At 37.4% G+C, this 144,179-nt stretch overlaps 1 protein-coding gene and 1 pseudogene across 2 annotated transcripts; both read right to left on the reverse strand.

Annotated features, from left to right (window-relative positions):
- Window positions 1–24,773: 24,773 nt before the first annotated feature.
- HNMT (histamine N-methyltransferase) lies at window positions 24,774–58,010 on the reverse strand. Of its 2 annotated transcripts, none has more exons than XM_037133211.2 (7): window positions 57,828–58,010; window positions 57,566–57,712; window positions 51,541–51,593; window positions 37,668–37,745; window positions 36,492–36,622; window positions 34,102–34,195; window positions 24,774–26,077 (listed from the first exon to the last, which is right to left on the reverse strand). In XM_037133211.2, exons 2-7 carry the CDS (start codon window positions 57,700–57,702, stop codon window positions 25,722–25,724), a joined length of 849 nt encoding a protein of 282 aa, XP_036989106.2. In that variant the 5' UTR covers window positions 57,703–57,712; window positions 57,828–58,010; the 3' UTR covers window positions 24,774–25,721. The 2 variants fall into 2 exon arrangements, with proteins under 2 accessions (XP_036989106.2, XP_036989105.2); XM_037133210.2 differs by having other exon boundaries at window positions 24,775–26,077; window positions 37,668–37,775; window positions 57,828–58,008.
- Window positions 58,011–67,138: 9,128 nt separating this feature from the next.
- LOC119051235 (hsc70-interacting protein-like) lies at window positions 67,139–91,250 on the reverse strand (annotated as a pseudogene).
- Between the last annotated feature and the right edge of the window lie 52,929 nt (window positions 91,251–144,179).

Here is a 144,179-nt window from a genome sequence, read left to right on the forward strand (position 1 = left end):
ACCATGTGACCCCCCCGGGACTTCAGTGACAATACTCTCTCTAATCCTTTCAAACTTGGGATCACAGTGGCCTCCTGCTGTTGATCATCTCTGGGTTGGTTTTCTTTGTAATGGGTGGCTTCACAACATCCTCCCTCTACACTATATAACTTTCAAACAAATTCTCTGTGTTAAATACTCAGAATGTTTCTGTTTTCCTGGCAGAACGCTGACTGACAGAGCACCTTTTTAAAAAGGTGTTCGTGGTGGGGTGGAGATGAGCATAAACTCATAAACATGGTATGTAGAAGAAAGAGTATACTGTGAAAATGATTCCAATTAAAAATAAGATGTTGTTGTCTCCTACATGCTGCATGGCAGGAAGGAAGGAGGTTAGTACTCACCAGCCTAAAACTGGGCAACCATCACACCCAGAGCATTACATCAAAACTGAGGTGTTCTTTCATAAAAGGATGCAGTAATGGACTCCCCTTCTGAGAACTGCTTTGTGCTGAGCAGGGAAAGAATGGGCTCCTGCCACTGAGGTAGCAGATGAGATTCTGTGATACCCACAATGGTAATGAGGGGTGAAAACTTCCAAATGGTTACTTCAAAGGCATATTTCTAACACATATTTTACAGGGCCACAGTGTTTGCCCAGTAAAATATTAAGAATAACTGTTTTCTTCAGTCATTCTATAAATATTAGTGAATTCCTACCATGTTCCATAATATTTAAGGAATGGAATAGTGAACAAGTAAAAAGTACTATGTTTTCGTAAGTTTATAATATAGCATTGGGGGATGGAGGAGACAGACCATAAACAGAATGAATATATAAGTAGAAAAATAATGCAGGGAATCGAATAGTAAATATTGGGATTAGAGGGTTGCAATTCTAAAAATGAAAGTCAAGGAAGACCTCACTTATAGTGGGATTTTGCCTGAGGTTGGGTTTGGGGAAATTAGGAGATTAATATTTAGCCATATTAAATTTGAAAATTCTGTTAGACATTTAAGAACTGATGCCACATAGGTAGTTGCTTCTGTAGATCTAAAACCTTGAGAGAGAGAGAGAGAGAGAGAGAGAGATATCTTGGAGTTGTCAGCATATTAAAAGTATCTTAATAAGTTCAATTTAAAGCACCAAGAGAATGAGAGTGAGCAAAGATAGGAAAATAAAAGGCCAAAGATTTAGTTAGTCCTTAGCACTCCAAAATTAAGAGGTTGGGAAGATGAGGAGAAACTCGGAAAAAAAAGCTTTATTAGTCAGGGTTCTTCAGAGAAATATAACTAATAGGATTTATATAGAGATAGAGAGCTACATAAACAAAGTTTCAGTGTGAAGAACTGTTTCATGCAGTTATGAGAGCTGAGAAGTGTTGTAAACTGCCATCTGCAAGCTGGAGACCCAGGAAAGCCAATGGTGTAGTGCCAGTCCACACCCAGAGGCCTGAGAACCAGGTCATACTGCTTCATTTTTATGCGGAACCTGAAAAACAAAAAGATGAACAAGCAGACCAGCAACAGACTTATAGATACTGAGAAAATTTTGATGGTTGCCAGATGGGAGGGGCATGGGGGTGGATACAAGAGGAAAAAGGATGAAGAAGTACAAATTGGTAGTCACAGGATAGTCATGGGCATGTAAAATACAATATAAGAAATATAGTCAATAATATTCTAATAACTATGTTTGGTGTCTTGTGGGTACTGAGTTTTTCAGGGTGATCACTTTGCAAGTTATAAAAATGTTTAATTACTATGTTGTAAAAACAGTTCCTACCATACGATTTCATTTTTATAAAGCTCTAGACAAAGAAAATTGATCTCTAGTGAAAGAGAGCTTATCAATGTGCTTGGGATGGTGGGAAAAGTTTAGGAAGGAGGGAGAAATGGGGATGATTGAAAAGGAACCCTAGGAACCTTTTTGGGGGATGGATGTGTTCATTATTTTTACGGTGGAGATAGTTACATATAGGTATACATATATCAAAACTTACCAAACTGTACATTTCAAATATGTGTAGTTTGTTATATCATGTGTAGTCAATTATATCATGGTCAATACAGGGTCCAGGAGAAGTAAGGCCTGCTTGAGTGTGGTTGGTAGGATAATAATATGGGTGTAATAATTTGTAGTTTTAATTTGAACATTTTACCTAAATTATCATATGGTATGGTTGAGTGTGATATTGTTATGTTACAGAGTTACATGCTTATTATTTTATAATAAAATATTTTGTAATAAAAAGGAGTGGTATATGTGCTGGACCCTATATATTTAAAATGAAAAAGAGAATGAAATGACATGAAAATGAATGACAATGAGTATAGAAACACTTTCAATGAGAGTTTTTGTAAAGGGAAAAGCAAATAAATGATAGCTCAAAAAAGAAGTAGAATTAGTTAAACAGAAATATTTTTAGGTAGAAAATAGTAAGTTATTATGTTGATAAGTTATCATGTAAAGAAAAGAATGTCATGATTCAGGGAAAGGGGGATAATTGCCATTGCAATGTTTGAGCACACTGGAGGAGTTGGCACTTACTTTATAAGCAGAGGTGAATGTGTTAGTTCACAGAGTGGACAGTGACTGCATCCACAGTATCAAGAGAGAAGGCAGAGTATGTGGGGAACAGATGCTGGTATGTGAGCAGTTGTGCGGGAGTTTGCAGAAGTTCTCTTCTGGCTGCTTTTATTTTCTCAGTAAAATGTGCAGCTGAAGAGGAGAAGGAACCAAGTCATCAACTAAGAAAGGAGGATGATGAAGAGATATTGGGGACTGAAATAGTCTACTTTTCAGGGTGGGAGAGAAATGGATATGGAAATATAATTTCCAGATAGCATTAAGAACCCACTTGAGATTAGTGGTCATGAATTTAAAATGAGGTCATTTATCATAGTATTATGCTTTCCTTTAGTCATGTTCAGTTGCACAGTTGCAGGCATGGCATAGACAGAGAGTTTGATTTAATTTGGGCTGTGCTTTTTACTATTAAGAAATGAGAGAGGGACAAAGAAGTCATGGGTACATGCAAGTAAGGGACTATAGATTTTGGTCACAGAATTAAGGCTGGATAAGAAGGGGAGTAAATCCAAATGAGTCAGAAAAAGTTAATATTGATATCATTGATAGACTGCAGGTTCTGATGGGGCCAAATGGAGGTTGGAGAGAGGATATGGAAGGAATGTGCTGGAAAGATACCAGGTGGTGGTCAGAGAGTGTGATGCTGGAGATAGATTAGAGGGAATATAGTTCACATAATGATAACGGCTAGGGTATAATTATGGAAGCAAATAACTCAGGAGTATAAACAAGAAGATCATGGGGACAGATGAGCTCAGGCACTGAGAACCCAGGGTATTGTAAAGATCATATTAGATTAGGACATTGATATCACTGAGAAGCAAAAGTGATATAAAAGAAAGTGACAATAAGCCAAGATCAAAATCTTCAAAAATTAAAAAATGGCCCAAATGTGAGTTGATAACTATAACAAGAAGTGGTATGTGGACTAGCCTGATCATTTGATACTCAAAACAGAGTATTTCCATGGATACAGAGGAGAAAATAGGAAGAAAGGAGCAATGAGGAGGTAAGGGACAAGCAACCCTCCTGTCAGGCCAGTATATGAGAGTGCAGAAGAGCTAAAATCTATCATCTGAAAGGGCTTTGGGAGAAGTGGTATCCTCAAGAGAGAGTAAGGGTCCAGAACATAAGGTATTCAATATAATGAACCAGGAATTTTATTAGCCACAGTAGAAGAGTTTCAGGAATTGGATACAGTTAAATGTGATCAGAAAAGGAGTTCATGGGTTTATTGAATAGAGAAAGAAGGATACCCTGGAGACCAGGGCTTCTTGTGCGGTTTTCTTTAGTTGAAACTTTCACTTTTTAAAACTACCTACTTAGAGCTTTGACGAGTTGTGGGGGGACTATTAAGGGACAAGGTGCATGACCATGAATACGTATGTACTGTTTTGTGTTTGAGAGATAATCTCCCCTGAGTTGTGATGCAGTATTTCTAAGAGATAATAATGTATGGAAATTATGTGGAAAGTAGAGTTTGGCTTCAGGTGGTGAGATTTGTACAGATTGAGAGAAATTTGCATGGAGTGGAAAGAAGGGTTATTAGAGTGTAGAATATCAAATGTGAAATCAAGCCCATTTTATTGTTATGGCCATGATCCTTTCACCATCACACCAAAAACAGTCTGCCATGTCCTGATATTGGAAATACAGACATTGAAAGTAGGAAGAGAAGAGTATACATTTGACTATACATTTGTACAGCACCAGTGACATGAACAAACATGGTGCCATGGTCTCTGCCAGCAGTGAAACGAGGTCACTGGCATCCACTGTGCTCTCATGGGATTCTAGTCCCCCTGCCTAGGCAGCCATTTGTGGTTGCACATCCTCATCATAATATGAGATGGGTTGAGGACCGGTGGCCTAGTCACAGCCCTTGCACAGGCATTTGGGGCATAGCAGGTAGAGGAATTAGGGATCTGGGAACACCTGCTCATGATACTCATAAGCCTATGGCAACACATCCTGGAGTGTAGTGTCCTCTGTCCCCCTCTTGACCCAAGCTTAGCCATGCTGTGCTAGAAGTGACTGCTTTACTCCACAGTAGCTTCCTGTGATGCCACAAAGGTTTCTCCATGAGATTTGTGGTCTCACTGGGCATGACCCAGGATGGAAGACCCAGATAACATTGTACCATCAGATCCCATATTTAACATAGATTTTTGTGTGTGTTACCTCATATATTTGACATAAAGTTGGGCATAGTTTCTCTCCCAACCCCCAAATTAAGACGAATTCTCTCTGATGTTTATCATTTTAATTTTTCTGCAATAGCCATATCCCTTATTCTGTCATGTTTAGCACATGAAGACATGGGAATGTGGTCAGCGCAACAGGAAAAAATCATTACTTACTGAAGTCACATACATTATCTGTGGAGTAAGGCACTTGATGCCCTTGTTCTTTGGTTTTCATAAAGAAAAATCTTTGGAGATATCATTGTGGTAGTTTTTACTTTCTCCTGAATTATCTATTCAGTGAAAAGTTTGGGTTGATAAATGAACTAATATATATGACCATTGTCAAACACTTTGAAAAGAAGGTGCCATTGGAATTAAAGTAATTGTTTATAATTCTTTTTTTATTTAATTATTTTTCAACTACAGTATTCTGTCTTTTACTCCCATCCCAACCCACCCCCTCCTGCGCCCCCCACCCCCTCCCATTTTCACCCCCCTTAATTGATGTCCATGTGTCCTTTATACTAGTTCCTGTAAATCCTTCCCCCTTTCCCCCTGAAATTCCCTCCCCTCTCCCCACTGGTTGCTGTCCCCCTGTTCTCAATTTCAGTGTCATTGTTTTTATTTTGCTTGCTTGTTTGTTTTGTTGTTTAGCTTCCTGTTAAAAGTGAGATCATATGGTATTTGTCTTTCAACACCTGGCTTATTTCACTCAGCATAATGCTTTCCAGTTCCATTCAAGCTGTTGCAAAGGGTAGGAGCTCCTTCTTTCTTTCTGCTGCATAGAATTCCATTGTGTATATGTACCATAATTTTTTGATCCATTCATTTACTGATGGGCACCTAGGTTGCTTCCAGCTCTTGGCTATTGTAAATTGTGCTGGTATGAACATTGGGGTGCATAGATTCTTTTGGATTGGTGTTTTAAGGTTCTTAGGATATAGTCCCAGCAATAGAATGGCTGGGTCATAAGGGAGGTTCAATTTTAGTTTTCTTAGAAAATTCCATACTGTTTTCCATAATGGTTGTACCAGTCTGCAATCCCACCAACAGTGAACTAGGGTCTCCTTTTCCCCACAACCTCTCCAAAGTTTGTTGTTTTGTTTATGATAGCCATCCTGACCGGTGTAAAGTGGTATCTCATTGTGGTTTTAATTTGCATCTCTCGGATAGCTAGTGATATTGAGCATCTTTGAATGTGTCTCTGGATGCTCTGTATGTCCTCCTTGGAGAAGTGTCTGTTCAAGTCCTTTTCCCATTTTTTAATTGGGTTAAACCCAATTGGGTTTAATTGGGTCTTAGAGTGGATCATGTAAGTTCTTTGTATATTCTGGAAATTAAAGCCTTGTCTGAGGTATCTTTGGCAATTATGTTTTCCCATACAGTTGGTTGTCTTTTTATTTTAACATTATTTTCTTTAGCCATGCAGAAGCTTTTTATTTTGATGAGATCCCATTTCTTTATTCTTTCCTTTATATTCCTTGCTCTAGGGCACATATCAGTAAATATGTTGCTGTGTGAAATATCTGAGATTTTCTTGCCAATGTTCTCCTCTAGGACTTTAATGGTGTCACGACTTACATTTAAGTCTTTTATCCACCTTGAATTTATTTTGGTGTATGGTGTAAGTTGGTGCTCAAGTTTCATTATTTTGCACGTAGCTGTCCAGTTCTCCCAACACCATTTGTTGAAGAGGCTATCTTTACTCCATTTGATGTTACTGCCCCCTTTGTCGAATATTAATTGACTGTAGAGCGTTGGGTTGATTTCTGGGCTCTCTGTTCTGTTCCATTGGTCTATGTGCCTGTTTTTATGCCAGTACCAGGCTGTTTTGATTACAGTGGCCTTGTAATACAGTTTGATACCAGGTATTGTGATCCCTCCTACTTTGTTCTTCTTTCTCAAAAGTGCAGCTGCTATTCGGGGTAGTTTATGGCTCCATATAAATTTTTGAAGTGTTTGTTCTATGTCTGTGAAATATGCCATTGATATTTTAATAGGTATTGCATTGAATTTGTATATTGCTTTGGATAGTATGGACATTTTGATGATATTAATTCTTCCAGTCCATGAAGACGGTTTATGTTCCCATTTGTTTGTGTCTTCCCTGATTTCTTTCTTCAGTGCTGTGTAGTTTTCTGCATATAGGTCTTTTACCTCCCTGGTTAGGTTTATTCCCAGATAATTAATTATTCTTTTTGCTATATCGAATGGGATTTTTTCCTTGATTTCTGCTCCTGCTGATTCATTGTTAGTATACAAAAATGCCTTTGATTTCTGGATATTGACTTTGTATCATGCTGTTTTGCCAAATTCATTAATTAGTTCGAGCAGTTTTTTGGTAGAGTCTATAGGATTTTCCATGTACACTATCATGTCATCTGCAAACAGTGACAGTTTTGTTTCCTCCTTTCCTATTTGGATGCCTTTTATTTCCTTTTCCTGCCTGATCGCTGTGGCCAAAACTTCCAAAACTATATTGAATAGAAGTGGTGAAAGTGGACATCCTTGTCTTGTTCCTGATCTTAGTGGAAAAGCTTTTAGTTTTTGCCCATTGAGTATGATATTGGCTGTAGGTCTCTCATAGATGGCCTTCATTATATTGAGGAATGTTCCCTCTATTCCCACTTTGCTGAGTGTTTTTATCATAAATGGGTGTTGTACCATATCAAAAGCTTTTTATGTGTCTATTGATATGATCATGTGGTTTTGTCTTTGCTTTTGTTTATGTGATGAATTACATTTACTGATTCGTGAATGTTGAACCATCCTTGCATCCCTGGGATGAATCCCACTTGGTCATGGTGTATAATCTTTTGGATATATTGTTGGATGCGATTTGCCAATATTTTGTTGAGGATTTTAGTGTCTATGTTCATCAGTGATATTGGCCTGAAGTTTTCTTTCTTTGTTTTGTCTTGATCTGGTTTTGGAATTAGGATGATGCTGGCTTCATGAAAGGAGTTTGGGAGTTTTTCATCCTTTTGGATTTTTTGGAATAGTCTGTGAAGAAAAGGGGTTAGCTCTTCCTTAAATGCTTTGTAGAATTCTCCTGTGAACCCATCTGGTCCGGGACTTTTGTGTGATGGGAGTTTTTTGATTACTGCTTCAATTTCTTTTGGTGTTATTGGTCTATTCAGGTTTTCTACTTCTTTAACATTGAATTTTGGGAGATTATATTTTTCTAGAAATGTGTCCATTTCCCCTAGGTTCTCAAATTTCTTGGCATACAGTTGTTCATAGTAATTTCTTACAATCCTTTCTATTTCTGTGGTATCGGTTGTAATCTCTCCTGTTTCATATGTGTTCATTCGATTGTATTTATTTGTGTCCATTCCCTTCTTTTCTTGATGAGCCTACTTAAAGGCTTGTCTATTTTGTTTATCTTTTCAAAGAACCAACTCCTGGATTCACTGATCCTTAGAATTGTGCTTTTAGTCTCTATGTCATTTAGTTCTGCTCTGATCTTGGTTATTTCCTTCCTTCTACTTGCTTTGGGCTGTGTTGCTGTTGTTCCTTGAGTTCTTGCAGGCGTAGAGTAAGGTTGTTTGTTTGAAATGTTTCTATCTTCTTAAGGTAGGCCTGTATTGCTATAAACTTCCCTCTCAGGACTGCCTTTGCTGTGTCCCATAAGTTTTGGGTTGTTGTGAGATCATTTTCATTTGTTTCCAGAAACATTTTGATTTCTTCCCTAATTTCATTCTTGACCCATTCGTTGTTTCATAGCATACCATTCAGTCTCCATGATTTTGGGTGTTTTGGATTTTTTCCTTTGGGGTTGGTTTCCAGTTTCAGTCCCTTGTGGTCAGATAAAATACTTGGTATGATTTCAATATTCTTGAATTTGTTGAGGCTCATTTTGTGTCCTATCATGTAGTCTATCTTTGAGAATGTTCCATGTGCATTTGAAAAGAATGTGTATTTAGCTTCTTTGGGGTGAAGAGCTCTGTATATATCAGTTAGGTCCATTTCATCTAGGGTGTTGTTTAATGCCACAATATCTTTGTTGATAATTTGTTTGGAAGATCTGTCCATTTTTGATATGGGGTGTTAAAATCCCCTACTATAATTGTGTTGCTGTCAATATCTATCTTGTATTCCTCTAAGATTTTCTTTATATATTTTGGTGCTCCTATGTTGAGTGCATATATATTTATGATGTTAATGTCTTCTTGGTGGATTCTTCCCTTGAGTATTATGAAGTGACCTTCTGGGTCTCTCTTTATGGCTCTTTTTTTGAAGTCTATTTTGTCTGATATGAGAATTGCTACCCCAGCTTTTTTTTCTTGTCCATTTGCTTGGAAAATATGTTTCCAGCCTTTCACTTTTAGTCTGTGATGGTCTTTGGTCCTGAGGTGGGTCTCTTGTAGGCAGCATGTGTGTGGGTCATGCTTTCTTATCCATGCAGCTTTTCTGTGTCTTTTGATTGGAGCATTTAATCCATTTACATTTAAGGTTATTATTGATAGGTACTTATTCATTGCCATTTTTGTACCTGTGTTCCTCTCTGTCTGTCTCTTTTCCTTCCTTTCCTTAAAGCAGTCCTTTTAGTATTTCTTGTAGAGCTGGTTTGGTGGAGGCATATTCTTTTAGGCTTCTTTTGTCTTGGAAGCTCTTTATTTGGCTTTCTGTCTTGATTGAGAGCCTTGCTGGTTAAAGTAGCCTTGGTTGTAGGCCTCTGTTTCTCATTACTTGGAATATTTCTTGCCATTCTCTTCTTGCTTGGAGTGTTTCCATTGAGAAGTCAGTAGCTAACCTAATTGGGGCTCCCTTGTATGTCACTTCTTTTTTCTCCCTTGCTGCCTTTAAGATTCTCTCTTTGTCTTGGAATTTTGCCATCTTGATGATGATGTGTCTTGAAGTGGGCCTCCTTGGGTTCCTCTTGAATGGGACTCTGTGTGATTCCTGGATTGTGTGAATTTTTCTTTTATCAAATTAGGGAAATTTTCTCTCATTACTCTTTCAAATATGTTTTCTCTCCCTTGTTCTTCTTCTTCTCCTTCTGGTATCTCTATTATACAGATATTATTACGTTTCATATTGTCTTGCATTTCTCTTAATCCCTCTTCATTTTTTTCTGAGCCTCTTTTCCTTTTCCTGCTCTTTCTGTGAGATGCTTTCTACTTTGTCCTTTAATTCACTAATCCGATCTTCTGTTTCATCTACCCTATTTTTAATGCTTTCTACTGTGTTTTTCAATTCAGAAATCGTATTCTTCATTTCCTCTTGGCCCTTGCTAATAATTTCCATTTCCTTTTTCATGTTGATATAGTTCACAGTGAGATCATTGTAGCTCCCCTGTAGTTTCTGGTAGCTCGTTGCGAGCTCTTTGAACTTCCTGATCACCAGTGCTTTGAATTCAATATCTGATAGTTGACTTGCCTGTATTTCATCTAACATTCTTTCTGAGGGTTCCTCCTTTCCTTTCATTTGGGGATTGTTTCTTTGTCTTCCCATTGTTTGTGAGACTCTTCTTGTTAGCCTCAGCTTCTTAGATTGATCTGTTCTGACTCCCTGGATTTATGGTGTGAACTTCTGTGGTGGAATGCCTGTGAAGTTCAGTGGTGCAGTCTCTTTCAGTTATCCTGTCATTCTCTGCTTCCACCTACTCAAATATGCAGCCACTTATGGCTTCTCTCCTACAGCAAAGTGAAATTTGTCTCTCTGAGTCTACTGTTGGGAAGCGTCTTCTATGGGTCCAGTTCTGGTCTCTTTGTGTTTTCAAGTTGTTTGTGTCTCTTGTGAGTAAAAGAAAGAAAAGACAAGGAAAGAAATAAAAGAAAGAAAAAAAGGCAGGGGAATGGAGGTAAGAGCGATAAGTTTGGAAAGAAAGGAAGAAGGAATAAAACAGAAAAAGAGGACAAAAGTATTGAAAAATAAAACAATAATAAAATTTAAAAAATAACAGATTACTTAAAAAAAAGAAAAAGAAAAGGGAAGGAAAAAGAAAGAAAAGAAAAAAATAAATGTCACTTGTTGCTTTCAAACTAGCCAAACTGGTTTTTCTGGCTGAGGGTCAATTATTGTGATTTTTCTGCAAACCCTCTCTCAGGAGCCAGACTATTGGCACCTCTCCCCAGCTCCCTACAATGGGGATCTAGGACTTCCTCACAGTGCTCTTTTGCTAGGGGTTACCACTGTGGGTTGGGTTGGAGGGCTAGTGGGTGCCTGCACCAGCCAGGCTGCCTGGCTCCCAACAGATCAAACACAGACCTGCCCCCATTCTGTGGGGGAACTCCAGGCCCTCTGTCCAAGCTTGGGTTCCCTGCCAAGCTGGCTGTGGAGCAGACCAGGCAGTTGTGTCTATTGGAATCAGAGCCCCACACTGTGCTTATCAGTTCTCCTGGGCTGGCCACCGCAGAGTCCACGGTTGGGGCCCTTTGTCCTCAGCACCCTCTCTGTAACTTCTAGCAAACAAGTCTCTCCTGGCACCCAGCCTTGCTTGGCCAGAAAGGGAGGGAGTTGAGGATCTAAGCTCTTTCCCAAGGACCCCTTGGCAGGCCCAGGACTCCCAAAGAGTCCGAGGGAGATGAATCGGAAGTCGGGAGCCAATCTGAGGGCTGCGCACCGCCCTAGAAACACTGGGTGCACGTCAAGACACCTTGTGCGGTGTGCATTGGTCCTCGGACTGTGCACCAGCCAAAAACCCTTCTGCTCCTGTCTTTGTTTTGGTCCCTTCGGCAGACTCCGGCTTCCCGAAAAATCCTAGGGAGGGAGAAGCACGGGGAACTGGACTGGCATGCTGAGCGTTGACCCACCTGTGCTAGGTGCTCGCCCAGACACATTGCCCGCAGGGCACTGGTCCCCTGAACTGCGTGCTGGCCAAAATCCCTTCAGCTCCTGTCTTTGTTTTGGTCCCTTCAGGCAGGCCCCCATCCTCCTGACGAATCCGAGGTAGGGAGTTGCATGGGGAACTGGTCCAGAACGCTGTTCGCCTGCCGAGCCGCGCTGGGCGTCCATCAAGGTGTGCCGCAGGCAGAGCACTGGTCCCTGGACTGTGCACCCCCCGAATTCCCTGCTGTTCCTGTCTTTGTTCTGTCCCCGAGACTCTACTGTACCGCTGCTGTCTCCCTACCCTTTGGTTCCTCCGTGACCGTCAAGATTTCTGGTCCCTTATTTTCATATATGCTGAGCAACTGCTGGCTGCCTGGCCTCTCCTCCACCAATCAGACAGGATTCTCTCTCTTGTGTGCAAGGAACTGGAATCTGCTCATCCTACTCCATCACCATCTTGCCTCCTCTCTGTTTATAATTCTTGAGAAAGAGAAAGAAAGATTGGGTAGATGGGTTGTCATGCTTTCATTGGCTTTCAGTCTGGTTGCAAATGGCAAATTATCACCGGGCAAATACTTGCCATCAAAATGACCCTATTCCATTTGTTTCAGAATATTTCATTACTCTGTTGACTGTGAAAGTCATGTTCTCCATTATAAAATGACATAAAACTTGCTACAAAACCCCTGCAATTTAGTGGAGCTCTAGGATGCCGTTTGAAAAGAAAGCAAGTGAAGGAAACATATCCATCACCAAGCAAAGATACCAACAGAAAGAAAAGACTCTGAGCAGACTGTGGAATCTGAGTTAAGGTGGCAGACTTTTATCTAGGTGTGGACACACTCTACATGCGTCATTATTGTAGAGACCAGAACTATTTTTAAAACAAAAAGATGGGTCTTGAATTACAGATTTTGTTCTAACCAAGCTAAAGAGAATATTACGTAATTTTGATAGAACCAATCACCTTTATGGGGAAATAACATTCACTTTTTTTTCTTGTAGTTAAACATGAAATCACTCTATTTTGGAATAGCTCTTGAAAGAAAAAAAAGTGAAGCAGAATGATACACAACTGAAGAGCAAAGTACTTGGACGTAAAAAGAAAGAAAAAGTGAAGCATATGGATTCAGTAATAGAACTCAGATTTGGTGGGAACTGGCTATCTTGGTGCTCTCATTTATTACTAGGGATTAATTTCACAACAATAATAGGGGTGCATAGAGGCTAGGTTGTAGCACAGCCTATGTAATTAGGTTGGCCCAAGTCTGAATTTCCACTGTGCCCTATAATAACTGTTTGATATTGGGCAAATCTTAACCTGTCTTAGTTTCCACATCTTGCTTGCAAAGTATCAGCTTTTCTCTCCCTAAAGTGAAAATATTAAAACCCACTTTATAATTTTCAGGAACAAATATATATTATATTGCTTAGCATTGTATCTGAAACATAGATTTAGGATTTTTCATGTCGTTTTTCCCAGTAAATTTTCTATAAAAAAGAATTAACTGATAGTGCCTGAACTATCTAACTTTTCTTTCAAAGATGTTAGGGAATAAATTCAATGAAAGAACCCATTTGTTCTGCTGTTTGTTTGTTTGTTTTTCACTTAATGATTGCAGGCCCAGTGTTCTCTTTGAAGAAGGCTAGAGGGACCTAGACATTAGAGTTTCCCTTAGACAGAAAGCAGATTTATTCCTTCTCATTATGCTTTGGTTGCTCCCCACGCATGTATGCAATTGGTACCTTCTGGCTATGATTTTGTATTTATCACTGTTAGAAGTTATGCTAGTAGAAATTAATCCACTGCACTGTAAGCTAGAGGTCATTCCTGAAATAGGAATCTATTTTTCTCCTCATGTTGGGACTTGTCCTCAGAAAAGGGCTTTGCATTGGGTAATGGGCAGTAGGGGGTCTCTAAAGAAAGAAAAATACAAAACAAACAAAAACTGGAATTATTCAAGATCCAGCTCAAATATGTCCTGTTCATGAAATCTGTTCCTTTAATTATCTAGTAAGAACTAATTGCTTTATATGCCTTCGGGTAGTTTTTATATGCAGCATAACTTTACACTTCTGTCTTATTTCCTCTTTGTATATTTTTATATATTCTTATTTTATTCCTACTTGTCAGTCTCTCAGCAGTCAGCACCTCTGAGAGCGAAGCCAAGTCTTCCCCCTCACCGTTGGCTTTCCCATTCTGACAGTATCAGGTCTTGTGCAGAAGTGTCCAGACAATGTCAGCCCCTATCAATCATTCCCTCTCTGCAGAACAGCAAGACTTGAGACTCTTGGTCACTGGGACTGTGTCCATGAAAATGCATGTCCTTAATGTGGGAATTGGGGCAATTTTAAGTACAATCATCTAAAACCCCCTTTTGAGGTAAATAAGAAAGATCAAAGTTTGTGGAACCAGGCTCGCTATGTAATGCAGAAAGCACCGGTCCAGCTGATATCCAGCTCCTTGGCTGAGAAATGTTGCAGACTGGTGAAGCTCACCTAAGCAAAGACACATCTATTTACACAGCTGTGGCTGTTTCTGTTTCAAATTAACATTTGCTTCTCCAATGCTACTCTCCCTTCTCAGGGATGTTTTCTCACTGTTCCACGGAAATTCTTTTTTTCAATTTTTTTATCTAGATGGGATGAAAGTGGGGTTTTGTGCAGGAAAGGGAAAATCACTTGGCATATGTGATTGCCTTGCATGACTGACTTTTGAGTTTAGTTGTTACCCTCCTAAAAATTAAATAATATCTTTTTAAGGCACAAAACTGTGGCTGTTACAAACTCCGTAGGTATCTATCTGGACCAGATCTAAATATACCGTTCTTGGTGAGAAATTATCGTGTCTTACAGATCCCTTTAATACTATTGTGCACAAGCCAGAAGACCTTTTGCTCTTTTGATTGGAAATTTAAATCATACCTAAGAATTGTTCCAAAAGGGTCTTGAGCTAAATCTTTGGACACAAAGTTGCAACTCACTGCAGATTCTGATAGCTGAGTTACAACTTACTGAAAACCACGCATTTAAAATAGAAGCACTGACAAACCTTCAAGTCAGGGCAGCACAAATGGCGCCTTGATAATTTATAGTCTACAGACAGCTCTTGGGTTTATTATCACAATGACAAATGCACTGTCATTGTTAATAGGATATTTCCCAGCAAGGACTTCTTGTTATGCAAGCCAGGTTCAGTATGTCATGCAGCATGATAGCAATAAAGTCTACAAGAATTTGTAATGAACTTCAATTACTAATAGATTATGGTTAATGGGAAATATGTGCAGTAAAGATATGGGTTTTTATATGCACATTCTGGTATTCTACAAGGCAGTGATTTATGCTACAATTTATGTTAACATTTTCTACTATGAAAAGGCTCAATTTGGTAGAAAGTCACTTCACCCATAACAAATATTTAAGATAATTTTGCACACAAAATAAATGAAGGTATAAAATTAGATATTAATCTATTTAATTTTAGCCTTTTTGTTTTTATTGGAAAGGGAGACATTTTTCTCTAGAGTAGTGCTATTAGAAATTCTTGCTGTAAAACAAAAGCATGAGATGTAGTGATGTCTTTGAGTTAAATGTGACGTTTGTGTGTGAATGCCTTTGTTTAACTTCCTGCCTATAATTGAGGACACAGTTAAGGTTTGATACATACTGGTTTCTTGCTTATGGAAGTATTATTTTACATTAAGAAAACATAATTATTCATGTTAAATTAACATGAATTTATAATCCACATTGTGGTTTCTTTTACTATAGAGGTGAACAGCTGTGGTAGCACATGTGATATACATGTGATATACACATGATATCCATATTTAAATGATTTATGTTTGTGTGTCTTTGTCTCTTTGTGTATCATGCACAAATATGGTCCAAATACATATATACACATTGACAAAATGAACAAAATTAAAAAATGCTAACCACAGCCTAGCCAAGTACACACCAACAAATAAAAATCGATGACCCTTTTTTGCAGTGCATCCATGTGGCATATGCTTCTGCCTGTCAGTCACTTCCTTGCCCTCCAGGATATTAGATCACCTGAGGCTGTATCACAGTGCTGTGTTAGGTGACCCTTATTTTATTATTATAATTGTTATGTTTTATTGCCAGTTATCATTCATCTCTTACTGTGCCTACTCTATGAATTAAATTTTACCATATGCATCTGTGTTGAGGGAAAACAACAGAGCACATGTGGGATTTGGTGCCATCCACGGATTTAGGTGCCCACCGTGGGTTTTGGCACATTAGCCCCACTGATCAGGGGGAGCTATGGTAGTTGACTTCGTGCAGATTAAACATCTGAGATACATGTGCTTGATTCAAGAGATACACTTCTCATCTTGATATTTTGGCTTTATTTGGGAAAACAAATATTTTCCTTGAAAACACTCACTCACTCTCCTAGGCCCATTATAATCTGTGTTGTTTGTTTCAAAGTTTTTCTTTTATTTTTTCAATGTTGCTTTTGTCCTGCTTTATAAACTACAAAGAAGATTTCGAAGAAGATGAGAAAGACTCTGGTCAGATTAATTTACTTATGGCAGTTAGGGCATGGGTTCAGCCTCTGGTCCTGTAAGTTAGCATTGTACGTAGAAGGCAGACTGTCATTTTTCTCTCGTGTGGCAGTCCAAGGGCAGGCAGAGCATCCCTGATGTGGCAACTGCTCCATCAGGTCCGGGGACCCTGCTCCTTCCACCTATGGCCTTGCATTTCCTAGGACATTGCCACTGTTGTCTGTGTGGTCTGAGATAGCTCACTATCACATCTGCATCCCAGTCATCCAGAAAGAAGAACAGAAAGAACACACCTTCCTTTGTCTGCTTAGCCCACAAATTGCTACTTCTTACATTCCATTGGCTAGAATTTAGTCATACAATGACATATAACTAAAAGGGAGTCTGAGAAATATAGTCATTGGGGTAGCCATGGGCCTAATTTAAAAGAAAAAAACACAGTGTGTTGCCATAGGAGGGGAGAGTTGCTATTAGGAAATCATTTCTGTCACATTACCCTCAACTCTCTGGCCAGCTAAAACTACACAGGCCTTATTATTTGCCACTACAAAGTCTCTAATGTTACAGATTCAAAAACAGATTATGTTTACATGAGGGCAAAATAATGGATCAATTCACTTGGGTTGTCCTCCCCTACCCGTGAGGTCAAGCCATGGTCACACAGAAGCTGCCTTTTGAAAGTAATACATTATTGGACCAAGGTGGTTAAGTCAAACAGGTGCTCTCTCTGTGCCAGAGTTGCCAGGTAAGATCAGTCCCCAGGAAGTAGAATGAAAGTTCAGAAGTTGGGAGAGAATTCCTAAAATTAAACTTGGAAAGCTAGGAAACAAAGAAACGTAAAATTCACGTGTATCTACATCAGAAGCAGCTAGGATATGGTGGTTACGAAGATGGTTTCCAGGGTTCATCTGTGTGGGCTGGAGAGCTCTGAGGGTATCGGGGAAGGTACAGAAGCAACTTAGACCTCAGTTTCCTTGTCAATGACACTGGAATAAAAATAGCAACTAACTCATAAGCTTATTACAAAATTAGATTAAATAGCGGAACAGTGCCTAATATTATCATAAGGCCTCAATATATATTAACTATTATTAATGTGGAGGCCTTAAAAGTCTTAAAGGTTTATTTAATCTAGAAAAGAATCCTCTTCCATGATCAACTCATTTTCAGACTGGAAATCTATAAATTAAAGAGGCCAAAAATATATAGTGAAGCAAACAAGTACTGACAAGGTTGTGGAAAAAAGGAAGCCCTAGGGCACTGTTGGTGGGACTGCAAACTGGTGCAGCCACTGTGGAAAACAGTGTGGAATTTCCTCAGAAACTAAAGGTGGAACTGCCTTTTGACCCAGTGATTTTGCTGCTGGAAATATACCCTAAAAATCCCGAATCACCAATTCGAAAGAACCTATGCACCCCAATGTTCATAGCAGCACAATTTACAATAGCCAAGTGTTGGAAGCAACCTAAGTACCCATCGGTAAATGAATGGGTCAAAAAACTATGGTACATTTACACAATGGAATACTATGCAGCAGAGAGAAAGAAAGAACTCCTACCTTTTGTGACAACATGGATGACTAGAGAATATTGTGTACGTGAAATAAGCCAGTCAGTGAAAAACAAATACTGTATGACCTCATCTATAAGAGGAATCTAATGAACAGAATAGACTAATGAAAAAATAGAACCAGAGGTTTGGAAACTTAAAACATACTGACAGTGACCAGAGGGGGCAGAGAAGGAGAATAACAGTTGAAAGAAGGGGAAAGAACTAGTTGAAGAACATGTATGAATGATGTATGGACATGGACAATCGTGTGGGAATCGACTGTGGGAGTAAGGTGTGGCCTGGGTAGAGGAGGGCAAAATGAGAAAAATTGGGAGAATTGTAATGTAATAACAATAAAAAATTTAAAAATAGAATACATGGAAGCAGGTAAGCCTGAGAGCCAATGTTTACTTCGCCATTCCTAAGACTTACAGATGGGGAAAGTCATGGATTGCCAACCTTATCCAAGCAAATCCATTTTATGAGGTTTCTTCTGAAGCAGTAAGACCTGGCTAATTTCCTTGTCCTGTTTTCTAGTTATTTTTTATACAATGAGAAAGAAGTCCAAACTCTTGTTTCAGTCAGTCCTAGAGAAATAAAAATCCTAATAAAATAATAACCAAAGCATACTGCCATTTGCAACATGGATGAACCTTGAAAATATTAGGCTAAGAAAAATGAGTCAATGAGAAAAAACTAAAACCCCCTTGTGATTTCATTCATATGTGGAGTATAAAACTAAAAGTCATAGGCACAGAAACAAACAATATGGTGATTAACAGAGGAAAGAAGTAGGGAGGATAAATGAGGCTGAATATTTTGTGATGGGAAATAATTTGACTTGGGGTGGAGGACACACAACATGACATACAGATCATGTGTCACAAAAATGTGTATTTGAAACCTATATGATCCTATTAACCAATGTTGATCCTAATACATTTAATAAAAAACTAAAGTAAAAAAAATGCAAAGACTGTAAAGCACCTCTCATTAAAAGCTTTGTGAGGTAAATTAAACCTCTTGGAAAACATGCAGAACAGTCACAATATCTTGATAAATAAGCCAAGGCTGCAATGTGCTTGTGTTGATAATAAGTAACACAGAACAACTTCCTCCTCTGAAGAACCCTGGGATTTATGTCCAGTCTGCGTTGGAAACTCCAGAATTAACTCATGAAACTCATTCATCAACACATAGAAAAAAAAGGGATCATAGTGTAGAAGTGAAATTAGCATGGGATTAGTTAGCTGTAGGACATAAAAAGAGATACTGACATTTTCCTGCATCTTCTGTATCAAATGTCTTTGGAGAACTCATCCAGCTTGGACTGTAGTTGATGGCCCCTGTGATTTATTTCAGCATTTTCTACTCAAGGCAGGTTGTTCACAAAGTCCTTCAAGTATCATTATGATGAGTCAGGAAACATAGATAATTCCTCAAGCGAATGTGATCATGGGAAGACACTGCTTATACAGAATATTCACAATGTATCATTGCAGCCTCCAGAACAGTGCATTGCTGTATTTATTAATCCATTGCTACAGAGATTGTGGCAATCTGACATGGACCCTTAATGAATTTTTGGCACGTTTGAAAATTGTGACTGTCATTGCCCAGGGAAACTCTTAAATCAACCCCTGTTTTACTGCAGTCGCCTTTTCACAGTGTATATCACATTGAGAAATGAACTACATAACCTGTAGCTTTAACTACCCTGTATTAGTTGATCTCATACTATGAATGTATGTTGTACAGCATATGAATCGTGGCACAGCTAGGATATGGTGACAGATAATTTAAACATGAAATTGGCGATGCCTGGGACTGGGTAGAAATAAAAGGGAAATAAAAGCAAAAAAATAAGGCAAATGGATGGGAGAATCCATGTATCTTTGGTTAGATTAAAACAAACATTCATGAAGCACAGTGTTTAGAAAGAGTTCTATCTCACTACTGAATGAAATGATTTTTTTTACATCACACTGTGTGTGACTTTCCAATTCCTTCTTCCCTTTGTCATCAGATTCCCTTCAGTTTGCAAATGGACATTTGGGAGCAAAGGTAAGTTAGTAAGAAGTCTTACTCTTTAAGAAAAGCTGCATCTGAGATAAAAAGAGGATTGTAAACTTAATTCGCCCAAAGTGTAGACACCCAGTATGAAGTCAGATGGTACAGGGTACAGCTTGTCTCCTGTTACAAACTTGATTTGAGAGCTGGGCTAGGCCATTTAACTCACCAGTATTTCAGTTTCCTCACCATCAAAAATGGGATTATAATAACCAACCTTTTAAACTCCTTAACAATGATATGAGACATTATATACTGTTCTAACCAGGAGACTTGGGAAGCAAGAGGCAGACTGGAGAGCAAAGGGTGATTTCAGAATAGACAAGAATCAGAAATGACGAGCTTAACTTGAGATGAGCTTTCCAAGTTCATCACCTGTGTAAAGGCCATGTGGTCTTATTCACTCAAGTTGGCTCCATTCCTCTTTCTAACTGTGGCATTCTAGTGAGTTCCTCCCACATATGGGCCAGAGTGGCAACCCTGAACTTGAATTTATTTCATGACCTGTCAGTTTAGCTAGTATATAAAGCCTCTCAGCTTTCTGACTGTTTTTCATATATGTCAAGCTCATTCCCAAATCAGGGCCTTTGTACTACACTTCATTCTCCCTGAAATGCTCTTCCTCTAACTTATTGCCTGGCTTGCTTCTTCATTTCATTTAAACTCTGTTCAAATCTCACCATTTTAAAAAGGCCTTCCCTGACCACTCTGACTAATATACCGTCTGGTATTCTTTTCTCTTTGTCTGCTTTTATTTTTCTTAATAGCGACTATCACTATCTGACTTTTTTTTAACTTCAGTACTGCCCTTGCCTAGAACGTCTCACATAGTCAATAGTGGTTAGATGATGTATTTCATGAACAAATGAAACAATCGATGCCTGAATTCTCCAGAATTATAATTCCAGATTTCTAAGAGAAGAATTAGAAGGCTCCATTTCATATTTTTCAAAAGGAACCATTCCAATCAAATGATAATCAGCCAGTTAGTTGACATTGGTCTACTCAAGGACAGAGTTGGAATGGGATCACTTCACAAAGTACAGAGCTCAGGTACTTACAGTGTCAAGTAGGCAGATTCCCTCAGTGAGGCTTAAGTTTCCCAACCCTGATGACATGTTGAGTTTTGTGAAGTACCAGCTCAGCCTCTAATAGACACAGAGAGGCCATATACCTTTGACTAGAAATGTCAAGGTCAGGAACTAGTTTGGCTCCTCTAGTAACTAGCTCTCTGGCCTCAGTCATAATAGATCTTAATTTTATTTATTGTCTGCTCTGAATTTTATATTGAATTTTTATGAGCAATTAATAATAATCATAGCTAATATTTTTGAAATATCCTATGAGCCTGCTACTACTTTATGAGAATACTTATGTAGTTAACTCCTGAAATCCCACAATTATCCTCTGAGGTAGGTTACTATGATTATCTTCATTTTGAAGACAAAGAAAAGTGGGAATAGGGAGAAAATAAGTTTCCTGGGATCTCTTAGTGAGTTAACAGAACCAAGATTCAAACCTGGGAAGTCTGAGTCAACCTGTTCATCTAACAGGACTATGTCGTACATTTGTTCCCCTGTGAGGCTTAGCAAGCAGTCCTTTTATTCTTAGAAATAATTTTCTGAGGGGGAAAACACACGCAAATATGCTACTAAAATGTTAAAATATGTTTGGTAAGCTATTATTAATAAACATTGAAAATACATCAAATACACCCTCAGGTCTGTACAGTTTTATAGACTTAAGATCTAGTATTCTCTATGACCCTTGCATCTGTTTTTATGTAGGTACAACCAGAAATTTAAAATATTGTACCCAAATTGACATAGTTCTCAATAAAGACATTGCTAATTTTTATAAGCAAATACCAAGGCCCTAAAACATAGTCCTCCACTTTAAATAAGTTAGGGTTTATACTACTAAGGGTTTTGTTGGGTTTCTTGAGCTATGTTACAATAAGAATATAAACACATAGGTATACAAGAGATTCTTGAGAAGTACAGAATTCACTGTACCTATTATTTGGTATCTTCCATATATGTGGCAACATGTTAAACACTGGTAGATGTATAATGATGTATATATACAACAATGTTTCAAACTCATGTTGCAGGCTTTTTTTTCTGAATCTCTAGAACAAACCTGAAAAGTCAGTATATGGCTACCCCAATCCTTGGTACGATCTACTGCACTGCAGGCAGAAATCAATAATTTCATTCCTTCTAACTTTCCACCACCAACTGGTAGGTATTCATGGAGATTTTATTTGCAAAAAGGCTTGAGTGTTCCCATTTCATTAAATTGAAGTGAGAATTTATTTTTGTATTTTATAGTAAGAGCTGTATAGGGATGAGAAAAGGTTATATGTATACACAAATATCCATCTATGGACTGCTGTTCTTTTCTTTTAGTAGCATGTTAGTTCTATTGTTCTTTTGTTTATACAAATATCCATCTATGGACTGCTGTTCTTTTCTATTTTTAGTAGCATGTTAGTTCTATTGTTTTTTTTTTTTTTGTTTTGCACATTTGCTTTTTTAAAAAGGTCATAATTTGCTCTGTAGAGTTTTGATTTCCATCCTTTTGGGCAAAGTTGTTCAAGGTCGTCATGGTCCGTATTAATCAATCATGTGTGCCTCATGGATTTCCTCTGTCAGTAGTACATATCAGTATGATTAATGGTTCAGGGTTCACATTTAGGAATCTGATTGGATAACTGTCGTCTCATTTGTTAGAACTTATAATTGAAAAAACATTAATGAAGCTGTCCAAGAAAAGAGGGCAATGCAAGCCAGTTTCAGTTACCATGAAAAGCAAAGCTTACTCATTTGTTAAAGCAAATAGGTTCTGTGCCACAGTGTACTTCTGGGTTTCTCTTTAAAGTGGCTATAGTGTAGCATTAAGTAGTAGCTCTGTAATGTAAAAGAGTGACTATGATACTGTGTTGAAGGCTTCATTACTTTGAGAGTAAGAGTTCAGGAGTGCTTCAGTAAAGCCTTACATTTGTGTTGTGTCTAACACAAAGTAAAAGTTTTTAACTTACCTTAAAAATACATATTTAGAGGCTTCTGGCCAAGATGGAGGCATAGATAGGTATGCTTTGCTTCCTCACACAACCAAAAGAGGGAAAACAACCAATTTAAAAACAAAAACCAACCAGGACTGCCAGGAAATCAAACTGTATGGAAGTCCAACAACCAAGGAGTTAAAGTAACATTCATCCAGACTGGTGGGTGGGGTGGAGATGGGAAGCTGGGGTGGTAAGGATGCACAACAACGTGGCTGGAGGACTAAGATATCCCATATTTGTGTGTGGATAAGCCAGGAGGAATAACTGGGGAGCAAGACAGACCACATGCAATCCATGGTTCCAGTGCAGGAAACTAAATCCTCGAAACCTCTGGCTATAAAAACCTGCACAAGTTATGGCAGCAGGAAAAACACCTAGTCTCATGAGAGAGTCCACTGGAGGGGCCCACAGGATCCTAGAATGTACACAAGAGCACCCACCTGGGAATCAGCACCCGAAAGGGCACAATCCTCTTGCAGAAAGTGAAGGAAGTGACTAAAAGCAGGGCTAGAGCAACACTGGGCTAGTGCAAGCAACACTGTTCCCTCTCTGAACCCTCCCCCACATACAGCACGACAATGCAGGGAAATGAGTTGCCCCGCCCTGGCAAATACCTAAGGCTCCATCCCTCACAATGTAACAGGTGCTCTGGGACAAAGAAATATGGCCCAAATGAAAGAACAGATCAAAGATCCAGAAAAAGAACTAAGTGATGAGGAGATAGTCAACCTATTAGATGCACAGTTCAAAACACTGATAATCAGAATGCTCACAGAAGTTATTGAGTTTGGTCTCAAAATGAAGGCTATACAAAGTGAAATAGAGAAAAATACGCAGGGAACCAACAGTGAAGGGAAGGTAACTGGGACTCAAATAAAAGATATGGAACAAAAGAAAAATAAACATTCAACCAGAACAAAATAAAGAAACAAGAAAATTCAAAAAAATGATGAGAGGCTTAGAAACTTCTGGGACAACTTTAAACACTCCAACATCTGAATCATAGGGGTGCCAGAAGGAGAAGAGAAAGAGCAAGAAATTGAAAAGTTATTTGAAAAAAGAATGAAGGAAAGGTTCCCTATTCTGGCGAAGGAACTAGACATGCAAGTCCAGGAAGCTCAGAGTCCCAAAGAAGTTGGATCCAAGGAGAAACACACCAAGGCACATCATCATTACATTACCCAAGATTAAAGAGGAGAGAATCTTGAAAGCAGCAAAAGGAGAGAGTTACCTATAAAGGAGTTCCCATAAGACTATCAGCTGATTTCTCAAAAGAAACCTTACAGGTAAGAAGGGGCTGGAAAGAAGTATTCAAAGTCATGAAAGGCAAGGACCTACATCCAAGATTGCTCTATCCAGCAAAGCTTTCATTTAGAATGGAAGGGCAGATCAAGTTCTTCCCAGGTAAGGTCACGTTAAAGGAGTTCATCATCACCAAGCCCTTATTACATGAAATGATAAAGGGACTTACCTAAGAAAAAGAAGATCAAAACTATGAACAGTAAAATAAAAGCAGTCACAACTATCAACAATTTAACCTAAACCAAAACCAAAACAAACTAAGCAAACAACTAGAACAGGAACAGAATCACAGAAATGGAGATCACGTGGAAGGTTATCAGTGATGAGGGGAGGGTAAAGAATGGGGGGAAAAGGCACAGGGAATAAGCAGCATGATTTGTAGGCACAAAATAGGCAGGGGGAGGTTAAGAATAGTATAAGAAATGAAGAAGCCAAAGAACTTATGAGGTTGGTTGTCCATGTATGACCCATGGACATGAATGAACTAAGGCAGGGGGAATGCTGGAGGGAGGTGGGGTGCAGGGCAGAGGGGAAGAAATGGGAGAAAGAAATGGCACAATTATAATAGCATAATCAATAATATATACTTTAAATATATATTTATTAATTATAAAATTATTTATTTACTTATATAGAGGTATACTATTTTTATAAGAATCATAGATGTTTATTATTAAAAATAAAATAAAGCACATAAATAAGTTTTTACGAATTCTCTGAAATCGTACTTTACAAAAATGACTCTTGTCCTTTGAGATCTTAGAAAGACATAAAGGGGTAGAGTATGAAAAAAGACTTAATGTTTTCTAAAAACATAATAAATGATAAGAGGTGTATTTTAAGTCAGTGGATTTTAAGTTAATTGAGTTGATGTACCTGGCTTATCTTTTTAGGAAAAGCAGCTTGTTCTCAATCTCACTCTTTTATACTTGTATTAGTTTCAAACATATCAAAGATATGTTTTTAAGGATAAAATGATAAAATTATTATTATAAAATACGTTAATATCTCAAAATGGTTTTAGAAGGCCTTTTAAAATGTGTCAAGAACCCAGAAATTAAAAAAGAAAAAAAACTTCAGTATATTAAAAAAAGAAACAAAACATTATAAAAATATGAGATGAAACTAAAAAAGAAAACAAGCTGAGAGGAAATGGCAACACATGACAGAGGTAATTTTACAGTACCCTAAAAGTGCTTACCTTTAGTAATCAATACAAATGAGATAGCAACTACAATAGAGGAATGTACAAAGACAAATACTTCTTCACAAAAGGGGAAGATCAATAAATACACACTTTCTTAGTGTTCACAATAGCAGTAAGTGTATACTTTACTAGTATTTAAAGAATCCATAGTACATACTTTATTAGTGTTGTAGGAAATTCCAGTACAATCAACAATAGAAAGAATTTTATTATCAATAAGCCAGTGAAACTTAGCTGTCTCATTTTTCCAGCCTGGAGAAGGGGTGGGATAATACCAGCAATATCATTTATGCCTGTACGTGGAAGTCCAAGAATGTTATAATTTTCTAGATTTTATACATAAGAAATAATGTTCTATTTATATTTATGAGATTTACTTGTAATTTGAATACAGAAATAAATGATCAACATTGTTTAAAATATAATTTTTATATACTCTCATGATTGCTATTTATGCCTCAACCACTATGAAACTCAGATTATTATTAAAAAGAACCTTTCCATCTTTCTTGACACTGAATTCAGGCTCTTGTAGAGCTTTCGTAATTTCTGCTTTGAGATCAGGTGGTGCTGTTGTACTAAAGTTGTAGGTTTCTGTCAAAAAATCCCAAAGCAGGACTCCATTTTCATTACCATCAATAAAACAGTCAGATATGTCCATGGTGGATGGAAGGTCATGACATTCATATTTAATTCCCAACTCGTCCATCATCTGGGTGAGATCAGCTGCTGTGATGTACTGGCAGAGGTCATCCCGGGGTAAGCGGGATCCGTACTTTTTCCATAGCTTGTCCCAGCCACTGGTTCCTGTGAGACAGAATGAAGTTCATGCTTTCAATTATTCTTTCTTTTATTCACCTATCCTGTGAGACTATACATTAAATAATCGGGGTAGAGTAGTCAATTAAAAAAAAAAAGAAAATATATCCTTGTCCTTGTGTAGCTAAATTAAAGGAGTGAAGAGTTTGGGGGTAAGGAGAGAGGAATTTAAATAAACAAATAAATAAATAATCATATATCAGATGGTGTTTAATGCTAATGAAAAAACAAATCAGAGCAAAGAATAGTAGGGTCAAAGAGTTGGGTGGACTGCTGTTGTATATACGGTGGTCATAGAAAGTCTATCTTATATGACATTTGAGTACCGACATGCCAAGCCATGTAGATAAAACAGAGAGAGGATTATTCCAGGAAGAGAGAAGAGCAACTACAAAGGACTTAAGGTGGGAATATGCTTGGCATGTTTAAGAACTAGCTGGGAAGCCAGTGAAATTGGAGTTGAGTGAGCAAGGGGGAGAGTGGCAGGACATGAGAAGCCACCGAGGTGCTACCTGGTAGAACTTTCTGGATTGATGGACTCAAAATGATTTACTTAAACTAAAGACTGGGTAGCTTCTCATGTCTACCCACTTACTATGTTCTGCCTTGGACAGCCAATAACTAGGTGGATTTCTATAAACATTGTCCCCAACTTTAGAATGTTTTAGCAATGTTTATTGTATTTAATTGAAGACCTAGACCAGCATAGAAGCTAGGCTATGCAGCAGCTGAGGGAAAAGAGAGACATAGGTTAGACTATTCTTCTAACACTTCAAGACTGAGATGAGGTTTGTTATTTACTCTTTCAGAATCTCAGTTTTACCATCTATAAGATGGGGATAACTGTACTGAACTCGAGTTCAACTGAGAGTTTTTAATTAGATACTTTAAGTGAATCATTGCACAATGCTGAGCACATAGCAGATGAGTAATAAGTACTGACAAGATATATGAACAGTATATGAAATAAGTTTGATAATGTATTTCTAATGGTTGTAATCTTGAGACTGTGAAAAAGCAAACTGCGGACTTGCAGCCAAGATGGAGGCATAGGTATAACATAGGCATAAAATAACAACAACAATTTAAAAACAAAAAACAACCAGTACTGACAGAAAATTGAACTGTATGGAAGACCGACAACCAAGGAGTTAAAAGAGACACATTCATCCAGACCAGTAGGAGGGGCGAGTTGGGCTGCCAGGCAGAGAGGACTCACGGCAAAGGGGTGGCTGGTGGACTCAGGTGCACAAGGTGGTGGCTGTCAGACCCAGTGAGGCGGGGATGGTGGAGGGGCGTGTATACAAGGCAGCTGGCAGAACTGATGGTCCCACATTGCGATGCAGATAAACCAGGAGAAACTAGGGAGCAAGACAGACGGCACAACCCAGGGTCCCAGCATGGGGAAATAAAGCCTCAAAACACCAGTGGGGGTTGAGGTGTCAAGAGTAACTCCTAGCCTCACAGGAGAGACCCACAGGGTCCTAGAACATAAACAGGCCCACCCACACGGGAATCAGCAAAGAAGAACCCAATTTGTTTGTGGGAAGCAGGGGAAGTGACTTCCCCTGCAGAGAGTGGAGCAAATGCCACTGTTCCCTCTCGGACCCCTGTCCCACCTACAGCTTCACAACCCAGCAAGGTGGGTTGCCCCACCCTGGTGAATACCTAAGGCTCCACCCCTCACTGTGTAACAGGTACGTCAATAAAAAAAAAAAAAGGCCCAAACAAAAGAACAGATCAAAGCTCCAGAAAAAATACAATGAAGTGACAAAGAGATAGCCAGCCTGTCAGATGCACAGTTCAAAACACTGGTAATCAGGATGCTCACAGAATTGGTTGAATTTGGTCACAAATTAGATAAAAATATGAAGGCTATGCTAGGGGAAATAAAGGAAAATGTACCAGGAACCAACAGTGATGGGAAGGAAAGTGGGACTCAAATCAAGAGAGTGGACCAGAAGGAAGAAATAAACATCCAATTAGAAAATAATGAAGAAACAAGAATTCAAAAAAATGATGAGAGGCTTAGGAACCTCCAGGACACCTGTAAATGTTCCAACATCCTAATTATAGGGGTACCAGAAGGAGAAGAGGAAGAGCAACAAGTGGAAAACTTATCTGAACAAATAATAAAGGAGAACTTCCCCAGTCTGGCTAAGGAAATAGATTTCCAGGAAGTCCAGGAAGCTCAGAGTCCCAAACAAATTGGACCTAAGGAGGAACACACCAAGACACATCATAATTACATTACCCAAGATTAAAGAGAAGGAGAGAATCTTAAAAGCAGTAAGAGAAAAAGAGACAGTTACCTACAAAGGAGTTTCCATAAGACTGTCAGCTGATTTCTCAAAAGAGACCTTACAGCAAAGAAGGGGCTGGGAAGAAGTACTCCAAGTCATGAAAGGCAAGGATCTACATCCAAGATTGCTCTATACAGCAAAGCTTTCATTTGGAATAAAAAAGCAGATAAAATGCTTCTCAGATAAGGTCAAGTTAAAGTTGTTTATCATCACCCAGCCCTTATTATATGAAGTGTTGAAGGGACTTATCTAAGAAAAATAAGATAAAAATCATGTACAGTAAAATGACAGCAAAGTCACAATTATTAACAACTACACCTAAAACAAAAACAAAAACAAAGTAAGCAAACAACTAGAACAGGAACAGAACCACAGAAATGGAGATCACATAGAAGGTTAGCAACAGGGGAGTGGAAGAAGAGAGGAGAGAAAGGTACAAAGAATAAGTAGCATACATAATAGACAGAAAAAGACAGGGGAAGGGTAATAGTATGGGAAATGTTGAATCCAAATAACTTATAAGCATGACACATGGACATGAACTAAAGGGGGGAAATGTGGGTGGGAGGGGGCGTGCAGGGTGGAGGGGAGTGAAAGGGGGGAAATGGGACAACTGTAATAGCATAATCAATGAAATATATGAAAAAAAAAAGAAAAAGCAAATTGCTCTTCAAAATAGCTAAGTGCAGGAAATAGCCTAAGTGATCATCAGTAAATGCATGGATCAAAACTGTTGTACATTTACACAATGGAATACTACGCAGCAGAAAGAAAGAAGAAGCTCCTACCTTTTGTGACAACATGGATGACTGGAGAATATTATGCTAACTGAAATAAGCCAGTCAGTAAAAGACAAATACCGTATGATCTCACCTACAAGAGGAAACTAATGAATAAAATAAATGAATGTGAAAAATAGAATCAGAGGTATGGAAACAAGGAACAGTTTGACAGTGATCAGAAGGGAGATGGGAGGGGGATAATAGTGGAAAGAAGGGGAAGGCACTAGTCAAATAACATGTATGAATGATACATGGACACGGACAATGGTGTGGGGATTGACTGCGGGACCAGGGTGTGAGCTAGGCAGAGGAGGGCAAAAGGAGAAAAATTGGGACAACTCTAATGACAATAAAAAAATTAAAAAATAAATCCATAATTATAATAAATAAAAATGAATGCATATTGATTTGTAGACTTTCTAACACATGCATGTAATATTGAGCTGTTACCTACACAGTCAGTGCAGTGAATTAAGAGTAGTCAGTAAAGCCTGAATGCTTGAGTGAGAAGCCTGCTTTTTCCTCTTACTAGCTTCTTGAACCTGTGTCTCAGTTTTATCACGTGTAAAACAGGAATAATAATAGAATGTATTCATATAATTACTGTAAGAATTAACTAAGTTAAAAAGGTAATAAGCACTTAGTGCCACGGCTAGCACATAGTAAACATTGCTGAAGTATTAGATAATTAAGTTGGACTTGGCCAACACAACATGAAAAAGAACCTATATTTTCTATGAACTTCCAGGATTAAAGGTGAAGATTTCATTTACACAATGGAATATTGTCTTGCTGTAAAAAAGAAGGAACTCTTGCCCTTTGTAACAGCATGGATGAATCTGGAGAATATTTTACTAAGTGAAATAAGGCAGCCAGAGAGAGACAAACACCATATGACCTCTTTTACCTGTGGAATCTAGTGAGCAAAATAAACTGACAAACAAAATAAAACCATAGGCATGGATACATGGAATAGACTGACAGATCTCTGAGGGCAGGAGGGTTGGGGAGACTGGAAGAGATTAGCCAAAGAACATATAAAGTCTGTCTAGGAGGTATCCAGCCATGTAGAAAGAAAAATAGAGACATTTATTGAAGAAGATACAAGAAACATGTACAGGGGACAATGATGCCTCAGCCCCTTCAAAATAGGCACCTTGGGACCTCACATAATTTTCCCAACCGCCATCGACTTGCCTATTGTATTTTCCTGAATCTCACTGACAGTCTGAATTTATTCAATCACCTTTCAAAGGTGATTTTAGTTTTGGAAAAACAGAAGTCATAGGGAGCCAAATATGGGGTGTAACAGGGCTGAGTAACCCGAGTGATTTGATGTTTCACAAAAAAACTCTGCATGAGACTTGATGCATGAGCAGGCACATTGTGATAAAGTTGCCAATCGCCAGTTGCCCATAGCTGTGGCTTTCTGAGTCATCCAAATAGATTCCGTGGAGAAATTCTGAAGCTTAATGCAACATTTCATGCAGATTCCTTGCTTTACTCTCTCATTTTGAATGCAACGGCCACACAGTACACACACTCACTCAACAGTGTCTACTGCCCCCACTGATAAGCACAGTGAAGTCATTATTATTTATACATTCCAGTCCACTCTCCTTAGCTGCCAGGTTACACTGATGTCATGTAAACCATTCTCATTTTATTAACAATGGTTCTAATTTTTTTGGACGGACCTTGTATATATACATATATTGCTAGTCCATGGACACAGACAACACCATGGTGAAGGCCAGGGTGGAGCAAAGAACAGAAAATTGGGGAGCATCTGTAATAGTGTCAACGATAAAACAAGTGAAGATTTCTTGAAATGTTTTGGTTCCCAAACCTCTTTTACGATCTAATGAAAGGAACTAACTCTCCAGAAAAGTATACAAATAAGACAAACCCATGTCATTATGCATATAATTATAGGATGCTCAAGACCCCTGACCCTCATCCATGGACTAGGCTAAAGTTGCCTGATTTAACTCAACCAAAGAGGCTATACAAGGCAAAAATAGTAAATAATACATAGCCTAAATAATTGATGCTCCATTTATATTTCAGATGACAGAATGATAACTATAGAATATGCTCTAGGAATTGGAATGGAGCAGAAAAAAATACAACCTTAGTTCAATAAAAAAAATGAGGGTCATAAGTATATATTAAAAAATCATTCCAAATACAGTGATTATCTTCCCAAATAAGAATTTACCTACAAACAAGACTTTATAAGAAGATAAGTATTTCAGTGGTTGAGGAGAGCCTCTGCCATCATTATTTTTTTAACCTGGCAGAGAAAAATTAACACTAATAGCAGAAAATGTGCTGGTGTCAGATTTCTGCAATTGGGTGCCAATTCTGAGCTGAGCAATTATACAGTTTCTGACTGATGCATTTTCATAATGGCTCTTGGTGGGCACAACATACAATGGTATTTTTGTTTTCAGCATGATCTAAACCAAATTCTTTTTTTCCCACTGTATTAAAAAGAACACACTGCAGACCATTCTGCGTGGTGTGGGCCCAGCTCCCACTCACGAGATGCACAGGACCCACACCCATGGATAGGTTCTCCTGTGGGGAATCAGGTCTGCACTGTGCCTGGACTGCTGTGAGACTTGCTTTTGCTAAAACTAAAACTCCCTCACCCTGAATTGAAACAGAAAGTGCTTACAGTAACTTCCTAAAATCCATGCTAAACCTTCCAAAGATGAGTGTAACTGGTTCAACTACTTTTCCCTTTTCATCTGCAAATATCCCTCTTCTGTGATGTGATTAGTGTCATTGGCTCCTTTGTTTTCTGCAAAAGGTAACTACCTAAATTAGCAACCTGTGCATAGTAAATGAGGACCAACATGTGATGTGCCGAGAAACCCAATGCAGGCAGGCCATGGCAAGGGCCGTGGCTTTTGCTCCCCTGGAGAGAAAAGCCCTGCCATCCCTATTCCTCCACTGGACTCAGTAGTCCCTGTGAATGTCTCATTTCATCCATAATGATGTGGACACTGTGGGCCGGTGTCTGCATCAACACACCATGATTTGCCTCTTTCCTTAGGTAAAAAGAGGGAAGGACAGAAAACTTTAATACCTGCTTTTGGCTAATCTCTCTTAACCAGATAGATTGCATTTTAATTAGCAACTCATTCAACCAATATGTGGTTACATTTGGACAAAAACATGTCACTTGACACATTTCAGTGTGTGTACATCTTTTTGTTCTTATTTCTTTTCTTTTTATTTCCAAATCAAATCTTTTATCTTCATCATCAGAAACTTCTGCTTGTTATAATTAAGTGAATATTAACTGAAGCTGGTCTAGTTCTGTAATGGATACTAGGAACACAGATGGAAGCCTCTTTTCCCTCAAGCAGCAAGTATTCTAACAGGCTGACCACAAATGCTGTGATTTAATCCTGATTTTAATTTCTTTTTCTTTTCCTAATTAGTTCCACTTGCCTACCCTTCATTGCTTATATCCACCTATTTCAGTGTGCACTTTGTGTGTGTGGCTACATGTCTTTTTAAAAGATTTTATTTATGTATTTATTTTTAGAGGGAGGGAAAGGGAATGAGAAATAGAGGGAGAGAAACATCGATGTGTGAGAGGAAAAAAATTGGTCAGTTGCCTCTTGCGTGCCTCCAACTGGGGACCTGGTCCACAACCCAGACGTGTGCCCTGACCGGGAATCGAACAGGCAAACTTTTGATTTGTGGGATGATGCCCAACCCACTGAGCCACACCAGTTGGGGCTACATGAGACTTTTTTTTTAATTTTATTGAGTTATTTTTCAAGTACAGTTTTTTTTGTCTATTTTTCCCATCCCACATGAGACTTTTAATTGAGTCTTTTATTTCTGTTTATTAAATCCATCTTCAAATCTCCAGAAGTTTCTATATTATCTGATTCCATGTCCATCATGTACTAAGTTTTAGCTAAAACATGCTTTTTTTGTTTTGTTTTTTTGGAAGGACATTTGGAAGTGGTCATACTTTGCATATCATAAATGAGAAATAATAAGCAATTAGTCAGTCCAATTCAAATACATTTACTGGGAGTCTTCTAGGTGCTAAAGGCTTTGCAAAGATCTGGAACCAGAGATAAGAGTCAGAACCTCCTGCTCTCAAGGAACTCTGCCATACTCCCCACGTGGGGAGAAACTTGGCACGCTGCTGAAAGTGTTTACATGTCCGAATCCTACATTAAATTAGTAGTCTTTCAAAGACAAAGGCAAAGTTATGTTTGCAACCTTTGGAGCCTAGCAGTGACTGACCACAGGAGCTCAGTAAAAGCTGGATGAACCAAACCTACACAGCTGTCCTGTGCAGCCAACCTGCAACTGAGCACAGGCTGTGTTTTGAATAAGGCTGAACCCACATGGCTCCTGAGCCAAGGAAGGTGCTCTGCATAATTAAATCTAGAAACTGACCACCATTTTCATTATTTAATAATCTAATAAATTGCAAAAACGAGTTCTCAAACAACTGAGTGATTCAGTGTAGTCAGAGAAATCACTAGTCAATTCAGTAATAGGTAAGTGTCTAAGATGGACAGGCAAGAGCCTTAGCTGTGTGGCACATTTAAGATGACCACATAGAACAAGATGTTAATCCAGACATCTTTAACTGCCTAGATAAGACATGGGCTACATGAATGCTCTTAGAAATTTCATTTAATGACAAAATTTAACTCAGGCTTTACAAACTTATCTACAATGAGCACTCAGTTTTCTGCCTTGCAGTGTACCTATGAATGTACTTTTCTCAGGAGAAAGAAATGAATAGACATTTAATTCCACTAGGCTTCCTAAATCGGGAGCTATTGTGAGGGACTTGCCTAATACAGACTCCAAAGACATGCATCCATACATATCTGCACTACTGTTATTTTCAAATTGAGGCTGAATGAAAATAACTTACCTGACACAACAACAATAAGAATCTTAGCATTGGTAGCTAAGAGGCTGTGGAAGAATTTCAGGGTTGCTGGGATGTCTTTTACATAATACAGCACCTAGAAACAAAGGGAAAAAGAAATGAAACACTTTTCTATAGAATATCTTTGTGTGCTTGGGCTAAATACTCCTGAGTAGATTTTACTGAACAAACCACTTAAGAAGTTTAAAAATGAAAGATGTAACGTGGACAGCTAGAAAAATAATGTGAGAGAAATTTTGAGGAAAGGGAAACTATGTTATTTGCTCAACTAGAGCCAAACAGTTTTAAATTTATTCTCTCTGGCTTTAACAACACAGACATCTCTAGCTGGAAACACTTAGTCTCCACTCTACATGGAGGCACCAATTCTGTGCTTACTCCAAATATTGTGAATTGTAGTTCTTCTGGGAGAATTTGGGGCTGGCACCATAAACACAGATTCCATTTCATTGAATGTTGCTTTAAAATGAAGCCCTTTGTGGTAACTTCACCACGTGCTCAGATGCTTTTCTTAAATCACAGAAAATGTGACAGGCTCTGATGCTGACAGACTCTCTAGAACAGGACTAAATAAAACATGAAGTTACATGCTTGGCCACAAGATAATAGGAGTGAGTGGTCTTTACACCGAACACAGCTAGACCTTGGAATTTTACTTTGGTGGTGGAAAACTTTCCCTGAGGGCTTATATTCTTGGACTCTACCTCCATAGACATTTGTTTCTAATAGCTTATCTCTGTCTCTCTTGGACAAGAATTCAACTATTTTATGTAGATTCCCATGACAGAATTTATTGCATAAAACAAAACCAACTTAATCTATGGCTCCTCTCACAAATAAATGAAAGGAAATGGACTTGCACATGGCCTTGCTGCCTCAGCACCTCAGCAGCCCTATTTACTCGTATGTCATTCCATGCTTCACCACAGGGTCCATACTTAGATAGGTATCCATATACAGCTAGTTCATACGATGGTTAACAATCTGTGACGTGACCTGGTGAAAAAAGCGGAGGTGGGCCATAGCAGATACTCTGAAATTTGTTCTAATAGACACCAAGATTCTCTGTAGTTGACTGTGAATATTAAGATGAAAATGTTGAGTGTTAGTACTACAGACAACAATGAAGAGACAGAGACATAGCACAGAAAAGTGCAGAGTAGACAGACAATAAGAGAGGAACAGAGTCATAAGGCAAAGGAAGCAAAGATGTAAGAAAAACCATATGGGAGCTTTGAGAGAAATGGGAGAATGATCTCTGAAGTTGCAAAATTTCATACCTGGCAAAGAATGAATCCAGAATATAACTGGAGGGACTGGCTTTTGATAAAAGGAGGCTCTTGTAGTAAGATGAAAAAAAGATATGATAGGTGCCGTTGTAGCTATGATTGTAAATTTAGAGGGTAAAGAAAGATGAGTTTCCATCTGATGGCTTCTTCTTTCCCTTCACAGAATGAAGTGAGGCCATCAGTTGGGAAGGAGTGGTGGCAAAAGAGTTCTATGAGGCATAAGGAGAGAGGGAGGCCTGCAATCATTGTGTGAGGAGGTGGGAAGCAGGCCTATTGGAGGAATATCATAGGCTTGCTGGGCAACTCCCTTACAGGTAAAGGATTTCATCAGCTAAGAGAGCAGAGATGTGGGATTGCCTGAATATGCCAGACTTGGAATCATATCTTCCGTTGATTTCTTTTAAGTTTATTTCTTTGGGGAAACTGTACTTCTGAACTATAGAAAATAAGAAAGATCTTGTTGTTAATTGTGGTATTTCTAAAATATACACGTTTTAATAGGTGCCTCTATACCCATATGCTATCCAGAAATATTAGTGGAAATATGTCCATCTATTGAATAGTCATCTCCTTTCCAAGAAATACACTACCAGTGCTGGACTCTGGAAATAAATTCCTACTGAGTGACTGATATTAATAAAACTTTATTAGCTTAAGGAATCATCTAACCCGACCCTTTTCTCACATATACATTGCTAGCCAGGTCATCAACAGCAGGCAAAAGCAAGAGGATTCAGAAAAACTCTGAGACACGGTCCATCCAGACCACTAGAGCTACTGTAGAACTGTGGTAGAATATGTTATTATACTCTCCTATCCTGAAATCTATCTATAAACTTTCAGTTCTATGGGAAGAAAAATCAGTAACTCTGGAAGTATTTTGAGTAGAGAAAACTGGCTTTTGAATGTTACGGAGAATTTCATAGTATTATTAACATCTGTATCCTCAATTTGAATATGCTCACTTATAAAATCTGAAATCAGATTCTTATTTTTCTTTTTAAAGTTAAAATATTAAGTACTCTTCATACATATTTCTGAAAATCTTCTTTTTGAGAGTATATAACCATAAATATTTTTTACCTGAATCATATGAATGAAGTCCCACTTCTGAAGTTCTTTTTTCTCCATTATTCTATTTTTATATTCAGATGATGTCTCCTTATGCCAAGCAAACTTTATGTTCTCAAGGTTTGAGGACTTGGCTACAACCTCTAAAATACAGAAAAGAGGTGGTACACCATCAATTTTAATTGCAAATGTGGAGCCCATTTCCATTTAGAATTTTAATGCAATCAATGTTATATACATAACAAATATAAAACACATTTTTCTTTTTTCCATAGCTCTGGAAGACCAGAGAGTTTATCCTGATTTTATTCTCACTTCAAATAAAATTAGAGATGAGAGAAAGAGTCAATAAGAAATAATTATGAGAACCTTGATCAAACCTAGGTTACATTACCTCAGTATTAATAGGGAATTAACTGGTGGACTTTATCAATGAAAAACTGATGTAAAACAGGTGATAGGATTCTATAACCCAGGAGTCAGCAATCATGGCCCGTGGGCCATAGCTGACCCACTACCTATTTTTAAATGAAACACAAGCTAAAAACATATACTATTATATTGCCTGTTTTTATTCCTCTTTCATATCTCATGCTATTAGTTTTAAATGACTGAACGAAATCATAAGAATACTGTTTTGTTATATGCAAAAATAATATAAAATTCAAATTTTAGTGTGTATAAATAAAATTCTATTGAAACATACCCACAGTCATTAGTTTATTTTTGTCTGTGAATGCCTTTGTGCTACTGTGGCAGAGCTGATTAGTCGTGACAGAGATTCTGTGGTCTTCTAAGTTTAAAATATTTACTATTCTGGCCTTTTCTCAGAAAGAGTTTTCAGATTTCTACTATAATGCATTACACATAAGCTCTTTAAGGAGAGGGATGTTGATTAAACACTTCTCAATGAATTACTAACTCTGTATCTAAGAAGAAGCTTCAAAAATAATAGTTCCTGGCCAGTGAATGGACGGAGAGTCAGTAAATAACGGGGTTTAATTATTCATTGTTTATGTTAGGAGGCATTTAGTTATCCCTGCCAAGAAAACAAATTAATTAGGTGTCCCAATAAGCTTACAAAGAACATACCACAATAATGATGCTGTTAATGATTAAAGGGACAAATTTGGGATGATAAGTGTTTTGGGACAGAATTTAACATATAGCACCAGGAGTTATAGGTACCTTTATACTTGGCAATTTGTTCAGCACTCGGTTCAACAACTTCATTTTTGATAGGAACTCCTGGGTACTGAGCCTGCACTTTGGAGAGAATGTGAAGATCAATTTCACCTAGAATATAAGCATGGGAACAGATATGACTAGAAGAAAAAAATCATTAAAAATAATTTCAACTGGTTTATCTGTTTTAGTTTACTAGCAAAGCCCAACATATATAAGGAATAGCGCTCAGCTGTAGCTCTGCCACATTTTCTATGATGCAGAACAGGTAGGTGATAACTAGGAATAATAAAGTAACTTGAAGAGTGCTACAGTTGCTATTTATTGGTTCATTTACTCATTCATATAATGCTTATTCAATATCCATTTTTGTATTACATTAAATCTAAGATGCCATTGATTATAGGATGCAATCAACCCTTCTTTTTTATCACTTTAAAGTCAGAAAAAACACTCTCAATTATAATTTTAAGATATCATTAACTGAAAAGTGTATCCCAATTTTACAGATGTTAAAATACTAAAACAAACAAACAAAAACCCTTAGAATAAACTATGCGAGGTCAGAAGCAAACAAAAGTCAGATGCAAAATATATCAGGTACAAAAATGGATATAAAATTACGTCAGATATCTATCTTCAAAAACACCATGGTGTAGTGGAAGAAGCAGACATGGAAAGAATCCTGACTGGGTTGAGCTGAGGTGGGAAGAAAGGAGACAGTGAGGGGGAGGACAGGAAGAGAGACCAGAGAGGTAGAAGGCCTCACAGAGAAAGATTACTCCTGAGCTCTGTCTGTGTTACAGAGTAAGAGGAAGTTAGGCCAGAGATTTCTGGGGAGACGAGGAGTTACAAGCAGAGAGGAGAGGAAGATAGAGAGGCATGAAGTCAGGAAGAACCACAGTACACATGGGGACTACCAGCAGTTCAGAATTTTGAAACATTTGGGAAGGCACAGCTTCTAAGGAAGAGGGACACAAGAGAGGTAATTGGATAGAGGATTACAGCAGAATAAATATTAACTCACTGGTTCATGCATCAACTATTAATTGATTGTTTACTATGTGCCAGACACTGTGCTAGGCTCTGGCAAATGATGAGAAAAAGAGACACAGATCTCTGCCCTGATGAAAATTTAGCCTGTCAGTGATTGCATGAGAGAGACGGTGGTAACTTGGGTGGACTTGAGTCCCAAACCTGTTTTCTCTGCTTACTGGGAATATATAACCTCTGGCAATTTGCTTTACTTCTCCAAGCTGTATTTTTCTCACCATAAAAATAGCAGTGATGGTACATAATTTATCAGTTGTGAGGGTTACATGATGCAAGGCATATAAAGCACAGTGCAAGATAGAGTTGGCACCCAATAAATGTTAGCTGTACATTTTTATTATTATTAAGTTTCTCTCCTTAAAAATTTATCTTTCTTTCCTATTACCGATGCCTCCAACTTAAATTTTACTCTTAGGTGGTTATGATGTTGATAGCTTCACTGAAACAGACATATGTGCTGGTAAGTCTACTATATTAAAATGATGTTAGTCTTTAATATTTGTCATAAATTACATGAACAGAACCTATTTAAGGTTAGATATAGCAGGCAACAAAAGCAAAGATCACAAGACTAGGAAGTATGAAAGGAAGATGAGCAAAATAAATTAGAAACAAAATATGCTAATGTCGGGGAAGGAGGGAGTATAATGATATATAATGAGTGTATAAGAGTATAAAAGGAGGTAATGAAGGGTTGTGGAGGGACAAGGAGTAGGATAGAAATAGAAATGGAAGATGAAGGAGACTATGTGACAGTTTTCTCCAAAGTTGTCCCCACAAACGTGAAACCTGTACTTTCTTCCTTATTAATTCTAGCTGCCACTAATTAGCCATCTACTATTTGTCCCCAAAACTATGCAGGGGCTTTACTTGGAACATGTCATTTAATCCTGACCATAATACTACTGCAAACTCCACAAGAGTATTTCCAACAAGGAAAGTTGATTTGAGTAATTTGACACTCGGTGGATGTTAATGTGGGTAAAGTTTAAGGCACCTTTTTCTGATTCTAAAGCATTTGTTCTAATGATTTCATACAAGAAATAGGAAGATACCAAATTCTAAGAGGACACAGGATATTTTTATTCTTCTCGACAATAACTACCTTTGAAGGGTAAATAAAATAATTAAGGCAAAGGCAGCTATGAAAAGCTGTAAGTTAACAAGAAATAGAGATATTCCAGCTTGCCCCAAAGGACCAGTAGCCAAAGTTCTGTTCTTGGCTCTATCAGCCTAGCCATATATTTAAAAAATATATCAATTATGAGGATCCTAAATCCAATATTTTAAAACTCAAAGTTGAAATGCAATCATTTTCCCCTGGGGCTTGGTGAGCTCTCCTCCTAAGATGGATCTGTTTAAATAGCGAAATGCACCCAGCACATCCTGTGTATGTTTCTGTCTTGTCACTTTCCTAACCAGCAGAATGTTCTGCCACAGTCGGAGCCCACCAGTACCTTCTCCTATGGCAATGATGGAGGACACGATGCTAGAATTGCAATTGAGACACAGAAACCATGGCTCACGTAACAACCTCTGAAGTGTGACTGCATGTGTGGACATCAACCATACAAACATTCCCTGCTGGATCCCCAGGAGAAATGAACTAACAACAGGGGTGATAATGAGTCTATTTCGGCAGGAGTTAGCATATCAAATCCTTTTCTGACTTCATAAGTCAGGTGACCATACCCCTATTGGCCAGGGACAGTTCCACCTGATGCTCATTAGGCTGGTGTCCGTCTGGATTGATTTCTTATTTTAAGTTGTTTTTATTTCTAACAAAATATTATTGTTAAAATTTTATGTTTGAATATAGGTTTTTAGAAGAACTATTTAATAAATAGACAGATATAACAAACTAAAAACAAATTTCAATAAATAGTATTTTAAAAAGTTATTATTTTAATTATTTTGTCCACTCTTTTCAACTGTCACTCTTAAAAGTATCCTAGGCTTGACAATAACTAATGCCAGCATGCTCATAAGTCTTATAAGAAACAAATATACCACTTATTTTCAGTGGTATATTTGTTTCTTCTAATGGACTTATTTCTTACTGTGAGATGACAGAGAGGGAAAGGAGGAAGGGAGGGAGGGAGGCAGAGAGAGAGACCCTGTAAGATAATATATTCCTTGGTCTCATATCCTACACAGTTTGCTTTCTAGCTTTCTTCAAAAATAGAAGACATGCATATTTTTAAATGATTTATGTAAAACTTTTTCCTCATGAAAAGAGAGTGAAAAGAGAAGTAGTTCAGATGTTTTATAATATTATTTACAATCTAGTGTAAATATTTAGCCTTTTGTTATGTATTTTTCTTTTTTGCTTTTATTTTTTATTTTTAATATATTTTATTGAATATGCCATTACAGTTGTTCTATTTTCCCCCTCCATTCCCCTCCACTCTGCACACCCCTCCCCCACCATTCCCCCCCTTTAGTTTATGACCACATGTCTCAGGCTATTTAGATTCTATATTTCCCCTACTATTCTTGCCCTCCCCCCTATCTATTTTCTACCTACCATCTATGCTACTTATTTTCTGTACTTTCTCCCCCCTTCTCCTCCTCTCATTCCCCTGTTGTTAACCGCTCATGTAAACTTCAGTTCTCTGGTTCTGCTCCTGATCTAGCTGTCCTCTTAGTTTGCTTTTCTTTTAGGTGTGGTTGTTAATAACTGTGAGTTTGCTGTCCTTTCACTGTTCATATTTTTTATTTTCTTTTTCTTAGGTAAGTCCCTTTAACATTTCATATAATAAGGGCTTGGTGATGATGAACTCCTTGAACTTGATCTCATCTGAGAAGCACTTTATCTGCCCTTCCATTCTAAATGAAAACTTTGCTGGATAGAGCAATCTTGGATGTAGGTCTTTGGATTTCATGACTTGGAATACTTCTTTCTAGCCCCTTCTTGCCTGTAAGGTCTCTTTTGAGAAATCAGCTGACAGTCTGATGGGAACTCCTTTGTAGGTGACTGTCCCCTTATCTCTTGCTGCTTCTAGAACTCTCTCCTTCATTTTAATCTTGGCTAATGTAATGATGATGTGCCTCAGTGTGTTCCTCCTTGGGTCCAAATTCTTTGGGACTCTCTGTGCTTCCTGGATTTCCTGGAAGTCTATTGCCTTTGCCAGATTGGGGAAGTTCTCCTTTAGTATTTGTTCAAATAAGTGTTCCACTTGTGGCTGTTCCTCTTTCCCTTCTGGCACCCCTATAATTCGGATGTTGGAGCTTTTAAAGATGTCCTGGAGGTCCCTTAGCCTCTCCTCATTTTTTTTTTTGAATTCTTGTTTCTTCATATTTTTTTGTTTGGTCATTTTTTTCCTCTTTCTGGTCCACTCCTTTGAGTCCCAGTTTCCTTTCCATCACTATTGGTTTCCTGTGCATTTCCCTTCATTTCAATTAGTTTAGCCTTCATATGTTCCTCTAATTTGTGACTAAAATCAACCAGTTCTGTGAGCATCCTGATCACCAGTGTTTTGAATTGCACATCTGATAGGTTGGCAATTTCCTGTTCACTTAGATTTATTGGCTCTGCTCTTTGAGTTCTTCTTGAGCAATGTTTTGATCTGTTCGCAACTGTTAAGTATGAGGAGAGGAGCCTTAGTTGTTCACCAGAGTGGGGCCACCCAAGTTTTAATTTCTTGCTCTTACTCTTCTCTTTCTGGCACCTCTATGATTCGGATGTTGGAACATTTAAAGTTGTCCCGAAGGTTCCTAAGCCTCTCCTCTCATTTAGAATTCTTGTTTCTTCATTCTGTTCTGGTTGAATCTTTATTTCTTCCTTCTGTTCCAATCCATTGGTATCATTCCCGGTTTCCTTCTTGTCACTGTTAGTTCTCTGTACATTTTCCTTTATTTCACTTTTCATAGCCTTCACTTCTTTCTATTTTACGACCATACTCAACCAATTCTGTGAGCATCCTGATTACCAGTGTTTTGAACTGTGCATGTGATAGGCTGGCTATCTCTTTTGTCACTTAGTTGTATTTTTTGGAGCTTTGATCTGCGGTTTCTTTTGGGCCACATTTTTTTTTGTATCAGCAGGCCTGTTATGTATGTAGTGAGGACCGAAGCCTTAGGTATTTGCCAGGGCAGAGCAACCCAAATCACTAGATGTGATGCTATCAGTGGGGGATGGGTCCAAGAGGGAACAATGCCTCTTGTTCTGCTCTCTGTTGGCTTTCAGTCACTTCTGCCACTTTCCATAAGCAAATTGGGCCCTTCTGGTGATGATTCCTGGGTGGGTGGATTTGTATATGTTCTAGGACCCTGTGGGTCTCTCCAGTGAACTCTCCTGTGAGGCTGGAAGTTTCTCCCACTACCTCCAAGTCCACAAGTTTTTTTTTCAGTCAGAGGTTCTGAGGTTTTATTTCCCTGCAGTGGAGCCCTGAGTGGTCTGTCTCGCTCTCTAGTTGTTCCTTCCAGTTTATCTGTACACGAATGTGGGACTGCCTACTCTACCAGCCACTGCTTCACCCATCCCAGTCCACCAGCCACCACCTTGCTACCCGGATGCCTATCTCTGCCCCTCTTACCAGTCTGGATGAATGTTTCTTCTTTAAATCCATGGCTGTCAGGCTTCTACACACTTCGATTTTCTGCCAGTTCTGGTTGTTTTTTGTTTTTAAATTTGTTGTGGTCACTTTTTTGGTTGTGCAAGGAGGCACAACATGTCTACCTATGCCTTCATCTTGGTCGAAGTCCTGTTAAATGTTTCTTTACTTTCTCTTTCTTGTCCTTGCAAGCAATGCCCTTGTTTGGGCCCAAATGATCTTTCTCTTCAAATACTTCAATAATACCTTAAAAAGACAATCTATATCTTCTGAATTCAGCTTCCTCAAAGCCATCACTACAATAACCATTTAAAACTAAGCTAAACTTCCCTGCTTAAAACCATTAAATGATTAATCAACTAGCTTAAAGTCCAAGCTTTTTAACTAAGCCCAGACTACTGCCTAGTTCCTCTTTCTGATGTCTAACAACTTTATATTTTGAAATGAGGAACCCAAAATTTCTTATATTTCCACCTTTCCCATTTTTCCTGTGTACTCCTGTATACCATGTTCTTCTATGCTCCTTCTCTTTTGCCCATGCTTTCTCTTCTTACAGAATTACTCTCCCCTCACTTCCTCACTTAATTTGATTAACTTCTATGCACCCTAAACACTTCCAAAGACAAACTGCCTTGGTAGTCTTTCCCACAGATCCTGGAAGTATCATCAGAATCCTTCAGAAAGAAACTACCCATCAATTGGCTCAACATGGCAACCCATATAAAAACTTTCTTGTGTTCCTTGATCTTATTTTATTCACTAGCAAAGGCTTGAGTCCAATGAATTTGTTAAGTAACATCAAAGACTCTAAAATGGTAGAGTGAACAATCGAGCAGATTTGATCATCAATCACTGAGAAACATATAAGAGGTTATCAAACCCTATAGACCATTAACCAACAATAAAGAGACTTTTCTAAAAGGGAGATCATTTGTTCTTTCTCAACTGAATCCCTCTGAGCAAGAGCTACAACATTATGAATGTACCCCAGTACCAGATGCTGAGCTCTCTATGAAGGCTTTTACAGAGTACACAAGCTGAACTAATGTGCCAAAAATAACAAGGAAAAGTAAATTAGAAGTGAATCAATCAAATAATTCAGGAATTCTGAGCAAATTCAGGGTTTAAACAAAAGAAACGTAGAAGCTTGCAGTCTACTTTTTTACTGAGCATTGCAAAGCCTTCTGGAAATCTTAAATTTAGATCCAGAAAACAGCATTTAGGAGAATGAGGCAATACGTTTTCATTTTACAGTCGGTCTCTTTTCACATACGATTTCATTAGGCATTGCTTGATCATAACCCTGGAAACTGTAGACCACTTATTTTGACACCCTAAGCCTTTAGATACATAAATGTCATCAACAGTTGCTTGGGTTAACTAAAGCTTATTATGTGTTTCCTCCTAAAGTTTTTAGAGCAGAATCTGCAAAGTTTCTTGTGATAAAATGGAAAAATTATAATGATTAAACAACTCTATTCCAATATATCATCCTTCTTTTCTTATTTTCCCCTACCCCTCCTCCCTTCACTCTTCTCTCCTCTCCTTTTCTCCCCTTCTTCTTTTGTGACTGCCAGAGCAAATTAATAATTTTAGAGGCTGCATTTTATGATGATATTACTGATTTTCCCAGTTGATCAATATGTGGAACTTGAGCAAAATTTGAAAAATACAGATATGCATCAGCACCAAACAAAAATTATTTTCTATTAGGCTGGATTTAGGATATTTTTTTTCTGTTCTGTTCAGTCCTGTTTTATTATCTATCAAATAGACTATGCTGATTTTTTGATTTGGAAAGTTAAATGAAAACTACACTTTAAAACTCTCCTTCCTTGCAAATTTATTTTTTTTGTATCATCCTTTCCCTCAAATCAGCTGCAACTACAATATTACCTCTCATGTCTCCTTTCTGGACTAAATGAGTGCTTTGCTTAATTGTACAGGCCAATATTTTTTGTGGTTATAATAGTGTACTTTCATATGAACCACATTTAAAATGTATCGGGTCTATATTTTTAAAAAAGGATATATAATTGACATCTCTGACACTGAGTTTATAAAAAGTTTAAAAACATGAAGGGGGAGGTTGGGGGAATCTCATCTTTTAGAAAACCTTCTCCACTCCCTGAATTTCAAGTATATACTTAATGAAATAGCAGAGAATTGTATTATTTGCTTAAAATTCAAGGTCATCTGATTAAAAATGGAAAAATGTGAAAAGGAAAATGTTAAAGTTTAAAAGAGAAAAAATAAACTCAAATATAGTATTCACCAGAATTAATTATGCAAATTTTTTAATTATCTCTATTCTTTAAATTGTACATTTGTAAATTAGAAATAATATGGTCTATGCAGCAGGATCATTGTAAAAGTTAGAGGCATTTTTATGGAGATAATTTACCACAGTTCACAATATACAGTATTTACTCAACAAATTGAAGCTTTAATGCACAATTTCAAGAAATATTTTTGAGCACCTACTTAATGCTAGCTGCTAATCAGTGGAGATGCAGCAACAAATAGACAAAAACATCCAATGTTTATAGATGGTGTTAAGTCCCGTGGAGAAGAGGCAAAAAAGAGTGAGAGGAAACCATAAAGGGGATCTTCATAATTTTCTACTGGGTGGTCAAGTATACTTCATGGCAACAGTGACATTTAAGAGATGCCTGAAGGAGGCTGAGAATGAGGAAAATGAAGAGTTACCTTTCTAAATGGGAAGTTCCACACTAAAGTGACAACTTGGAAAAGTACTCATCATGTATTCATGATGGCTTATCCTTCTAACTGAGCCTATTGTTACATAAAACAGAAATCCCAAACTTGAGAACCCTGTGGCTTCTCCGAGTGAGAAAATCTGCAGGTCAAGACAATGGGGGATTAGACTATTGAGTTATCTCTTGCTATCTGGTTTCCATCTATTCTTGCTTTATTTCTCATATCAAAGTATATATGAATTCTTTAGGTTATCAACAGGAAAAATTTATCTTATTACATTTTGCATTAAGATTATTATCTTCCTTGTTCCCTCTACTAAAATACAGGCAAACATACAAAAAAATATTTCCAGGGAGAAAAAACTGCCTGCATAATCCAACACTTAGCAGTGAAAAATAATTTCAGCTTTGAGTTTGCAACCAGAGCAAGAACAATCTTATTTTGAGTTACAGTGTGAAAGATAAAAGATTCTTGACAAAATCACTTCTTTTCCCCCTCCCTCTCTCTCTCTTTCCTACCCTGCATGCCTCAGTATTGAGGCAGTTCTGTCAGTATGGGAAATAAGAGAAGATAATTAAAATATCCATAGGATATCAGGAAGGGGATTATAAATACAAATTCTGAGTGATAAGGAAATTGCCATTTTCTTTGGTGTGTATTCTGGCTGTTGGCCCAGGAACAATACTGCCTAAATGAATGCTGTGCACCTGCAGGAGGCCTAAGAAAAGCCACGCTACCAAGTAGTTCTACAAAATAGAAACTTAGACAAAATGCCACAAAGGGAGCTCAACACTGAAGTGGAGCTATTTGATAGACAACCCAGGAAAGACTAAATCTTGACTTAACTTTTAATTTATAAATGTTAAACATATAGGTAGTTGACTGCTACTTCAGCACATACATAAATAAATCACATGTACAATATTGCAATAGTTACGTTTTATTGAGCTACTCTTAATGAAGTGCTAACATTCTCCTTTGTTTATACCAATGACAGGATTTGCAACATGAAACTATTTGGACTGACAAAGGTGGTCCAAAGTAATCACCCAGTTGATGAGTTAATATCAGTGCGAATGTGCTGACTCAGGCCCTCTTCCTCTCTCTCACTTAGATAACCTTCACAGTCTGGCTCTCTTCTGAGAGTCACTGCATTGTCCCTCCACATAAATAGTGGTTAAAATGCAAATATTACTGAGGACAATTATTAGTCATTTGCACCCTAGTGTGAGTAGAAAATTTGAGAGCCAATTCACTGACAGACTGTGTCCCAAACTGGCACAAAAACTGGCAAGACACAAATTCGTTCTTCAAAAAATTACAGATATACACGCCAGGGGATTTCAATTACATTGCAGATAATCAAAAGTGTGTATGAAAAATATTCAAATGTTAACCACAACAAAAAGAACGTGGACCTACCATTGCATTTTACCTGTTTTACTTGTATGCAGGCCATTACTGCATTGTTATTCATTCTAAAGCTGTGCAACTGAGCTTATTTGTATTTCTAAGTACACATTTAATCTGCCAGTAATGATAGTTTCGTCTTCGCTCTGCCCATTACGCCACGTTGTCATGTTTCAAGCCTTACTGAATTAGCCAAGACAATCTTGTTTACTCTGGTTTTAATGACAGTGGCTCCAATGTTGTAGCATCACATTTAGTTCTCTCACACCTGAAATGGATCTGTCTTTAACAATCCCTTCATGCTCACTCAAAGTTGTAAATACAATATTATAAAGTTAACTATTTTTTGGTAAAAGCACATGTGGAGAAAAGTTTATTTTTAAATACTATCTTTATTATTGCCTTTATATCTGAGGCCCCAAACTGGTTACCTGAAGTAGACAGTCTGAAATCCTGTTATATCAGTGAATCATTAGAGTACATATCCTTCTAAGCATACGGTAATTGCTACTATGCTGCACATAAGCAAAACAATTCTTACTCATTTCAAGTTAGAATGAAAACTAAAAAGTGTCTGAATATCCAGAAGTCCATGTAAATTACACTTCCTAGATAACCAAACATGGTTATTAGCCACACCACTCTGGAGCAATGCCTACCCCTTTCTTGACAGTTACTCATCATACATTTTTTGGACTACAAACACATTTAATAGTTCAACCACATAAGAAATCAGAGCTGAAGTCCCTTCTATAGCACATCTGAAATGTATTTTTCCAGCCTATACTGACATTCTTAGAGTGACAGATATCTCTTCATCTCCCAAGATATATCATTTCTGGACTGGTTCAATCATTAGAATATTCTAATACTGAACCAAGAAATTTCTCTCTTTTTCACCACTGGCCCTTCAAGGGCAAATATTCTGTAATTTGATCAACAAGAAGTATTTGAAAATGTCAATAAGCACATTCATATTCTTATTTTCTAGGAAAAAATTCCCTCAATTTCCTGTATCTCTCCACTCATTCCTAATTTGCTGGTATGTGTTGTTGGCTTACTCTGAACCACTGGAAAACACTAACCTTTGCTACTTACCACCTCCTGGCTGCTGAAGCTGACGTACTAGATCTTCCAGTTCCTATCCTAATTATTTGTTTTACTTCTATCAAACTAGCTTAGAACACTAAACCTCTGTGTCACCTTAACATGTCACTTACAAAAGGAGAGAGGATTAATAATTCGATAAAACTAGATTTTCAAATAGCTGGTCATAACTGAATACTTAATTTTTCCTTGAACAAGTCAAAAATTAACTTTTATATTGCTTAGTACAATTTGTTGGCCTGGACTAAAATCAAGATACCTGAGTTTTGTTCTTCTGCCTTGGTGACTCTGTTTTATTTGTACAATGAGGGTATTAATGGTCTCTAAACTCTCTATTTTTTAACCTCTGTAGGAATGCTAGTGTCCACTGCTATAGAACAAGAAAACTACCTACCTTACTATGTCAACATATATCAGAAAAATTACTAGCAAAAAAATGTTATGAAAGAGTTCAAATCGCCTGTGGTTCATACTGAGTGGCTTCAGTGGATTAAAAACTCTGTGCAATATAAACATACAAGGAGTAACCCCCCCAAACAGAAGTTATTTATAAAAGTGTATTTATTCTTATGTTTAAACTTTAGTCACCTCCCAAGTACTGTCCATTTGATGCAATACACACATATTAAGACAGTTTTTCCACTGCTCAAAATGGTTTTGAACTCGTCAATTTTGAAGCCTTTTAGTGCTCCTGATGTTTTTGTTTCACCTCTTCTACATCAGCAAAAGGCTTCCCTTTGAGGACTTTTTTTATCCAGAGAAACAAACAAAAAAAGTCGCCCGTCGCCCAACTGGTTGAATAGGGAGGGTGGGGAACTGAGGTCATGCTACTTTTGCTCAAAAAGTACTGAACATTCAGCATGGTATAGACAGCTGTGCTTGTAAATCACCCATTATTAAACAGGCAAACACATTGAAAGTCTTCCCAAAAAATTCAGTGAAGCTGTACGCAGCCTCTCACAACACCAGCAGATACACTGATACAGATGGGTTCCTAGATCACTCGACCTAGATAGGTTATCTAGTGGGGGAAGCCTGTACTACAGGGTGTCCACCCTCCAGAAGATAATTCCAGGGTTCTTTTGGCAGGAACCCCCTAGCATGTGTGTACTAGTATATTATATAAGGTCTGGTCATTGAAATGGTACACAATAGGTTAATATGAATAGAAGGAGAAAGCTGGATACAGGAAGACTGAATTATAGTCCATATAACCCATATAAAACAGTTCAGCAGATAAAATTATTCTCTTTTAAGCAGAACCCAGATCAAAGAGAACCACTGCTTGCTACTTCCTTCTGGAACTTTTTTCTAGGCATAAGTTTTCCCCTATAAATTAAAAGCATTCTTCTTTACCAAAAAGAGTGTGGATTTTATTTTCTCAATGTGCCATCTAGTCGACACTCTTTAAAAGTTGAATAATAATGGAGCCCCATTGAGTGGCTTAATTTTAGGAAGCATCAATATTGAAGATGGACCAAAAAGCATAATCTATGAGATTTAGAATACAATGCAATTGCTCTCAATATCTAAAGAACAATGCTGAAATGAACTGGATATGAATGCTTCAAGATCTTAAGTAAAGCAACCTAGCTGCTCACTGTATTTCATTAAAGTGCACATCACATAACTTTATACCTCCCAGTTTGACCTCTGGAAAATCTACATGGTCTATGTATCTGTTTGTTACTTGTTTTTCTCCTGATTTTCTCTCTTTGGGGTGGGGGGTGTTTGTTACATTCATTTCATACATCTTCCTGTACAACCCATGAATAGCAGCACTGTTTATCAATTATATTTCATTGATGTGGTAAATAAAGAAGTTGGCCACTGATTTCCTTTCCTTTGAGCTGCTCAGAGCCCTAATTATTGGTTGGCTTCTAACGTACATTTCCAAACACCTCTTCAAGTACCTTAACTGTGAAACCTCTCTTCACACAAACAGTGACCTCTGCACAAGACAGTCAGAAGACAGTAAGGGTACATATGGCCCCTGCTCGTGTTTCTGAAAAGGAAATCAAATAGGCCACCCAAAACCATGAGCATCAGGTGATATCCAGATGAACAGGAACTTAAAAATAAAGCAAACACAACTCAAGAGCTTGATATGAGGCTAAGCCTGGGGATGAAAATTTTTGTTTTGATTTTGCAAAGGGGGACAGCCTGTACCTTACAGGAGCAGTAACAATGTGCTAGCCACTTTATAAATGTTATCTATATAATGCTCACTACTACTGTATGAGGTATGATTCATTGTTCCCATTTTACTGATAAGAAGACTGAAGCCTATGCTTCAGCCAAGGTCACACAGTTCATTGGTGGCAGAGTCTGAAACTACTTCAGTCTGCCTTTCCAGACTTTCCATTTTCCCATAAGATAAATGCACGGGTTCTGAGAGTAGTGATGCCATGAAAAACTTACAAAAGGGGACTGGGAAGTGTGCTGAATTCTAAGAGGGAAGTTTTGGAATTGAAGCAGAGGAAGGGCATGGTTTAGGCAAGTGCAATTCAAAGAGCAGAACCACAGGAGGGTAAATTAATTATGTCATTAAGCATATGTTCCTCATAGCAAAACTTTTTCAGTGACGGGAGCTGTGCATTTATTTACATTCCAGTTCATGCTTATCTCCTTGTAGACTGCAACAGTTTGCAAACCAGCAGCCAGTCCACAGACCACATTTTAAGTGGGACAAGCTTAAGAAATGTCTTATGAAATTTTCCTTTTTTGTGATGTTAAATCATTTGGATAAAAGTTAGCCAAATATATTCTATATGTTTTCCATTTGTAAGAAAGAAAGCTACATCTTATCCTCGTTACAGACGGTAATGAAGGTTGATGTCCTAAATTCTATAAATCCATGGGGTCATCAATCTTAGTTGAAGTGGTATTGCTCTTACCAGTTTAAACAAACTAATCTCTTCCAAAAGTAGCTTTCTGAAAAAAACAAACAAACAAACAAACAACAATATTGCCATCAAATAACATGGTGTTTGGAACGAAATACAAATTTTAAAATATAATATTCATACCTGCACCTCCGCCAATGCTTAGAATCTTAACTTCTGACTTTTTATCTCCAATCCTGAAAAAAATTATGTTGTTTAAGAAAAATGTGCTAGGTGCTTTGGGAAAATCTTATTACTAAGCCTCAGTGAAAAGAACAGACAAATATTAGTGAACAAAAAAGTAGGCCAAAATGAAAGGTTCAAATTATTTCAGTAGTTATATTGCCATCTTTAGAAATCTTTAGAAATACAGGTTGCATTCATGAACAATTTTGAACTGGTAGACTTTTAGAAACACTATAAACATCTCAGAGGTAAGGTAAGCCATTTGTTGAGAATGTATTGGGAGAACAAGAACAGAAAAAGTGGGTTCCTGAGTCTTGTAACATAATTAGCCATTCTTTGTACATGGGGAAAGGCTGAGGTGATACTATCTCTATGACAGCTGCCTTCTTTCCTTTCTTCCTGCTAACTCCTTTTCAACAAACGTGTTTATTAAACATTTATTGTATGTATATTCTAAGCATTGAGAATACAAAAATGAATAAATAATACACTACTTTGCTCTCAAGTGAAATGTGAGATAATAAAGCTCTAGTACTAGAAACTGAGTGAAATTGATGACCTGGATAACAACACTACAGCTGGTTTTAAGTTGATTAAAGGGGTCAGAAAAAAAGTGTGAGTGCAAAATGCCGGGTTTCCAGCCAGGATGACTTGGTGAAGTGTGGTGCCCAAAAGGAAATGGAGAATACAGCTTGGTGGCAAGTTTATGTTTTGTCAGGGTTTTTCTTTTTGTTTTGTTTTGTTTTGATAAATCTGAATTCAACAGGCATTTAGGTATACAAGAGTTAATGTGGGTGAGAGAGATCCCAGGATAAATTATGTATTCTGGAGAATTATTGTAATGGTCAAAACGAGGAAAGTAGATTTCATCAACCAAGGACATTGCAAATAGTTAAAAGAGCAGTGAGATGATGATGCAATAGCAACTTTTTTTCTAGATTTTATTTATTTTTAGAGAGAGAGGAAGGGAGGAAGAAAGAGAGAGACAGAAACATCAATGTGTGGTTGCCTGTCATGTGGCCACCACTAGGAACCGGCCTGCAACCCAGGCATGTGCCCTGACTGAGAATCAAACCAGCGACCCTTTGGTTCACAGCCCACACTCACTCCACTGAGCTACACCAGCCAGGGTGTGCAATACCAACTTTTAAAAGTCACTGGATTATGGGACATACACAAAGAACACAGAGTACAGCAGCCAAGCTCAGAGATAAGAAAGGAGTAGTAGAAAGGACAAAGCAATCAGTGGTGTCAAAGGTGGCAAGGTGTACTACTAAAAAATTTAAAAAGGAAAAAATCTCCATTGAATTTGGCAACATAAATATCTTTGACAATTTTTTTTCAGTAGGCTGAGGGCAGAAATCAGATGGCAGTGGGACTAAAGATGAAGCTGACGAAGAGAAATAAGGATCTAGAGAGATTGTTGAAATAGGATCAGTGAGAAGAAAAGGGGTAACTGCTAAAGGGGAAACATGAAGTGAAGTATGTTTGCTTGTTGAGTTTTGGAATGGTGAACAAATCTAGTTTTGGGCTATTAAAGAGCCTATACAGAGTAAAAGGATGAAGGCAGAGTAATAGGATGAAGACGGAGTTTAAAGCAAGGTTCTCAAGGAAATTGGAAAGTATAGAGTCAAGGACAATGAGTTGCCTGCCATAGTTCTAATGAACTTACAACTCATAATCATGAGTTTTAATATACTGATTCCTGTCTATGTTCTTGGTTAATTCTTAAAAATGCTCATATCTGCGGATACCATAGTGAAGTTATGGATCAGAACACCCAAGCTGAAATCCCAGCTTACTGATTTGTAACATTGAACAAGTATTTAATTTCTCTGCATCTTTACTACCTATGAAATAAAATAATACCACCTACCTTATAGGATTGCAATAATGGTAGCTAACTCATGGAGGAGGTATGAGAATTAAATGACTTAATTCATATAAATCTCTTAGACTGGTATTGGTGTCTTCTCATATACAACATATATTAGCAATTATTATTATTCTAGGCACAGCTAAGTGATTTAAATGAATTAACTCTTTGAATCCTCACAACTCCTCTGTGAGTTAGATACTATTACTATCCCATTTCATATATTATAATGACAGTTAATAATTATTGAAAACTTACTGTTTGGGAACTAAATGTATTATATCCAACAACAACAACAGAACTTTACTATTTACAGCTATAAATTGTCATTCTACCCGATTCTTCACCTCAAGATGAAGAATGAATAAACTTACGTATACTGACATCTAAGAATCTCCCAGCAAACAGCTGAGTTTATATCGAATTGCTACAGTGAGCCACCCACTCAACGAAATCTTCCCTTATATATACAAGGAGGCTCTGAGTCACTTTCGAGTGCCTCTTCATCTGAGGAGATGGACAGTGAAGGTTTATTAGGTAGTTTGGGGGCGCCCCTAGCATGGAAGATGAAGACTAAAACAAGATCAAAATTCAGAAGAAATATGCAGACAGCAGTGGAAAATTTTATAGAAGATAAAATAAGGTATTACATGTGTGAAAGACTAATAGGATGCTATAAAATGAATTTATGGAAATTAAAAATTTTCCATATTATTATTAAAAAATAATAGCAAAATTTTAATAGAAAGGCTGAATGATAAAATTGTAGAAAACTAAAAATTTAAGAAAATTAGAGAATCAATCCACAAGGTCTAGTGTTTGTTGAATCCAAGTTCCAGAAAGAGAAAAAGAGAGGGGAAGATCTTTGGTATTTGATCTAAAAATACCAAAGTTTTCTTGAAGAATCTGAACCTCAACTGAAATGGCCTAGGCAATACCAACAAAAAAGGGTGAAAAAGACCCATGCCACAACTCATTATCTTTTTTTTCAAAAATATTTTATTTATTTATTTTTAGAGAGAGGGCAAGGGAAGGAGAAAGAGTGGGAGAGAAACATCAATGTTTGGTTGCCTCTCATGTGTCCCCTACTGGGAACCTGGTCTGCAACCCAGGAAGCATGTGCCCCGACTAGGAGTTGAACCGACGACCCTTTGCTTCACAGTCCAGTGCTCAATCCCCTGAGCTACACCAGCCAGGGCCACAACTCATTATCTTAAAATTCTATAATACTACATATAAGATCCTAAAAGCTTCTAAGTAGGGAAAACAAAAACAAAAAACAAGAAACAACAAAAAGATGATAAGCCAAAGATGACAAATTTGAATGGTATTGGATTTCTCCACAGTAAATTTAGTAGGTAAAAACAATAGAAGAATACATTTAAAATTATAATATAAAATCATGTCAGCATAGAATCTTAGACCCAAACTGTCCAAAGATGAGCATAGAGTGAAGACATTTTTAAACAAAATCTCAAAAAGTTTACCTCCCATATACTCCTTCTTGAGAAGCTATTAAAGGATTAGCTGAAGGTTAAAACAAAAAGTGGGGGAGAAGAAAGAAGAAGAAACAAAGAAAAAGATAAAGGAAACCAGAAAGGCACCTGATCCAGAATCAGGGAACCCAATACAAGAAAGATGAGAATTTATAGGAGGTGAAATAAATTCCCTTATCCGTAATTGTATAGCAGGCTAAGAGCAAATCACCACAGACTGGAGGAAAAATAACAGAGAACTCCAGAAAAGATGTTCCCACAGGTAAAAAGTAACAGATTACTTGATCTGCTGGAATATACTGAGAGAAGTTTAATTCTTCTGCTTGGAGTATAAGTAATGATAGGTACATAGAAAACTAAGGAAATCTAAGGCTCATGGAAAACTAAAATTCAAGACAATAGTTAACTCTAGGAAAGACAAAAAGCTGGACATGGAAGGCAATGTAATTGTAATGTAATGCATTGTTCAAATATAAATAACGTGTACATAGGCAAAATTATATAAATACTCAAATTACTTAACAAAAATTTGACATAAATATATTGATATGATAAGGGAGGAAATGCACATATTCATTTAGGTATTTTAACACAAAAAACTGAAGAAAGAGAAGAATAACATGCCATTTAGAATTAGGGAAGACCATTTCATAAGAAACCACAAAAAAATTGGAGTGTTGAAAGTAGTTCCCCATGGAGGGTAGAAGAAGTCAGGGCTAGGAGTAGGTAGGCAAGAAACCAGTATACATACATATATATATATTTTTGCTGTTGTTGGAATAAACTCTTTAGAACCATTTGATTTAATTTTTTTTAGAATGAAAAATAAAGCAGGCAGGTTGAGTATTTATATAACAGAAAAAACTTTAAACAGCAATTTTAAAGGTCCTTTAGCTAAAACTCATTCCAAACATCACCTTTACAAAAAGTTACTTTTAAAATAAATAACACTTTGATTTAGATTATTTCTAATTATATATTACCAATATAATGTGAACTCATTTATGTCTTTGAAAGTTTTCCAGTCTTATTTTTAAAGGTTTTATTTATTTATTTTTTAGAGAGGGTAAGGGAGGGAGACAGAGAGGGGAGAAACATCAATGTGTCACTGCCTCTCTCATACCTCCTACTAGGGAAATGGCCTGCAACCCAGGGACGTGCCCTGTCTGGAATCAAACCAGCAACCCTTTGATTTGCAGGCTGGCATTCAACTACTGAGCCACAACAGCTAGGGCAGTTTTCCAGTCTTTTACGAGTTCCACATTCAGTATTTCCAATTGGATTATATATACCTTGAAAAGAAGGGTCACCGTTTATTATGTTATATCCATTCATGGTGCCTCTTCGAACCAAACTGATGGCTAAAGAAAACCAAGTGTCTGGATAAGCCATAGACATGAATACAGATGTTTAGTTCTTCAAAAGAAGTCAGAAACTAGTTGCTTTTAATTTTAGAAATTAACAAATAAACCCAAAGAAGTAAACTATAACTAGTTCCCATTTAAGAAATATTTCTATATTTGCTCCCTGCTTCAATTTTGCATCATTATTCTATTACTATTTAATTATTAATAAATTACATAATACTCTACTTTTAAAAACCACATTTAAACTATATGTCAACTGTAATGGAAAAAATGTTTAAGTATTTTAAAAACACATATAAAAACTAAACCATAAAAAAAACAAAGCAAAACACAATTTCATATACATCTAGCAGTGTCTGCTCTGGTCAGGCAGAGGTATCTTCCTGGTGTAAGAATTTCAGGCCTATAATAGAGAAAGCCAGCAAAAGATAAAATTTCAGTTTCCTTTGCTGTTGCCGATTGGATCTACAGTCAGTTATTTCTTCCCAGTTTTCCATCAGTATTTCCTGAAGCAAAGTAAGTTACAGCAATCCACCCCTAGATAGGTGATTTGATTATCTTCAGCATGTGGAATCTGTTACTCTCATAATGCTTATCAGCTCTGGCACAAATTGAACACATTAATCATGAAAAAAAGCAGTCTGCAAGAAGGATAGGAACTAGTGAGTTTCACTGATAACAGGAAAATGCTTTTTTCTTTTGGGCCACATTGCTAATATTAACTTGAAAGGAGAAGACAGATATTTTTCGGAGCATAATAGCTATAATAATGAATAAGAAAAAGGAATCCAAATTGATACTAGGAAAATTGAGAAGCAGCCACTCAATCCTCAGGGACAAATAGTATTTGGTAATTATTTATACTTGATTCTAATAAAAAGAATATTAGACTCCACTTGGGACATTTTTGAATGAGAAATTTAGGAGGGGGTGAAAAATCTGAGCTGAAAGATTTTCATCTTATCTTTTCCCAAATGAATATGGATTTGTGCCTTCAAATGGTTAATGCTTATTTCCACTCAGCTGGAAATGCTGCACAAATAGGATCCTTTGAATGTTTAAAGCAAATGTCTAACTAAGGCGCCACAGAAAACGGGGCACAGTGCGGCAAGGAGGGAGGGAACTGCTGTCAGTAGCAGGTACTTATTCCCGTGCCCAGCCTCCCGGGCTGGGTTCCACCCGTCTATCACTGGAAAAAAATCACAGAGGCTCGTCCTTTAGACAAAAACGTCCTTTTGTGTTACCTTGCTATTATGCCTGGCAGCTCGTTGTCCAGGAATTCCTGCATGCACTGGTGTTCCGTAGAATTGTTGAGAAACCTCCGAAAAGATTCAACATACCGGCTGTGATCAGAAACCAAGCTCCTCATGGAAGATGCCATATTTGATTTGCTGAGGAAAACAGGAAGAAAGGGAAGTTTAACTTCCTCTCTCCTCTTTTCCCAGTTCCTTTTTTCTTTCCCTACCCCCACCGACTTGTTTTCAAGAAAGAAAAGAAGAAACTTGCTTTGAATTTAACAGGCAATGAAAGGCTGGTATGCAAAGCTCAGTGTTACATCAGTGGGACTTTTGCACTGATACTTGAACCCCGATGCAGTCGTTTTATAAAAACTGGAGGTACTAAGCAAGGCAGTAAATCCACTAGTAAAATTTATTTTACTCCCAAAGTTCAGAGAGTTGTAAAAACAAACTACAGCCTGATCACTTCCTGTTTTATCAGCTGCTGCCTGCTAGTAAGTTCCAAACTGCTTTCAGGGTCAAAGGTGACAAACACAGGAATAAACATGCCAGCTACAAAAGTACAAAGCACTTTCTGAAATTTGCAACTGTTGAAATTTTTAACATGGAATTACTGTCCTCACTCTCTTGTTTTCTGTGGAGAGTTTCATGCCTTCATGTCCTTCAACAGTTAACTTTAAAAAATTCATCTGCTGCATTTCTTAACATACTGACTAATTTGTTGTGATTTAGGAAGTCTCTTCAGAATAAACAACCAGAGAAGAAGCACAGAACTATTAGCTACAAGGTCTCAAAAGCCTGGGGGTAAGAAATGAGGGACTGGGAGTGGAGTCTGAGGACAAGAGTTCAGGGCAGCAAGGTAAAATAAAAGCTGAGTTCATTGGACAGCTTCCCAAGATGCTTCTGAAAGTGGAATCATAAGTTCTTAGGGTTGGATGAGCCTTTGGAGTCCAGTAGTGTCACCCATCAAAGGGTTCAGTGTTAGAATATCCAGATGCCGGACGTATACCTGGGAAGTGGTCTTAAAGGAAGCTACCCTCTATCCAATGAAAGATTATTAATAATATTATACAACTCATGGAGGAGTTGTGGGAATTAAGTTAATTTATGTGCATCTCTTAGAAATGTGTCTGCATAAACCATTCCCTTTTCTGTTTCACTTCCAAAACAGCCCTCTAAGCATTCAGCATACTCCCCAGCCGTTTTTTTTACAAGCATTTTATGGTCTCATTACTTCCACAGCCATAGGCTTTTATCCTAGGGGGAAAATGGAAAGTTCGGAAAACAGATTGGTGTGCCTATAGCTCCTGATTGGACCCTAATAAACTATGTGACCTTAGCTAAAACATAAGTTTCAGTTTTCTCATCAGTTAAATGGGAACAATACACTAAATCTCATAGAGGTGTTGTGAGAATTACAGAGATAACTCTTATACAATACTTAGCACATTATTACTGCTCCTGTAAGGTGCAGGCTGCTGCCTTCTGCAATAATAAAACAACAACGAAGTTGTTTTATTTATAGGTACCAAAAATTGATTTTCATATCATTTTCACGTGTTTTGAAATATTATCACCCTCCTTTGGATGTTCTTCAATCATCTAAATATAAAATTTATTTTTAGCTCATGGCTGCTTGTACAAAAACAGTTGATGGGTTGGGTTTGGACCATGGCCCTTAATTGGCCAACTAGTAATTTAGCTCTCAGGCCTCCATATATTTGCTGCTTAACTCCCATCTCTATCCACCCAGCCTCACCTTCCTCATACTGCTCTGAGCTTTCATGTCTTACTATCTTCCACACTTCTTTTTAGAACTTAGTTCAAATCCTTTATTTATGAATTCTTTGACTGAACAAATATTTAGTAGGGGTCTAATGTGTGCTATTCTGCTGAGAAGAAATATCATTGATGTTATCTTCAAAGTTCCTACCTTTAACTAAAACCCAATCTCCTCCTAAGTTCATCACCTGCCTCACTTGTCAATTCTTCACTAAAAATGTGCTCTTCATATAAATTTCATTAAGGATTTTTCTCTCCATTCTCATTGCTTCCAACCTACTTAAGATTCTCTCTTTTTTTTTTCATTTGCTGTGCTATTTTCCTTTTTCTTTCTTTAAAAGAACAACGTAGGGTTTAGCACAGTGTTTTAATTTGTTTTTAAATATTTTTAAAGTTTAAAAGTTTTAATTCACTTTTTACAATTAACTCTAGTAGAGCTTTATTGTATTATGATCATTTTCTATTTTGTTCTATTTTTTCAGTTTTTTTCAAGAAAGGTAACCAATTAATCTCAACTTCTTTGAATTTTTTATTGTTTTACTTTTTACTAAATTTATTGGGGCAAACTTGGTTAATAAAATAATATAGTTTCCAAGTGTGAAATTGTATAATACATCATCCATATTATGTGTTCACCACCCAAAGTCAAGTCTTTTTCTGTCACCATTTGTACCCCATTTACCCTCTTCTACTTCCTCCACCCCCTTTTCCTCTGGTAATACTGTGCATACTGTTGTCTGTGTCTATGAAGTAATTTTTTCTTACTTCCTTCACCTTTTTCACCCAGCCTTGCAAATCCTCTCTCCTCAGACAGCAGTCAGTCTATGTTCTATGAGTTTGTTTCTATTTTGTTTGCTAGATTGCACATTTGAGTGAAATCACATAGTAGTTGTCTTTCTCTGACTGGCTTATTTCACTTAGCATAATACCTTCCAGGTCCACTCATACTGTCACAAAGGGTAAGATTTCCTTCTTTTTAATAACCAAGTAGTATTTCATTGTATAAAACTACAAGAGCTTTTTAATCCACTCATTTAGTGACATACACTTGGGCTGATTTCAAATCTAGGCTATTATAAATAACACTGTAATCAACATAGGGGTGTATATATTCTTTTGAATCAGTATTTCAGGTTTTTTTTCATATATATTGTGAAAAGTGGAATTGGTTGGTTACAAGGCAATTCCATTTTTAATTTTTTAAGGTAACTCCACAGAGTTTTACACAGTGGCTGCACCAGTCTGCATTTCCACCAACAGTGCATGAGGATTCCCTTTTTTTCACATCCACACCGATACTTGTTTGCTGAATTATGTCCATAAAGATGATAGCCATTTTGACAGGTGCAAGGTGATATCTCATTGTGGTTTTAATTTGCATTTCTCTGAGGATTAGTGACACTGAGCATCTTTTCATATGTTTTTTGGCCATCTACATGTCTTCTTTGGAGAAACGTCTATTCAGATCCTTTGTCCATTTTTAATTGGATTATTTGTCTATTTTGTGTTGGGTTTTATAAATTCTTTATTAATTTTGGATATGGACCCCTTATTAGATATATCGAGCAAATATGTTCTCCCATTTGGGAGCGCTGTCTTTTCACTTTGTTAATGGTTTCCCTTGCTATGCAAAATCTTCTTAGTTTGATAAAGTCCCATTCATTTATTTTTTTTGTTGTTTACCTTGGCTGAGGACATATATCAGAATAAAATGTTGCTAGGAGAAATGTCTGAGATTTTACTGCTTAGCGTTTTTTATGATTTTTATGGTTTCAAGCCTTACATTTAAATTTATAATCCATTTTCATTTATTCTTGTGTCTGTTGTTAAAACAGTCTCATTTCTTTTTTTTTTTTTTTTGCACATATCAGTTCAATTTTCCCAACACCTCCTTTGTCAAAATCAAATATAATTGACCATAAAGACATGAGTTTAATTCTGGGCTCTTTATTCCATTCCATTGATCTATATGTCTATTTTTATATCAGTACCATGTTGTTTTGGATACTATGGCCTTGTAGTGTAGTCTGACATCAGACACTGTGATTCCAACAGCTGTGGCTATTGAGAGTCTTTTGTGGTTCCATATACATTTTTGGAATATTTGTTTCAGTTCCGTGAAAGAATTCATTGCTGTCTTAATAGGAATTGCATTGAATCTATAAATTGCTTTGGGTAATATGGACATTTTAGTGATGTTAATTCTTCCTATTCGTGAACATGGTACAAGCTTCCACTTATTTGTTTCGTTCTATTTCTTTCTTCAGTGCCTTGCAATTTTCTGAGTACAGGCTTTTTTTGTCCTTGGTTAAATTTATTCCTAGGTGTTTTATTTTATTATTTTTTAATGGTATGGTGTTCTCAGTTTCCATTTCTTATAGTTCATTATTGATGTGTAAAAATGCAACTGATTTCTGGACACTTATGTTGTATCATGCTACTTTACTGAATTCATTTATCAGTTCTGATAGTTTGGGGGGTAATCTTTAGGGTTCTCAATATACAGTATCATATCATTGGCAAATAATGACAATTTTACCTCCTCTTTTCCAGTTTGGATGCATTTACTTTTTTCTTTTTGTGTGATTTCTCTGGCTCAGTACTATGTAGAATAAGATTGGGGAAAGTGGTATCCTTGTCTTGTTCCTGATTTTAAGGAAAACACTTTTAGGTTTTGACTATTGATATGATGTTGGCTATGGACTTGTCATATATAACTTTTATTACATTAAGGTGTATTCTTTCAATTCCTACTTTGCTGAGACTTTTTATCGTGAATGGGTGCTGGATTTTATCACATGCTTTTTCTGTATCTATTGATATGATCATGAGAATTTTTATCTTTCATTTAGTTTATTTGTTGTATCACATTTATTGATTTGTGGATATTCTACCAATTATGTATTCCCAGAATAAATCCCAATTAATCATGGTGTATGATCTGTTCAGTGTATTGCTGGATCTGCTTTGCTGCTATTTTGTTGAAGATTTTAACCTTGATGTTCATCAGGGATACTGTCACATAATTTTGTTTCTTTGTAGCATTGTTATCTGGTTTTGAAATTAGGATAATGCTGGCCTCGTAAGATGAACTTGGGAGTCTTCCTTTCTCTTGAATTTTTTGAATAGTTTAAGAAGGAGAAGTGTTCTTCTTTGAATGTTTGGCAAAATTAACCTGTGAAGCCATCCATTCTAGGACTTTTGTTTCTTGGGAGGTTTATTTATTCATTTGTTTATTTTGGTACAGCATCCATTTCATTATTTGAAATTGGTCTACTCAGATTCTTCCCGATTCAGTTTTGGAAGATTGTATGATTCTAATAATTTAGCCATTTCATTGAGATTGTCCAATTTGTTGGCATATAGTTGCTTATAATATTTTCTCAAAATCCTTTATATTTCTTTGGTGTCAGTTATTACTTCTCCTCTTTCATTTTGATTTTATTTATTTGGGTCCTCTCTTTTTTACTTCATGATTCTGGATAATAGTTTATCAATCTTATTTATATTTTCAAAGAACTCTTGGTTTCATTAAAATTTTGTAATTTTTTAGACTCTATTGTGTTATTTCTGCTCTGACATTTAATATTTCCTTTGTTCTACTCACTATGAGTTTTGTTTGTTGTTCTTTTTCTAGTACCTTTAAGTGTACAGATTACTTATTTGAGATTTTTCTTATTTTTTAAGTAAGACTATAATGCTATGAATTTCCCTGTTAGGACAATGCTCACTCTGTTCTATAGATTTTAGGTTGTTATATTCTTATTTTCATTTTTTAAGGTATACAGTGGTACCTTTGTACTTGACATTAATTCTTTCTGGAACTTGTGATGAGCACTGAACCCCACTAGTACTGAACAATGAAGCATTTTCTCTTGCAGTGTGATGTCATGACTCATAAAAGTTCTAGCAAGTGTGATGATTCCTGAGCAAGCACCAAGCGCTAAAACATTTTTTTCTCCAAAATGCAACAAAGACAGGGTTTGATGAGTCTGAAGCCAACAAGTACTGAGGCATGACTGTATTTTTATTTCTTCCTTGATGTCATTGTTTAGTAGCATGTTATTTAGCTTCTAGAGAAAATATTTTATATGGATTTAATCTTCCAGAATTTATTGAGACTTGGTTTTTTTTGTAACATGTGGCCTATCCTAGAAAATGTTGCCTATGCACTTGAAAAAAATGTATATTCTGCTTCTTTGAGGTGAAATGCTATGAAGATATCAATTAAATCTTTAAATGGTGTGTCATTTAAGGCCACCATTTCCTTGTTGATTTTCTGTCTGGAAGAACTGTCCATTGATGTCAATATAGTGTTAAACTCCCCTACTATGACTATATTACTGTCAGTCTTTCCCTTTATGTCCATCAAGATTTGCTATTTATTTAGATGCTCCTATGTTGGGTACATAAATGTTTATAAGGGTTTTATCCTTTTGTGTGATTGCTCCCTTTATAATTATATGATATTTTTCCCTGTCTCTTACTATAACCTTTGTATTAAAAATAAGTATTGCTGCCCCAGCTTTTTTGTCATTTTCATTTGCATAAAATATCTTTTTCTATCTCTTTAGTTTTAGTCTGTGTGTATCTTTTGTTCTTAGATGGGTCTCTTGTAGACACACATATATATGTCTTGTTTTCTTATCCATTCAGCTACCCTATATCTATTGATTGGAGTATTTAAATCATTTATATTTGAAGTGATTATTGATAGGTATGTATTTATCACTATTTTATTCTTTATAACTATGTTACTCTGTTACTCTGTTCTTGTTCTTGTTCTCCTTTTCCTCCTTTTTAAAGAAGACCCTTTAATAGTTCTTGTAATACTGGTTTGGTTGTAATGAGCTCTTTTAGTTTAGTTTTTTTTAATTTTTTGCCTGGGAAGTTCTTTATCTCTCCTTTAATTTTAAATGACAGTGTTGGTGGGATGCTTTTCATCACTGATATTTCAAGCGACTCCTTCTGGCCCATTGTTTTTGTTGATAAATCAACTGACTGTTTTATGGGAGCTCTGTTATAGGTTATTAACTGTTTTTCTCTTGCTGCTTTTAAGATTCCCTTTTTTACTTTAACCTTTGGCATTTTAATTCTGATGTGTCTTGGTGTGGACTGCTTTGAATTCATATTGTTTGGGTTTCTCTGCACTTCCTGAACTTGTGTGTCTTTTTTTCTTCACTAGGTTAAGGATGTTTTCAATCATTATTTCTTTAGATAGGTTCTTGATCCCTTTCTCTCTCTTCTTCTTTTAGTATGCCTATAATGTGGCTGTTGTTGTGCTTTATGTTGTTCCAAAGGTTCTTTAAAATATCCTCATTTATAATTTTTTTCTGCTCTGATTGAGTGTTTTCTGGTACCTTGCCGATTGGATTCTTTGCTTTATCCAACCTACTGTTTATGTCTTCTATTATATTCTTCATTCCAGATACTGTATTCTTCACTTTTGGCTGTTATTTTTTAAGGATTCTGTTCTTTTTTGTGCTGTTGAAGTTCTTTACTAAGTTTCTCAAGCATCCTTACAAGCAATTTTTTGGTACTCTATGGTAAATTGCTTGCTTCCATTTCATTTAGCCCTTTTGGGGGGAGTTTTCTCTGGTTCTCTCTGTCTCCCCATTTTGGCTGCCTTTCTGTGTGTGTTTATATGTATTGGGTTGATCTGCTATATGTCCTGTGGGACCTGGTGGTGCAGTCTCCTTGACCCCCTGAGTTGGGTGCTCCAGGAATGTCCCTTATGTGGATTATATGAGCTCAGCTGTTGTAATTGAGTCATGATTGTTATTGGCCAATTTGTGTGTGAGGAGAATCGTTAGGCTGGCTGACTGTGATGATCAAACCCCAACTGTAGAGTACTAGCTGCTATGAAAATGCTGACTGCAGGGAGCAGATTTCACTTCAGGAGGGTCTTGTTTCTGCCAAGATCTCCCTATAAGATGCCACTGGTCAAGCTAATTGGATCCTGCTCTGATGTTGTCTGAAGCTGGCCACTGGCTGTGACTGTTTTGAAACCTCTGTGGGAGGGACTTGGGTTCAGATCCATGTCAAAACTGCCTGTCACTGGCCCTGGACAACATATTAGGAGCTGCAAAGCAATCCACAGCTGTGGCTGCCTTTTCCGGGAAGGACCAAGGCAGCCACAACTGTGAAGCTCACCAAAGCTGGCTTCCACCAGCACCGTGCTTGGGGCTTATCAGCAAAAGGTTCAAGGTACTCTAAGATCCGGGTATGGATGCCTCTGCCTGACAGCTGTCTGTTAGGCTTAGTCACTGAAATAGCCTCTGGCAATACTCAAGTTGCATGAAGTAGGTTCATAGTGAGTCACCATGTAGAAGCAAGTGGTGTTCACCAGGTATGTAGGTTCCAACTTGGTGCCAGTGCTGGGTCTGAGGACACTCAGTCAAAGTCCCAAGATAAACCACATCCAGCTGCCCTCCACTGGGTGTCTGTAGACCTTTGTGGTGGTATCAGGTCTCGGGGTATCATCAGACTGCGGCGAACAGAGCAGGTCCAAACAGACCACAATATGACTGTGTAAAGGGAAGAGTCTGTGTTGGTTGGGCATGCAACAGAAAAACGACCCCTGTGTTAGATCCACACAACTCAGTCTTTCCCAGATTCTGCTGGGAGCTTGAGCTCAGCAGGGCAGGGCCACCAGAATTTGGGAGGGTTGGATAGCACATCCACGTGTAGGGGAGACACTGCTTGTCAGCTTCACAGGAAAGTGGGGGTGATGGCCTCCACCCCAAGGACACACAACTCAGTCACTGACACCTCACTGAGTCTTCCCAGACCTCTACACCCTGGCCCAGGCAATTTAGTCCTCTGTAGGGCACAAGCTCTACAGATTGGGGCAACAGGGTATCCTGAAGGTGAGACTATGGCATTCCCCAAGGTTCATGTATTAGAGGGGAGAGCTCCACCCAAGAAAAGTGGCTTCTGTGGTGTGGCAGAATAACAAAATACAGAGATCCTGGTGGCTGGCTGTTCCTTCGGCTCTCTCTCCAGAGCCACAAACCCAAGTCTTTCCCCACACAACTATAGTCTGCTCCATCCTCCCTCCACCACAGTCCAGAGTGAGTGGCTTCAAATAAGATTTTGTCCGCTGGTCTTTTAAGAGGACAACTTTGTCCCTAGCTAACTCTAGCCTCTCCTGGATAGACAAAATCCTTGCTGCTTTTCAGAGCTAGATGTTACATGGGATGTTAGATGTTACATGTCACAACACCTCTTCCTGGCTCTGGTACTTTGAATTTAGGAGCCTGGAGTGGGATTGAGACCCCACAGTCCTCTGGGGGAACTTTTGCAGCTAAGATATCCCTTTGGAATCTCAGCTTCCACCTGGTCTGAATGGGGACAGCCCTTTTCACATCTCTACCATTCCTCCCAGTCTTCATGTGGTTTCTTCTGTAAATCCTTGGTTATAAGACTTCTGTTCAGCTAGCCCTCTGGTTATTCAGGTTGATTGTTCTATATTTTAGTTGTAATTCCATTTTTGTCCTTGGAGAAGATGAGTGTATTTTTTCACCTACTTTGCCATCATCTTGTAATCTTTGAAGGTTTAAAAGTATTTAAACTTTATAATTCATATGAGAAAAACATGATCTGAATGAATACCCTAATGGAAAACCACTGTAAAATGTTATAGTTGCATTTGGGGCAGAGCAATGGGGATTCTCTTCAAAGCACTGCAGCTTTCTTCTTGAGTAGGTTAGAGATACACTGGTTTGTGATACAGCAAACCAGTTGGGTTGATTTGTTGCTTTTCCTTCAGCAAGGGCTTCATTCATCAGATGGACATTATGTTTGACTTCCAAATTTGGCTAACAATTTACTGATGAGATGCATAACCTTTTGGTTCTCTGATATTTTGACGTATTTGCTGGTTTCTGAGCCACATCCTGAAAGGCCACCATAACTTCTGGATCCTGTATGGCTTTAAGAGTTTCTGTATCACTAAGAATTTCATTGAACCCAGGCATTTTTGCCATTCCGGGCATGCCCCTTTCCCTTCTAGTCACTCCTCCAGGAAAATTACTGTGCATTTCTTCAGGAAAGACACCTGAAGAGACAGACAGACTGAGATCCTGGTTGTTGTCTGGCTTCTTTCTCTTTCCGGGCTCTCTCATGTTCTTCCCAAGCTCTCTTAATTCTTTCTATTCTTTCTTTGATCTCTCACTAGTCACATTTATGCTTTTACTTTCTCTTATGTTCTGAAATTTCTGTGGCCATAGTTGAACATCATTCAGCATTGAACTATAATTTTCATCATAATCCAATTTACATGCAAAGTCAAGATCATGGTCTGCTTCTTCCCAACGTCCCAGAAGTCTGTGTGCTTTTCCTCACCACTTGTAAGGCTGCACTGAAACAAGATATATTGCAACAGCTCTGTCTCAGATGGCTCAGATGGCTCAGTAGTCTCAGATGACTACTTTTGACTTCCGTAATTTGATGAAGAAACTGGTTCTCTTTGCATACAGAATGTCCAGATGAGGATTTAGATTCATGGCATCTGTGAACAAGCTTTCTGTAGTTCACTGCCATCGACGGTATCAGTGGTAGCCATGTTTTTACCATTTGTCTGATTCTTCATCTCCTCAGTTATCTCTACATTTTCATCTCCCATTTCTTGGGAGGCATCAGTCTGTTTAATCACATTTTCATGGTAAATTTTTATTTTTATTTTTTGCTTAATCTTCATTGTATTTTTCCATTACCTTTTAGTCTCCTTATACTCCATTTCCCCTAGCAATTGCCACACTGTTATCAATGTCCATGAATCCTTATTGCTTTTTTTGCTCAATCCCTTTACCCCCCAACTCTCCTGCCCCCCACTGGCTGCCATCTGTTCTCCATCTATCAGTCTGTTTCTGTTTTGCTTGTTAGTTCAGTCTGTTCATTAGATTCCACAGATGAGTGAAATAATAGGGTATTTTTCTTTCTCTAACAGGCTTATTTCACTCTAACATAATGTTTTCCAGGTCCATCCATACTGTCACAAAGGGTAAAATTTTCTTCTTTTTACAGCTGAGTAGTATTCCAATGTGTAGATGTCCATCTCAAACCTGTCAAAATGGTTCTCATCAATAAATAAACAAACAAGGTTGCTAGCAAAGGTGCGGAGAAAGGGGAATGCTTTTGCAATGTTGGAGGAAATGCATACTGGTGTGGCCACTGTGGAAAGCAGTATAAAGATACCTCAAAAATTTAAAAATGGATCTGTCTTCTGACCCAGAAGTCCCACTTATGGGAATATATCCAAAGGAACACAAAACACTCATTTGAAAACACACAAGCACCCCTATGTTCATTGCAGTGTTGTTTACAATCACCAAGATATGGAAGCAGCCCAAGTGTCCATCAATAGATGAGTGGATAAAGCAACCATGGTCAATTTTTAGATCACTTTTGTAGTTTGCTTGTTTGTCTGTCTTTGGGTTTTCCTCCACCTACTTACTATCTGTTTTTCCCTAGTTGATATTTCTTCTGATTTAGTTTTAGGAGTAGCAAGGGGTATTTTACCTCCCATGCTCTCCACCTCATGAAGGACATTTTCTCTGTATGCAGAATTGTGGGATCCTGCTTACACAATTTCACAAAGGCCCAAAGCTTGCTCACTTTCTGGGGCTGTGCTCCATGGTTTTGAAGTAGTGAGAGTCAGCAGGCATTGCTAAATTTGCAGCCAGATTCCAGAACCTGGGTGTAAACTCATTGTGATTTTGTGGAAGGTGTTGGCTGTCAACAGGCAGAACAAACTGTGCTATTTTTCTTATTTGTCTTCCTATGTTAGGAATCACGCGGATTCTAACATTTTTCATTGCCACTGTCAAATTTAGTTTTTTAAAAGCAGTTTTAATAAAGTCACTGCTCTCCTCCAAATATTTACTCTCTCCCCACTTATTAAGTCCAAGACTTATTCCGTGATCCTCAAATCATTTTACTTTAGGGTTGCCATGGCATTCCTTCAAATGGTGTTGCTTCTCTGGATATATTCCTGTGCTTTCCTGCCTGTTACCTCTCCTCATAATAGTTTCTTCTATAATGCCCTGCTTCTCCTCTTACTCCACCCACTGGAAATGTTTCCATTTTTCAGGTACTGCCACATTCATGAAGCCTTCTATATTTCCCTTAAAAGGATTTGCCCTCAGGCTCTTAATCTTCTTAGCCTCTTGCAACTTTGATAGCACTTGTCCTAGAGTATCGTGTATTAATATATTTGCCTTACCTGCCCTACTAGTCATCATGTAATTGCTAGCCCATAAAGATGGGAACTGAATACAACTACTTTCCCTGATGTGTGCTGCCCACAGTAGCCTTTCAGTTATTTTAAAGGATTCAGAATGTGCTTGAACATTTTCACTATCAAAATACTCTCAATCATTAGAAAGTCTTCATCCTTCTCATTATTGAGCATCTCTGTCATTAATACAATTATAATTGCACTTATTGAGTACTTGTTATATGCCAGAAACTATGTGGATTTTTTCAAATTTAGTATAGGATTTTTACTTTGCAGTACTTCTGTGAGCTTGCCTTTATACAGATGAGAAACTGTGATTCTGAGAGGTTAGTTCATTTACTCAAAGACACCTAGCTAGGAAGTAGCATGACCGGGCATATAATTCTAGTCTATCAAATCTCAAGACTAGTGCTCTTACAAGTCTTTGTATTCAGCCAAAATCTACCTCCCTATAACTTCTACATAGCACTCATATCTCTGGTTGCTTAAACTAAACAAAATGATTCTAATTCCTTCTTCATATAATACCCATTAAAATTTTTAATTGGCTCATAGGATAGCTCTACTTCTAAAGGTGTCTCTTTCATAATTTTTAGACTATTTGAACTGCTATAACAAAAATACTGTAGACTGGGTAGCTTATACAACAAACATTTAGTTCTCATTGTTTTGGAGGTTGGGAAATCTAAAGTTAAGGTGCCAGAAGATTTGGTGTCTAGTGAGAGCCCATTTTCTGGTTATCAGTTGTTTTATCACTGCCTCATCACATGTTGGAAAGGGCAAGAAAGTTCTCTGGAATTTCTTTTGTAAGAGCACCTAATCCCATTCATAAGAGCTGTATCCTTCTGACTAAATCACCTTCTAAGGGTCACTACCTCCTAATGATGCAGGTGTTCCAGGGGAAGGTTCATGACCTACTGTGAGTCCTTGGCTTCATGCAGAAAAGAATTCAAAACTAGCCAGCATAGAGTTTAAAGTGAAAGACAATTTGTTAGTGAGACAGCGGGAAAGAGAATTGGCATTGTAAACAGCACCTCTGACCCATCATGACTGAGAAGATTTGGATTCAAATTCATGTTTTGAACTCCATAGACTGTTACTTTTAAATTACATCATATTACCTCTCACATTCTACACCCTTCCAACATGAAGATTATTTTCCATGTTAGAGAAGACTGGAACAAAGAAAATATGAAGTAAATATGCATGCCTCCTATCACCTATTAATGTACAATTGACTTTCCATATCATCTGGTTTCATATCCACTGTGGGGGGAATTTATCCCTCAGAGACCCCCTGGCTGTCATGGATGAGAATAAGTCTACCAAGACATGATCTGCTTGGGTAGGAAAGGGGGCCAATCTCTCAGAGGAGAAGGGCCTTAAGCCTCTTTCTCCATGAGCTTTTATTGGATTTAGTTTGCATGGGCATACAAGGCATATACATAAAGCTCATCAGTCATTGTCAGGCAGTAATAATCAAGGGACAGATAACATTCAAAGAACTATGAGGGCTTATTCTGAGTCAGGGTCAGATAGAGTGACACCAAAGGACCATAAAACTTTGGGAAACAAGCTTATTTTATGATTGGACCCTTATCATTTAAATTAAGAGCATTCATAGTAAAGCAAGTTTCACAGGATTTTATGTATTCTTTTTTAGGCCTGATTGCCCTAGAGAACTGCTTTTTCAAGCACAGGGCCACACATCCCTTTTGGCATTATTTTGGCTTAAGTCAGGCAGGGGAAGTAAGGCAGCCAAAAGATTAGGGGACTTCTTACAGATAGAATGAGTACTCAGACTATAACAAAGCAGAGGGGTGAAGGTCCATCACCCCTTTTCTGTAGTCCCCTAAGTCCTTCCCTGATTGTCCCTTCATGACTGTGTCTGTCTTAGGTTGCTTCTCCCTTGAGGAATCTTACCTGTCATTTACTATCCAGCCATCCTCCAGGGGCCAAGCAGGGTGAAGTGAAGAGGGCAGAGGCTGTGCCCTGCCAGGAGAATAAGTTTAGTCTCCTTAGTGGCTTATGGTCCCAAGGCCTTTTTACCCAGTCTTAGCTATGGGGGGTTACAACTCCTGAAAATAGGCAGGGTGGTTCCTAATAATCCACAGATTCAACCAACTGTTGATTAAAATATTTGGAAGTAAAATATCTCAGAAAGTTCAAAAATAAAACTTGATTTTTCCATTCACTGAGCACTACGCTGAATCTACATGAATGAAATGATATGTAAGTATACCCTGCTGTAGCCTGTGTGCATTCTGTGCACCTCATTCTCTGACTTTTTGGTAACCTTCCTTCATTAAAGTCAAAGCTATTTTCCATTTTTAAGCATATATGAAATCATCATAATACATTATTTGGAAAACATAAGGGGATCATAGTAATTACCCATATGATATTGATAGTCTAAAAAATTTAAGATCTGCTTACCAATATGGCTCATTAAAAATAAAGCATATGTGTGTATGTATGTATATATGTATTATTTCCTACATAAGCATCTAAGAGTTGCTGTCATTACCTATAGCACCTGAAGAACTAGCTCTTTTCCCTGGATATTCTATAATGAGACATCATACATGGGGTGTCAGCCAATTGAAGTAGCTATAACATGGCTTCTCATAAGCACAGTTGATGTTACATTTTAGAGTTATCAATTCCAAATGCATTTTATGCAGTCAAATGAAATTTGCTATTTAATAAATAGCAAATAAACAAGATTAAACAAGGATGTATAATGTGTTCAAAGTGCATATAAAACCTCTCTGTTCTGCTAGTCTAAATAAATACTTCCACTGGTATAATTCTAGCAGTGATGAAATGCAGATTGGATCAGAGATAGTAAAGGTATATGGAATGAAATTGGTAACTTTTAAAAATACAACTTTGGGAATCCTGAATACATGTGTGAGTTTCTTGCCTCCGAAACATCATACCACCACCACCACCAAAAAAAAAAGGCCACAGAATGATTTTTTTTCATACCAATGCCTGCTCTTTTTTACTGTCTGCTTTTTAGTTTGAATGCCAAAAGAAGCACTGGTTGGTATTTCAAATTTGGTTGAAAGTTTTTACAGTGTTGGGCCTTTTATTATTCAGATAAACACTAAAAAGCTCACCTGGTTTTCATAATACTTCTGCCAAAATCATCTTCCTAGGGTTCTTTTTTACCACCTTTTTACTTCCAGTCAGGGTAAGAAATGAATGCATATTGTAATTTAATTTGTTTAGGGAATTTATTTTTGTTTAATTTGATTTTAAAATACTAACTGCAATCTGGTATTGAAAAGAGGTAGCTTGAACTGCTTAATAGCCTTATCCAGGGAGATTCCCACAGTGAAAATGGAGGGAGAGAAGGAAATAGATACTGATGATATTTAAGCAAATAATTTACAAAACTCACAGAATGAACAAAAATTATGTATAAATGCTCAAATTGGAATTAGAATTCCAAGCAAGGTCTCAGTGAATACAGAGCCCTGCACACTGCTGCTAGGTGGCAGACAGAGGGAAGAACAAATGAGCTCCAGCTTTTGAGAAACTTAATTAAAAGTTATATCAAACCTGGGATTCTCTGGAAAAAGTTTGTACCTAGTGTAATAAAAGCCGTTCCTCATTGAGAAGCAATTCTAATTTGATATCAGGATTGCAATTCTGTGCTGAAAACGGACCTTCTATGAGACCTGGTTCATTTTTTCAAACACAATTTATCCCCACCCCCACACCTTTCTGTGCATCCAGACAGGAAAGCATTCGCCAAAACAGTGATAGAAATGCTTTGGAAAACCATAACTCTTCTTTGAACTTCATTGTTGTGAGCTATAGTGCAACAAAAACTTCAAACCAAGGGCCATGCTGAGATAAGAAGGAAACCATATTTACCACTGATACAGGAAATTTTCATCTCCAATTTTAAAATATGGTAAGGACAGAAAAGAGATCAGTGGTTGTCAGGGTTAAAGACTGGGGGAGGGTGGGACTACAAAGGAGTAGCAAGAGGCAGTATTTTGGGATTGATGGAACTATTCTGTATTCTGAGAACGATGGGGGCATTTGTGAAAACTAGAATTGTATGCCAAAAGGGAGAGGATTTTGTGTATGTAAATTTTTAAATAAATAAGTAAACATTATCTACTTACACATTTTTTAAAAGTCTGTCAGTTTGGCTTTCTGTTACACATGCCCACCAGTAGACTTGACATCTCATTGGTATTTCTCCATTTTCTTAATTACTGTTTCAGAGCCTTTTTCCTGCCCACCTCTCTGTAGTTTCACCTCTTCCCCAGGGTTTGCTGATTTCTTTTTTTTTTTTTTACAAGATAAAAAAGTAAGGAACCAAAACTCAAATTAGTGATGGCGATGAGAAGAACTCTGACTTGGGGAAGAACACTGTGATGGTTGGGCAACTGTGCTGATGGAAAAGCTTCATACTGAAGTTGGTGGTGGTGGATTCAGGAGTTGAGTTGGGGTGTGTGGAGCTTCTTTTTATTTTTATTATTATTTTTGCAAGACCCCTGTGAGTCTGAAAGGGGGAAGTAGGGAAAAAACAGAGAAGAATATGTGGGAATTTAGTGACCCCAGTATCACCAAAAGAACCCATTTTTAATTAAATTGTGGAATTAGTGGAGTTGGTGGATGGGTGGCTGACTTAGATAACTCTTTAAACAATTATAGAGTTAATAAGAGTTAACTGAAGTTAATAAATAACTCCCTTTTCCCCTTCTTCATACTTCTCATTAGAATATTTTCTCTTGACCTCAGATACCAAAGAGAGCATATGGGAGTCAGGGAGGTGGAGGTGATTACCTGCAGGCAGAACCACACATCAAAGACAGTGCCTAACCATGACAAAGATAAGCTAATGTGTGTAGAAGCAGATTCATAAAGACTGGGTGTTCCGATTAAGAGTCGGCCAGAGTGGAAGAGCTGAGATAGCAATCGAACATGAGTCAGGAGTAGAAACAAAGGAAGTAACAGGTCATGGTCCTGACTGTGAAAGGACTTTGATATAAAACTGCATGTGTTCTTAAAACTAGTCAAGTTAGGTGGACCAGGGGGTTTAGGGGAATGGATAGCAAGGACGGAATCAGAGAGACATACCTAAAGCAATGGTGAGATGTCTTCAGCCTAAGTTAAAACTGGGATTCTTGGGCACTCACACTTGTAGTGAGGAGTGACTGTTGACGTCTTTATAGGCAGGGAACCTTCTGCCCTCCACCTCTCTCTAGCTTTTCTCCCTTTTCAAGTGACTCAGCTCAAGGGAAGTCAGATATTTTAATGGATTCTGTCAGCAAAGCACTTCCTCTATCCTAGATTTAAACTAAAAATACCCATCATAGAAATACTACTACTACTACTACTAATAATAATAATAATATAATAATAATGGTGCTAGTAAAAGAAGAGTTGATATAGCACAGTTGAAGTAATATTTCAAAAACAAAGAGATTGGTATCAAAGGACCTATGCACCACAATGTTCATAGCAGCACAATTTACAATAGCCAAGAGCTGGAAGCAACCTAGGTGCCCAACAGTAAATGAATGGATCAAAAAATTGTGGTACATATACACAATGGAATTCTATGCAGCAGAGAGAAAGAAGGAGCTACTACCCTTTGCAACAATATGGATGGAACTGGAAAGCATTATGCTGAATGAAATTGGCCAGGTCTTGAAAGACAAATACCATATGATCTCACCTTTAACAGGAAGCTAAACAACAAAACAAACAAGCGAGCAGAATAAAAACAAAGACACTGAAATAGAGAACAAGTGGGCAGTGACCAGAGGGGAGAGGGAAGGGAATTTAAGGTGGAAAAAGGGGAGGGATTTGGAGGAACAAGTATGAAAGACACAGGGATGAGGACTGGGGGGGAGGAAATGGGAGGGAGGTGGGGAGCATGGGGCGGAGGGGGGACTGGGATGGGAGAAATAGACAAAAAAAAGTACTTGAAAAATAACTAAATAAAATTTTTTTAAAAGCTGTTTTAGCTATTCTACTTTCTTTGTCTTTCCATATACATTTTATAATAATTTTGTCTATGTCTATGAGGAATCTTGATGGATTCTTAATAGAAAACAGCACTAACACTGTATATCAAGTGTGTAAGAACAGATACTTCACTGTGCTGAGTCTTCTAATACATGAACATGACATATCTCTCCATTTATTTAGAACTTTGATTTTTTCATTAGCATTTTGTAATTGTCAGCAAAGCTATATCCATGTTTTGTTAGACTTACAATTAAATATTTCACTTTTGAGTTATTATAAATGATACTTTAGTGTCTATATGTTCAATGCTCATATGTGAAAGAAAATTAAATTTTGTGTGTTAAAAAAAGAGATTGGGAACTGAAAAGCAACAGCCACTTTTAACATAATCTCTATGGAGAAGGCATTACAAGTTTTTAAAAAAATGATTTCTAGAGAGAGTGAAAGGAGGGGCAGTGAGAGCAAGAGCAAGAGGAAAACATCAATGTGAGAAACATTGATCGGTTTCCTTTTATACATGCTGTGACTGAAGCTCAAACCCCAAACCTTAAATATGTGCTCTGAATGGGAATCAAACATAGGTGTGTGATCTGCCAGGGAGTTGAACCCGTAACCTTTTGGTGCCTGAGACAATGCTCCAACTAACTGAGACACCCAACACAGCCTAAAGGCATTGCAAGTTTCAAATCAATTTCCAGAAAACTTCTGGTTCCATCGAAGTGTCTTTTGAGAGCAGGATCTTCATCTTAGCACAGAGTGCACTTTTGTTGAACTTTCAAACATGGACCCATTTATGAGTTGAAAAATGCCTCTATTTTAATGCCTCAAATATTTTCATGCATTCTTCCCTGCATCCCTTATTTTGATGGGAAGTAAATTGAAGACTGAATGTTTTATTTATCAAATATAAATCCTAGTACTGTTAAGCAAATCTAAGGACTTCTTGCCTTCCTGGCATTCTAATTTGTGGATGGGAAGTGGTTTTCATTCACCTGCAGTCGAGGGCATCCACAACTAATAACCTAAGAATCTCCCTTCTATTTAGAGTGTTGGTCTTTATACTGGTTTTGTCTAGGGCACATTGCCCTTCGCTCAGTTTCTCTATCTCCCTTTTCCTCACCCTGGTTTATCAAGATGCAGCCCTTTTTAGCTGTTCACAAAAGTGAGCTACTAAGTGCTGGTTTGTGATCAAGAAGCAACAAAGCTGTCATCTCCCTAATATAGTTTTATACTTTGCTGGGGGTTGTCACTATAAATAAGAGAAAGTATTTCTGATGGGGCTTTTCATGTGCGTGCTCTCTCTTTTTCTCTCCTTGTTTACTCATCATCTCTAGGCCCCTAGAGCTGGGTCTCCACCTCCAAACAAAAGGAAGAAAGCAACCAATTAAATTAAAATGCAATATAAATAGAGAGAAGAAGCCATTTTTAATTTGGGGTTTCTAAAAAAACTGTCCACCTTCTGGTGGCAAGTCAAGGGAAGGGAACAAATAAAAAAGTTATTTGGCTGTCATCTCATTTGAATTATTATAGGGATCTTAGTGGCCTAAGGGAATAGTCCCAGTGAGTCCTCTCTCTCTCTCTCTCTCTCTGACAAATAGGGTTTTTTTGTCTATGTCTTTCATTTGAGAGAATACAGAAATGGACAGCATCTCTGGCAGAGTCTTAGGAAAATTACTCTGGGAACAGGACCAGTGAAGAGGGTTATGAGAATGATGAATATGGAAACTTAAATCCCTTACGTCTTCTAGAAATGGGAGGACAAGAAAAGATAGACGTGCCTGTGCCAGGAATTCTCATACACATGCCAATCTCTACAGCAGGCAATATCACTGAACATCAAGGTGACCTTAGAACCTGAGAATGTGGAAGGAAGAGATAGTCATACATTTAGCAGGCTGCTCAGAAAAATGTAGAGCAGGGGGGTAAATATGTCACACATATAGCAGTCACCCTTGTCATGTCCATGGCAGATATTATAAATGAATTACAACCTTCTCTGCCCCACAACCCCAATTCTATTTCAATACAGAATGCCAGCTCCATTATCCATCAAGTGTCATCAGTATACCAGAAGAAATCTAGTTGCTATATGTAATCTGGAATTTCCCTGAACACCTGCCTGTTAATTTGGGTCAAAGGCAGAGTGATCTAGGCTGCCTTAAGGAAGCAAGCACCTGCCCTCTGATCCTGAGCCTCTGCTCCTACTCTAGCTGCAACACACATCTTTTCATGATGGCCCTATCATGGGCTCTTACATTTCTCTCACCATCACACCCATGTAACTTTACTCTCTACTCTTTTATAGCCTGCCTTCATAATATTCAGGCAATATTCGGGAGCTGCTTTGTTGAGGATGTAAATGAAATGGAGTTGAAGATGATGATGAGAGAGATCATATACTCAGATGTACAGTGTCTTTAGAAGTTCAGTTTTAGAAATTGACATATGCAGCAAAGTCTTCAGGTGTCTCAGGTGACGTTCTACTCAGGTATGATTGGTGCTCTCCTCTTAGTGTTAGGTTAGCTGGGAAATCAGAGGACTAATAATGACCATTCTAATGACATCTATAAAAATTTCCATGGATAAACTGTTACTGCAACTATAAACATGACAATTGAGTTTCACCATTTTTAGACAAAGCCTTCACATCTGCCTTCATATAAATTGTAGCTATAATACTGAAGTGAATATTTTTATTAAGCCTTCTGTTATATTTTATGTCCTTCAATTCAAACAACCTCACTCAACTTTCATAATAATCTCTGAAAACTGATTTCTGCACATTATTAAATCATACTTGTCTATAACATGGAGATAAATTTCAGCATTTATAATTAAAAATAATTTTGAATCATAATAAACTTTTTTCTAAGTCATACTTATCTTCAAAGGAATGTTGTGTTTACTGAAATATTAGTTTATTAAATACATATAAACACACTCATACAGTCTGAGGGACAAAGAGGCCCAGCATCAGTTCACTTGAGTGCTTGAAAGGTATTTTCTGAAATTTCCGGTCTCTAGAGGTTTCTTTCCACCAAATATGATTCTTAAGACAATGAATATTGAGAGAAAAGAAACAGAGAGACATGGTTCAACTTCAGATGAGGCAGTGGTCTCAGAATGAGTGGGGTTTGCAGCTATTTTCAGCTGTTAGGAATATTTAAGTCTTGCCTATCCCAAACCTGCCTCTTAAATTTCCAACATTAAATGCATCCCACTGAGTTATTACAACTCTCTTCTCTTTAGAGGAGTCACTAAATAATCAGTTATAGTTTTATTAGCTTTTGGAGGAAATGGGTCATCTCTCAGGTAAGTATTGATAAAAGAGAATCATTATACCCTGAGTTGTGTTTTCTCCTTTTAGCTAGGGTGGCTTTATACACACTTTGGGGATATCTGGGTGTCATGAGGGCCTCATTTTTCTGATCAATTTTATGTTACCAGAACATTTTCACAAACTATATTTCTAATGTCCTTTGTGGAAGCTCAGCTTCTTACCTCATCACTCCCAAATATCCTCTATCCTTCGCCGAGTGCTAACCTAGACCCTACACCTGGTCCCCATTAGTTTCTAGGGGTTTTTTGTTGTTGTTTGTTTGTTTGGAGGGACTACCATCTCTTTGTTCTCATAACCTTGAATAGGCAGAAAGTCTCTTCCTATTTCATAGCTTATAGTCCCAGCTGGGCTGCTCACTATACTCCCATTTCTTAGAAAAAAATGACATCCTCCCAGCTTTCTCAGAGCAACGGTGACTGACACAACTTGATGACAATGGCGTTAAGCCCATCCAGTTTATAGTAACCTGAAGGAAATCATGAACAATGTTGGCTCTGACTTGAGCTACACAGAAAGGACAAGAGAATTCTTGTGAACTTAATTGATTCACAAACATAATTGATAGTTTGACATGAAATAGACCGACAGCTGTAAGAAGGGAAGAGGAGGTGGGGACTGACTGAAAGAAAGTGAAGGGATTAGTCAAAGAATACATATGAATGACCCATGGACATGGACAATGGTGTGAGGATTGACTATGGGGAGTAGAGGGCAGGCTGGGTGGATGGAGCAAAGGGGGGAAAATTGGGACCATTGTAATAAAGAAACAATAAAATATTTTTAAAACATTTTGATAGTTTCCAAAAACGAGTGGAGTGGGAGAAGTGTAGGGCTCAGAAGAGGGAATGTTGAAGTTCTTAAGTATACAGATATGTCTTAATTAATCTGGTAAGGCCTTAATGTTCATTTGACCTCAGCTGCTGGTACTAGGCTGTTGATACCTACAGATATTTGCTTTACCATATGTACATGATTTCCATAGATGTAGAATCCACTGTTGGAAAATATGAGGCACCCATGAGCTCCTGAAATCACTTTAATTTTTATAATTGTCCACAAAATGATACCTTTGACAAAAGATCTTTCAGGTTTACTTTAATAAGCCAGTCAATTTAATAATCTCTAAATACCTCTGTCATTATAAATCTTGTGAATGTTTGACAGAATAGAAGAGAGCTGGATTGCCACGTATACTTGAGCATCCAATCTGTTGTTTGTTATTTGAGAGAAATACATGACAAAAATCCATCCTCAGGTCCATAGTTGGAAAAATAAGGAGAATTTTAATTGCCTTTTTAGATAATTACAAACATTCTTTTTTTTCTTAGTACATCAAATCTCAAAAAGTAGTAGTTACTTAAAAGTTAATTGTGGGTTGATCTGAAATAATTTCAGTGAACATTTCTTACAATTACATCATAATGCACTAGCCTTTCTTATACTTGGAATAGATCCTTTTTATCTTATGTAAGCCTGTGAGATCATGCATTGATGACTTGGAAAATCTCAGTTCACTGAGTTATGTGGATCTTACAAATAATGACACATTTCATTATAGAATATTTAAAAATCTCATTTATTAACAGCAGTGCCAATCTCGTCACAAAAGTCTTTAAATATTGGGAATCTGGTAAACTCATGGTGATGGATACAAATTTTCTAAAGTTCAAATTTCCACTTGAAAGTTTGAATTTTATCACTGGCAACAAATGTTGTCCATCATTTTCTTCAAAGTGACAGACTTAATTCATTTTTACAATGTTTTTGAAATAACCAAATCCGGATATCCATAATTTATCTCTCTTTTGACCTTTAAGTAAAAATGGCATTCATGAAAGATATCATCAGTTTGGCTTGCAACTCAAACAATTGCACAAGGTGCTTTTCTTCAAGACAACCACTGTACCTTGGTATGCATCCAAAGCGCAGATCCTTGTGCATACTTCCTATCCTATTTAGGATGGTTACTTTTTTCTCAGGTTGGAGGATATTTTTGGATGACTCCATTTACCATCTCTCCTGAAAAATAAGAGGAGCAAAGAGATTTCCATAAACTGAAAATAAAATGATAGAAGTTGAAATCATTCCAGAAGGTGCCCTCCGTCTAAATCCTTAGAGCTCTCTGAGGGAGTTATGGGGGCCTCCTCAGGTCCCGTCTGTTGGTGTCACAGCAGGTGAGGGACGACCCTATGTCTCACCCTGCTCAATTTGCTTCGACCCAGTAGGGCCTTTTTAAATATCTGCAATCCCAAACCTCATTTCACGCATAATTGAAAGTTCATAAGAAACTATCACATTCTAAAATGTGACAAAAAAATTTTGATGAAACTGAAGTTCTTTATGGTTGTTGCAGAATCACATCATCAGAAGAAACCCTGTAAGGAGAAGAATATGATATTTTCATTTGCACAAAGACAATAAAACTCTTTCAGCAGCAATTTCCCCGTATATAAAAACGGAAAACATAGCACCTTGGTGACACAGACATCTGTTACTTAAACAGATGCTACTTTCTAAACTTATTCATGCAAACCCTCTGCTCCAACCAGAGACCCCTAAACCAAAATTCAGTGTGTGGCTGGAGCTTAAAGGGGGATTTGGAATAATGATTAATCTTACTTCCAAGCTTTATTATGAATTTACTTGACTTTTGTGTATTTTTAGTTTAGCAACACCTCCATCATCTCTCTCAGTAATTTCTTGCTTCTAACTTAATCTCCACAACCTGCAAAATCCAGTACTTCTAAGAACCACTGCTTATTAGCATTAGCCATTCAAAGGACCAGATAAACTATGCCTTTTTTGTTTGCTTTTGCGAATGCATTTTAATGAATTCTAGCACTATCTAAAAGAGAAATAAAACTTAATTTTTTTCTTTGTTTTTTTTTAAGTCACACAAAGGGTCCCTGACTAATGTTTTCCAGTTAAGCAATACTTCCCCAGACTGAGACTGATAAGTGCCTTCAGAAGTTAGGCTTACACTTCTAAATCAGCAGTTCATGAAAGGCATTACAAAAAACTATTATGCTGCTATAATGGATGACAGCACAGTTGTATGTTACACCTTGAAGTAAGCAGTAGGATTTTCAATCACTTGATAACCTTGAAACTGCTAAGGTATCAAATTGCTATCATGAATATTGTGCAGGAGCAGAAATCACTCAGGAAGCTGCCTTTGTGAATAATAATGAGAAAACTACAACATTTTTACCAAGAAAATGGATTTGAGGCAGTGGTGTATTGACAAGCCCTTCAACAGGAAACTAAGGTAGACATTACAAGTACATTTGCATCAGACAATGCACTAATCCATCATATATTCCAATAGCATTGGGTTTGCTAGATCTAATCAGTTTAAAAAATTATTAGCAGAGAATTATGTTCCTAGTTAAAATTTCAAGGATAAAGGGCAAGAAGAGCCCAGCTATGTTAGTTTATAGCTGAAAACAATAAACAAAAATATTCGCTTAATATTTAAACTCAATGTGCTCTCACATCTAACACATTTCAGCAGAGCATAGAAGAAGGCATCGGGAAAGCGAGAATTTACTTAATAGGCATTTAAATCAATTGCAACATGAAGACACAATAAAAATATAGACAGTAAATGTTTATTACACATCTCTCTTTTCTAAATGCATATGCTTAACTTTTACCAAGTCCCAGCTTTGTTCATGAGCAGAGCACCCAGTGTTGGTCAGTGGCGTTTGCAGACTACAGCCTTATAAGAACCCCGGACAGCCATGTGAAAACTCAATGTCTGGAGTGATTCATCATTGTGTCAGACTGGCCGGCACTTTGTCACAGTGACTGACAATGGGAGAAACTTGGAAATAATACAAAGATTCCCTATTCACTGATAGTGTCTGCAGTGTGATTAGAGAAGAAAGCTTTGAGACTGTGAGGAGAATCTTAATTTTATCCCAAAATTAATTTTGATGTTTTTACCCTTTGTAGGTCAAATACTACCTAACATTTTCCATTGTGTCTTACTCAAAAATGACCATTTTCATTTACTAGAGTTTCTGGAGCCTGACAATTGAAGTCACCACCCACCCAACATCTTATTGGTTAGGGTGAACAATTTTTCAATACTATAAAATCAGGTGCACCTGCTTTATATGGGTGACACTGTTCCCACTTGAAAAACATAAGTGCCATGCAGCGAAAGACTGTCTGAGTTGACTGGCTACTGCTAACAGTAGTAAGAGTGCAACCTAAATTTACTCCCACTCACCCCCTTTTTTGGAATCATTTTATATTACTCCATTTGGCAAAATCCTAAAAGATTAATGATATTAATTCCTGATATCAGCTAAATCATTGCTGGATGAAGTAATGTAGAGTATGGGTATTAGTGAACCTAAGAAGCAAATGTAAATGTCTCGATGCAAATCCATCCCCTGTATAGGAAATAAATGAAATACCATCTTGTACTGATAGTAGATCAATAATGTCACCTTCTTATTAAAAAGAGAAAAAAGATAAAATGTAACTTACCTAAAAGAGTGTGATTAAAAGAGGAGTAAATTATCAGAGAGGGTAATAACCAAAACTAGCATTTATTGACTCATTATGCGCCAGAAATTGCATATATGATCTCATTTATTCATTCAAAACTCTGAGATGAATTATCGTGACCATTTCACAGATTAGATGAAGAGGACTTAGTGAAGACTATGCTCCTTCTTTAAAATTATATAATTTGTAAATGGGGGAATTAAAATATAAGTCCAGTTGTGCAAAACATTTTAAGTTCCATGGGCATCCTACTACAGCAATCAAAAAAATTTGAGATGGGGTTGATGAAAGATAAAGTCAAGGAATAAAATAATAAATGCAGTCAAATATCTATAAGAGGAATGGTCTTAAGATTCAAATCTCAACATATTACTTTTCTCTCTTTCTTCTTTGTTTCCCCTAAAGGTTTATTGCTTTTAGGTTAAAGCCAAATCTCCTTACCACGACCAACAGGCAGTATATGATCTGGTGCATACCTGCCTCCTAAGCCTCACCATCTACCACCTCATCCTTCTCTCCAATTGAGAAGATAAGCCATGCTGGCTTATTGGTTGTCCTTTATTTCTTGCATTTTCCCTCCTGACTTAGGCTTTTCTGAGTCTCTGGAATTCTCTTGCTTGCCCTTTTGACCTGGTTAAATTCTCTCTATTCCCTATAGCTCAGATAACTGACACCATAAGGAGTTTAGATCTTCCATATTATATGAACCACACACCTCTCCTTTATTGCCTCTGTCAGAATTGTAACTTACAGTTCAAAATGATTATTTCATTTATATCCAAATAATTCACTTGACTAGTAGCCCCAGTGCTTAACTCTCCCTGCCACAATAAATAGGGGCTCATCAACTCTTTGAGAGTATATGAATGGGTAGATGGATCAATAGTTTCTATCTGTAATTTTCCTTATAGTTTGTATTTAGAGTTTCATTTGATTTTTATTACAAGTCAATGATGAAATGAGCTAGATGTCATTTTTCCATCTTACTGAAGAAGAAATTGATGGTCAGAGAAGTTTAATACTTATTTAAATTTGCATTAGTAGTAGCAGAGACTGCTAAAACATAAGCCCTCTGTATGTCAGTTCACTATTGATTATACCAAAGTCTTATTGTGCCATCAATGAAACTGTAAATTTTTAATTATTTTCAAATATTTATTTTATTTATTTTTATTTTTTATTTTTAGAAATAGGAGAAGGGGGGAGAAAGAAATGGAGAGAAACATCAATGTGTGGTTGCCTCTCACATGCCCCACAGTGTGAACTTGACCCACCACCTTGGCATGTACCCTGACTGGGAATCAAACTAGTGACCCTTTGGTTCACAGGTTGGTGCTCAATCCACTGAGCCACACCAACCAGGGCTAGAAATGTAAATTCTTGCTATCTATCCATAACAAAACACAGAAAATGAAAAAAGTACAAAATGAGGTCCTCAGTGAGCATGGAGAAAGTGTGAGTCAGAATGAATCGTGCAGATAGCAGCACTCCTTCTCCTGCGGAGCCGTTGCAGCAGTGGGGGTGGTGTAAGCTCACAAACTTTCATGAAGATTCTGGAGGATGAATCCAAAACTTGAGTTAGGAAAGGTGTCTTTTAGGTCAAGGAGCTGATGGTGAACTCTGAGTAAATGAGGGGTAAAGTGGCTAAGGTTCAAAAACATTGGAGGGCACAGCTCTGGACAAGCCTCTGTGGACAGGGAAGCAGTACATGCACAAATTATTGCACAAATGGCCTCTAGCTCCGGACCAGAGCGGCTCTCTATGGGCAGAGGGAGCCTTTAGGCCCAGGCAGACTCGAGGCTCATTGAGGTGCTTATTAGTTCCCAAAGACACACAGGCCTGTCTCAAACAGCAAAAAACAAACAAACAAACAAGCAAACAAATAGATAGATAGACATCCCTAAACTCATGCCATTAACTTGCATACCATACTATTCAAGCCCAACCAAACTTAGGACAAGTCTGGGGTGAGCTCTGCCATCAGACTTGCTTAATGCTCTTCTTGGGGTAAGAATGTCACAGAGCCTGAAAGTTCCTCTCACCTCAGCCACATTGCTCAGCCTGAGTAACTACATTTCAGCCTAATTTCTGAACTAGGTGTTACTTCTCCTAACAAGAGGATGTTGCTAATAACAGTAAGCCCTTGGTTCGCTTCCTGGCCAGGCCTTTTTGTTTCCTTTGCCCAGGAAGGTGGGCATTTTTCCAGTTTTCCCAGATATCAGATAAGGTTTATTTAAGTAGAAGAGACCCCTCTACCACACAGAACCATGAATAGATTACCCATCTGATTCTGAATCACCATTATGTTGGTTCTCCTGATACCTTGACTTAAGAGGGGCCTGAGTCAGTTCTGGTTCCTGAGCTCCTTTGGTTAATGTCTACTTGTCTTAAAATCATACTTTCAGAAACTAGGTCTAACTCCTACCTCTAGCCTGGCCTTTCACAAAGATTCACCTGAAAAAAACTTAGAATGTTTTTCAGTAGAGCACTCATGAGTTCTAATGAAATTCATGTCAGATTTCTAAATTTCAGATTTTCCCTGGTGAGTATATGAATTGCCCAATGCTACTGTTCAAACCAGCACTAGGGCTCTGTCCTCACATGGCAAGGAGAAAAATTCTCAGGCACATCCAAGGCTTCAGGAGAAGCACCATCCTAGGAGAAGTATTTGATATAGTTATGACATCTGGATCAAGGCCAACCGCTCTTTAATCTGTGCTCACCATTGACCCTGAATTTCTGCACTAATTCCCAGCTTCTCTCCTAGACTTTCATGACTTCCTTGTGGTTTTCGTGCTCTTGTGGGGACATCCTCCTGCCATACTGAATCATCACAGGCCTCTGGAGACTTTGTTACTGGTTGCCTCTCACCCACCTGAGCTAATTTCTTAACACCAAAGGTCTACTACAGCTTTTCTACATGTCACTGGAAGTTTTTAAAAAATGACTAGCAATGATTAGGAAATTTTTGCCATGTAAACTAATATGGTAGGAATAATTATAAATCTGATTCTAATGTGCAGTCAAGGTTAGGAGCTACTGTTACATATCTATGGAAAGTGTATTGGAGAAAGAAGGGCAGGTGTAAGAGAGAGTGCGTGCATTCATAAAGCAGAAGAAATAAGTAGGTGGGAAAGTGACAGCCTAACAGGGGAGGTGTCAGTGGAGAGATGGACTGGACACTGAAGAAAAGAGAGCAGAGAAAGCCCTGGAAGCTATGCCCCAGAGACAACATAGGAAATGTTGTGCTCAGGGGGCAGACAGGAGTATAAATCCAATGTAGACCCTTGGATGGAAGCCATTGGTAGGAGCAGCACTTACTGGATATGGTGAACCCACATTTAGTCAATCCATACAACCAGAACACCAGCCAGTCCTAGATTTATAAGCACAGTCCCCTGCCTATCTCCTCATGGCATCACTGAGCATTAAGAATTACTGCACAGTTCTAACAACCAGCTAGATAGCAAAGTTAGATCACATACATACTTTTTTGATTTGGGGGACAATCCTGTGATGTGGGCAGGACAGTCACTATATTACCTGTGCTTTATTCATAAGGGCAATGAGACTCAGAATGGGGGGAAGTAACTTGCCCAGAGTCACATAGTTACTGAATTCAAGGGAGGACCATGATTAGAGCTGAGATATTTTCTCACTCTAAATCCACAGCACGCTCACTTCACCACTCAGTCCAAAAGGACAAAGAAAGTTTTAAAAATATAGAGGCCAAAGAACTTGAGACACGTGTTCATGAACTAAAGGGGGGGGGGGAATGGTGGGGGAGGGGTCTGCAGGGTGGAGGGGAATGAAGGGGGGGAATAGAACAAATGTAATGGCATAATCAATAAAATAAAAATATGTATTAAAAAATAAAAATAAATAAAAATATAGAGGCCAGTTTATGTTGTAATGCCCCATTTTATAGGCTCTGAGTGGGGTGCTGTCCTTCAGTGTATTGGAAGGATGTCTATTTCCTCGTCAACTGGATCAGTGGTTCTTAAGAGTTCTCCTTTGGAAATTCGTAAGGAGACGTTTATGGTTGTCACAACAATGAGGATTCCCTATGGCCATTTAGTGGGTATGGGCCAAGGATTTTTTTAAAAAGCCTGAATGCATATTATATTGTGAGGCAGTAAAGAATTCTAGCATCATACATGTTATTGAGTACCCAGTGGACATCATGTAGGAAAACCTATGTGTAATTATCTAAGTAGAGAACATAACTCTATTTTACATATAAGTGCAAAGTAAGTTACATGATTTTGTTACTACATTTTCAGAAATGTGATTCCCAAATAAATCCAGGAAAAATTTGTATGTGGTTATGTCAGAACTTTACAAGGAGTTGCTCGGCATTTTAGAAAAATCACAGTGCATGGATTTTATCTTGAGTTAGCTTGCTAATTTCATAATCCTGCCACAGAGTAGGAATGGAGATGGGGGACTTTCAATATAAAGGTGCCAGAAATTGGTTACTACTTTTCTTTAACTTGATAATTTTGGATGCTTGAAAAACTGAGGCTGTAGTGATAACATACTGAACTTCATTCTGGGGAAAATCAAATGACTAAATAGTATCATGCTTCACTAATAACAGCCTGGATTTTTGCTAAAATGATGGGTGAACCAGCTCTCTTTACTGGGTAATCCAGAAAATAGGGTGATAATTTTGAATTTGAAATGAAAATGCCTTAATTAGAAAAAATTCCACAAAGTAAATTTGTTTCCCTATCTTTGCTAGGAGAAAAGATGAGAGATGAGTATGGATAAAATGTTCTGTCACAGATTCATTTCAGCCTCACGTCATAGCTTGTATATTATTTAGAGGTAATTTAAGATTCCTATATATGGTAACACATAGCAAAACTTTCATTTCACCTACTGCACTTTCTCCTTGCACTTTCCAATTCCAGTCTTTGTTTTGGAATGAAACTACTAAGCTGCCATATGAGGTTAAACAACACTTGACATAGAAAGGTGCGTGAGTCAGCAGTTTGTATTTGCCAAGAAAGGAATGAGAGAGATTTCAAATTCATGCTATTGATGGTGATTATTTTGAAGACTGTATGTATGGTTGGCTGTTTCAGTGAAATTTGGCAGGGATCAGCAATTTACTGATGATGGAAATACACTAACAAACCACATTACATTCTCCAAATAGAAGCAGAGATGATCATTTGGTAATCTAAAGTTAAAGAAATAAAACTCTAGGTGATCATTCAGTGTGACCAACAGAGGTGACCTGAAGTGAGCTCATTCTCAAATGGTCAGGTACTATGTTCTCAGGGAACGACAAGTCTGCCCCAAATCATGTCTAGGCTGCAATTTCTCAATGCCTTCAGTTCTTTAGTGGCAGCTGCTTTGATGGCATATCTAAATATCATGATCGCAATAATCATGGGAAGACTGAAGCGCCATTCTGGAAAATCTAATCCAGGTCCATAATATCAAGCTCTTCTATGCAGATTTTAAGAAATAAAAAACAAAAACACAATTTTCATGCACAACTCCCAGCAGTCCTGATTTGGTAGCACTGGTGTTTGGCCTGGGAACCTGTAACTCAAAGTAGTCCCTGGTAGTTTCTAACATGTTACTTACTGCTTTTGACTATTAGATGATAGAATGAATAAGAACAATGTAGAATTTCTGTGAATTGACTTAAATAATTTATAGCAAATTCTAATTCTCGGAAATTTTACATATTTCATATGAATACAAGACATTTAATAATGAGCCCACCTACTGTGGACGAGGACATGAAGAAACAGGTAGAAAGGATGTCAATAGTCTATCCCTTCTTCTGTGTCAATAATGACACAGATGTTAGTAGGAACACTTTCTCTAGGCATTAGATGCAGCTGATAGCGTGAGGTTAATGGCTACTCAAGCTTATTGAAGGCACAATATTTCAGTCATAGGAATTCTTGTGAAGAAGGACTTGATTTCAGACCATCTAAAGAGACGAACACAGCACCTATTCTCAGAGAGTTTCTAGACACCAGAGTTTCTAGATTTCTACAGAGTTTCAGAGTTTCTAGATTGCTAGAGAGTTTCAGATTAAACCAGGCAGATCAAACCAGGCAGAACCACTTTTTATGTGGCTCCTCTTTTCTTCTTAAAAAGTAGAGGCTTGCCCTGGCCGGGTGGCTCAGTTAGTTGGAGCACTGTTCCATGAACCAAAAGGATGTGGGTTTGATTCCTGGGCAGGGCGCAGGCCTAGGTTGTGTACTTAACCAGTCAGGGCCAGTACAGGAGGCAACTAAGTGATGTTTCTCTCTCATATTATTTCTCTTTGTCTCTCTCCTCCCTCTCTAAAAATCAATCAACATATCCTTGGGTGAGGATTTAAAAAAAACAGAGGTTTATAGTCTAATGAGTTTTGTATAAAATATTTTATTATCCCAAGAGAAATAAAGTGAATAATTTAGCACTTGTGACCGTGTTCTGATGCCTAGTACAAAATTCTTTGTTGATAATACATATTGAGCCAATACATATTTTCATAATTCTGACTTAGTCTCTGCTTTTCCAAAAGGAGAAAAACTTTATGCAGTAGTAAACTCTAGAACCCATGGTGCGACTGCTTTACCCATTTTATTCCAAAACCCAAATTTTGAGTATTGAAAACAATTTGGATGCATCCTCCATAACAAGAGGAATGTAAAATAAGAGGAGAAATCTTAGATAGGATCTGGTCTACCTTCAAACTAGAGTCATCCATCCCAAATCTATCAAACAAACAATACACCGGAAACCCCTTTGGCCTTTATTTACATAGATCCAGAGCAAGACCATTTCTCCTACCTCCACAAAAGTGACCTTGGTCAGAGACATCATCGGTTTCATTTGGATCACCAAAATGTCTTCCTAACTAGTGTTCTTATGTCTATCCTTGACCACTATGGACTTTCCCATCACAAGAGAGAAACATTTCTGACATGGAAATCACATCATGCCTTGCCTCTGGACAAAAAGCCATCCCTTTTAAGGATTTGCAAGATTTCACATGGTTTGTTTCCAGGTTACTTCTTTGATCTCATCGTCCATAATTTTCTTTCTTCCCTCCCTTCCACCATCTCTCTCTCCCCCTCTCTTTCTCTTCTTTCGCAGGTCAAATCTAGCTCACCACTTGTTTTGCACTTAAAATTTTGTTGTAACACAGCTATACCCATTTGTTTATATATTATCTATGGCTACTTTCATGCTATAACAGCAAAATTGAGTAGTTACCAACAGAGACCCTATGACCTACAATGCCTAAAATATTTACCATTTAGCCCTTTATAGAAAAAGTTCGCCAACTCTTGATCTATATTATGTTGACTTCTATACAAAGTAAAGATTAATTAGTCTACCAATTACTTGATATACAAATGTACAAAGAAAATTATATACACAGAAGACACCGTTAAGAAGAAAAAAACTTGTTTTAAGAGTAATAGTCAATGTGTTAAAATTATAAATCTTTACAACTATTGGTCCTAAATATAGATACAGTTAAAGTCCTTCAGCTGTTTTAAACCTCGTTAATGAGTTTAATACTGTCAAAGTTATGTCTGTTACTTGTATTATGTATCTACTACTTCTGTGGCTCACCATGGCTTCCCAGGTGTACTTGTATCCATCCAGCATTCCAGAATCCTTTTAGCCCCATGTGCCCCCAAATTTCTTAACACCTACTTCTCTACAAAGGGAAAAGGGAATTACTTACTTTCACTGGAATCTCCTAGAACGCCCTCATTTTCCTTATCAGGTAGTTCCCATTTCACAACCTTCTTCATCAAACTTTTGTTTCCATTCATTACAGCACCTTCTTCAACTACGAGCTTTCTATTTACAGTTTAGTGCTGTGTTGCAAACTTATGAAAACCCTTTTCTGAATGGAGAGTATAATGGGATAATTAAGTGAGAGGATCCAGACACCTGTATTGGAGAGATTTTATGAGAGTGACAAGGTATCGTCTAACCTCGGCATTGTCAGAATATCGCTGAGCCTCAGATTCATCTTGTGTACCCTGGAACTTATCAGCATCTGCTTCACAATTAGATGTCAGAATGGAAAGTTATATAAACTATAAAAGCACCCAGCACAATAAATATTTAGAATTTTTTTATTTATCTGTTTTTTCTTAATTAGTAGATTTTTATTCAAGTAAAACAATCATCCAGAAAAATGCATAAATCACAAAGGCACGGTTGAAGAGCTAGCACAAAATGAATGCACCTGTGTTCCCACTAGCCAAGTGGAGAAATATAACAGCACCTCAGAAGCTCTTCTTATGCTCCATTCAACAACTACCAGTCAGATTAGTTTCATCTGTTTTTAAGTATGTAAATTCATACTATCATCTAAGACGCATACTTTTGTGTTTTGCTTTTTTATTCCATGTTCTACTTCTGAAATCTGTCATAGTTACTGTGTGTAACAACATTCAATTTTGTGACTGTACCTTGATTAATCTATTCTTCTTTTTGATTGATATACACTTTTTTTCAGCATGAGGATAGTATGAATTATGTTGCTATAAAAATTTTTGTACACAATTTCTGGTCCTCCTAAGTATTTTTGATGGGTCTATAACCTGCAATATTAATAGCTGAGTCATAGGGTGCATTCAACTTTAGTTGGTCCTGCCAATTTCTTTTCAAAGGCAGTTGTAGCAAATTTATCTTCACTTCAGCTATTTATAAAAACTGTGTTCGCTCCATATCTTTGCTAACACTTGGTATCTCATTGTAATTTTAATTTGCTTGTCTGTAATTACTAAAGAAATTAAACTCTTTTTAATTCCAGTTCTGCTTTGCGGAATGATCTTCTGATGTGATAAAATTATCTCTTCCTAGAACCACTCTTCATGTTCATGATAGAAAACTGACTAGTTGATGTTCTCCAAAGTTTTCCCTAGAGAATACAGATTCCAAATCTAAAAATAGCAAGTGTGTTATGTGCACATTTTCTTCATATAATAGCTCAGTTAAAAATCAATACCTTTTCTAAATATGGTTTTTAATATATTTCCTTCCTCTTATACCCTGGTATACATTTGGCGAATAGGTAAGGCAATTTTACTGGTATATATGGTTATCTCATGATTATCAACAAGTAAAATGAATTCCAGCTATGATATTTATATACCTTTTCTATTAAGTTACCTAGAATTGCATGTGCAATGAGAATATCTCCTTATATTTCAGGCCATTGAAAACCATCCCCACCACCACCCATTCATCACAAAAGAAGGGCAGAAAAAGTTTCAACTACATAAAGAGGACAAATATGTGCAAAGGGGAGTCTGTCTATAAGAAAAGATGGCTTTAAATTTTTGGCTTCATGCTCAAGTTTGATATTTTTGAACCCTAACATTTGTACTGATTTTGATCTTTTAATATTCTGATCAAGTACATCAAATGCACATCCACAGAGTTTTTGAGATATATGATGTTACTTCAGATCATAAAGTTATTTGAAGACCCAAGAAACATGTTTGATTTATTAAGCCTTTGTGTGCTCTGAGGGAATCTTTGTTTCTATCACTTTATTTTAGCATTGCCAAGGAGTTGCCTATGAAGAAACTGGAAATTGAGAACCGGAAACCATGCCTAGAGCAGTACTACAGCAGGGACACTGAATTTTTTCTTCCGACTGCTTTCTACAGTTGAGAAAGCTCGGTGTCCATTCTTGTCAGTGTTCTTTAGCAGAATTTACACTGATTCAGATTATTGTTCAGCAAATATTAATTCCCCTGCCATTCCTGTGGGAAGAGTAAACTTCCTTGCTTTATTGATATTGGTCTTGGAAACAGTAGATACAACAAAAGCAGAACATTAAATATGCTTATATGGTTTGACTTGGCTTTTGGACTCCCGGATTTACCAGGAGAAGAAATTGGGTGGTAAACACTGACCAAAGAGTATGAAAATCATGTGTAGCACATACAGGCCCAAACTGGACCCTGGAGCACAGAGCCCAGCACGCAACCTAGCCAAGCTGAGCTGGAGCTGACCTGAAAACCCATGAATGAGAAATAAGATCTTGATGTTTTAAGCCACCATGTTTTGGTGGGTTTTTTTTAGGCAGCATTATTGTGGGAAATCTGATTGAGACAGTTTCAGAGTGTATCATTTAAGAATATTGACATTATAATCCTCAGATATAAAACATCCTATAGCAAATTAATTTTTAAAATTATCTTTATTGAACATTTATAATGTGTCTGATTGTGTTCCACACTGGAAAAAGATGGTGAAAAAATAAATGTGTGGAAACTTGACAAGGTAATTGCAATACAATGCAATCTGTTTCTGATTGGGATAACTGCCTTCTGCAGGATAATTCAAAAGTAGGACCAGAATTAGTCTTGACAACTCAAGAATGCTTTGTCACAGATGATGCATAAGTAGGAATTATTCACATTATTGTAAACTGAGGTAATAACATGCTCAAAAATTCAAAACAAGAAGATATGATCATACAGACTACAAGGGAAGCTGTATGACAGAGACTAGATGTGCACAAGGAAGGATATGTCTAGAGAGGTAAATAGTTCAAGAGGGCTAAGCAGGTAGAAAGTGTGTCTGAGGCTTCTGGGAGCCACCCTGCACACTAAATGTAAGGAAAGATAAAGCCCAGATGTTATCATGGGTTTCTAAGATTCAGTTATGAGTAAAAGCAAGGATAGGTCTCTGGGTAATTCTAACATTAATGAGACAAATATATCATTATATCATGGGTTTATTAATTTAAGAGGTATTTATAGAGCATTGTAAATGTCATGGTAAATGAAAACAATGCAATCACTTTCCTCAGAGAGTTTAATATAGGTTAGAAATACAAAAAAGTAAGGAGGCAATTCTAAATCATAAATAATGTTAAATGTTATAATATAAAAGTATATGAGACAAAGCAGAGAGAAATCCCAAAAGAGTTCTCAGAGAAAGTAATATCTAAACTGAGAATCTGAAGAAAAATAATTATTACTTAAGTCAAGAGTAAGAAAAAGATCATTCCAGGTAGATCAGAAGGAATACTTAAGATTCTCAAGGCCAAGAGAAAACATGATAGGTTTTCTCTTGGTGTGATTCCTTTTGGCAGACTGGAAGAGGTAAATAGGGCCAGATTGTAAATCGTGTTATGGAGTTTGGATTATAACTTGAGAACAATGAGAAACCATTAAGGGATGAAAAGCAGGACTGAGAAATATCTGTGGGGCAGAACTGGCAGAACTTCATGACTGACTGCATGCCTGGGTTAAAGGAGAGGGAAATTCGAGAGTACTCACCAATCTGACTTGGGCAAACCAGTGAAGGGTGATGATGCCACAGCGAGCAAAGAATGTGGCACAGGTGTAGCGGGCTGGTGCTGAGGATTTAAAGATAATGTTAAAAAATTAAAGGAGGTGGACAAATAGCTGTTAGGGACAAAGTAAGAGTTCAGGGTAATGTTATTCACCGATCAAGGAGAAGACTTAGTTTTTAAAAAGAGGAGCTGTTCATCAGTGCCAATGTGTTGAAGAACATGAGGAGACGGAGAAGAAAAACACATTCAGATTTGGTCATTAACAGTTTGTGAGTGACTTCTGAGAAAGTGGTTTCAGCAAATTAGTGGGCGTAGAGGAAGAATTACGAGAGTTTTAGGAATGAGTGAGTCATGAAGAAATGGAAGAGAAAGCGGAAGAAATAATGGAATGGCTTAAAGAAGCCAAATAATGGATGCAACTGTGTTGACAGAAAATAATGTTAGGAGAAGGGCCCCAAGCCGGTTTTTAGTTTATGTGCTGAGGGGAAAGAGACAGGGGAAAAAAGATTTAAGATTTAACGTGGGTGTGTTGCAGGAGGGAGGGGGAGGGGTAATGTTTGCTTCTATAGCATGTTTAAAGGAAGTGGAAGGCTGAGAGCTTATCCCTGATAAGAAGCAGGGACAGTTCATCCTTAGGACAGAAGAAAATAAGAATTTTTGAGGTGACCAGAACAGGGAGAAAAATGAGATAAACAAGGGGAAGAGTTGTTAAAGGACACGTATAAAGGGCACATGGACAAAGCCAAAGGGGGTTAGGATTGAGGGTGGGGTGGGGAGAATGGAGGGAAAATGGAAACAACTGTATTTGAACAACAACAAAAATTTTTATTGGTCAAAATAAACGCATGCCAACAATAACACAAACAAGGTGAATACTCCACAAAAAAAAACAAACCCAAAATATAAATAGATATCCTTTGGCACATTGCAGCTAAAATGCTAAAAAACAAGAGACAAAGAGAAATGATAAAGGCAAGAGAAGTATAAAGAGACATTTTTGCATACAAAACAAAAATATTTTTAGACAAAAAAAATCTGAGAGAATGCATAGCCAGTATTCTTATACCACAAAAATTGTTAAGCATAGTTTTTCAGAGAATAGAATGATGGTGGTGCCAGACAAAAACTTGAATCTACACAAAGATATGGAGAACTCTGGAAAAAAATTAAAGTTATTGGTTTTTTTATTTTCACTCAGTCTCAGTATTAATTAGCTATCTAAAGTAAAAATAACAATATATCTTATGGGACTTATAATATGAAAATACAGCAATAGCACAAATATTTGAAGGGAAAAATCAGAAAAATGATTCTAAAGTAAGCTGTACTTTTTATTTTTTCTTTACTGCTTTGAGCAGTACTTAATTTTGTAGAAAGATAAATGTGACTATAAATGAAAATAATACATTCTACTGATAAAATTTATAAAAAGTTAAACCTTAGTGACTTTGTAACACAAAGGCTTTTTTCTTGTTGCATGAAAATTGGGTAGTTCATTAGGGATGCTTGTCTTTCATGCTATGACTCAAGACATATGTTGTTTCTACCTTGTGGTTCTCTTGTCATGTGGCCAGAAAAGCAATTTTTCTTTTTCTTCTCTTCTAATGTGGTTTGTAACAATTTAAGAATACATAAAATTACACATAATATTAAGTTAAAAAAAGAATTTTTGATATGATAGAGAGGAAGACTTAAGGGTGTTTATTTACTTTTACTCTAAAAGGTAAAAAAAGGGGTTATTGAGTAACTGATTTTGAAAAAAATGGAAAATATTATAATCATCTATTTGATGACACTGGTAAGAAGATGGTTTTTAGACATGTACCATGGATTTTATTCTAGTTTTGATAAAAATTGAATTTATTAAGAGACCTTTGGTAGTTTTTAGGATTACCAGAAGGGCTAGCAAGCCACAGCAACAGAAAATGTTCAGTGCATGACGATTATTAATAAAAATGCCACTGCTGTCAACATGTGGGTACTACCTCTCAGTGCATTGGAATACCACAGATTATACCCATGAAGCTCAAGACTAGATGCTAGATGCCCCTGAGAAGCCACATGCTGAGAACCACTGGGAACCACAAAGTGCCAAGAAGTAGATTCAGTGAGTGTCTACATCCTCATTTTGTTCTCTTTTATAAGAGAGACTGTTCTTTGTACCCCAATATGCATTCTCTTCTTTTTCCATTGTAATAGAATATTTAGCTAGTCATGTGGCCAGCTTCTCAGAGTAAAAACAAAGTTGTCCAGCCTCTCTTGAAGCTGAACATGGCCATGGGAGTAAGTTTAGGCCAATGGGAGGTATTATAGGACAGTGTGGCCCTGACATAGGAGAGTCACTATCTCATGTTAGTAATCAGCTGAAAGGAGCCTGTGTCTCTATGGACTTTTTAGAGTAGAGTGCATTTTTATTCTTTCATAAGAGAAAAGTTAACTTCTTTTTTCCAAATTAAAAAAAAATTATCGTCATGTCTGATGCATGGCCCAGATTCCTTGCTTGGACCCAGACAGCCATGGGGAATGAAGAAAAGGGTTTAGTTTCCAAGTCTGGCAACCAAGACTCATAATGTAGAAAATGTCTCTCAAATAGGAGAGATGGTCAAAAGATGTTAGACAACCATTAATATAGCAGATGTTTACAACAGGGGTAATCGAGGAAAGAAGTGAGGAATGGAAGGAAGGAGGACGAAAAATAGGAAAAGAAACAGTGAAGATGAGTGGCAAAGGGGTCTAAAAGAGCATGAATTGCCTATTATTAGGCATAAAAAAGAACAAAAACCTGCCCTGGCTGGTGTAGCTCAGTGGATTGAACACAGGCCTGAGAACCAAGGGATCATGGGCACATGCCTGGGTTTCAGGCCGGTTCCCAGCAGGGGACACAGGAGACACAACCATACATTGATATTTCTCTCTTTCCTTCCCTTCCCCTCTAAAGATAAATAAATAAAATCTTAAAAAAAAGAGAGAGAGAGAACAAAAACCTTGACACCCTGGAGTTGGGAACAGAAACTACTTCTAGGCCAGTGAAAGTGTTGTGAATTGCCAGACTGTAGAAATCAAATCTGATATAAAAACAGAGATGAGAGTGAAAGACAAGATACTCTACTTCCTTGTCTCTCACCACAGGTTCCAGTAGCAGGATGGATGTGGTCAGTAGTACTGAACACTGAGTGATGGTGGAAGCAGGCAAAGGTTTGGAGTCAAATGTGGACGCTAACTCTGCATAACATACTGAGAAAGCATAGACAAGTTATTTGCTTGCTTTTCAAATAACTTTACTGATAACTTCTTGATCAGTAAATGGGAAGCATGGTAACCCTGGCCTGTGTGGCTCAGGATTGGAACATCATCCTGCAAACGGAAGGGTTGCCAGTCCGGTCCCCTCTCAGGGCACAAGCCAACTGATGTTTCTCCATCTCTGTCTCTCTCCCTCACCCATCCCCTTCTCTCTGAATCAACTGGCATATCCTCAAGTGAGTATTAAAAAAAATATGAGAGAGGGGGAATGACAGCAGCAACGAACAAGTGTAGCACCATATATAGAGTATGCTCAGCTCCTAGCACAGTTCTTGGCACCTTGTAAACCCTCAAAATCATGGTAAGCACTTTTTACTAAAGTTTAATTGCTCCAATTATTCTTCCACTCTCATCTCTTTACCTTATGACATAGGTTTTAGGGAAACAAAAACATATAGTCCTATCTGGGGCTGAAAACCACCCACCATAATTCAAGTCATTATTTGGAATAGAGTACTCAGACATAAAAAAATAATGATTCACAATTAAAGTGTGGAATCCTCAGAAAAAAACCAACATTAGCATCTAAATAAGAAAATGAGCTCACTGACATTGAAAAATGTTACAACATTTTCAATTTCATTAAAGTCTCTAATAAACACATTTATTTCTGTGCTATGTGTCTGATAGCAAGAATGGGAAAAAGCATCAGTCTACGAGCTCTGGGACTCTAGATTGTGACAGCGCTGATGAAATATATGTTTTCTGAAGAGACATGCAATCCTCACTATCTGTGACCATTGAAATATTAAGGAAATTACTTATAAAACAGATAACAATCCACTATGGGAGCATAGCCTAGAAACTGCAAAGAAGGATGGGAATGTATAATTTCTAATCTTCGTTGAAAATAAAGAAAAGGAAAAGTTTTTTCTCTTTTTATTATGCTGGTGAAATTAAATTTTATTGTGTGGTTCTCATCTTCATAATTACTGGTTGCTTTGAGAATTAGATATAAAAAGCCACCTCATATAAAGGAGCAGGTGCTTTTTCTAAATATTATATTTTTAAATGTAAAAGAGGAATAACATTTCAAATGACCATTTTAACCACCACACATGTTCTGTGTCAGTCTACCCACCTTTAAGCACACTCACATACAAGCATAGAGGCAGAACACCTACAAGGATGTCCATCCAGGCTCTAAACCAGCTGCATCAGCCAAAACTAGGGTCCCCAAGAATATGTACTTAAGTTCCTGGAAGAAGTTCAGAAGCAGGGAGCCTGGAAACCTGAGAGTTTTGAGAGGTATGATAGGCCAAATAATTGCCTCCAAAGATATCCACACAATAATTATATGGAACCTGTGAATACAGTACCTTACACAGCAAAAGGCACTTTGCAGATATGATTAAGATCATGGACTCTGAGATGGGAAAATAATCTTGGATTATCAAGGTGGGCCCAGTTTAATCACATAAGTCCTTAAAAGCAGAGAATCTTCCCAAGCTATGGTTCATCAAAGAGAGAGATGACAATGATGGAAAAGAACCAGGGAGGTATCTGCCTGAGAAGAACTCAGCATGCTGTTGTTGCCTTTGAAGAGCAAAAAAGTCATGAAAAGGAAAATGGGCAGCTTCTAGATGCTGGGGTAGTCTCTCCTAGATCTTCCAGAAATAAAAGAGGGTTTGTCCACACTTAGATTTGAGCTGAGTGAGACTTAGTGAGACTTCTGATTCACACAGCTGTAGGATAAATTTTTGTGTGGTTTTAGCTACTAAATTGGTGGTAATCTGTTGTAGAAAACAAATACAAGAGGGCTGTGGGAACCTATTAACTAATTTGACATTTTCTTTCTAATTCTTTTTTTAATATATTTTATTGATTATGCTATTACAGTTGTCCTATTTTCCCCCTTCACTCTCCTCCACCCTGCACACCCTCTCCCACCCTCATTTCCCCCTCTTTAGTTATGTCCGTGTGTCACGCTTATAAGTTCTTTGGCTTCTAAATTTCCCATATTATTTTTACCCTCCCCCTGTCTGTTTTCTACCTACCTTTTATGCTACTTATTCTCTGTACTTCCTCCCCCCTCCTCCCACTTTTCTGTTGCTAACCCTCCATGTGATCTTTATTTGTGTGGTTCTGTTCCTGTTCTAGTTGTTTGCTTAGTTTGTTTTGGTTTTGGTTTTAGGTGGGGTTGTTAATAATTGTGAGTTTGCTGTCATATTACTATACATGATTTTTATCTTCTTTTTTTTTAATAAATCCCTTTAACATTTCATATAATTAGGGCTTGGTGATAATGAACTCCTTTAACTTGACCTTATCTGAGAAGAACTTTATCTTCCCTTCTATTCTAAATTACAGGTTTGCTGGATAAAGCAATCTTGGATGTAGGTCTTTGCCTTTCATGACCTGCAATACTTCTTTCCAGCCCCTTCTTGCCTGTAAGGTCTCTTTTGAGAAATCAGCTGACAGTCTGATAGGAACTCCTTTGTAGGTGACTGTCCCCTTATCGCTTGCTGCTTCTAGGATTCTCTCCTTCATTTTAATCTTGGCTAATATAATTATGATGTGCCTTGGTGTGTTCCTCCTTGGGTCTAACTTCTTTGGCACTTTCGGAGTTTTTTGGACTTCCTGGAAGTCTATTTCCTTTGCCAGATTGGGGAAATTCTCCTTTATAATTTGTTCAAATAAGTTTTCCACTTGCTGCTCTTCCTCTTTTCCTTCTGGTACCCCTATAATTCAGATGTTAGAATGTTTAAAGATGTCCTGGAGGGTCCTAAGCCTCTCCTTATTTTTTTGAATTCTTGTTTTTTCATTCTTTTCTGATTGTATGTTTCTTTCTTTCTTCTGGTCCACTCCATTGATTCGAGTCCCAGTTTTCTTCCCATCACTATTGGTTACCTGTACATTATCCTTTATTTCACTTTTCATAGCCTTCACTTTTTCCTCTATTTTGTGACCATACTCAACCCTCAACCAGTTCTGTGAGCAACCTGATTATCAGTGTTTGGAACTGTGCACCTGATAGGTTGGCTATCTCTTCATCACTTAGGTGTATTTGTTCTGGAGCTTTGGTCTGTTCTGTTGTTTGGGCCATTTTTTTTTGTCTTGACATGCCTGTTATGCAGTGAGGGGCAGAGCCTTAGATGTTCACCAGGGCGGGGCAACCCACCTCACTGGGTTGTGACACTGTGTGGAGCAGGGGTCCAAGAGGGAACAATGGCACTTGCTCTGCTCTCTGCAGGATTTCAGTCACTTCCCCCACTTCCTTCAAGCAAATTTAGGCCTTCTGGTGTTGATTCCCATGTGAGTGGGTTTGTGTACATTCTAGGACCCTGTGGGTCTCTCCAATGAATTCTCCTGTGAGGCTGGGAGTTTCTTCTGTCACTGCAACTCCCATAGGTGTTTTCAATTGTTTTGAGGCTTTATTTCCTTGTGCTGGGGCCTTGGATTGTGTGATCTGTCTCACTCCTCAGTTTTGCCTGGTTTATCTGCACATGAATGTGGGACCACCAGGTCCACCAGCCACTTTGTGCACTGCTCCCCTCCACAGTCCGCTGCCTTTCTGGGTCTACCCACTGCTGCCGTGTGCACCTGGGGTCCACGAGCCACCACTTTGCCATGGCCCCTCTCTGCCCAGAAACACCACTCCACCCCACCTACCTGTCTGGATGAATATGTCTACTTTAACTCCTTGGTTGTTGGACTTCCATACAGTTCAATTTTCTGTCAGTACTCATTGTTTTTAGTTTCTAAATTATTTTTGTCCTTGTTTTGGTTGTGCAAGGAGGCACAGAGCGTCTCTAATTCTTACTTTGATTTATAAAATTGCTTTCCTTATATCTCTGCTCTGTATGCCAGTGTACACACTAACTTGAAGCTTTGGTCTTGTCCCTAAGTCTTTAGACTAAGGTCCTAACAATATGCCTGTCTCTTAGTAGCTTTTATATGGGAACTAGACTATTTCTGTGAAAGCAGTAGCCAGCCAGTGTACCGCTGTAATTGAAATAAACCATAAGCTATGACTAGTCCTGAGGGTTCTTGCTGTTCCTCATAGTTTTTATCACCTAAGACTCATTTGGACATCAAGCATGACATGGACCTAGTCCTACTCATCAACTCTTTCTTTCTTCCTTCCCTTTCTCCCTACTTTCCTCCTCCCCTTCCTTCCTAATGATGATGCCCTTTACTCAAACATCTTAACAAGTATTACTTCTAAAATACATATTTTAAAGCAGACATATGACATTAAAATTACCCAAGGAGAGTGATTTTTATTTACATTTTATTTTATTAAACCACTGAAATGTATATTTATAGTGGATAAATATTATCTTATATAAAATTGTACTTCAATAAAGTTTTTTTTCAGAACAGTAAACATTTTTATTACATGAGCTAAGATAGGAGGAAGAAAGATTTGTCTTTCTTGCACTGGGTTTTTCTCAGCAAGAACCCCAGCTCCTGGCCTCTAGCACATAACCATCTTTGTGGCCAAATGGTCCTGGTATTGGAGTGAAGCATGCAAGGAGCTTGCCTGCTTGAACTGCTCCTCCAGAAGGTAGTTGACTGTGGCATTTTTTCCTTTCATCATATTTCCTTTGAATTTTCTATGATTGTTTTTGTTTATAATTTCTTCCTTCTTAGGAATTAGCTTGGTCCCCTTCTTTCAGTCTAAAGGCAGTGCCCAGAGGGACTTGTACCACTGCAGGCACAATGCAGTTCTTTTCTAGGGTCTTGGTGTGGACCAGCTTATTGTTGGATGCATTGTAGACAACATCAATAGCCCCTGTTTTGTGTGTACAACACTCTGAGCCCTGGGAGAAGTTGCTCATGTCCAGTTCTTAAGACATGATGTCTTGTTGCCTCCTTCCATTTGGGCTACCTCTATGTTGGCAGCAGGGCAACCCAGCTCATATTTTCACTTCTCGTGTGTGTGCTTTCTCATACCCCTGGTCCTGCAGTGCCTGTGCCGGCTGTCCCGAGACAACTGTGCCAGTTGCCCCATTAGAAAGAGCTGAAGATTTTAAAAAATAAAGTTCTGTTATAAAGCTTTCTCTCGTCACCTCATGATAGATGAGATGATGAAAGAAAGGCTTTGTCCTCTTTATTATCCTCACTACCATCAATTGTCCTCTTTATTATCATCACTACTATCAATTATGCACATGTACACAAAGAAAAAATTCAAATAGTAAGAAAGTATAAAATAAAAACTATATTTACCTTCCTTATCACCAGTCATATTCCCAAGATACTAGTACTTTCATCAACTTCTGCCATTTTTTAACATAATTTTTAAAACTTGGAATAAATTTATATTTATAGAAAAGTTGCAAATATAGCACAGAGTTCTCATAAGCCCTTCTCTGAGTTTCCCCAAATGTTAACATTTTACATAGTCATGTCACATTTGTTTAAAAACATTTCTGCTTTTAATTCTCCTGGCTACTTTCCTATATTTCAATAATATGCTTATACCTCTATTAATCAGTTTGTCATATTCAGACAGTATTCATTGTCTGTCACTGTGAATATAAGGAATTAGATGGCATGCACTGTACTTACTCTACTACCCTCCCCATCATCTCAATGCCCACTAGTTTTAGTATGTTTTAATATTTTTCACTTTAACATACCTAAGAAACTATATTGTTTTCAATAATTTTTAAACTCTATCTTTCAAAACTCTACTTATAACTCCAAGAGATTGGCATCTCCCCATTTACCTCCATTTATCCTCCCCTTTTCACAGCTTAGCATTCACAATGCAGTATTTATCAGATTGATAGTTGTTGAACGTGTACCATGTCTCCGTGTTTTTCAAGGTTCTAAAGATATAATAACAGAGACGTGAGCAGATGAGATTCCCAGTCTCGATCAGCTTGAATTCTAGAATTGGAGTAAGAAAATAAAGATAAACAAGAATAAATCTCAGATAGAGATAATCATTACACAGATTAAAACAAAAACACAAAAAACCTGAACAGAGTAGTGATCCTCAGAACAAATATCAGGAAGACATCTCTGAGGAGATGACTTTTAAGTTGGAAGGGAATGATTAGTGTAATGAACCAAAGTTGGGAGTAAGAATCAGAGAAAGGCAAACAGAAAAGAGAGAGTAGTAAGAGATGAGGTCAGTATAGAGGGCAACACTCAGGGTATTTTAGACAGAGTAAAAAAATGTGGATTTTATTCTAAGCATGATGAGAGGTCTTTGGAGAAGTTTTGAGCATGATGTGGGCACGCAGGAACACTGTGTGTCCCTGTGTGTGCATCAAATGATGCACATTTCTAGGAGCAAATGTATGGAGAATGAATGGTAAGGGTGGGGAGGGAAATAACCCCCACTTTGGAGGTTATTTCACTAATTAAGTAAAAGAGATGATTAGACCTCTTGAGGATATGTTTTAAAGGTAAAGTTTACACAATTTGCAAATGAAATGGATGACTGATGTGAGCAAAAAATAGTGATAAATCCTCTAAACTAGATACTGAGTGGTGCTGTTTGCTGAGATGGAAAAGCCCAACAGAAGTCAATTCAGATGAAAATGTTGAAGTAATCGATGGTAGAATGAGGGACATATTAAATCTGAGATTCCCCACAGATATCTAACTGGCGATGGTAAGCAGGCAGGATACACCTATTTGGAGCTTTAGAAGGGGTCAGCTTTGAGATGCATATTTATAAATGATTTATAAATACTTTGCATTTAAAGCAATGAGACTGGATGAGTTCATCTAAGGAGAGAGTGGGTAGATGGAGAAAAAAAATTATTTAAGAAGGAGCCTTGGAACAATCTTACATTTAATGTCATGCTGAGGACTAGCCAGCAACAGATTCTGAGAAAGGCAGCTAATAAGGGAAGAAAATCAGGAGGATGCAAAGAAACCCAAAAGACAATGTTTCATGAAAACCAGTGTATGTTGAACAGTGTTGAAAGCTGCTGAGGAGTGAAGTGAGCTGAGTCAACTGTGAAAAGGGACTGGTGGTCTGGCCATCTGCAGGGTCGTTGATGATACAAGAGTGTTCTGAGGAATTAGCAACAGAAGTCAGCTTAGAGTGGCGGAGAAAGGGTAAAAGGAAATGGAAACAGCAGCTACACAGAAAAACTTCAAGAAGTTTAGCTGGGAGAGGAAGTGAAGAAATATTGTAGTCACTGGAGAGGTATTGTTAGAGCATATTTTAATTCTTTGGAAATAATTTAAGGAAGAGGACAAAAATGATGATGTAAGATAGAAAGGGCCAAATTAAAGTGGCTACTACACATTATATAATGAACTGAAGTGTGGAACGAACTGGAAGGAATGGCCTTGGGTACAGGTAAGGGTGTTTATCCTTCGTAGGAGAGGAAAGATAGAAGAATATATGGGTTCAGGTGCAGAGAAATAAGCAGATTTGAAGGTGACATGATGAAGTAGCTACTTTGCAATTATATGTATTTATCAGAAAAGTATTAGCAAGGCCATCAGTTGAGAGAAAGTGGTGGCAGCGGGAGTGCATGATTCAAGGAGAAATATGCTACAAAGAAGTCATATTGGAGGATGTGAAAGCAAACATACTTGAGAAATGCAGCAGGCTTTACCAGGACTAATTGTTAACCAAGTCAACATTGTAAATTATTTACTCATCTGCTTGGGTCCAGACATGAAGTGGAAAACAGTTGAGTATTCTTAAGAATGAGAGTTTTCCAGGTCAGTAAAGTAGAAGCAAAGAGGAGGAAGACCTCAAAGATTACTGTAAGAGGAATGTAACAATGAACTTTGGAAGCTGAGCTGGTTAAGGAAGAGAGAACATAGGTGAGATGGGTAGTGGAAAATTAACTACAGTCAGTGATTTGAAATTTTGATACAGTGTTGAGAATACTAAAGAATACTATGAAAGGATATAGTCAGATACTGGAAATTATGATCGTAGAAGAGGAGAAGTTCTCAGAGGAACCAAATATCAGAAGAATGTAAAGTGTGAGAGAAAAAGTTTAACCCTCATGTGAGAGAGCTCTGCTGATAACACAAATTGACTTCTCTGTGCATGTCTTCTGTGCATTAAGGATTATTATAAAAATGAAAAAGAACAAAATATCAAATTTGGGTTGTTATGAGTTTATAAAAAGTGCTCATGTGAAATTTAGTAAAATATAATTGAACAAGTAGAGAAGGAAATATAGGCCTATATCCTAACCTAAGGGTACTCAAGGGACAATGTTTCAACTATCATAAAAGTTTAACGTTTATAAGCACCCATCACTTGGCAAATTATGCCATGTGCTTCATATCTTCAATCTCTATTTCTTTTTCATTATATTCTGAGAGAGTTTTTTTAAGTTTTATTTATGTCTACTTTTTTCTTTTGATATTTTAAAAAATTTCAGCAATCATATTTTTACTTTTCAAGTACTACATTCTGTTCTGTTTGCTATCTTTTTGTGCCAACATTTCCTTTTTTCAAAGCCATCTGTATATTCTAGTTTGAGATTTTTTGAAAGTTACCTTTTATTTTCGAAATGATATGTATTTATTCTGGGTAATAGATAGTTTGTCTATCTCAAACAGTTCTTTAGGTTTGCACCATTATATTTCCTCAAATGTTTGCTGACTCTTGGCCATCTAAATATGGCTAACATTTATAATATTATTAATCTTATTAATGTAAGTAATGAATTTGGATTATTGTTAGAAGCTGATCTGAATTTTCTGTACCACTGGTGGTAAACTGTCCTTACCCATTGGATATCGTTTTTGAAGAGATCTCCATACCAAATGAGAAAGATTACCTAAAACTTTGCATTCTTGACAGGATTCTCTCTAGAGTTCATAAGCTAGGAAAATGGCAGATTACACTTCTATACTTGTACTAGTTTTCTAAAGCTAGCTGACAAACTACTATAGATTTAGCGACTTAAAGCAACGAATTTGCTATCTCATAGTTTCTGCTCTAGGCCTCATAGGCTGAAATCAAGGGATTGGCCAGACTGAATACTTATCTGAAGGTTCTGAAGAAGAATCCACTGCCAAACTCTTTCGGGTTGTTGGCTGAATTCAATTCCTTGTGGTTACAGAACTGAGTGTCTCTCCTTCCACATCTATCAGCCAGGGGCCACTTTAAGCTCCTAGGGTCTTCTTGCATTCCTTTATCATGTGTATCCTGCCAGCAACGCGGAACCTCCCTCATATCAAATGATTCTCATACTTTGAATCTCTCTGACTTCTCTTGCTCTAGTTTTTAGACAAAGATTTAAACACCCCAAGTGATTGGGTAAATCTCACCTGAGTCATCTCTTTTTTTTATTAAAACAAAGTCAACAGATTCAGCATAATCACATCTGCAAAATCTCTTTTGTCATATAGTATAACCCAATCATGGGTACAAATCCAGGAGGCAAAGTCATGGGGGCCATTATAGAGTACTGCCCATGACACTCCTGCAGAAGAGATTAGAATATGTGGGCCTTTTCCTGGCACATTAATATTTCCACTAGAAGCCCTAATTATTCTTAAGCAGATTTTCAGCTCCTTTGAATTGTCCTGCTTTATTCCTGTACCCAGGTTAAATTCAAGACCTGTGTGCATGGGAATAAGTCAGGGTATTTTGCACAGCTCTTCAGAAGACAGATGTCTATTTGTGTACCCCTTTCTGCTTGAGTTTGGAGCCCCTCCAGCCCCTCCAGCATATTTGTTCCCACTTTCACCAAAAGCTTTCTCATATCTCTGACTCAACAATGTATTTTCTCTCTTCCAGAAATCTAATAGTAACTACATCTCTGATCCAAACTCTGATAGGAAACATGCACATTTTTCTTAAGAGTGAATTTCAATACGTATAAGTGCTTAAATAAAGAGTAGAAAGTTTCTAAGGGGGGAACCCTCTACGTGTAGCCTAAAATCTAAATCGACCTAGGGTCACATATTTTTTACCCTTCACAGAACTAAGGAAAACAAGTGTTTCCATGCCCAACGTTAAATTACAGTGGGCTATGAAAAAGTATCAGCCTTACTTTCGAAAAATAAAAGGACCAAGAGCAGGCCAGAAGGGTAGTCATTTTAATCAAGTTTAGTAATTTAAATTATTTTAAGTAATTGTCAAAAATCTAAGTTTAGGGAATAACTACAGCACACGAGCAAGATGGTTAAAAGATGAGAATGTACAAGGGAAGCCTAGGTGAGACCTTTGACTATGGTACTTGCTCCAGGAATTAGCCAAAAGTAAATAGATGAATGCTCATCAAGTTTCTGGGGCATCTCTATTTCCAAAGAAGCTCTAGACCTAATATGGCCAACAATACCTTTTGTTCAAATTTAAGACTATTTCCCCCTACAAACACACACACACACACACACCCTCTCATCCTATACCCTTCAGATTCACAATGAAGGAAAACACACTGTAAAAGCTGTTTCTAGGAAGGATGTTAACCTGAACTTAAATGTCAGAGATATTCATTCGGGTGGCAAACTCATAAGCATGAAACAATGCACTATAAATGAATTAAGCCCCCTCCAGTCGGTGCCATCAAAGATGAAAATGCATTAAAAAACACTAGAATTTTCATTTCTATTTTTTGATCTGATAAATTTTAATTGAAATTTTGATATAATTTTAGTGTATAACTTTAAAATAAATATATATTAATATAAAAAGTAATATATGTTCATAAGTTTAATGTGCAAATTTTACTTTCTTTTAACTGCTGGTGGTATAATCAAAATAATTTGGGGAATAATTCTCCATACTTTGTTGAAATATGACTGGAGATCACTTTCAATATAATATTACCAATACTAATAATGATAATTGCATAAATTAAAATTACATAAAATAATTACATAAAGGAACACTTACTATAGGCAGTATTCTGTTCTATAGAATATGATTATAAATGTTCTTTACAACAATCCAATAAGTAGGTGTATGTTTGGCATATTATGAATACAGGAAATACTGCCTACAGAGTTTAATTTGAGCAAGGTTGATTGTCTTAAATAATTGCTCACACTGGAAGGAGTCAAGGCTTTTTCCACACTATCATTAGGGAGCAGAAGACTAGAAGGGACAGATACAGGCCACCATGGCACAATTCTTCATGCTGAAAACTCCCCTGAGTGTTTCCATTGAGCCAGTTTTATAAATTTCAAGCGACCCTTGTACCCTGGCTGCTATAAGAAAGTGAACCTAAAAATCACAGACTTGAAGCTAATGGCCTAGGAGAAAGCTCTAAATTGCTGGCATCTTAAGCTGACATGCATTTTTCTTCTCTTGACTCAGAGTTCAATTTCAGGAATTCCTTACTAAATTGAGCAGATTAGCTCTGCTTACCCATCTCCAAGTAGAAATGGATGAATATTAAGTCTAACCCATAAGCATGAATGGAAGATAAAGAACAAATACAATTGTATAATACTGAAGACTCTTGTACTTTGAACTCAATTCTACTTAAAATATCCACCAGACTTTTAGACCTTGATTTTGACAGTACTTACCTGAGAAGCCTTCTCACCTCCCAAACTGAAGTTGAATTTTATATATATATATATATATATATATATATATATATATATATATATATACACACACACACACATATATATATATATATAAAAGACTTTATTTATTTATCTTTAGAGGGGGAGAGAAGGAGAGGAGGAGAGAAATATCAATGTATGGTTGCCTCTTGTGTGTCCCCCACTGGGAACTGGCCTGCAACCCAGGCATATGCCCTAACTGGGAATCGAACCGCGATACTTTGATTTGCAGGCCCACGCTCAATCCACTGAGCTACACCAGTCAGGCTTATTTTATATATCTTGGGCTAACATACCTCCCAATACTTGGCATGCCATGGCTCATACAACACTGAGTTATAATTGCCGATTTTCTTGTCCATCATCATTACTAAACTGACAGCGTGTCAACTTCAGGGACAGCTTACTGTTCATTGCTATATCCTCAGTGTTGTCATAACCTCAAGTGTATTGCAGAAACACAATAAATTCACATAATATAACAAAGAAATACACATGAATAGATGAAGAAACAGCAAGATGTTAAATTGACCAACAGGTTAAAATAAAATAGGTTAAACATGGTAAAGAGAATAAGCAAAGTACAGCCATCAAAAATGTGAGAAATGTAGTTCAGCAAACTCTTTCACAACCAGAAAAATCTATAAACTACTCAGATTCAGCTTATATGTAAGTTGTGGGTTCATTTGGTATTAATGATTGTTGGTCATTTATAAAAATTCCAAACAAAAAACTTTGCCAGTGAAGTGACCAGAATATGCCACCCCCAAATGTTCCACTTAAGCATATGTATTATTTTGACTTAAAAGTACTTGGGAAGTCAGTGCAAGAAGAACACTATAATCTTTCTTTAACCCTTTGAAAGCATATTTATCTCCCATGTGAAAGATATCCTCCCTATACCAGGAGGGCAGAAGGCATCCTTGTAATCAGAGAAAGGAAATTTAGGATCAAGGAGTTGTATAAACAAACCTTGTTACTTTTTCATCAACTTACTAATCCAACCTGAAACCTCTTTGTTTTGTCAATGCTTCACAAATTTATTGTTTTTGTGTCTAAAAGGTGTAAAATCTTTCTGCTTTGGTCACTTCTTTGAGTCTCTTAATTTTATGTGGTGCTCATTCATACAAACTTAAATTTATTTATCTCCTTTTAATCCATGTCAATTTAATTATTAGACCAGCCAATCAACCTAAAAGGGAAGAGGTAAAAAGTTTTCTGCCCCTTCCCTGGTGACCAGAAAAGACAGCTGAATGCAGAACTGAAGTCTTCCTGCTTCACATAAGCCATCCTGTAATCTCGGTTCACACTGTATCCCATCACTGTGTGTGTTTAATTCAAACATGAAGACCTCAAGACAGGCTGGAGGAAAACAATCAGTTCCTGACACCTACATCCTTAAAATCATAAATCATCCATGGTCCAGTGGTCACCCTAGACACAAAATGTACCTTGTCCCTCCTTCTCTCAATCCCCCAAAGGTTAAAGGCATCACTCCAGTCAGAAAGTTTCCACTAAAACTTTTCAGATCTCCTTCAACTTCAAAATGACCAAGTGCAGCACAGGTACTTGGGGAAAAGCTGAACAGGCAGTGCTCCAATTGCTGATTAGTCCCATGTGGCAGGAGTTGACAAAGAGTCAGCAGAAGTAGAAGACTGGTAGTGAGTGGTTAACGAAATATTTTTGAAACCCTCCCATTCCGTTCATATCAGGAGTAATTTTACAAATATGCTTTCTATTTGTATTAGAAGCTGTATCTCCCAGGTCACGTTAATGATCCTTAATTTTTTTTTTTTAGTTTTAAAAAGCTGGGCAAATGGTTTTAAATGGAAAAAATGTCAGGTCTCATTGTGCACGGATTACTTTTCATTAGCATCATTCCTAATAGGGTTTAACTTCTAGCCATTGGCAATCATTTGTGTTTAGACTTCTTTTCTAAGAAGGCAGTCATTTCTGTGTGAAAGCTCTGGAGATACTCTAGTGACTAACACAGAAGTAATAATAACCAATTCACATGCTGGTCTCTAATGCAGACAAATACCTTTGTCCATGTGGGATATAGTGATGAGATTTCTTTAACCCTTGGTGAAAACATCGTCTTTTACAAAATACAAAGTTCCTAGGTCCCTCTCTCAAGAAATACATGGAAGTCCTATTCAAATCAATGGGCTAAATCCAAAAGTACTTAACCATTAAATTAGAAAAGTTTAGCAAAGCAAGAATGGAACTGTGTTTAACACTGGATAAGAACAACAAAAACGAGGATTTCTAACCTCTTTGGAGCAAGAAATGATAAGTACAGCAAATGCAAATGCATCTCTGTTAGTGAGAGGATGGAAATGGGTAGAAGTAGGAAATAAATATATTCTTACTTGAGTGACATTCTGTACAGTGATCTAAGCAATGCTGTAGGATTAGCACTGGTCATGAGAGTCTGTCATAAAGACATAAAGACTACCTGGGAAGCAAGCAGTGTGGTGATGTAGTGGAGTATCTTTACTGAAAGAAGTATTAGAAAGAACTAGACCAAAAATAAGAAGATGGGTTTTGGCGTTGCCAGCAGTGATATTTCCTTGCTTATCATCTTGGGTCCTTACATTATTCCAGGAATGATATTTTATACCTTTTCCAGTTTCCAAAGTTGGTTGTCCAAATGAAGTGTATTATTTCTCTGGCTTCTGGAGAGCAGCATGATTTTGAGTAAAGGGAGCATTAGGAACAACCAACAAAAAATGACTATTAACATTTACCAAGAACATTCTATGTGCCAGAAACTTCACCAAGAGCTGCGTGTTTATGCCCTCATCTAATCTGCACATCTCAGTGATGTAGACACCACAGGACAGGACCACCTTATTCAGAATTGGGCCTAAAATTATCCCTTAACTATTTAGTAAATATCACTAATATAATTTAAAAACCCATAGAGATAAGCGTGTGAATAGGTAGATAATTCTAAACAGCCCCTGCTTTCTTAAAGAGTTTACTTCTTTTAATTTTAATGGTAAGTCTCAATCACCTCAATGCACGTGATATAAACTAATTACATAGTGAAATCCCAGGAGGGTTACAATATTTAGTGTAACTCTAGTGGGGGAAGGATATAAGTTATAGAAGGAGCACACTCAAATGAATCATAGGAATGTACCCTACTGTGCGTTACATTTGAGAAAATGCAGGCTCCAGGAGATAAGTACATTTTCCAAGGTCAAGAAGGTAGCAACTGGTAGAGTTGGGATGGAAGCTGGAGCCTGCTGGTATCGCCAATGTGGTATCACCAATGTACAATTCATATGGCCAGTGGAATTAACATTGTGTACATATTTCAAATAGGTAGAACTACCTTTGTTATCAAAGGGCCCACAAAGAGTATTTATAAAACAGATAATAAATACATATGGCTAAGTTAAAACATAAACAGAAAAAATGTGCACAGCAGGGAAGGAATGTTGACAAATTCACCAATACTCCGGAAGGATAATTTTGTGGAGTTATATATTGATAAGTAAGTGAAAATGTCAAGTAATTCCAAGGTAATAGAGTATTAAAATGCTAAAATTTTAAGTTATTTGTGAAAAAAAGTTGTGGTTCAATGACTGATCTCAATAAAGCCTACAGAATTTGTACAAAAGACACTGGAGGGTAACTCCCTTATTATCTTTTCTACTACTACACAATCACACACAATTACTGCCTAACCAAACCATTTTTTTTCTCAAATGGAAATTGCTTTTCGCTTTAACTGAAAAACATAGAGTGAAACCAGTAACATAAGTCAGTAAGTCTTTGGGAAATTCGACTGGATGCAATCATAAAAGTTTTTCAGAGTTGGAACAGGCTGGTCTGATGCTATAGTCTGTCTTTATGTTTTGACTGAGGCAACTCATTTTTATGATGCGTACAACCTGTAACTTATCTTATTATAAGAGAGTACATAGGGCCAGTCAAATCATCCCAGTTCTGTTATTTGCCTTGATTCATCCTCAACCTTTGTAAGAAATTTTTCAGGTGTCCATGGACCAGGTGTCTGGAAATGATGTGTACATTCTTATGTGTTAGTCTTCTCTGTAACAAATAAAAAGTTTTAAACATGGATACATAAAGCTTTGTTTTTTAAAAATAATATAATTTATTTTTGCCTTATTATTTTCACAGTAATTCCTAATCAGCATCTTTAGGGACATTTCTACCTTTAAGTATTTTATACATAACAAATCCTACTATAGCCTGAATCTAAATTCATTGCTTCCTTTTTTTTTTTGAAGGGCAAATGGCTCTGCTTCTTTCAGAGACCAGTCCATCTACTTATCACATGGACATAATCCCTTTGGCACTGTTTAAGAATTTTGCCCTTGAAATTACTCTCTCTGTATCCTCTTAGTCACTTATATCATTCTCACCAACGTACAAATAAGTTCTATCAATTAACTTTTAAAATCCTTCCTTGAGACCAAACATCCCTATTACTCTGGTTTCATTTCTCAACCTGCAATTCACGGCAAAGGTTAGAAAAATCATGATCAATATTTGTCTTGACTTCTTCATTTCTTATTCCTTCCTTTTATATAATTTACTTTGAAGCAATTTTAAAGTATTAAAAATTTGCATAAACAGTACAAAGAACTTCCAAATCTCCTTCACCTAGTTTCCACAATTATTTATATTTTACCATATTTGTTTTTTCTCCATGAATATACATAATATATATTCTACTATCGTTATTATTTTTCTGTACATTTATGGGCAACTTGCTATATAGTATTCCTTTCTCCTTAAATACTACAGTGTATATTTTCCAAAACCAAGACAGTCTCCAACATAACTGTCACACAATCATCCAAAACATGAAATGTACATCGATAGACAACTACAGCCAAACCTGAAATTCATTTACACTTGTCAACTATCAGTTAAGGATCTTTTCCTTCTTGTCCAAGATGCCACCCAGGATCATGCTTTGCATTTAGCTCTCATGTATCTTTAAAAATCTGGAATAGTTATTCAGTCTTTCCTTTTACAGCCTCAAAGTTTTTAAAAAGTACAGATCTTTCATTCTGTGGGGTGTTGCTCACCCTGGGTGTGTCTGAAATTTCCTTGAGTTCAGACAGGGGTCATGCAGTTTTCGTAGGAATAGCAGAGAAATGATGTTGTATCCTTATCAGGGCTTCAGGAGGCTCTTGAGGATGATATTTGCACAAGGGGGTGATGGAAACATTGAACCAGTTGGTGTCTCCCTTGTTTGTTTGTTTACTGTAAAGTCACCGTTCTCCTCTTTGTGAATGACATACCAAGTCTAACCCTGTATCCCACTTTTGATAGCTTTGCAGTGTGTCAGCATGACTAGGCTGAATTATACTTCCTAGAATGTTTGCAGTAAGTAGAGCCACACAAGAACCCTGTGGGTCATTTAGGGTGTGGAAGTGAAGCAGCAGCCATTCTGCACTCTCACACCAAGTCACTTGCCTACTGGCTTGCCTCACTGGTGTGCAGCTGTTCACCTCTCCCTTGTTCCCATATCTGCTTCTCTGACACTTGGGCCAGGTCAAAAGGAACTGACTTCTGTGGACATAACACACACCATCACCAGAAGCAACAATGACTGACATAGGTGTTAGTCCCTCTTCAGGGTCTGCAGCTTCTGCTTATATTCCAGTTCATTCCTACTTCCCTCACCCTGCAACTAACTTGCATCCATCCATTTTTCCCTCACTTACTGCCTGCCCTTTGGACTTAGAGCTCCTGTATCACACAGAGACAGCAGGCTGCTTAATTGGCTTCTACAACTGCAGAAGGCCAAATACTTCTGCAAGAATATGAGATATACATATATTATAAACACACAAGTTATATAATGTAAGTATGTTATAATGTATAGTAAAATGATAATGACAAATCATTACATATTAAAAATAAGGTATAAAATATATAATATATCTATAAATTATGTATATATATATATATATATATGTAAAATCTTTTCATGGTTTTGCTTCTCTGCTTGGGCCATGACTGATCTACTGTTCTCATCAATTCTCTACCTAACAGCCTTAACATCCTTTCATGACTTCCACTTGAATTAGTCAGGCCTATGATATTTATCAAATGTTGCATTTTCTACATCTATAATTTCTCCTAGATTTATTAGTTAGCATAATGCTCTAAGGGAAAACTTCTTCTCCCTGATTTATTTACCTCTTTATTTATTTATATGCTATGGGCCTATAAATTGCTATTTCTTTTAGTGTGTCATAAAACATTATTTCATAATTCATTTTTGTTGCTCGAGTGGTCTTAGGGTGAGCCAGTGGGAGTCAGTTCCCTTTAATCTGGCCTCATGACCCTTTTGAATTATCTCCCTCAGTCTTTAAGTCTTTCCTTTCTTTCTGAAACAAACCAAAAATTATGACTCCTTGTGTTCTTTCCCTGACTTAGTCCTCCATTAGCTACTTTTCTAAAGGAATACTGTTCCTTTTATCAAATAATGGTATTTAGATATAAGACAAAACTTTGAACTTCTCTTAGTTTTATACATTTCTTTTTTCCTTTCCATTATAAACCAAGTGTTAGCTTCTATTGCTGCATAATAAATTACCACAGATTTAGTGGTTAAAAACAACACAGTTTATTTTTTCTCAGTTTCTATGAATCAGGAGTCCAGGCTCTGATTAGCTGCTCAGGGGCTGTGATCAGAGTGTCGTCTGGGCCATGATGTCATCTAAAGCTCCAGGTCCTCTTCCAAGCTCATCAGCTTGTTGGTAGAATTCAGATCCTTGTGGTTGTGGGGCAAAGGTGCCCCATCAGTTGGGGTGCACTCTCCACACCTAGAGGACCCCTCAGGTCCTAGCTAGCTGGTCCTCTTACAATATGGCAGCTTGCATCTTCAAAGCCAGCAGAAAAAATTTACTCCAGTCTGCTATGAGAAAATGTCAAATTCCATCATATTTACAGGTCTTGTTCACACTCAAGGGAAGATTATACAGAGCCTGCATAGCAAAGGGTTAATTAAGTCTTAGGGACCATTCTGAATTCTGTTTGCCACAAACCTTCAATGATTTCTTAGGGCTTATTTCTGAAACTACCCAAATTTGGCCCTTTCTCACCATTTCTACTGCCACTATCTTAGCTCATGCCACTACTGTCTCTTTCCTTTTTTGTAATAATCTTGTCTCCTTTCTTCCACTTTTGCCTCCCTATACCATTATCCCAAACTAGCCAGAGTGGCCTTTTAAAAACATACGTGAGAAGATGCTAATAACCTTCTTTACACCTTCAATAATGTCTCACTGCACTCAGAATGAAACCCATAATTCTTCCCGCAGCACAGTCTGTGCATTGTCTGCCCCTGACCACCTACTGCATCATCTTCCTTTTGTTCTCTGGACACTAGCAACCATAGTCTTTCCCCCCCTACTTTGCAAATAGGTCAAAGTTGTTTCCTCCCTGTGTCTCTACATTTACTCTGGACAAATTTCTTTGGTTATTTGTATCTTAGTTCACATAATATTTCTTTAGAGAAGTTTTTCTGATGCTATAAGCAACAACATTCGAGTTGACTCCCTCTGAATTATATCAGCCCGTTTATTTTTTCCCAGTGTTTATCATAATCAGAAAGTATACTGTTAATCTCTTTATTTATATGCATATATTACCTACCTGCCTAAATAAAATGTTAGCTCCATGAAGCCAGGGCCATATCAATTTAATTCACTAGTGTATTTCCAATGACTAGTATAGTAATATATTTGATACATATTATGAAATATAGAGAATCAGCCCTGGTTGGTGTGGCTCAGTGGACTGAGTACTGGCCTGTGAACCAAAGGGTCGCTGGTTCCATTCCTGGTCAGGGCACATGCCTGGGTTGTGGGCCAGGTCCCCAATGGGGGTACCACAAGAAGCAACCACATGTTGATATTTTTCTCCCTCCCTCTCTCCTTTCCCCTCTCTCTAAAAATAGAAAAACAAACATTTTTTAAAAGAAAGAAATATATAGAATCATCAGAAATTTTGAAAGATACTAATTAAAAGGTCTCCAGTCTGAGGTCATTTTGTAATATGAAAAACTATACATACATACATACATACATACATACAAACACATAGTCTCTCTAAATGGTTTATTTGAAAGCAGGGTATTTAAGAGTTAATATTAAATTATTTTATAATAGTAGAATCTCTTTTGGGTTCTGGAAGAAAAGCATCTCTCCAGGGACAACTTTTTATTACTTCCAGCACTGGGGGCCTGATAGTTTTGCAATGACCCTGCACTGCATATTCGCCCACAGTGAACTAATACCCTGGCATATTCTCCTATAGTGAATAAATATCCTGCTCTAGAAATTTAGTTTGCCACATCGCTAATGACAACAATAATTAACATCACTTTTCCAGAGACTGTGAAGATGAAAGATCCTTTAACAACTTTGAATTTATTCTCCTGCCACCGACCCTGGACGATCCAAATCCTCCCAAAGCCATTTCTCACTGTCTCATTGAGAACATCTCGGGGGAGAAGGTGCAACGGGGCTATTGCTTGTTGGCTCCAGGATTCTGCCCCAAGCTAGTACAAGGGGAAGGAACATGGTTAATTGACCTCGGATATACTCTGTAAGAGCTCTACCTGGGATGGCTTCTGATACTCCAGATAATTCCAGATTCTTCCAAGTCTTTCTGGGGTGCAGTCCTTAAGAACCTGACTGAATACAATATGCATGGATGACATTTTCTGTGGTCAGTTTTCTAAGTTAAACTACTATACATGGCTGAAAAAATTTAAGAGCCTCTGGGTAAAGGGCTAAAATGTAACAGGAATGCTTAGAAACTGTTTATATGCTTGGTTTGTTTTACAGTGTTTTTGGTCTTTAGCTTTGATTGGATTGTTTTACTGAAACATGAAGGGCATTTAGAAGGCAAGAAAGTGAATAGGATACATTTGCAACAATATGCCCCAAAGCAACATCTTAATGTCAGAAGTAAATTATAACAACTTACATTACTGATGACATACATTATAATTCAAAGCTGGGAACTACATCAAGGTTGTTCTCACTATGATATAGAAAGAGGTTTCTTTTGTATTTTTTGCAACTAGATGAAGGTCTTTATTGATGAAAATGATATCAACAAATGGTAACAGAAGAAAATGCATATCTCCTGAAATACAAGAAAACATTTTTTTTCTGAAGCTTCCCGAGGACTTTGCATCTATTTCACTGAAATTGTTCTCTATTTTGTAGGCAGCATGGAATGAATTCCTCCCAGGATTACGTATGTGACTACCAAGATGTCAAGAGCAAGTGTATCTGGAGTTTGACTAGATCCATTTCCGACATAAGTATTCAGTTGAGAATAGCACAAGCAGCGATGACAGTTAAAGACTATTAAAACTGGTAGGAGCTTAAGTAATTAGGATATATTTGTCTACACAGTCTTTACTCCCTTAAACTCCTGCATGCTCTTCTTGGCTATCTTTCATTGTATCCAAAGAAAGAATACTTGTTTGCATTCACACAAATCTTTTAAAATCCAAATTGAGACCTGAATTGGCTCTCAATGTATTAACAAAAGAGTTAGATACTTTGGGAAAGTCCACTTTACTATTACTATAAAAATACTAACATGAACCAAGGAGGAGAGTGGAGTTAGGGGAGGGAGGAGGGTTTGGCTGGGGTGGAGGGAGTGGTGATGGGGGGAAATGCAGACAACTGTAATTGAACAGTAAAATAATTTAAAAAATACTAACATGAGATGAGACCACAAATATAAAGGAGAAACATGGAGCCATCACAGGAGCATTGTCCAATGAAAACAGGAGATCATATATTGCTTAATTACAAAGCATGTAGAGTTTAAAGCAATACCTTTACAGGTATGAAAATCCAATACAGTATTTCACATCATTCAAAATACATTTGTCTCTGGCTGGGTGGCTCAGCTGATTGGACCAGTGTCCCATACAACAAAAGGTTGTGAGTTTGATCCTTGGTCAGGATGGATATGGGGCAGCAACTGATTGATGTTGCTCTCTCTCTCCTCCTGCCTCTCTAAAGTCAGTAAACATATCCTTGGGTGAGGATGATTATATATATTTGGTAACTGCCAAATGTCAATTACTTCCTGAAAGTTATTCTTCTTGTGTGTGTGCACATGTGCATGGGTGCAATTGTGTGTGTGCACATGTGCATGGGTGCATGTACAGATCCAATTAAATTAGATGTAGGTCTCTGACACACTTAAACTTCTGACAATGGTCCAGTGATGTATTCAGTCAGGAGAGAGTCAGCCATTGTTTTACAACCTTGGTCCCAGTAGCTAAATGCTGTAACTCAAAGGCCTAAGGAAAATCTGTCTCTGTGTTTTAATTTGGGTTCACCGTATTTCCAGCTGCCTTGTGGATTTGACTATCCTGCGGGTTTGCCAGCTCCCTCTGCTGGTGCTCCTAGTACCTAAGAATTGGAATATCAGAGCTGAAAGGAATGTGATGATCTTTTAACTGTAACAGCATAAACAATAAAAATATTTTTTTTAAAAATCAAGAACTTAAAAAAATAAAACATTATTATGAAACAAAAAAAAAGAATATCAGTGGCAGCCATGGCTGTACACTCTCAAAGTCTCCCTTTGGGAGAAAATCAACTAAAAATGTACATATACTCATATATTATAATAATATATATGATGTCCATAGTTGTGTTGGCATCATTGGTTCTCTGGTGGAACACCTAGAAGAGGGAATAAACTCTTCTGCTTGTTTTTTTCCTAATTTAAAGGCATCCTTACTCAAAGAGGTTATTGTACTAGCCTATAGTGAGGGGATAGAGAGGTGAAGAACTTCTTCACCATTCTGGATGATGTGCCTTTGAATATGAACTGACTCACAGCCTTGCCTGGAACTGAGGTGGCAAATGCGAGACTGTTGGACAGAGAATGTGTTTGTCAGGGCCTGTGGCCCCTCTTATGAGATATCAAGGTGGTTGGTCTGAGTGCTTTGGAATTGTACTATGTCAGACAGCATCCCCTGAAGGAAAGGTCAGGCAGAGTCAGGAGGCTGGTGTTCTAAGAGTGAATTTACAAAGACTATCTTATATTTCTAGAATATCCTACCTTCATGTATATATTAATGAGAGAGTGAGAGCTCAAAAGCCATTTTTCCCAGTGAAAAACTGATTTAAGGCAATACAGTTTATAAAAACTGACTTATAACTTGTGTTCTTTAGGAAATGCATTGTCTCCTAACTGAGGTGTTTACAATGTAAGGCAAGGCACAACACTGTGGATTTGAAAGGAATTATGAGACCTCCTGAGCCCATGCGTCCGAGTGGTTTATCAGTCTAACCTTGGGCATTGGGAGCTCGGGTTGTTGGAATGTTTCTCTTGATGTTGAGCCACATTTGGGCCTGAGGTGACCATGCAGTCTGGGCCTCATTCCACTGCTAAACGGCCTGGTAGCCACCAAATAGGCCTTCTGATTGGAGTCTGAACATTTTCATTACTGTTGTCTCTTCCCTTGGCATCTGAGTTACAGGCAAGTTCAGTCATCCTCGTTGTAAAACCTGCCACACCGTTGTGGCAAGTTTTTGTGTTCTGTGACCTCATTTAAAGAATTAAAATTGCTTTATTAATTCTAAAATTCTAAAGGGATATTTGTAAGTGTAATTATTTATTTCAAAACATTAATACCGAGGTTATCAAGAAAAAGATGATAGTGAAAATTCCAAACTAGGATTACTGGAAATTTTAACACTTCTGGAAGCTGTGATTCTCTATAGATAAAGCGAGTAAGGGTGGTCTCTTGATGAATATTAACAACATAATTCTTACAAGCCATGAGAAAATACTGATTGTATGTTAAATAAGAAGACCCATTGTGTGTATGTAACATAGTGCCTATTTAGCCTCAGTCTTTCTCTGTCCATTAAAAGTTGGTCCTGTCAATATTAAAATTGGCTACCCTCAAACCAGCCATTGACAAAATCTAATCAGATTGGATTTTATTTAGAACATAGTTATAAAAATTATTTAATGACAGTAAATAAAATTTGTTTTTCTGCAGTTAACTAATACAGCAAGAACAGCTTAGTTTAAAACATTTTCAGATGATCATAAAATTGAGCCTTTTTTTCTGTTTTACCCAAGAACAAAAACTAATACATTATATTTGTGAAACGCTCTGTTTTGCAAAGTGTGAAAGTTTTACATGTTATCTTATTTGATCTCTACTTAATTACTCTGGGAAGGCCTGACAGGCATATGGATGCCCAGTCGTCAGCTAAAGAAGTGGATCCAGAGGTTCTTCCCAGGTTCCATCATTACCACGAAAGGGGCAGGGCTCCTACCTGTACCAAGCACTTTCATCCTCAAACCCTATGCTTGTCATTGCCCAGCATGGTCTATGTCTCTTACATACTATGTTCCTGCCATGACCCCTGAGATTTTTCTTGTTTCAATTTTGTTTCAGAATTTGATTCCTATAATATGGTTTTGAATATACTATAGGTTATCTCTGCTCTCTGTAACTTCTTTAAAAAATTAGAGACTTTCTAACTTTCCATAACTTTAATATTAAAATGTCCAATGCCACACCAGCTTTAATAGTATTAGCCTTATCCTTCCAAACCAGTGAAATAAAAGGATTTTTCTGTTTCTTAAACATACATGAAATGCAGAAGCCAGCCAAGGATTCAGTATTGTTAGAGCTTACTGGCTACATTTAAATCTAATTAGAAAATGATTATAACTTGAAATTAATGATTAATAATAGCTCTTTAATTGTTCTGGATTTTGTTTATAACCATAAAAACACATTGCATCATTATTTATTTTCTGTTTAGCTAATAAGGGCTTGGAAGTTCTGCTTTGTTTCAGTGCTAATACAAACTGGCATAATATAATTCATGTGCCCAGCCAGTCACCTGAAAACATTATGATATTTTCACTCATATTGATATTTTCAAGGGTTTAACTTCCTCTTTCAAAATCTCCATTCCCTCTTCCAATCTTCCACCAAAAAGGAAAAAAAAAACAGTGAAGATTCAGGTGATTCAGGTGTAATGAGGTTTTGTGTTTCCCCTTGTGTCTTTTGTCATTGGTTTTTACATCATTAATAATAAAACATATTTATATTCTGGAAGCTGCTTATCTCCCTCTGTGCAACAAATTTATGTTGAGAACAGACAAGCATTATGTTTAATAATGAATCCTCTAAGCTTTTTATTTCCATCTGTCTATGTTGCCATTCTATGTGTGGTGGGGAATGACAGGGGAAGGTGATACAGAAGGGTAAAGGTTTATTAAGAGGATGCTGAGAGCAAAAGGAGAAGGTACGTTTATTTAGCCAGAGTCATGTCCATGTATAGATTCAATCAACCTTCTTACAGCTATCTCCATGTGCACTGTTCTAATTCCTCTTTGTCTTAGTGCTATGGTCTTTAGTAGGCAATTCAGCATGAAGAGATCAAGGACAATAGACAAGGGATGGAGGATCACCCGGGGTGGAAAGCCTTGGGTGCCTAGCAATGGGCTATGCAGGGTGGGACCTCAATCCAAGGGTGACCTTTCCATACCTATCATATTGCTGATCATGCTGTTTAGACCACCTGACCTTTCCTGTTCTGCATGTTGCTAGTCATGTGGTAGATCCCTTTGGAGGAGAAACAAGAAGGCCAGAGAAGCCTCACGTGACTCGTACAAGCCCTTGCATGACCACTCCCTTAGGCATTAAGTCCTTAGGAGAATGAGGTTCTGACTCTCATCAAATAAATAATTTTAAGAAGCAAGTCTCAGGTCTGTTGGCCACAGAGACAGAGATTTGGTTAAACTAGAGATGACATCTAGGCCTCAGTGGTGTTTCAACTCTAGGCCCAGAAAAGCAGCAAAATAAAATGAAGCAATGCCATGGCTGAGATCAGGATCATGGCTGACTAATGACCCCCTTCCCTGGAACCAACCCATCAGTAGAGATAACGACTCTAAAAAGACACACCTGAAAAGCTGATGAACATTCTATTGGGATCTCTTCTGAGATTTCCAAATAAAAACCTTCAAAACAAAGGACTCAGGGTAGCTTTCTCTTGAGCACAGCACACCCCCACCTGTCCCCTCCCCTTCTCCCAGGCACACATACTCTTGTTTTGTTCTTCCTAAGCTCCAGGGCACTTCTTCTGCCTCTGTAGCTTGTTTCCTGAGCCCACACAGCCAAGCTGGCTCATTTCTTTCACAGCTCACTTCTACCTCTGCGACTTTTAAACAAACTTTTGTTCTGATTTGAGTGTTGGGTCTGAATTCATTTTTAGCCATAACTCAAATACTGAGGCTGCTGAACCAAGATCCAATCACCAGTAACATTCTGGTGCCATTTTGCCACCAACAGTCTGAATGTTTGTGCCCCGACTCCTTCAATATGTTGAAAAACCCTAACCTCAAAGGTAATGGTTTTAAGAGGAGGGACATTTAAGAGGTAAACGATGATGGTGGAATCTCAGGAATGGGATTAATGACCATATAAAAGGGACCCCAAAGATCCCTCTGGTTTCCTTTACCATATAAGGATAGCAAAAAACATAAAAGGATTATCTGTGAACCAGGAAGTGGGCCTTTACCAGATATTGAATCTCTTGGACTTATCTGATCTTAGACTTTCTAGCCTCCAGAAATGTGAGAAATAAATTACTGTTTATAAGTCACCCAGTTAATGATAATTTATTATAGAAATGTGAACAAACTAGGGCAAGAAGTATGAGTGTCTTCAATTCTAAGGAAGGTACCAAGGTGTTTGGAAAAGGGGATTTGAGTAATGACATATTGAGTTGTACAGGTTTATGCTAATTGGGAGAAAAAACTTGTGAATTCATTAGAAAGTACAGGTGATAATGAACACATTGAACAACATGGATTTGAACTTCATGGGTCAACTTATAGACAATTTTTTTTCAATAAATACATTGAAAAAATTTTTTGGAGATTTGGGACAATTTGAAAAAAACTTACAGATGAACCACACAGCCTACAAATATTGAAAAAAAAAGAAAATGTTAGGTATGTTATGAATACATAAAATATATGTACATATTTTCCCTTCCTTATGATTTCTTAATAACATTTTCTTTCATCTAGCTTACTTTATTTTAAGATACAATATATAATATATATGGAATACAAAATATACGTTAGTCTGCTGTTTATGTTATCAGTAAAGCTTCTGATCAACAGTACGTTATTAGTAGTTAAGTTTTTAAGAGTCAAAAGTTATTCATGGATTTTCAAATGCACAGAATTGTCAGTGCTCCTAATGCCATGTCAAAAATCATCCATATTTGTGAACAAGTAGGGTTTTCCACCCACGTTCTGAAGATTTTGAAAGAAGTATAGTCTGTTCCTTTAAAGCAGTCATTTTCACCTGTTGTGCTGAAATTTTTTCAAATATATTTTATTGGTTATACTATTATAGTTGTCCCATTTCCACCCTTTATTCTCCTCCACCCTGCACACCCCCTCCCACCTACATTCTCCCCGCACCCCCTGTTAGATCATGTCCATGGGTCATAAATGTAACTTCTTTGGTTTCTACATTTCCTATACTATTCTTAACCTCACCCCCATCTATTTTCTACCTCCATTTATGCTGCTTATTCTCTATAAATTTTCCCCTTCTCTCCCTCTCCTACTCCCCTGATGATAACCCTCTATGTGATCTCCATTTCTGTGATTCTGTTCCTGTTCTAGTTATTTGCCTAGTTAATTTTTGTTTTCATTTTTGTTTTTGTTTTTGTTTCAGGTTTGGTTGTTGACAGTTGTGAGTTTGTTGTCATTTTACTGTTTATATCTTTGATCATCTTCTTTTTCTAAATAAGTCTCATTAACATTTTATATAATAAGGTCTCAGTGATGATGAACTCCTTGAACTTGACCTTACCTCAGAAGTACTTTATCTGCCCTTCCATTTTAAATGATAGCTTTGCTGGATAGAGCAATCTCGGATGTAGGTCCTTGCCTTTTATGACTTGGAATACTACTTTTTAGCCCCTTCTTGCCTGGAAGGTTTCTTTTGAGAAATCAGCTGATAGTCTTATGGGAACACCTTTGTAGGTAACTCTCCTTTTTTCTTGCTACTTTTAAGATTCTCTCCTTCTCTTTAATCTTTGGTAATGTAATTATGATGTGTTTTGGTGTGTTCCTCCTTGGGTCCAACTTCTTTGGGACTCTCTGAGCTTCCTGGACTTCCTAGAAGTCTATTTCTTTTCCTAGATTGGAGAAGTTCTCTTTCATTATTTGTTCAAATAAGTTTTCTATTTCTTGCTTTTCCTCTGCTCCTTCTGACACCCTATGATTCAGATGTAGGAATGTTTGAAGTTGTCCCAGAGGTTCCTAAGCCTCTCCTCATTTGCATTCTTGTTTCTTCATTCTGTCCTGGTTGAACATTTATTTCTTCTTTCTGTTCCAAACCATTAATTTGAGTCCCAGTTTCCTTCCAATCACTGTTGGTTCCATGTACATTTTCCTTTATTCCACTTTTTATAGCCTTCACTTTTTCCTCTATTCTGCAACAACAACCAATTCTGTGAGCATCCTGATTACCAGTGTTTTGAACTGTGCATCTGACAGGTTGGCTATCCCTTCATTGCTTTGTTGAATTTTTCCTGAGCTTTAATTTGTTCTTTCATTTTGGCCTTTTTTTTGTTGTCTAGGCATGCCTTTTACATAGTAAAGGGCAGAGCCTTAGGTATTCGCCAGTGTGGGGCACTGGCAACCCATGTTGCTAGGTTGTGGTGCTGAATGTGGAGAAGGGGTCTGAGAGGGAACAGTGCCTCTTCCTCAGCTCTCTGCCAGCTTTCAGTCACTTCCCTTGCTACCCAGAAGCAAATTGGGCCCTCTGGTGCTTATTCTTGCATGGGTGGACTTGTGTAGGTTCTAGGACCCTGTGGATCTCTCCAACGAACTCTACTGTGAGGCTGAGAGTTTCTCACAACCTCAACCCCCACAGAATTTTTCCATAAGAGGTTTTGAGGCTCTATTTCTCCATGCTAGAACCCTGGGGTGTGTGGTCTATATTGCTCCCCAGTTGTTCCTCCCAGTTTATCCTCACATACACGTGGGAATGCCCTCTCCACCAGCCACCACCTCACTTGCCCTGGCCCTTCAGCTGTAGCCTTGTTGAGAGTACTCTCCACCCCATCTCCCTGTCTATGTCCCTCCTACCATTATGAATGAATGTTTCTTCTTTAATTCCTTGGCTGTTGGACTTCCATACAGTTTGATTTTCTGTCAGTTGCGGTTGTTTCTTGCTTTTAAATTTGTTTTCATCCTTTTTCTGGTTGTGGGAAAGAGCAAAGTATATCAACCTATGCCTCCATCTTGACTGGAAGTTTCTCACAAAAATTTTTAAAACGTGAAATACCTGACTATTTAGTCAAGTGCATTGTCTTCCATTCCCTTAGGTTGCCATATTAAAACACATAAAGATATAAATGAAATCCATGTGATCTATTGTGTCGTTTAAGGCTACTCTCTCCTTGTTGATTTTCTGTCTTGGAGATCTATCCATTGAAGTCAATGGGGTATTAAAATCCCCCACTATGACTTTATTAAAATCCCCCCACTAGTCAATTACTCCCTTTATGTACATCAAGATTTGCTTTATATACTTAGGTGTACCTATTTTGGGTATGTAAATGTTTACTAGGAAGAATTACCATAATTAAAATAGACATATTACCTAAAGCAATCTATAGATTCAGTGCAATTCATACCAAGATTCCAATGACATATTTTACAGAACAAGAAAAAATATTTAACAAATTTGTATGGAACCACAAAAGGCCCTGCATAAGAAAATCAATCTTGAGAAACAAGAACAGTTGGACAAATCATGCTACCTAACATCAAACTATATTATAAGGCCATAGTAATCAAAACAGCATGGTACTGGCATAAAAACAGACACATAGATCAATGGAATAGAATAAAAAGCCCAGAAATAAACCGACACCTTTATAGTCAATAAATATTCGACAGAGGAAGCAAGCACACACGATGGGCTAAAGACAACTAATTCAATAATGGTACTGGGAAAATTGGACAGATAGGTGCAGAAAAATGAAACTAGATCACCTTATACAACATACAAGAGTAAATTCAAAATAGATTAGATACTTAAATATTAGAACCAAAAGTATAAGATCCTAGGATAAAATATAGGCAACAAAATCTTGGATATTGCTTATTGCGATATTTTATTGAATATGTCTCCAAAGGAAGGAAATGAAAGAAAAAATAAACAAATGGAACTATACCAAACTAAAAAGTTTTTGCACAGCAAAGGAAATCATCAATGAAATAAAAAGACAACCTGTGGAATGGGAGAAAATATTTGCTGAAATATTTGATAATGGGGTAATGTCCAAAATTTGTAAAGAACTTATGAAACTCAACACCAAAAAAAAACCCCAAACAACACAATTTAAAAATGGGAAAAGGACCTGAATAGATATCTCTCCAAAGAGGATATACAGATGGTCAATAGACACATCAAAAGATGCTCAACATCACTAATCATGAGAGAAATGCAAATTAAAGCCACAACAAGATATCATTTCATGCCTGTCAGAATGTCTATCATCAATAAATCAACAAACAACAAGTGCTGGCCAGGATGTGGAGAAAGGTGAATGCTTTTGCACTGTTGTTGGGAATGCAGATAGGTGCAGCCTCTATGGACAGCAGTATGGAGATATCTCAAAGAATTAAAAATGGCTCTGCTTTTTGACCCAGTAATACCACATCTGGGAATATATCCAAAGGAACCTAAACCATTAATTCAAAAGAACATAAACACTGCTATATTCATTGCAGTGTTATTTACAATAGCCAAAATACAGAAGCAGCCCAAGGGTCCATCAGTAGGTGAGTGGCTAAAACAACTATGGGACATTTATACAATGGAATACTACTCAGCTATAAAAAAAGAAGAAAATTTTACCCTTTGCAACAGTGTGGATAGAGCTGGAGAACATTATGCTAGGTGAAATAAGTCAGTCAGAGAAAGGTAAATAGCATATGATTTCACTCATATGTGGAATCTAATGAACAAACTGACTGACAAGGAAAATAGATACAGACTCAGATACAGAGCAGGATGACAGCTAAATGAAGGGGATGGTAGGGGGCTGAGGGTTTGAACAAGAAAGGAAAAAGGACACATGGAAATGGATGACAGTGGGATGATTGCAGTGGGGAGGGAAGTATAAGGGACTAAATGGTAATGGAAAAAGCACTATAAAAATTTTTTAAATGACAACTAACACAACAATATCTGTTGGATGTGAAAGTATCAAAATTATACCTCTTTTTGGGGGGTTGATCAGTGGAATTCGATGCAGACAGATGTATAAAACCCTGAAATGTTAGTCTCATTTAACAACTCTGCCACAGTTCAAAGAAGGGTCTTTTAGTCTCTACCTGGCTCCTGGACCTCTGAAAAGGTGCTGGAGATCTTACTATTCTGTTTCCTATACCTTTCTTTAAAAAAATTTTTAGACTTTGCAAATATAATGCTGGGAAAAGGAAGTAAAATAAAGGAGCATATCAACATTCTGTGTAATACCTTACAGAAAGTAGAAAATGGGGCAAAAATGCATCTATGCTGTAAGGACTGTGTCTGTCCTGGCAGGGAAGGCGAGATGGGGTTGGGGAGGAGTGACCGGAAGGGAGCGTGTGAGGGGCTTCCACATCCCTGCAGATGGTCTTGTACTTGACCTTAGTGCCAGCTGCACAGGTATGCATGTTTGTGTACATTCATCCAACTGAACACTTGAGGTACACTTCTGTGGTTGCTGCACCCCAATAAAAATTTCTAAAAATGAAAAAAAAAATTTAAGTATACAATCTATGTTATATTTTTCCCATTTCTTTGAATCTTCTGTTTTAAAACTAGCTCTTTCTTCTTGTTCAGTTTGCACAGAGAAGTTACCTCTATTCTCCCATTAGAGTGTAAGGGGTGGTCACTGGGCCACCCAACATGGAACTGGGATCCTGAATGTCCAGCTGCTTCCTGTACAGGCTTTTACTGAGTTGGGCCATAACCAGGCCTCCTACAGGTGATACAAAACACCAAAGAAGAGCACTGTTGCAGAGCAAGAATTTTTTCTTGGGTATATATTATTCAGGCTTTTCCAGAGAAACAGAACCAATAGGGTACATGAGAAGATTTATTATAGGAATTGGCTCACGTGATTAGAGAAACTGAGAAGTCCTGCAATCTGCCATCTGCAAGCTACAAAACCAGAAACACTGGTGGTGTAATTCAGTGTGAATCTAAAGGCCTGAGAACTAGGAACACTTAGTATGCAAGGGCAGGAGAAGATGGATGTCCCAACTCAAGCAGAAAAATGTGTACTTCCCCTGTCTTTTTGTTCTCTTTGGGTCCTCAATGGATTGGATAGATGATACTCACCTCTATTGGTAAGGGTGATCTTTTTTTTTACTTAAATTCAAATGCTAATCTCTTCTAGAGATATTCTAACAAGTTCATCCAGAAGTAGCCCAGGCAAGCTGACAAATAAAATTAAGCATCACAGGGTACTAACCAGATCTTTTAGGAATAATGGAACCTATTACCTTTTGTAATGATATATAATGTGCCTGTGACTCTGGGATCTTCTGATTTGTGGCTTTCTTGCACATGAAGCTGTTTACCAGAATCCAAATAAATGTACCTTTAGGAAGGAAATATAGCCAGCTAATTTATTCCCTTACCTTTGTGTTTTGATTATCTTAGTAATTCTTGCTTACTGATTTATTGGTGCCCATGAAAAGAAATCTTAAACCAAGTCTGAATGGTCACTTCTATTAATTTTCAATGTCAGACCAACCCTTTTGGCTTGACTTGATCACCCTATTTTGAGCTCTGTATCTAGTCACCCCATTTGGGGTGTCTAAGACCAATTCCTGAGACCTGTTACTTTCTGAAAGCCTGTAATTGACTAATTGTTCCTGCAAACATTTAGGATTTAGGTTCTTCTCTTTAATTCCTGTCATTCTTTTTTTTTAATTAAATTTATTTATTTTTTTGAATTGATTATGCTGTTACAGTTGTTCTATTCCCCCCTCCATTCCCCTCCACCCTGCCCCCCAACCCCACCATTACCCCCCTTTAGTTTATGTCCATGTGTCTCAAGTCCTTTAGGTTCTATATTTCCCAAACTATTCTCGCCCCCCCCCCCATCTATTTTCTATCTACTGTCTATGCTACTTGTTTTCTGTACCTTCTCCCCCCATCTCCTCCTCCCACTCCCCTGTTGCTAACCCTCCTTGAGATCTTCATTTCTATGTTTCCACTCCTGCTCTAGCTGTCCTTTTTAGTTTGCTTTCGTTTTAGGTGTGGTTGTTAATAACTGTGAGTTTGTTGTCCTTTCACTGTTCATGTTTCTTTAACTTCTTTTTCTTAGATAAGTCCCTTTAACATTTCATATAATAAGGGCTTGGTGATGATGAACTCCTTGAATTTGGTTTTATCTGAGAAGCACCTTATCTGTCCTTCCATTCTAAATGAAAGTTTTGCTGGGTAGAGCAATCTTGGTTGTAGGTCTTTAGATTTCATGACTTGGAATATTTCTTTCCAGCCCCTTCTTGCCTGTAAGGTCTCTTTTGAGAAATCTGCTGACAGCCTGATGGGGACTCCTTTGTAGGTGATTGTCCCCTTAGCTCTTGCTGCTTCCAGGATTCTTTCCTTCATTTTAATTTTGGCTAATGTAATTATGATATGCCTTGGTGTGTTTCTTCTTGAGTCCAACTTTTTTGGTACTCTGGGCTTCTTGGATTTCTTGGAAGTCTATTTCCTTTGCCAGATTGGGGAAATTTTCTTTTATTATTTGTTCAAATAGTTTTTCCACTGGTGGTTGTGTCTTTCCCCCTTCTGGTACCCCTATAATTCGGACATTGGAGCGTTTAAAGATGTCCTGGAGGTTCCTAAGACTCTCCTCATTTCTTTGAATTCTTGCTCCTTGACTCTTTTCTGTTTGTCCATTATTTGCTTTCTTCTGGTCCACTGCATTGATTTGAGTCCCAGTTTCCTTTTCATCTCTATGGGATTCCTGTGGAATTCCATTCATTTCCCTTAATTTAGCCTCCATATGTTTCTCTAATTTGTGGCTGTAATCCACCAGATCTATGAGGAAGGTGATGACCAGTGTTTTAAACTGTGCGTCTGAGAGTTTTGCTATTTCTTCGTCGCTTAGATTTATCTCTGGGGCTCTGAGGTCTTCCTGCGACATTTTTGGTCTGTTCTGGCCCTTTAAATGTGAGAAGCGGCGCCTTGGAGTCCCAGGTCGCTGGGTTGTGACGCTGTATGTGGGGGCGTGGTCAGAGCGGGAAATGGCGGGGGCGGTCCAACCGCTCACTCCCTCACTCGCGCGCAACCAGGCAACCACAGTCAACTCGCTGCCACCGCCTCCCCACTGTGTCCTCTGTAGTCGCTCCCCCGGTGGGCTGCTCCGTGGCTCACTAGGTCCAATCCTGGGTTTGGAACCTGCGCGACTGGATTCGCGCGTCTGGATTCTGCGCCTGGTCCGACCGAGCCCTCCTTTGTAAGTCCTCACCCGACGCCGGTTTCGCCCCTTACCGGTCGGGCTGAAGAATTTGTTGTTAGCGGACTTCCGAAAAGTTCAGTTTTCCGTGTTCTGGTTGTGTTTTCTGATGCTAATATTTAGTTGTCCCTAAACTTGGTTGTGTGAGGAGGCAGGCACATCCAGCTAAACCTCCATCTTGGCGGAAGTCCTTAATTCCTGTCATTCTAAATGTCATTCTTAATTAGCCAATTTTTTCACTCCTAGTCACTCTGTTCAAGTTTTATAATTTTTTTCTTTACCTTTATTTTGATAGGATTTGAAGTGGGGCAAAACAAGTTTATGTGCTCTCTGCCATGTTTATCCAGTTGTCTTATAGTTATAAAGAGGTTTTTGTAAGTATAAATTATATAATACATAATTATAATAAATATGTACTACTATTAAGCATATAATATTAATAAGTATATAATGTTTTTATTTTCTATATAAAGTCTTATGTTTTCAATCTCGCATGTTGCTCTCTTTCTTTCTCAATTCTCTGGGTAGCATCTTGCAAAGAGAGTAAAACATGATTCACAGACAATAAGAGCCACATTTTAAGTGTAAAATTTGATAAAATTTTTAGACCTCAGATGATTGAAATGACTGACTCAAAAATGAAATGCTGAATCATCATAGTTACATATGCCTATTCTACCTTAAACCCACACAGATAAATATGTGCATTCCTTCTTCTGAGGATGGAGGTTAGTTAATGACCTTAACATTTTAGAAAATAATTGTACATATTTGGCATAGATATGGATAAAAATTAGTGGGAGACCCATGTAGTTGGCAATATAGTTAATGATAATGTCCAATAGTGGAGCTATTGTTCATATATAAGCAATTATAATAAAAAGAATATCCTGTACTTCACCACTCAGTAATGCTTAACTGGTTCCTACCATTTTTTCAAAAAACAAAAAAAAAAAAAAACGGAGGGGAGAGGGGAGGGAATTTCGGGGGAAAGGGGGAAGAGTTTAAAGGAACTAGTATAAAGGACACATGGAGAAAAACTAAGGGGGGTGGAAATGAGAGGGAGGTGGGGAGCACTGTGAGGGTGGGCTGGGAGATGGACGTATAAGACAGAAAACTACTTGAACAACAAACAAACAAACAAATAAATAAATAACAAATAGAAAGGAAATCCACTAGTTTTTTTTTTTAAGCAAGAGAAGAAATAAATGAGCAAAATTGGGATTTGACCAAATGATTTCTGCCCAAAGTGGTGCAAAGGACTGTATAAAAACATCAGGGAGGCTGAATAGTTGTGGCAGATGCTCTTTCAATGGCTGCTGGTAAAGCATGAAAGACATTTTGTGAGCATCTGATCCATTTCCCACTAACAACCCACTGTTCTCAATCCATGAATTCAAAGATTTACAGAGGTCAGGCGGGTATATAAACCACAGAGTGGAACAACTTCCTAAAGCCACTCAAATGTAAAATATATTAGCAATGTATGAAAATAAACAAATTTTAAAAATAGATAAATTAAAAACAAATAATTAAATAAAAATAAAATAAGTCCAAGTCTTAGGTGCTTATAGACTTCAGGCAAACAGTTTAACCTCTAGTTTAAGAAATGTTAGGTGAGTTCTCAGAAACTGACAGCTTAACAAAATAGATTATATCCTACAACTAATTCTCAAGCCAAAACTTACTTAAAATTTCTATCTATTCTTTTTCTCACTTTATTCCATCCTTGGAATATTTCTCTTTTTTCCTAGTCTTTTAGTGTCCACTTCTATACACTTTATTCCTTCCTCCCTCCCTCTTTCTTTTATTCTCTCCTCCTTACCTCACCAAGATGTGTAAGGAATGAAGTGTTTTATATATAAACATTCTTATAAAGGTTGAATCAAGTTGAATCTTCCTAATGGCTCATTTTCCTCATGAAATAAATCTTTGATGGCTTCTTCTTACCTGTAACACAAAGATAATATTGTTTAGCCCCCCATTTAAAGTCTTCAACTGACATTCACTTCTACAGCCTTATCTCTTAGGACAGTATGTCTTCCAGAATCCCAAATCCACAAAACCATAGCAGCCAATGAGCCTGTGATGCATACTACTTACTCCCTACTAGTCATCTGTGTTCCTTCAATATGCTTGGAACATGCTTTGAATATCGTAGCTATTTAACAATATGGTTTGAATTTGAATTTTCTATTATCATTTTGAAAGTAAATGACTTAAGTATTGCTATTTTTCAATCTAAAAATTTAAAAATAAATAAGTCACATTTGGCTTATGACTCTTTTTTCTTTTTAACATCAAAATAAAGCTATTGAAAATATGAAAGGCATCCTTGTCTGCATTTCCATACCCTGTTGTTTTACTTGTTTGATTAGACAGATGGCAGTATGTGTTTGACTGTGGCATGTGGTTGATGGGCATGGATAAAAAACGAGAAGTGAGATAAATTTCCAAGTTCACAAACTGTTGACTAGTAGACCATAGTTCACTTTTACTGCTAAGAGATTTTGCTGCCAATGTTTCAATCACTTGGGGCTTGTCTTCATTATATTATTTTGCTATATAAATTCTTTTGTTTTCATTCACACAGTGTACCTTCCCCCCACTCCAATTCTCTTGCTAAAATCTTGCAAAGACAGTAAATGACATATCCTTGCCATTTACAGAGGGCTTTGTTTGCTGAAGAAGTCCACAGTTTAGACACAAATAAAATATGAAATATTCCACACTATACTTTGAAAATGACCTTGTGTCAATGTCAGATAGGAAGTTTCCTATCCAAATTGGATGTCTGCTTCATAGCATCTTTTGCTCATATATATGCCCTGATGTTTTTATAGGCATTAACATAAAAAGAACAATTTAGGTTGTTGTAAAAATCTAAAATCTGATTTATCTATAACACACACTTCAGAACACAAACCAATTTTTCTATAGTAATTCTGTGTCAATATTTCCTGACAGAAGACAAATGTCGTTATTATTTTACCATTTCTTACCTGTGTAAAAGTTTAGAATTTTACAGGATGACTCTTCTTTACATGTCAAAATAGTAAGTTGATGAAAAGAAAAAAACACTGTGGCGATTTTTATATCTGGTGGCAATGATGGATAATCCATGTGTGTTGAGTTATAAATGGGGCACATACCATATTGACAGCTAAAAAGAAGTGAATATGATTTTAATGGAGAAATATATCTTTTCATCTAAACCATGATATATTTTTTTTTAAAAGTTCTACTTTGACTCATTTCACTTTTAATCTGTTTGGATATTCTCCATGATAGAAGATGGAAATCAAGACTATCTAAAAGTCATCAGTCTCCATCCAGCAGTTCATTGGCTGGCATATAGAATGCATACTTGAGGAGTTAGCACTCAGCAAAATTCAGAGAGAAAAAGATTATTCTTCAGGTTTTTCACCTTTTCTTTTCTAATCCCTTTTCTGAATCTCCTTTTGGGTCATCCACCCCTCAACACACATGCCGAGTCACTTAACATACTCATTCTATTTTAGCCTTTTTCATAGAGAAAATCGGATATATTCTTTTTTGGAAAAGTGCTTATGAATTTAATGTGCTGTAGTAATCAGGAGAATTATAAATTAACAAATGAGCCCAAAAGAAGAGACAATGAAGACACTGCATAAGTCAGCAATTGTGGGATTTTAAGAAAAAATTGGGGGAGAATCTTTCTCTAGAAATCTTTCTCTTTCTCTTGAGATTCTTTAATCTCAAGATACAAATGGCAGAGCTTTCTCTCAAATGGTGTCTATAACCTTATGAAGAAATAATGGTGTTGTATTTTATACGTTATGTGTGAACTGGAGCTTATGATCAGGATTACTGGCATAACTTTGTGGGGGTTTTTTTTGGTGTTTTAGCTGGAAGACTCCCAGTAATTGTTCATCATACCTAAGAGGTAGTTACACCTAGCGGTTCTGCTCAACTCCTTCTATACACCCATTCCTGATGCTATCCACTTCATTATTTTCTAAACTGAAGAGCATACTCCACAGAACCTTTAATATCTCCATGTATACAATTTTTCAAAATAACTGACCCTTTCAATTTGTTCTGTATGACAAATTGATTCCCATGGAACACTTAATACCCTGACTAATCTCTAAAATTTCTGGATCAAAACATTATTTTTCCTTCAATTTAGTTGTTTGTTTCCAAACCTTTTATGCCAATTATACTTACTATAATTATTTAATTTAATTAAATAGTATGCAAACTATGAAAAAAACTAAAATAGTTTACAAATATGAAAGTAGAAAAAGTACTGCGACGTATTTATCACCAACATTGGTTTCTGATGAAACCTATACATCAGAGAGGCAGGAAAGTAAATCATAATTCTGCCTCCCCAGTGAAGAAATTCTGCCCTTTAGCACTCATAGTTAGCCCTTAAACTTAATACGAATTCATGGTGGTGTGCTTTCTGAGCTAGGCTGGTTCCACTAGACTGTGAACTCCAGAAGAACAGGGACTTTGGGCATTCACTGCTTTGTCTCCAGTATTTAGATGAGTGACTAGAAGACACTCACCTTCTAATACTATAATATTATTGGTTGAATGAACAGATTATGCAGTATCACTATGAAAACATTACTTTCCATGAAATAAGAAAATAGCTGTGATATCAATTATTAGACAATGGACCCAGAAATAAACAGGAATGAAGTACCATAAAGCTGAAACAGGGAGAAAAGCTAGGAGCAGAATATGATCATACCACCATATGGTGAGGACTGTAAGAACCAACTGCATACAAAGGTAGTCTTGAGACTTGGACCTTAAGGATATCTAGTTTATTTGTCCCACTGGAGTTGGCTTCTCTTATAAATAATACATTACGTACTGAAAATGCAAATTTGCTGCCTAACTTCCATATATTTTGGCAGCACACTTAATCCCTGAAAAGGTACACAGAACTCAAAAAAGCAACTACAGAAGACACACTGACACTAGACAGCTTACCTGCAATGTTTTCATAGGTAACCTAGAAAGTGTTCACTCTACCTCCCTCTCTCGGCAAGGTTGTCCAACCTGTGGCTGATGGGCTGCATGTAGCTCAGTGTGGTTATGAATGTGGCCCAACACAAAGCCATGAATTTACTTAAAACATTATGAGATTTTTTTGTGATTACATGTCACAGTGTATTTAATGTGTGGCCCAAGACAACCCTTCTTCTTCCAGTGTGACACAGAGACACAAAAAGTATGGACACCCCTGAGTCTAGAGTAAGAGTTTTTAACCTCCTGTTCATAACTCACATGACAGATGAAGCCCTGCTTTAGGGCACACTCTCAAAGGTATGTCTATGGTGATTCAGAGCACTATGCCATTTACAACTGGATCTAATACTCTGACACTCACAATGTCTATTGAAGTGTAAAAAGTTGAAAAGTTACCTTATTTTGTAGAGAGTTTTGAATCCATCTTCTTTATTTTAAAATAGTAAATTTCTGGGAATTATGTTTTCAGCCACAGTGGAGTATCTAGTACTGGACACCCCTTCCTACTGTAAATTACTATGAACTTGAACAAATGTCAAAAGAAAACCCTTTTAGACAGTAAACAACAAAAACACAGGGCTGTGATCCTTGAGAGAAAACAAACACATAAGGCTCACTCCACATTCATTTTGCACTTTCTGTCACAGTAAAAGGTAGAAGCCATGAATAATCTTAAAAACCTGAATTAAGTGTGTAGACATTACTGATAAGAGTTGCTTAAGTTGTTGCTTAAGCATTTGGAATTTTGACACATGTTACCAGAGAAGAGGAAGCTTGGGGTGGAGGTAAGGGAAGAGGAGTGCCAAAGTCCGTGGGGGCATTAAGTGCAAATCTTAATCAAGTGTTCAGTTGAGCATGCACAGAGCAAGACTCTGCAGGACTAAGCTGTGAATGGTTGTTTGGGAGCTAAGTGCTGCCCAGAGTTACTAAACACTGCATAATACTGGGGGATGTTAGGGTTCTGACCCAGTCAGAGTGAAGAGACCACATAAAGGCCAGCCTTAGGAGTAAAGACCGTAAGGTAAAGAAGGGCCACCCTGGAGTAAAGAACATGTCCTAGAGTGAGGACATGTCCTAGAGTGCTGGGACTAAGCATAACTGAAATTATCTTTCCCTAACAATAGACAGAAACTCAATTCTACAGAAACAAATAAAAAGCATAGGAAAAGTTAAAAATGTAGATAAAAATGAAAGACTACCTTTTATCCTTTGTATTAATCTTGTTTTATGTAAAATATTAACTTGGCTATAATAAGTCATCATATAATATGGAAAAACAGATATAGCATAAAAGGTCTATAAAAAATTTAAATGTTATGCTATAGTGTTCATTTAATATAATATAAAACAAGTCAGAAAAAGAGGAAGAGAGGAACAAAAATCAGATGGACAAAGAATACAAATACAAAAAATGGTAGACATAAATACAACTACATAAAATTATGTTACATGTACATGGACTAAACACCCCAATTGTAAGGCCGATATTCTCAGACTGGATGAAAAAGAGAAACCAACTATTTGCTTTCTGCAAGAAATATTTAGACACAAAGAAAAGAAAAGTAAAAGGGTGGGAAAAGACCAATAGCATAGCAACTCATGGACATAGATTCAGTACTTCTTAACAAAACAAATTAGTTGAAATTAAATATAGCAATATATTATGGACAAGTAAGGTTTATCTCAGGAATGCTAGTTTGATTGACTTTCAAAAATAAATCAATGTGATTCACAGCATTAACAAAATAATAAAGAAAAATGATCATCTTAATAGTAAAAAGCATTTGATAAATCCAAAATCCAATCATCAGAAAGGTATTGGAAAAGTAGGAACAAATTTAATTTTCTCCATTTTATGAAAAGCAATTATGAAAGACCTACAGCCAATATAATACTTACTTTTGACATTTTAATGCTTTCTGAAAAGGCTAAACAAAGAAATGATGTACGCACTCTCCATTTCTATTCAACATTTTACTGAAAGTCTTAGATAGCACAATAAACTAAGAAAAAGAAACAAATAGCATAATAATTAAGTGGAAATGAGAGATAAACTGACTTTATTCACAGACAACATGATTGTGCACATAGATTGGGCATCTACAAAAAACATAGTAGAACTAAGGAGTAAATTGAGATCGTAAAATTTAGATCATAACACTATAAATGGTTAGTATCCAAAATACTTATATGTTTGTATATTTGTATATAAACATCATATTTCTAATATTAGCAAGCAATTGAAAAACTGTTTAAAAATTAATTTTGCTCTTACTGGAGTGGCTCTGTTGGTTTGGTGTTGTCGTGCAAAATGAAAAGTAACTGGTTCAATTCCCGGTCAGGGAAGATGCCTGGATTGAGAGTTTTGTCCCAGTCAGAATGCATACAAGAGGCAACCAATCAATATTTCTCTCTCATATCAGTATTTACCCCACTTTCTTTTTCCCTCCCTTCCCCCTTTCCAAAAATACATAAATAAAATATTTTTAAATTTTTTTAAATAAAAATGATTTTGTTTTAATATGACCAAATAATAAAATACACTTAAAATAAGTTTAACAAAACTTGTATAAGACCTCTAAATTAAAAACTGGAAATCACTGCTGAGAAAAATGAATAAAGAATAAAAAAATTAAATGGAGAGATATACCATTTATGCCTTAAAAAAAACGCTCAATATTGTTAGAATATCCTGTTTTCCTCAAATCAATCTGCATGTTTAATGCAATTCCAATCAAGAGACTATTGAATATTTTTAAATTGACTACATGATTCTAAAATTCTTATGAAACTGCTAATATCTATAATTGCTGAATATATTTTAAAACTTAAAGTTGGAGGATTAAAACATGAAGCTTGCAAGAATTTAGTAGAAAGTATAGAATAACTTTTGTAAGTATATTTTATTGATTATGTTACTATGGTTGTCTTTTTTCCTCCCTTTTACCCCCCTCTGACCAGTATCCTCATTCCCTCCAGCATTCACCCCCCTTAGTTTACGTCCAGAGGTCGTGCATATAAGTTCTTTTGCTTCTCCATCTTCTGTACTATTCTTAATTTCCCTCTGTTTATTTGGTACCTATTGATTATGCTTCTTAGTCTCTGTACCTTTTCCCTCATTCCACTCCCCCCTCCCTAATAACCTTCCATAGGATCTCCATTTCTGTGATTCTGTTCCTGTTCTAGTTGTTTGCTTAGTTTGAGGTTCAGATGTTGATACTTGTGAGTTTGTTTTCATTTTACTGTTCGTAGTTTTTTGATCATCTTCTTTTTCTTAGATAAGTCCCTTTAACATTTCATATAATAAGGGCTTGGTGATGATGAACTTCTTCAATTTGATCTTATCTGAGAAGCACTTTATCTGCCCTTCAATTCTAAATGAAAGCTTTGCTGGATAGATCAATCTTAGATGTAGGTCTTTGGATTTCATGACTTGGAGTACTTCTTTTCAGCCCCTTCTTGCCTGCAAGGTTTTGTTTGAGAAATCAGCTGATAGTCTTATGGGAACTCCTTTGTAGGTAACTGTCTTCTCTACTCTTGCTGCTTTTAAGATTCTCTCCTTCTCTTTAATCTTTGGTAATGTAATTATAATGTGTCCTGGTGTGTTCCTCTTTGGGTCCAACTTCTTTGGGACTCTCTGAGCTTCCTAGACTTGTCTATTTCCTTGGCCAGGTTGGGAAATTTTTGTTTCACTATTTTTCAAGTAAGCTTTCAATTTCTTGCTCTTCCTCTTCTTCTTCTGCCATACCTAGGATTCAGATGTTTAAAACTGCCCCAAAGATTCCTAAGCCTCTCCTCATTTTTTTTGAATTTTTATTTATTCATTCTGTTCTAGTTGGATGTTTGTTTCTTCCTTTTGCTCCAAATCATTGATTTGAGTCCGAGTTTCTTTGCCTTCACTGTCTGTTCTGTATATATTTTTCTTTATTTCACTTTGTATAGTCTTCACTTCTTCCTTTCTTTTAGGGTCATACTCAATAATTTCTGTGAGCATCCTGATTACCAGTGTTCTGAACTCTGCATCCAGTAGGTGAGCTATTTCTTCATCACTTACTTCTTTTTCTAAAGTTTTGATCTTTTCTTTCATTTGGATCATATTTTTTTTCTCTCAGCTAACCTGTTATGTTCTAAGGGGGAGAGATTTAGATATTTCCAGGGCAGGGCAACTCATTTTGCTGCATTGTGGTGCTATATGTGGGGTAGGGGTCAAAGAGAGAACAATGCTGCTTGCTTGGCTGTTGCTCCACTTTCAGTCTATACCCTCACCTCCCACAAGCAAATTGTTCCCTACCAGGTGCTACCCTGGTGCTGATTCCTGGGTGGGTGTGTTTGTGTATGTTCCTGGACCCCATGGGACCCTTCAATGGACTCTCCTGGGGACTGGCAGTTTCTCCCACAGCTACAACACCCACAGGTGTTTATAGCCAGAGGGTTTGATACTTTATTTTCCCACTGGTGGATGCCTGGGTTGCATGGTCTATCTTGCTCTTCAATTTTTCCTCCTGGTTTATGTGCATAAGAATGTGGGACCACCCAGTCCACCACTTAACACCTTGCCATGCATCCTCTCTGCCCTGGCTGCCCATGTCTGTCCCTCTTACCAGTATGGATGAATGTTTCTTCCTTAATTCTTTGGTTATTGGACTTCCATACAGTTTGATTCTCTGGCCATTCTTGTTGGGTTTTGTTTTTAAATTGGTTGTTAGCCTTTGGCTGTGGGGTGAAGGGAAGCATGTCTATCTATGTCTCTATCTTGACCAAAATATAGAAAAATATCTTAAAGCATACTAAGGGAGGAAAAGATTACTTGCAGCATAAAAAGTGTTAACCATAAATTGACAACAAAGATAATTGGATCATATGAAAACTTAAAACCCTGTCACCAAAAGTCCCCATTAATAAAATGTAAATGGAAGGCATAAACTGAAAAATAATATTTATTTTTATGGATATCTGGCAAAGATCTTGTATCCATATTCAAATCAAATTAAAAGTCCAACCCTCAATACTCTTCAAGTATTTTGGGCAAAATATTTGAAGAGATGCATTAAAAAATAAGATACAGATATGGCCAATAAGAGTATAATGTTTTTCATATTATGAGCACAAAACATAATAAGATACAATTTCACACCTAACAGAATGACCAATAGCAATGACTGACAATACCAGTTTTTAGCAAAGACATAGAACCAAGATTTTCATATATTGTTGATTAGATTGTAAAATGATACAACACCTATGGAAAAATATCTGGCAGTTTGGTTAAGGGCATTAAACAAACACTGATGCTATTACTCGGGAATTTTATTCCTAGGTATTTACCCAAAGGAAAGTAAAAGATATGTTCCCAGAAAGACTTGACAAAGAATATTTATTGAAGTTTCATTTATGTAGCCTCAAACTGAAAGCAACACAAATATTTTTCTACAGGAGAATTAGTAAGTGAAGTGTGTTTATGCATATAATGGAATACTAGTGGGCAATAAAAAAGAAGACGCTACTAAAACACACAACATGGATGAATCTCCGAATTGTTTTATTGAAGAATGAAAGCCATATACAAAAGATTGGGGTATTAAAGTTCATGAACAGGCAAATTAATCTCCAGTAATAGAAGTGAGAAGTAATGTCGGCATCATGGCAGCAGAAAACATATCTTATTGTTGTGCTTGATGTCACTAACAACAGAAATTCAGCATTTATCCATGAACAAAAATTACTTTGAGGAAATGGTGGGATTAAACACCATACACCACGGGATCCAGGAAGAACCTCACCCACCTATGCATCTGGTGATAAGCAGACAGACCTCAGTCCTGACTGTGGACCCTGCAGTAGCCCATGAACTGGCTCCAGCCCCTTTCAGCCACACATCAGGAACACCTGGAAGGCACTATCTTAGATAATTATCCATGGATGAGTGAGCCTATGTAAAAGTACAAATGTTCAGGAGAAAAATTGGAGCACACTGTTACAGCAAAAATATTAGTTTGGACACATTACCATGAAGGCAGTTAGTAAAGAATGGAGGAGGCAATAGCCACTTCAAATGTAAATATAGCAATGTAAACCTTAAAAGAATATGAAAAATTCATCTAATGTGATGCCACCAAAGGACTATAATGTGTAACCACACTCAAAGACATGAGATTTACAGTTTATCTAACAAAGAATTCAAAATAGCCTTTTAAAAGAAACTCAGGCTTGGACTTCTGCCAAGATGGAGGCGTAGGTGGAAACGCTTTGCTTCCTCGCACAACCAAATCTAAAAACAACAAAGTTTTAACAACCATGAACGCAACCGAACCACAGAAAATCAAACAATACGGAGTCTGAAAATAAACTGCTCAGCTAAACCAGTGAAAGGGTCGAAGCCAGCAGTGGAGCAGGTCGGACAAAACCAATCCCCCCACCCGAGCAGCGTGAAAGCTCCGAGGGCGCAGATCCCAGGTGCGGAGTACCTATGGGAAGGCGCTGCACAGCTGGCTATCTGAGGTCGTGCTTTTGAGCGCAGATAAGCCAGTGAAGAGACATGCATTGAGACAGACCACGCAGGCTCCAGAACAGGGCGGCGGGCTCGCACATTTGTGCTTAGATAAACAGGCGGGGGCAAGCAGTGAGGCGGACCGGGCCAGCATTCAGGACTGCCATTGCTCCCTCTCTGACCCTGCCCCCACATACAGTGTCACAAACCAGCCACCAGGGTGGCCCCGCCCTGGTGAACAACTAAGGCGCCTCTCCTCATACGTAACAGGCATGAACAGATCAAAACATGGCTCAAGAACAACTCAGAGCCCCAGAGCCAATAAATCTAAGTGAACAAGAAATTGCCAAACTTTCAGATGCACAGTTCAAAACACTGGTGATCAGGATGCTCACAGAACTGGTTGATTTTAGTCACAAATTAGAGGAACATATGAAGGCTAAACTAATTGAAATGAAGGGAAATGCACAGGAAACCAATAGTAATGGAAAGGAAACTGGGACTCATATCAAGGGAGCAGACCAGAAGGAAGGAAAAAATGATCAAACAGAAAAAGATGAAGAAACAAGAATTC

Source organism: Artibeus jamaicensis, unplaced genomic scaffold (assembly GCF_021234435.1).
Source record: "Artibeus jamaicensis isolate MK-2021 breed Jamaican fruit bat unplaced genomic scaffold, CSHL_Jam_final contig_1284, whole genome shotgun sequence".
NCBI classification, from domain to species: Eukaryota; Metazoa; Chordata; class Mammalia; order Chiroptera; family Phyllostomidae; genus Artibeus; species Artibeus jamaicensis.

Bases quoted from the DNA above. Each gene is read 5' to 3' on its own strand.
- HNMT (XM_037133210.2), bottom strand. From the start codon at position 57,702: ATGGCATCTTCCATGAGGAGCTTGGTTTCTGATCACAGCCGGTATGTT. The intron at 36,623-37,667 runs GTACCTATAACT...TCTGTATTTTAG, and splicing joins ACAAATTGCCAAGTATAAAG to AGGTTGTAGCCAAGTCCTCA. The intron at 26,078-34,101 runs GTAAGTTATTTT...TCTGTCTCACAG, and splicing joins TCTTATTGTTGTTGTGTCAG to GAACCAGTGGCTGGGACAAG.